This window comes from Panicum virgatum, chromosome 5K, assembly GCF_016808335.1.
Source record: "Panicum virgatum strain AP13 chromosome 5K, P.virgatum_v5, whole genome shotgun sequence".
NCBI classification, from domain to species: Eukaryota; Viridiplantae; Streptophyta; class Magnoliopsida; order Poales; family Poaceae; genus Panicum; species Panicum virgatum.
Window position 1 is genome coordinate 54,407,268 of NC_053140.1, and position 127,266 is coordinate 54,534,533.

The 127,266-nt window shown below is 49.4% G+C and overlaps 9 protein-coding genes, 2 long non-coding RNA genes, 1 other non-coding gene and 2 pseudogenes across 22 annotated transcripts; 9 read left to right on the forward strand and 5 right to left on the reverse strand.

Moving 5' to 3' along the window:
• The first annotated feature begins 6,237 nt into the window (after positions 1–6,237).
• Positions 6,238–8,567, forward strand: LOC120708636 (probable protein phosphatase 2C 9). The gene is made up of 4 exons (XM_039994007.1): positions 6,238–6,926; positions 7,018–7,347; positions 7,435–7,540; positions 7,625–8,567. Exons 1-4 carry the CDS (start codon positions 6,546–6,548, stop codon positions 7,999–8,001), a joined length of 1,194 nt encoding a protein of 397 aa, XP_039849941.1. The 5' UTR covers positions 6,238–6,545; the 3' UTR covers positions 8,002–8,567.
• Positions 8,568–10,651: 2,084 nt separating this feature from the next.
• On the forward strand, positions 10,652–12,944 carry LOC120708637. 4 transcript variants are annotated; one of them, XR_005689407.1, is made up of 4 exons: positions 10,656–11,307; positions 11,645–11,714; positions 12,261–12,485; positions 12,620–12,944. It is a non-coding gene; the product is annotated as an uncharacterized LOC120708637 (long non-coding RNA). The 4 variants fall into 4 exon arrangements; XR_005689405.1 differs by having other exon boundaries at positions 10,652–11,714; XR_005689406.1 differs by having other exon boundaries at positions 10,655–11,714; positions 12,400–12,485.
• Positions 12,945–16,916: 3,972 nt separating this feature from the next.
• Positions 16,917–25,885, forward strand: LOC120708638 (protein HESO1-like). Of its 3 annotated transcripts, none has more exons than XM_039994008.1 (9): positions 16,917–16,958; positions 21,584–21,743; positions 22,416–22,571; positions 22,815–22,993; positions 23,075–23,170; positions 23,271–23,340; positions 23,428–23,558; positions 24,450–24,557; positions 24,647–25,885. In XM_039994008.1, exons 1-9 carry the CDS (start codon positions 16,932–16,934, stop codon positions 25,538–25,540), a joined length of 1,821 nt encoding a protein of 606 aa, XP_039849942.1. In that variant the 5' UTR covers positions 16,917–16,931; the 3' UTR covers positions 25,541–25,885. The 3 variants fall into 3 exon arrangements, with proteins under 3 accessions (XP_039849942.1, XP_039849944.1, XP_039849943.1); XM_039994010.1 differs by lacking the exon at positions 16,917–16,958 and adding an exon at positions 20,906–21,102 and having other exon boundaries at positions 21,553–21,743; XM_039994009.1 differs by lacking the exon at positions 16,917–16,958 and adding an exon at positions 20,906–21,102.
• Positions 25,886–27,774: 1,889 nt separating this feature from the next.
• LOC120710857 lies at positions 27,775–27,928 on the reverse strand. The gene has a single exon (XR_005690034.1). It is a non-coding gene; the product is annotated as a U1 spliceosomal RNA (small nuclear RNA).
• A 3,155-nt stretch (positions 27,929–31,083) lies between these two features.
• On the forward strand, positions 31,084–35,934 carry LOC120708639 (protein HESO1-like). 3 transcript variants are annotated; one of them, XM_039994012.1, is made up of 8 exons: positions 31,084–32,234; positions 32,687–32,848; positions 33,421–33,599; positions 33,680–33,775; positions 33,884–33,944; positions 34,024–34,154; positions 34,722–34,821; positions 34,918–35,012. In XM_039994012.1, exons 1-7 carry the CDS (start codon positions 32,069–32,071, stop codon positions 34,770–34,772), a joined length of 846 nt encoding a protein of 281 aa, XP_039849946.1. In that variant the 5' UTR covers positions 31,084–32,068; the 3' UTR covers positions 34,773–34,821; positions 34,918–35,012. The 3 variants fall into 3 exon arrangements, with proteins under 3 accessions (XP_039849946.1, XP_039849945.1, XP_039849947.1); XM_039994011.1 differs by having other exon boundaries at positions 31,085–32,234; positions 34,783–34,821; positions 34,918–35,934; XM_039994013.1 differs by lacking the exon at positions 34,918–35,012 and having other exon boundaries at positions 31,086–32,234; positions 34,764–34,809.
• A 181-nt stretch (positions 35,935–36,115) lies between these two features.
• LOC120710966 lies at positions 36,116–36,346 on the reverse strand (annotated as a pseudogene).
• Positions 36,347–37,105: 759 nt separating this feature from the next.
• LOC120708641 (probable methyltransferase PMT11) lies at positions 37,106–42,805 on the reverse strand. Its single transcript, XM_039994014.1, has 9 exons — positions 41,976–42,805; positions 41,394–41,543; positions 41,034–41,304; positions 40,532–40,642; positions 39,516–39,675; positions 39,027–39,284; positions 38,406–38,528; positions 38,077–38,154; positions 37,106–37,656 (listed from the first exon to the last, which is right to left on the reverse strand). The coding sequence occupies exons 1-9, from the start codon at positions 42,675–42,677 to the stop codon at positions 37,452–37,454; spliced, it is 2,058 nt and encodes a 685-aa protein (XP_039849948.1). The 5' UTR covers positions 42,678–42,805; the 3' UTR covers positions 37,106–37,451.
• Positions 42,806–48,693: 5,888 nt separating this feature from the next.
• On the forward strand, positions 48,694–53,505 carry LOC120708644 (ultraviolet-B receptor UVR8-like). 4 transcript variants are annotated; one of them, XM_039994016.1, is made up of 11 exons: positions 48,694–49,140; positions 50,047–50,120; positions 50,211–50,310; positions 50,379–50,504; positions 50,606–50,842; positions 50,922–51,164; positions 51,701–51,744; positions 52,223–52,405; positions 52,531–52,621; positions 53,035–53,078; positions 53,154–53,505. In XM_039994016.1, exons 1-11 carry the CDS (start codon positions 48,876–48,878, stop codon positions 53,274–53,276), a joined length of 1,530 nt encoding a protein of 509 aa, XP_039849950.1. In that variant the 5' UTR covers positions 48,694–48,875; the 3' UTR covers positions 53,277–53,505. The 4 variants fall into 4 exon arrangements, with proteins under 4 accessions (XP_039849950.1, XP_039849951.1, XP_039849952.1 ...); XM_039994017.1 differs by having other exon boundaries at positions 50,928–51,164; XM_039994018.1 differs by having other exon boundaries at positions 48,695–49,140; positions 50,211–50,295; positions 50,928–51,164; positions 53,154–53,496.
• A 324-nt stretch (positions 53,506–53,829) lies between these two features.
• On the reverse strand, positions 53,830–62,738 carry LOC120708642 (transcription initiation factor TFIID subunit 12b-like). Its single transcript, XM_039994015.1, has 8 exons — positions 62,118–62,738; positions 61,180–61,389; positions 60,250–60,765; positions 59,999–60,073; positions 59,777–59,855; positions 59,619–59,683; positions 59,138–59,347; positions 53,830–54,150 (listed from the first exon to the last, which is right to left on the reverse strand). The coding sequence occupies exons 1-7, from the start codon at positions 62,658–62,660 to the stop codon at positions 59,174–59,176; spliced, it is 1,662 nt and encodes a 553-aa protein (XP_039849949.1). The 5' UTR covers positions 62,661–62,738; the 3' UTR covers positions 53,830–54,150; positions 59,138–59,173.
• LOC120708645 lies at positions 55,411–58,075 on the forward strand. Its single transcript, XR_005689409.1, has 2 exons — positions 55,411–57,073; positions 57,717–58,075. It is a non-coding gene; the product is annotated as an uncharacterized LOC120708645 (long non-coding RNA).
• A 5,252-nt stretch (positions 62,739–67,990) lies between the features above and the next one.
• LOC120708646 lies at positions 67,991–68,742 on the forward strand. The gene has a single exon (XM_039994021.1). The coding sequence runs from the start codon at positions 68,147–68,149 to the stop codon at positions 68,411–68,413; it is 267 nt and encodes an 88-aa protein (XP_039849955.1). The 5' UTR covers positions 67,991–68,146; the 3' UTR covers positions 68,414–68,742.
• Positions 68,743–70,002: 1,260 nt separating this feature from the next.
• LOC120708647 (probable mannose-1-phosphate guanylyltransferase 3) lies at positions 70,003–72,719 on the forward strand. The gene is made up of 5 exons (XM_039994022.1): positions 70,003–70,236; positions 70,503–70,647; positions 71,152–71,214; positions 71,297–71,536; positions 71,608–72,719. Exons 2-5 carry the CDS (start codon positions 70,537–70,539, stop codon positions 72,277–72,279), a joined length of 1,086 nt encoding a protein of 361 aa, XP_039849956.1. The 5' UTR covers positions 70,003–70,236; positions 70,503–70,536; the 3' UTR covers positions 72,280–72,719.
• An 874-nt stretch (positions 72,720–73,593) lies between these two features.
• Positions 73,594–75,941, reverse strand: LOC120708648 (CASP-like protein 5B1). The gene is made up of 3 exons (XM_039994023.1): positions 75,487–75,941; positions 74,558–74,690; positions 73,594–73,909 (listed from the first exon to the last, which is right to left on the reverse strand). Exons 1-3 carry the CDS (start codon positions 75,615–75,617, stop codon positions 73,709–73,711), a joined length of 465 nt encoding a protein of 154 aa, XP_039849957.1. The 5' UTR covers positions 75,618–75,941; the 3' UTR covers positions 73,594–73,708.
• Positions 75,942–116,379: 40,438 nt separating this feature from the next.
• Positions 116,380–118,946, forward strand: LOC120710259 (annotated as a pseudogene).
• The last annotated feature ends 8,320 nt before the right edge of the window (positions 118,947–127,266 follow it).

Below are 127,266 nucleotides of genomic sequence, written 5' to 3' on the forward strand. Positions count from 1 at the left end.
GAGAACACAGGACATGCAGTTTTTCCTGGTACATGGCAGTGGCACTCCGGGCACTGACAGTGATGGTTGGACTCTCGTAGCTACTCCCTCCGACCACAAAACAATGCAACTCTCGGGTTTTTTTAGGAGTTAAGTAATTTTAAATTCAATTAAATTTATATAAAATAAAACTCATATTTATACTACAAATAAGTATCATTAGATTAATCATAAAATATATGTTTATAGTAAATCTATTTAAAGATATAAAATTTCATAATTTATTGTATAAATTTCAAACTTTAAATTGTCTGGCTCTTCGATAAGCAAAAGTTGTATTCTTTGGTAGACGGATGGAGTACTTAGGACTTACTTCAGCTAAACTGGTGCCAGTGATATTTAATCAGAAACCATGGCCCTGACCCATCATATCCTTATTCGGTCTGTTCGTTTTCACGTGACTAAACTTTAGTTCTGTCACATCAAATTAGAATCTTACCATGCAGAAATATTAAATAAAATCTATTTATAATTTTTTCACAGATGAGTGCTAATTCGTAAAATAAAATAATGAGTCTAGTTAACCTTTAATTTGCTACAATAATGCTACAATAAACACCTGCTAATTATGAGTTAATTACCCTCAGATTTATCTCGCAGATTAGCCTAGAGATTCTGAGTTAATTTCGTAATTAGATATTATTTAATATTTCTAATGGCAACGGGCTCTTACTGCTGGTGATACTACTGTCTCGGCACCTTCGATTTGGATCGTAGTTGGAAGCTTACAGGGCCGGTTAATAAAACTTAAAAGCCGAAAGCTGAAGCGCATTCGATGCGAAAGTACGCTCGCAAGTGAAGCGCTGCCAGACGAGCAGGGGCAGGCCGGACAGTCTCCAGTTTCACGCCGGTCAGGTCAGCCTCAGGTGAGGTCGCCGCGCTCCAGGCCAGGCAATCCAGTAAAGTAAAACAGCAGGTGCGCGACGAACGGCACGAGCGTACCACGCACGTAAGTACGCCCCGTGCCACGTCAGCGTTTGCGCGTGTCCCAGGGCACCCAGGCCAGCGGCACCGCAATAATTCCGTCGCCCTCTTGGCATCATCTCATCTGAAAGCGTTAGCGGTTGAACCGTTGCTTCAGTAGTAGTAAACGCCGTCGCTGTCGGACCGGAGCCCGCGCGGGGACGCCGCGCACACGGAGTCGCTCGAAAACGAGTGTAGAGCGGCAGTGGCGAGATGGTGGCCGACGGGGTGCGCGTGCCGCCGCGGGGGCGGGCGGCGGAGCCTTCCGTGGCATTGCAGTGCAGGTCAAAGGCGAGCCGCGGGCGTTTCAGACGGGGAGAGCGACGGCGGCGCACGTCGATGCGCGTCGCCGGGGAGCCGAGCTCCGGACCGGCAACCCCGCGCCCGCAAGTGGGCGGAGGGGGACGCCGGTGTCGACGGCGACCCGCACGGGAGGCAACGAAACCAAGTTGCGCGGCGGACGGTCAGGGTCAGGGGAGAAGCGGGGATTCTGGCCGGTTCGCGGCGTTACGCTTACGACCTGACGAAAATCAGAGATCGGTGTGGCTCGTCGTCGCATGGGACTGGGACACTTGGGTTAGTAAAAAAGTAAGTTTTTTCGTCGTCGTCGTCGTCGTCGATAGTTGCTGTGGGGAAAGTGAGGTCCAGGGTCAGGCGTCTTCCGACCTTTTTTTTAAAGTGAGGGACTCATGCGCAGAACCAGTTCAGCTGGACGCGGAGCAAGCTTGTCGCTACTACAAGTTCTCGTGCGTGCAACTTCGCTTCGGTTGCCGGTTGGGAACTTGCTGAGGTAAACTGGGTGGTCTTCGACGGTTCGCACTTGACCCTACTTACTCTGACTGTCCCAGGCTTTGGCTTTGCATAGCGCATACGTCCACGACCGAGTCCCGGAGCCTTCCGTACCGGAGACGGAAAGCTGTGGGTTGGCACTTACGAGTACCTTGCTAAAATGCCATAATGAGAAGCACGTTCTGGTAACTCGGAAGTGGTTTCGCCAAATCAAGAGGGATGTTACTTTTAGCGCGTGTATGTCAGGCTGTCTTTTTAATTATTTGTGCAAACTGTGTTACGATCATGTGCGATATTGATTGTCTATATTTTGATTGGAATTCTGATTGATTTGTCTGGATTCTAATTTGGATTCTGATTGATTTATTCGGATTTCAATTATGATCCCGATTGATGCAAAAAAATATTGCTTGCTTTAGAAATAAAATAGAGATAGAGATTAGAGAAGCTAGATAATATATACTGGCCCAGGCCAACATGTCGGCTTGCAGCCCAATTTGCCACTTATGGGCTTTTGTCTGTGCATCCATATAAATGTCATCCAGAGACCAGAGTCCATGGGCCGTAGGGGCTTGCGCCAAAACTAGTAGTCTTTGGACTTTGGTCCCAAACTGCCCGACATACGACCCCATCGTCGTATTTCCGTCTTTCACTGAATTGGCTCCTCGCTCTTTCTTTAAAAAGCAGGGCAAGGAATCCGTTTCACTACAAAAAGAAAAGAAAGCAGGCTAAAAAATAAAAATCGTTCGGAGCGTTCGGACGACGCCGGTGGCCGCCGGCCATCTTCCCTCGTGTCATCGTGTGTCCTTCTTACCTTGGGTGAATGAGATCGCGGTTTCTCCTCCCCGTGGTGGCGTAACAAGATCGAGTCCTTTCAATTTCTCTCTCTCTCTCTCTCTCTCTCTCTCTCTCTCTCTCTCTCTCTCTCTCTCTCTCTCTCTCTCTCTCTGCAGACTGCGACGCTCTGTCCGGTGTGCAGCCTTCTTGTTAGCAGCGGGTAACGGGGACACGGGATAGAGTAGAAGCAGGGAATTCGGGGAAGAAGCAAGAAGGGAATTGGGAGTAGATCAGGTTCGGCACGAGGGCCGTTTAGTTTGGAGAACAAGTTTTTTTTTTTTGCGGGGAGTTTGGAGAACAAGTTGAATGTTCATACATCGATCGATGCTCCTCTCTCTCAGCTCTTCTCGCATTTAACCACACTCCACAAGACCACAAGCAAGGGGCTACTCATGCACGCCAACATACTTGAGTTGTAGTATCAAAAAAAAAAACTTGAGTTGGGCCCATTCCGGACCGGCGACGCGCGAGTTGGGTCTTCGGATATGAGTTGGCCTGTTGGTCCAACAGTGTGTTCAGAAACAGGCTTAATTAAAGTGCGGTTCTTGTAGCACCGAGGGGCTTGATGCAAATATAGTTGTCTCTCTTAATAATATTTACCTTTTTCTATGGTTTATTTGTCTTTGTCATCAGTAAGTAATGATTGTCAGTTTTTTTAGGTTGTGGCGCTCGTCTTTGATTGAAGAAGAAAATCACACGTAAGAGTTTTACATGTCTTTTAGTTTGATGTTAGGTTCTTATGTTATAAGCTTTGAGCTTTTATATTCTGGTTGTAGAAAAAAGGTAGAAAATGATGGAGAAAAGCAGATTCAGATCACCAAACGATGAATTTTATACCTACGCCAAGCCCACATATTCCGCAGACTTTGGATTGTATTTTTATAGGGATAACATAAAAATCTGAATCCCCCTAGCGCTTAATGCGCTTTAGAAAGTTGAAGCAGTGGATTGTTTAGAATACTGTAGTAGTCTAGTCTAGCACATCACTCTCAGCCAGTTGTTAAGTGTTTGGTTCCCACCGAAATGTTGCAAGACACCGCCCCCCCCCCCCCCCCCCCCCCCCCCACCCCACCCAAAAAAGCACGACCTTGTGTTTTTTTTATATCCGCGTTTGCGTCCACGCGTCGAAAATTGAAAAACAGAATTTCTGAATTTGGAGTGGAGAAAGCGAAAAGTAGGCAGGCGAACGGGCATCATCACGGCGTCGTCATTGACAGTGATTTCCTAGGCGTGAGGCATGATACTTCATCCATTCTAAATTATAGGTCGTTTGACTTTTTCTATCCCAAATTTGACCATTCATTTTATTCAAAAATTTATACAAAACACCACTTCTTTTGTTGTGGATTGCTTTATCAATACAAGTTCTTTAAGAGTGATTTAAATTTGACTATGTTTGTACAAATCTTTTGAATAAGACGATTGATCAAAATTGATGTTAAAAAAATCAAACGACCTATAATTTGAAACGGAGCTAGTATATCTTAGGGCTGAATAAAACAATCCTCCTCCTTCGGTGCCCACCCTCCTTTCTCCATACGACACGTTGCGGCCCAGAGAATGCCGTACGGTGTTTCCTTCAAGCCATGCGCGTGACAGCGATCGCGAAGCATACATACGGAGTACTCGCGTTCGCTCCTTCCGTGTACTCCTACGCATGCTTGAAAGAGTCACGAAACGTTTCCCGCGCCAATGCGCCATCAAACACTATAAACACTATGTTCGCTGGGCTGGAGCTGAAGCTGGTGACTGAAATAGTGTGAGAAAAAAATACTGTTGACCAGCTGGTGGTTGGAAGTTGGTGCTGGAGTGGTGTGAGAAAAAAACACTGTTGGACTGGAGGCTACTGAAACTGCCGAACAGAGTGAAAAAAAAGCTCAGTGCTAGTGGTGCTGCTGGGCACTCGGCGTAGTCTGCCGAGCATGATCCGAATTCCTGATCTCCATCCAGTCAAGAAGAGCGGCGCAGGTAGGGTTGCCTCGGTCCCGTGCTAGTCGTGCACGTCCAAGCGTGGCCGCCTCTCCCTGCCTTTTACGAGTTTCTTCTGACAGCCCTGGCTGTAGCTGCCACTCCCTCCATGCGCCGAGATACGGCGTGTACGTACGGGCAACGTGGCCCGTCTCATCTGGACGCGTGGCCGCGGCGGCGCGTGGGAGTGCGCGCCCCGCCCGCTTCGAGCGAGTCCTCTCCACGCCGGCCCGACGGGCGGTGACTCAGCGCCGGCCTCGGCTTTCGGCGCGTGGCCGCGTGCATGCACCTGCGCGCCCCGGCAGGCACACGCCGCGTGCGCCACACCACACCGGTCACTGGAGCCCCGCAGCGGCAGGCAAGCGTCCGTGGCAGATCTCGGCACGCCGTGGCTTCTCCCTCTCCCTCCCCGTGCGCTCGCTTTTCCCTAGGTTCACCTCCCCTCACCTCCGCGGCCTCTCACCAACGTGGCCACGCCAGCGCCCAACCACCGCCCCGAACGCCCCCGCCTTCCCCCCACGCAAGCCCTCTACACGTGTCCACCCGTGCCGCGACCGACCACCCTCCCACTGATTGCGACCGCCCCAAACCACGTGTCCCTTCTCCTTGACTGCACCGTACCCTCCCGCTCCGGACCTGACTCTCTCTCCCTGGCTGGTGGGCTACGTTTCGAGGTACCCCACGTGTCAATGGAAGATAATCCCGTGGGCTCCCCCGAAGAGTTGTAAGGCAGAGGAAAATGGAGCCCAGATATTTTTGTGAGCGGCCCGAGAGACAGAGCCCATGTGGTGGGGACCGCCCCAGGCATCAATAAATTAGCTGCCGAGCCAGATTGTCCCACCGGAGAGCGCCACGTGTGTGCCGCGCGGGGATTAGGCGATAACACCGGCGTCGTGGTCGCCGTTAACAAACCACGTGAGTGGTTTCAAACCGTTACAAATTTAAAATTCAAATTCAAATTCGAAAAAATGAAAAATTCTCAAAAAATTGCTAAAAATACTTCGATGAATCTAATGATGTCAAATTTTTTCAAATATTCATTCATTTAGTATACTTTGCGAGTATTTGAAGTTAAACAAAAAAACGTGCATACAAAAGTATATAAATACAATGTAAAACATAGTATACATTGTATTAATGTAAAAGTAGTACAAAAGAGAGTTTGAGGGTTTATTTAGGCTAAAACATGTTATACAAACATTCATTTAGTATACTTTGCGGGCATTTGAATTTAAACAAAAAAAAATTTAAATTTGGCCGGTTACCACTCAAATCGACCGGTAACCGATTAAACCGAATCAGTAAAACCGGTTAGCCGACCGGTTGAACTACCGTTTTTTTTAAAAAATTTGAATTTAATAGGTTTTTTCCATAATCGGTCAAACATCCGGTTTATCGGAATCGGAGGGCGGCGGTTTCGTCGAACCGTTCGGTCAAAAAAACACTGGGTCCTGCCCGCCTCGGAAGCCGATGGACATTACGTGTCGCCCGCGCTGACCGGGATGCCCCCACGCGTCCAGATCGGGCAGGGGCGGACGGCCCCGATGCGCCGGGCCCGGACCACGACGCAACAACTGTACCTGTCGAGGCGCTGCCCGTGACGGTGACGGGCAACTGCCCCTGCCCGCCGCCTCCTCATCTTCCTCCCCGCTCTTCTACTGCCCCACGCGGAGCCTTTCCTGCCCTTCTCGCCTCGCACTTGCGCTGCCTCCTGCTGCCGCCGCTTCTATTGCCATTCCATTCCGTTCCGGGGGAGGAGGAGGAGGAGGAGAGGGCGCTCTGCTTCGCGCGGAAAGCGTGCTTCGTTTAGGCCTCACGAATTGCCGAGGGCGACGGTGACGTGCTCGGCCACCGAGCAGAGAAAATCTAGGGAGGCTTGGGGCCTGCGCGACGCGCCTGTACTTAGCGTACGTGCAATCTTCGGGGACAGCCACTTGCTCTCGCTGCCAATGGCCGAGATCTGCTGCGAGGAAGCCAAGTCCACGCCGGCTACCGCCGTGGCCGTCGCCTCCTCGGCGCTAGAGAGGAGGCGACGCAGGTTGGAGATGAGGCGGTTCCGCGTCGCGACCGATCTCGAGGCGCCGGCCGAGGAGGACGTCCGCGCCGGCAAGCGGCTGCGGCTGGCGCGCACGGCGTCCGGCTCGTGCGCCGACGCCGTCCCGGATTGCAAGAGGCCGGCCCCGCCGGAGCGGTTGCCGAGGTACGGGGTCAGCTCCGTCTGCGGCCGGCGCCGCGAGATGGAAGACGCCGTCTGCATTAGGCCGGACTTCCTGCCGGGCGCCAGCAAGCACCACTTCTTCGGCGTCTTCGACGGCCACGGCTGCTCCCACGTACGGCAGACACGATGGCCACATATATATGGGATTTCTATTTCTGAGCGGAGTTCAGTATTCTGATCGAAGTTTCGTGCTACTACTGTAGGTGGCCGCGTTGTGCCAGGACAGGATGCATGAGGTTGTCGCTGACGAGCACCACAACGCCGGGTCCGGTGAAGTGGCGGCGTGGAAGGGGGTGATGGAGAGGAGCTTCGCGCGATTGGACGAGCAGGCCACGAGCTGGGCTAGCAGCCGCAGCGGCGACGAGCCCGCCTGCAGATGCGAGCAGCAGATGCCCTCGCGGTGCGATCACGTTGGGTCCACCGCCGTGGTCGCCGTAGTTAGCCCCACCCACGTCGTCGTCGGTAACGCCGGCGACTCCCGTGCCGTCCTCTCACGCGCTGGCGCGCCCGTCGAGCTTTCCGTCGACCACAAGGTACGGAGTCCTCGCGCATCACGGCCGCATCCTTGGTAACTTGCATCCACGAGCTTGGCGTGCTGATCAATTTCCTGATCCGTTCAGCCTGACCGGCCTGACGAGCTGGCGCGCATCGAGGCGGCGGGCGGTCGCGTCATCTACTGGGATGGCGCCCGTGTTCTCGGCGTCCTCGCCATGTCTCGAGCCATAGGTAAGCTCCAGTTTGAATCGCCTCTGTCACGAAGTCGTTTCTGCCACTCGCTGGATTTGAACTGACTGGCGTACGGGCGCGCAGGCGATGGGTACCTAAAGCCATTCGTGTCGTCGGAGCCGGAGGTGACGGTGACGGAGCGCACCGGCGAGGACGAGTGCCTGATCCTGGCCAGCGACGGCCTGTGGGACGTCGTGACCAACGAGATGGCGTGCGAGGTCGTCCGCGCGTGCTTCCGTAGCAACGGTCCGCCGGCGCCGGCCGCTCGGCCGGACGGCGCGGCGCCGCCCGCGGCCGACGCGGACGCCGAGAACGGATCCGCGGTGGTCAAGGGCGTGAGCAAGGCGGATTCCGACAAGGCGTGCTCCGACGCGGCCATGCTGCTGGCGAAGCTGGCGCTGGCCCGGCGGAGCGCCGACAATGTCAGCGTGGTCGTCGTGGATCTCCGACGGGGGATATGATTCTTGGAGCAGAGCAGAAATCATATGCTCCATGATTTGCTTGCTTTAGACCCCCCCCCCCCCCCCCCCCCCCTTTTTTCAAAATCCACAAGCTAATACTTCCCCCATTTTAACCATCCTTCCAATTTGATTTAGTCTTAATAGTAGTAGTTCCTGACCAGACGAAGATGAATATAATAGACGCTTTTCTTCCCTCAAACGAGGAATTGAAGCTTAGCTGGAACAAGGAACAGGAACGGCGAAATGCGGATCTAGAGCCTAGCAGCATTGCAACAACTATGTACTACCAATCGATAAGCACAACCTTTTGGTCGTAGATTAACATGCCAAAAAGTGTTGATTCGATCCTCCGATAAAACTAGATTGATCAACGGGGGCGATGGCTACGAAGCTGGATGCATCACCGCGCCGGGAGCTTTGAAAAAGGGTTTACTTTGGGGGTAGTAGTGGTGCTTCGAGCACGTTAAGCGGGAGCCGATCGCGATCGGTTGGGCTCGGCTGGATTTGGGGACAGAGGCCGTGTTTAGATTCAAAAAGATTTTGGCAAAAAATATCACATCACATGTTTGATATATGTATGGAGTATTAAGTAAAATCTATTTATAAATTTTTTTATACAGATGGATTGTAAATCGCGAGACGAATCTATCTAATTTATAGTTTACAATAGTTTTACAACAGTGATGCTACAGTAATCATTCACTAATTATGAATGAATTATAGATTAATTATGCTCGGTAGATTCGTCTCGCCATTTATAACTCATCTATGTAAAAAATTTTATAAATAAATTTTAGTTAGTACTTTATATTTTCTTTTAAAAATTTTACTCCTAAACATCTAAATACACCCACGTTAGCAAGCCACAGGCAAGATGTTGATCGATCCGTGGGGCCCGGCGGTGACGGGGCCTGGCCGGCTGGATGAGTGAACGGGAATGCTCCGAAATTCTCGTTTACGGAAATATAAAACGGCCATCTTTCCGGAGGCCGGGGCCCTGAATGATGCGACCCACGAGCAATGGTTGGCTCCGACGTGTCCAGCCTTTCCCTTTCGCCCTCGGCGTGCGCTGGCGCCTGGCGACGACGCAGCACTTGCCTGTGTCTGTTGGGGTTGGGGGCGAGGCGATCGACCGGTGGTCGGGGTTAGGCGCCGCGAGGCCATTATTGGAGACCGGCCGCCGCGACGCACCAGCAGCAGCTCCACACGCGGCTCTTGGCCCGCCCGCGACCGCGACGGCCGCGCGCGCCAGGAGCGTCGCGGCGGCGGCGGCGTGCCGGGCTGGGCGTCCCGCGCCGCCTGGCACATGGCGCGGCTGGCTGCGTGTACCGGGGTGCTGGAGCGACGGCTACGGTGCCATGGCACGCCACGGTGGGGTGTCGGTTCGCGTTGAATTATTGGTTCCCGTCAGCGTCCCTCCGGCGGGCCGCGCGCCCAGCTCCCAGAGAAATCGGCGCCGGCAGAGGGAGTGCTGGGGACGCGACGACCATTTTTTCTTGCTTCCGCTCGTGACATAATTGTCAAATTAAAACTCCAAATTAAACGTAATGACCGTCATTTGAACACATCGGGCGTATTAGCTTAATGGTTTAATTTGGCGATTCTTTCTAAACCCACGGCCCGATCGAAACAACACCGGTAGTCCCACGCGAAGGTGGGCGCAGATGGTACAAGCACGAAAAATACTTGAAATTATGGGACAAAACGACATAAGGTGGTAAAATATAACTTTTACAATACGAGTTTAGATACAATAGTTTTACAAAGCGGGTTCAAATACATACATAATTTGCAAGTTTTACAACATAGAAACCCGATATTTGATAAAAGGAAAACGGGTCGACACTTCACTACTTCTACACTTCTGACTATGCACAACCGGTGGCCTGCATGGACCCCCTGCATGAATACCGGTCAGACCGGTCCACAGACCGGTCCAACAAAAACTGAGGGGCCGCACTCCCCTCCCGCAAACGTGCAACTCGCCGACTCCCTAATCTAAGGGTCTCGATCCACCAATTCCCACCCCTCTGCATCTCGGCGGATAAATTTGACGCAGCAGGGGCAGAAATCGACGTCGGGGTGCCCTGAAACAAATTAATGGTGGCAACAACCCTGAGAAACTAATACTCAGCAAGACTTATCTGACCAGTGGATATAATTTAGCCCACATACCTAGACATGCATGGCTTTTGACTGGTGGTTAATTTGCAGAAAAGCGACTACAGTAATTCCTTACTTTCAGTATTTTAACTCCAGATTCTATACAAATTAACTCTAATTTAATATTTGCATGAATCAACTATAGCAAACAATGTTGGTGCAACCCAATTAACTCGATGGGTTCAAGATTATATACTCCCTCCATTTAGTTTTGATAGATATATTTCCATATGACACAATGACCAAGGGCACCACAAGTGTGCTTATCAATCTAATAAATGTCACAGACTTTTTTGTTGGTCCTCCAATGTTTTAACTAGGAACTCCTTGTAACTAGTGCTATTTATTGCCAATACCCATACTAATAGTAAATATAGCTATCATTTTTGAACATTTAAGTTTTTGAAATATAACTATCAAAAGTGAATAGAGGGAGTATATAATAGGTCTATTAGGTACCCTGGATATAGAATAAGTTATTATTGTGTACCCGAGTCAGCCCGATCACCAGATCCGCGCGCGCCCGATCGTTGCTCCCGGTTTTGCCCGTCCGACTCGCCCCGGTCTGCGTCGACATCCCCCCACCTCCTCCACCCCCATCCCCACGCCCAGCCCATGCCCGCGCCGCATTACCCTGCCAAAAACCGCCCAGCTCCCGTCCCCCTCCGCCGTGGATCTGCGCCTCCCTCCTCCGCCGACCGGCGCCCCACTCCCAACGCTCGCCGGGGTCGTCGCTCGTTCATCTCCCCCTCCACGCGCTCTCCCTCTCACGCACTCGCCACCGACATCGCCCTCTGCAACGCTCCCACACGCTGGTCTCCCCGGGGTCACCCGAACCCGGCCGCGCGGTCACGCCGTGGAGCGCCGCCACCTGGATCATCGCGGACATGCGGACTCGAGCCCCTCGACCTACCTCCGCGCGTCGAGCCCCAGGGTGCGGAGCGAGAGGAGAGGATAGGGTACAGCACGGCCTGCCGCGGCCTGTGGATGGTGACATCGCCGCCCCGCCTCCGTCCAGCTCGGCCTCCGGGGTGAGTAGGTTGTGCTTGGCCCCCTCGCGCCGCTTGCCGTCACCGAAGCCACGCCGCAGCTGCCGCCCTAATCGTTGGCTAGCAGTCTACCTGTCCAGGAAGAAGCTAGCAGGTATTAAATTTCATTGGCGTCATTTGAATAATTATATTGCTGTAATGAATGGGATCATGTCCTCCAATAGGTACTAATTTCATCGGATTTTGTCCTGCGTGCAGCCACTTGATTAGGTTTGGTAATTAGGGCTAATTTTGCCGGAAAGGATCTACCATTTGCAGTAGTCCGTGAGGGCCTTTTACACTGAATCCTATGAAGAGGAGTACTAGATGGATTTAGATAAATTCTGTATCTTTCCATGGAGTGCTCACCGAAGTTTGAATCTGTCAGAGTGAATCTGCCCGATCAACTGAATTTTCTAAACAAAATATGCTAATTGCTACTATTTGTGCAGGCTCCTGAGAATTCACTTCACTGTTTGAGTGCTAGAGGTTATGAGCCTTGGCTGCTTCTCAAGTAATCAGGTATGCATCTCCCTATTTATACTTCAAGCGATGAGGTTTTTGTTTAATTCATGCTTGATTCATCTTGACAAGTATCAGTACTGGATGAGGTCCCATGACTTGATTCCTAAGATATATGATTCTGCAATTCAGATTCTCATTCCTACTATCTGAAAACACAAAGCGATGTGTCTCGCAAACAAATAACTTCGGAGATGAATAACTTTCTAAAAATCAATGTCGTGTCCCATTAATACTGAGACATAATGAAAAATACTAATTTTAGAGATCAGTGTAGCCTAAGAAAGCTTGAAAACTGTCATTGTCAGTTCTATAAGGAGGACTTCTCACAATATGTATACATGATATATTTAGTTGTAGCCAGTACCACTGCTGTTTGTCCGGTTTCAGAAGTTAGATCATGGTATTTTTTTTCCTTTTTTCCTTTTTTTATTGACGAGCACTTCACCCACGAGGCCACGACTCTTCCGCCAAATCAGATCGTGGGTCAATCTCGATCCTGATATTTTTTGGTCAATTTTACCTGTTTTCGCCACACCTATACAGGATAGACAAGCATACCTTCGTTCTAGTGGCTATCAATGGCAAGATTTCAGATCTTTGTAAATGATCAATCAGCTGTTGTTGCGGCTCCAATGAAGTCCAGGCCAACAGCGTGCCTCAATCATGCTTGTATATTGTGCAGCAGGCCAGCTGCGAGGACTGCTTGCTGGAGTTGCTTGATAGCAAGAGATCGCACATTCTGTAGCGTGGAGGAGTTGCTTGCTTGCCGTAATGTTTTTTTTTTTTACTTTAATCTGTAGCTAGTACCATTGAATACTAGATCATATGGCTTATTTTCTACTTCTATTAAGGACACTATATTTCTGAACATTAGATGGCTTATCCCAATGTTTCTATTGCAGGCCGCAATGACTAAGATGAGGTCGCAAGGAAACTTCAAGAGTGGATACATGAGCATGGATTGCAGCGAGCTCAGTGTGATATGTCCGTGATCTACGAGGATAAACATGCACTGTATCATTTAGGTGTACACATTTAGCACCGTATCAGTAGCTAGCTGAGAGAACGGCTACAAGGGACAAGATGGGCCTTGAGACTGATAGAGACAGAGAATAAATTGGATTTATTCTTCAATTGTATTTCTGGGCTCACCTGGTTGCTCATTTGATAAATCTATTTGCAAAATACATATGATGCAATTGGAAATATTATAGCGGCACTGCTTTATGGATTGGAAATAAAATACATAATTTGTTGGTAAAGCAACGACACACAAGTAATAAGCAATTTAGGAAAATGCACTTCAATTTGTAAAAAAAATGCCTCGTGAAGGGAACGTGCACACGCTAGAAAACAAAGTTTCATGGGAACCGCATGGAAGAATCGCTCAGTGCCCAGTTACTAGGGAAAAAAAGCATCAGAGAAGGGAGCGTGCAGCTGCAGAGAAGGGAACGTGCGCCCAGTCCTAGAAAAAAAACGTAGCGTCGAAGTGTGGCATCAGAATCCATCGATTCCTATCGCGATCTGGACGTGCAAAACAAAACCGTCCTCGGAGAAAACCCAGGTGGCGCTGGGGCGTGGGGCTACGTTGATGGATGGAAAACCAGGCGCAGGAAAGGAAAAACCGGCTGGCGCTGGCGCACAAGGGGAGCGAGGGTGACGGTCGCTGGATGGGTTGGCTCGGGTATGGAATAACTATTCCATACCCAGGGTAGAGATTAGCCCTGACACACACACATAAATAACTTATATTCTAACATTTTGCTACGATGCAGTAAAGAGATCAAGGCCCTCATAACCGCGAGACACGGCGAATCGATTCGATTTAACCTTTCAAGGTGGACCTAACCAACACGGCACGCTAAAGCCCCGTCGGACCCCACGCACCGACCTTTCCCCTCCCCGCCTCGAACTACAGGACCGCCCCACCATCGTATGGTCAGCCGAGCGCAACGTGAGACCACCAAAAGTAATATATGCATCCCCGTTTCTCCGCGACTACTCGACCACCCCAGGAGGTGAGACGGAGTCCTGTACTTTCGAAGCAAGGCAGTACTCGGCTTACCGGTTTCGACTACCTCCTACGCCCGGCATGCGGTTAGTACAATTCAATCCCCGATCAGCACTGCCGACAACGACCGGTCCTTAATCGACACAGACGGAACTAAGACACCCAGGACCCTGCCCTGCTGCCATACCTACATATCCTCATCATTTCCGTCCGGTCTCAATTCTCCATTCATTACATATCAAATTCAACAACTCATATACTGAAATAGTAATATATCTTGTATCTCGCGAGTAACCGGAAATTACTCGACTTCTGATCATCCTATTTCTCGCGAGTGACCAGAGATCACTCGTCTTCTACCGAGAACCAGCGGCACTGCTTTATGGATTGGAAATAAAATACATAATTTGTTGGTAAAGCAACGACACACAAGTAATAAGCAATTTAGGAAAATGCACTTCAATTTGTAAAAAAAATGCCTCATGAAGGGAACGTGCACACGCTAGAAAACAAAGTTTCATGGGAACCGCATGGAAGAATCGCTCAGTGCCCAGTTACTAGAAAAAAAAGCATCAGAGAAGGGAGCGTGCAGCTGCAGAGAAGGGAACGTGCGCCCAGTCCTACTAGAAAAAAAACGTAGCGTCGAAGTGTGGCATCAGAATCCATCGATTCCTATCGCGATCTGGACGTGCAAAACAAAACCGTCCTCGGAGAAAACCCAGGTGGCGCTGGGGCGTGGGGCTACGTTGATGGATGGAAAACTAGGCGCAGGAGAGGAAAAACCGGCTGGCGCTGGCGCACAAGGGGAGCGAGGGTGACGGTCGCTGGATGGGTTGGCTGGGTATGGAATAACTATTTCATACCCAGGGTAGAGATTAGTCCTGACCTATATATATACATAAATAACTTATATTCTAACATTTTGCTATGATGCAGCAAAGAGATCAAGGCCCTCATAACCGCGAGACACGGCGAATCGATTCGATTTAACCTTGCAAGCCGGACCTAACCAACACGGCACGCTAAAGCCCCGTCGGACCCCACGCACCGACCTTTCCCCTCTCCGCCTCGAACTACAGGACCGCCCCACCATCGTATGGTCAGCCGAGCTCAACGTGAGACCACCAAAAGTAATATATGCATCCCCGTTTCTCCGCAACTACTCGACCACCCCAGGAGGTGAGACGGAGTCCTGTACTTTCGAAGCAAGGCAGTACTCGGCTTACCGGTTTCGACTACCTTCTACTCCCGGCATGCGGTTAGTACAATTCAATCCCCGATCAGCACTGCCGACAACGACCGGTCCTTAATCGACACAGACTGAACTAAGACACCCAGGACCCTGTCCTGCTGCCATACCTACATATCCTCATCATTCCCGTCCGGTCTCAATTCTCCATTCATTACATATCAAATTCAACAACTCATATACTGAAATAGTAATATATCTTGTATCTCGCGAGTAACCGGAAATTACTCGACTTCTGATCATCCTATTTCTCGCGAGTGACCAGAGATCACTCGTCTTCTACCGAGAACCATTAAGCATAGCACTTCTATCGTTCTATACATACTAGTATAACTCAAGGGAAACCTAGGGATCATGCAACTAGGGTTCCAATCAACTCCTGAAACGTAATGCACAAGTAATAAATACATATATAGGTGTCATAATTTCAAATAATAGGATGTGCACCGGGGCTTGCCTTGAGTCTACTGCTCAGTGCTAGGGTGAGATGGGCCTTGGGCCGACTCCCCACGGACCTTCTGCTGCAGGGCTTGCCCCTGCGGCTCCTGTGGCTCCGCAACCATCTCGTATACAATCTCCTCCGCCGTGGCTGCTACACGTGTGCATATGCATATGATATGAGAGAATGAATGCATGATTTGCAAAAATTATAAGTAATCAATAACCCAACTTAGTTTTCATTTATTTGCACTAACTATCCCTTACTAACCCCTCTTAGCCACTGCCACACTGGTCAGACCGGTATACCAAACCGGTCAGACCGGTCTGCCCTGTGTGCGACTCAAAACCAAAAATCCGGAGTATCCGGACACCTACTCGAAGTATCCGGACTCCCAAGTCCGGAGTTTCCGGGCCTAAACCCGGAATGTCTAGACCACCACAAACCCGGAGTATCCGAACCAATGACCGGACTGTCCGGACCCCTACCGGTCAGACCGGTCCCTCCGACCGATCAGACCGGTCCTACCTAGAACAAAAGCTAAAATCCATGTCGTGGTGAAATCCGGCCACTAATCCTAAAACCCTACTAGGAACCAGTTCAGGGATACATTGAAACGTATTTGACCGGAGGAAATCACCTAAAACCATCTAGAAGAGGAGAACGACCATCCCTAGCAAAATACCTTGAATGAGCCTCTTCCCCACGAAAAACTTGGATTCCACTTCACTCCGGGAAGGAGCTCATGGAAGAGATGATCCACCACGCTGGATTGAAGCTTCCCTCGGCCTTGGATCGAGTGGAAAAGAGGATTGCAAAGTTTAGAGTTTGGAGAGAAAGGGAGCTCGAGAGAGAGCTCGGGCTGGCGTGAGAGTTGGTGAGGATGAGTGATCTGGTGGAGAAAGAGAGAGAAGAGTGTGATTTCAATGTTGTGGGCCTAAAACGGTTGAACCAGGTTCGACCGGTCAGACCGGTCTGGCCCAGGCTGATAAGAGAAGTTTTGGTTTTGTGCTTTGCCGTGTGAGTTTGAAACTAATAATCTTAATTAACTTAATTATCGAGAATTAATACCTGGGTGTTACGCCCCTCCCGCGAAGTGCCGGGCACGACGGGGCCTGGTGGCGGCGAGCCGGGCGTAGAATTGACACAAAAGTGAGCGCATCGCCGTCGGAGATCTAGGAAAGGAAGATATCGCATGGATATGTCCGGCTCTCTGCCGATCCCGAAGGCTCGATGGGATGGGAAAGAAAGGAAGGCCATCGTTGCTGCCGAAAAGCGGGTTGGGGACGCTCCCGGCTGGCTCCCGCGTGGCTGCTCTTCCCGTTCAGCAGTGGCAGCGCCGCTCGCAGGGTCGGCTCCAGCTTTCAATCATCCGTGCTTTTGTTGTCCACCATTGCCCATTGGGCGGTGACATATGTGCAGTTGCCGGTTGGGCGAAAAGCCACTAGGGAGGGCATAGACTCCGATGCTGCTCTCCTGTGACTGATGCTGCTGGTGTGACCGTGCCAAACAACAATGGGAGCCAGTGACTCCACTGTCCGGGTATGCTGCTTGTACTTTTTGAGAACCCTTCTCAAACCTTATTGCCCTGTGTCCTCCCGAATAATCGTTACCTTCCGTTCATCTTTCGTTAGATAATAAAAGGTTCGGCCTCGCTAGAAGTACTCTTTGATAATTCGTATAGCTGGAGAATATAGTATTCAGAAAACTGTGAGCAGGAGATGCTGGAGTTGATTCGATTGTTCAGCCCTTTTTATTCCCTAGTCTAGTGGATCTCATCATTCCATCTGCTTCCATTATGACTCTCTCTCTCTCTCTCTCTGAGCTAAGCTGAGAAGCTTCCTTCCTCGTCATACATAATCTGGTATTCTGGTAGATCAGTGGTTGTTGGGCCTCCACTACAGAGTTCTCATGCTCTTTGTATAAGTGGGCTTTACAGGAAGGAGGCCTACTTTTATTGGGCCTATCTCTGATAAGCAAGTCAGGTCAACAATCAAAGCAGTGAAGTCTCTTCCAGCTACACACTTTTTTGGAAGGGATGACCCAACTAACCGAGCTACATAAACCTTTCCACATATGCGGATGTCAAATTTCGAGGAAAAGTTATCAAAGGAATGGTGATAGAGCCCACACACGCCTGATTTAACATGTTAATAAACCTTTCCAAAAAAACAAAAACAAATATGCACAAGCATTTGATTAGGGCTGGGATTTGGGCCGTGCCATTTTCAGACGGGCTACGGCACGATCATTTGGTACGACCCAAAGTACGGCACAGCACGAAATATTTTGGACCGTACCAGCACGATACGAACGAGCTGAGATTTGGGCCGTGCCATTTTCAGATGGGCTACGACACGATCATTTGGCACGACCCAAAGCACGGCACAACACGAAATATTTTGGACTGTGCCAGCACGATACGAACACGAGGGTCGTGCCGTGCCTAGGATCTCAGCACGACGGGCTGTATGGCACGACCCGCATTTTGTGCCGTGCTTGGGCCAGCACGGCACGAAAATAGCCTGTCGGTCGGTACATAGCTCATTATTCTACTATGACAATTAATTTTCCTTTCTAATTAATAGTAATTATGGAAGAAAATATTATTCATTTAAGAAAATCACATAATTTTTCTATCATCGATAGTTTATATACTTTCTAATTGCAATAGTAATATTTCTGCTGATGTATATAAATCCAATTGCAAGTATCCGGAGAGCCGTGCTTGAATTTAATAATAGACTTATCGTGCCATTACGGCACGGCACGAGGCATGAGAGGGCCGGGTCGGCACGGCCCGGCCCAAGTCCCAGCTGAGTTATAATACAATGGGACTTATCCGAATTCTAGCACTACTTCAATATAATAAAATATGTACCGGGTGTACCCTATTGGGGGAAGTTTTGATGCGTTATCATACGTGTTGTGATGGTTCAATTCACCATATAGATGAATGGAAGTCTCTTGCTGCGACGCTTCGTTTAGCCTTTTGTTATGCTTTGTACTCGGAGGTTTAAGAACAATGCTTTTTGTAATCGTACCTAGGAAGCCTAGGCGTCGAGTAGTTAGTTGCAGATACGCTAGGGCGTGAAAGTCACCTCTTTTCTTGCTCTGCATCTCCTTAAGCTATTCTGGTATCTCGCTTTCCCCCTCCCTCGTAGTACGATGTAATGACTGATATTTCCATTTTGTTAATGGAAATGGGGGTTTTCTCGATTCAAAAAAAAATAGATGAATGGCAAAACCATTCCATCCAACTCGAAAAAAGTCATGTTATTCATAATTCCATGTACAAATACAATTTGTTCATCGTTTACTTTTGCTGATGGAGCATAATAAGTACTCCTTTCATCTACAAAAGAATTTCTCGTTTTTTGATAAGTTAAATAGTTTGAATTTTGACTAAAGTTATATAAAAAACAATAATATTCATGATACAAAATAAGTATAATATATATTTTTATAATAAATTTATCTAAAGATACAAATACAAATACTATTTACTATAAATTTGATCAAATCTGAACTAGTTTGATGGGTACAGATGCTATATTTATTTTTTTATGGACGGGAAATATACCCCGGTCGTAGGTGGGATCTTGTCCTAGGGTCGCCTAGCACCTTGGCCTGTTTGGTTTCCCTATTATACCTATCGCACACAATTTCCGAGAAAAGAATCTCACATGCATGGAGTACTAAACGGAGTTTATTTGCAAAAGCTTTTCACGGATGGGTGTAACTTTTCACGACGAATCTAATGATAGTAATTAATCGATGATTGGCTACAGTGATGCTATAGTAACCATCCTCTAATCGTGCGGTCAAAGGCCTCTGTCGGTACCCTATAGCAGGGATACCCACTTCTACTGCAGCAAGGCAGGACTCGCGTAGTCATCCGTAGCTACGCGGTAAAGGGCGGAGCAGCCAAGGCCCACAGGTCAGGCTCTTACTTCATCGGGCCAACGGCCCCGGACCCGTTCCCCGCTCTAGGACGGGTCCGGAGACGCCACGTGTCCCTGAGGAAGGGAAGCTCCGAGCCAACCACCGAGATCTCGGACCCCTATAGGGGTCCGGGACCTCCTCGCGCCCGTCCGGACCTCCCACGCGCGTAGAAGTAACATACCGCCGGAGGGGGTCCGGAGTTACCACGTGTCTCGCAGGTGCAGGCGCGGTCGCGAGTCTTCCTCTGGAAGACTCGCCCACCCACCGCATTCAATGTGGGTGGATGAGGCGTGATCTGTCGCCACGGCTCGCTAGGCAGACTTTGTCAGGCCTCACTGTAGACCGCGTTTTACCGAGGTACACAGTGCAGCCGCTTGCGCCGCACCCACGCAGAGCCCGTCTGCTGCATTAATTGGATACGACGGCACGTCAATTTTCTATTATGCCACCTACGCCGCAAACTACACGGCCCGTTCAGCTACGTGGCAGGCGACGCCGCTAGCTACGCCTGACGCCGTTTCGACAAGACAACGCCTGGTCATGCTGGACGGGGGATTCAAGGAGCAGGCAAGGAAATCCAGGAGAGAGATCCCCTTCGCCTGCATCGCCATAATGTATGAACATTACGTTATTTTATACTACCCCGATTGGGCTCACCTGTCGGGGACCCAACGGCCATATACACGCCTCCTTTGAGATATAAAAGGGAGGCGCTCGCTGTACACAACAAGCTCTCCAGGGGCTCACACACACAGACGCACGCTGGACCCAGTTCCAAACTCTTCAGTCTTGAGCAATACAGCACACAATGGACGTAGTTTATTACGCTCCGGCGGCTCGAACCACTCTAAACCTGCTGTGTTTATCGTGTTCATGAGCAAGATCGAACTAATTCTAGCTAACCCCCGAGTACTCACCCTCTGTACTTAGGCGGGTGCATTCCGCCACCCGGCTGTGGTTTGCCACACCACGACAGCCTCATTAGGTTCGTCTCGCGAAGTAGCGCAGGGTTGTGGAGTTAGTTTTGTAAATTGTCTTTATTTAGTACTCCTAATTATTGGTCAAAATTTTTGTGTTACTTTTGGTACTTCAAACAAAAGGCCATGCAGTTGTCCTACTGGATTTGTTGGGGGTGAGTCAGCAGGGCCCACTAGACCGATGCCGAATCCAATAAAGACTCCTCGTTGTCTGGCGCGCTCCGCATCGGGTTTCCGAGACGGACCCCAACTTGCTGTGTTCAGTCACCACAAAATTTCCAAACTTTCCATCATATCTCCATCATATCTAAACATTAAATATAATAAATAACTCATGCATAGAGCACTAAATATAGATAAATTAAAAAACTAATTGCATAGTTTTGATGTACGTTGCGATATGAAACTTTTGAGCCTAGTTAGGTCATGATAGGACAATATTTACCACAAACAAACGAAAAGTATTACAATATCCTATAGTGTGCGATGTGACATTTTCTCCCAAAAACACCCCCAAAATTTCGTGGATCTAAACACACCCACAGTCTAACACCCCTCTTTTCAGAAAAAAAACTCATAAACACCCCAATCTGTCAGGACCTTCCCCTCCCCCTCGTCGTCGGCCACCATCCTCGACTTTCTCCTCGCACCCGATCTCGACGACGCGAGCTTGCCGCACGCGGAGGCCAGCGCCGCCCTCGCCACGTAGCGGGCACCGGCCTGCCCCCTCTCAATCACCCGGATCCGTCAGCTATTTTCGCTAGGTAAGGAAATCCCCCCGGTGATTCGCGTCTCCCTCTCCGCACATCGCTAGTTCGAGAGCTCCGGCATCAGGTTTTTGTGTTCGGTTATAGGCTGCTGACGGATCTTCTGATTGAACAAAGTACCAGTACCATGCTATTGGAGTTCGGTTGTACTTGTTGGAGCACGTGGTTGTCTGGTTGCCGCTTGCCAGCAGTCAATGCCCTTGTTAGGTTTCTAGTGCCCGCTATGCATTTAAGGTTTCTCGATTGGTACTTTAGCGCAATTGTACTCCTTGTTGATGTTACACATGGCACACCGGCACAATTGCACAACGTGCTTTTGTGTAGACGTATAGTGGGCCACTTAGTCATCATTTTTGTGTCAAGTGCTGGGGTGCTTCTTTAGACTTTCAATTTCCAGAAACTGCAATTTTTTGGTTTTATCTTTTGAAATAACCTTCTCTTCAACAGTATCCAAGCAACATCACTTTGATGGCTGCAGGATTTCAGCATGATTGATTCTGTTCATGACAATATTGTGCTGGACAAATGTGTCAAGGACATCCTTGCAGTAATCAAACCAGCAGAGGATGATAGAAGCAAAAGACTATCCACAATTCAGGAGCTGGAAAATTGCATCCATTCTCTTGCATCCTTGACAGGTAACTTACAATTTTTCGCGGTTACAACCAAAACCTTCTTGATTGTGTTTCAACTGGCACTCATAATTCTAATAGTAGTTTAGGTGCACTTATAATCCTGAAGATAATTCTTTTCACTGTGTGTGCATGTTGTATCTTGGAATTTGGAGGTAGAGTACTGAAAGATACTCAATAGTAGAAAATATCTCTGGAAGCTAATCACATCTTCTGTCGTGTTCTTAAAGAGCTTCCAGGTTATGTATCGACACAGTAAAGAGTAGAATGGCCATTTGTGGTCTAGTTCATCCTTTAACCATTGGACTTGCTACTTAACTTTCCATGGTCTCAACTCCACCCTAGTCTCACGTGGCATATTGTGGTGTACCAAATGTTAGCGAACTATCCTCCTTTTCATGTACAGCATGGCCTACTGTTGCCTGGCTGGCATGCCTCGGCCCTGCATAGGCCGCCTACCCTGCACATTGCCTGCCATAACAAGCGTGATTACAACCGTAGTAGGTGTTTGTGTTAATGACAATGGAGCTGCACAAACAGCAAACGATGGACTTAATAAGCTGAAAAATTCTTGTACTATTCTTAACCAACATATCAATTTTTGGAATATCTTGGTGACAAAGGAAAAGTTTTGTACATTTATGATGATAAAGTTTTAACGATTTTTTTCTGTTACAGGTGCTGCTGTCAAACCTTTTGGGTCCTTTGTATCAGATCTTTACTCAAAATCGGGTGACTTAGATTTATCCGTTCAGTTCGGAAATGGTTCAAACCTCCTTATAAACAAGAAAAAGAAGCAGAATGTCTTGAGAGAAGTTAGGAGAGCTTTACGAGGTAATCTTTGTTATATTGCTCCTAGGATAGATAAATATGTGTGCTATATTGCACATTAATCATCCATGAAACAGCTTTAAGCATAAGGATATACTTGTGTTATCCCAGATTTTTTGGTAAAAGTGTGACAGTTTTATTCCTTATTTGCTTGATTCAATATTATAAGAACCATTATTATCTGATTCCAAACTATTATACTACTGTCTAATTCAAACTTGGTTTTATTGCTTTTACTGTGTTCAGGTGTTGCTGGATATATTCAGTTCATTCCTCGTGCAAGAGTTCCGGTCCTTCAATATGTGAGCAACCGCTATGGCATCTCCTGTGATATATCAATCAACAACTTTGCTGGTCGAATTAAATCCAAAATCTTCTACTGGGTGAATACTTTAGATGAGCGGTTTGGTGATATGGTTTTGCTGGTATGAATCTAGTTAGCCAAATTATTTGCTGCCACATTTTTTTTTGGTAAGCTGAATGCTCAGCTCCAACTTTCCTTCCAGATCAAGGAATGGGCAAAAGCTCAAAACATTAATGATCCAAAGAGTGGGTCCCTCAACTCCTATTCCCTTTGCCTACTTGTCCTCTTTCATTTTCAGGTATTATTTCTTATATCAATATCTCCTGTTGTTCTTGACTTATTTATGGCTTCACTAAATGTCTTGCTTATTCTTGCACTTTTTACATTGAATTATTTAGACATTGGAGCCACCAATTCTACCACCTCTGAAGGAGATTTATGAAGGGAACATTGCAGAAGATATTACAGGTTAAATGAAATTTGCTTTGCATTTGAATATTGTCTAGCATAATAGCATGTCAGCGCTAGTTTTTTACTCAGTCCATTCACATGCAGAAGTGGGATCATATAATGAGCAACATCTTGGTGAGCTTTGTATCACGAACATAGCAAGATTTAGACTCCAGAACAAGCGCCAAAGAAATGAAAGTTCTCTTTGTCATCTACTTGGGACTTTTTTTCGGAAGGTACTGAACATTGAGACTCCACTATGCTGATTAAGTCGGCATTTTGTGATTATTGTAGGTGCTACCTTTTGCTGTTCGCATCTTGGTAAACCATGATGTTCATGTTTCTTGATGTTATTCCTTTTATCTCGGTTAGGCCCATTGACTCATCTGCTAGTCCATGCCCATCTGCTAGTCCATGCCCATCTTGGGTCCGTTTTCTGTTCTTTCATCATCATTACCTTGATACAAGAGTTGAATATCTGTCTTATCTTTTGGGGTGAGGTTGGGGGGGGGGGGGGGGGTAAAGAAACTTATGTAGGATGATTTGTTATTCTTGGAACATTTTTTATTCATTGGGTCTTGTTTGGCATTGTGGTGGTTATCATCCATTCTGCCTCACATTCCATTTCTTTATCCTTGTTGATTTGTGTTCCTGACTACTTCAAAAGTCAGGATTGACAAAATACCCTGGTTCTAAAAAAATTGAAGTAATTTATTACATATCTTTTATAGTTATACTGCAAACATTTTACTAGATTTGGTTGGATTCCCCTCGACCAGCAAGATTCTTCAGCATAGCATAGCGTAACAGACTCTGCAAGGCTACCCTAGATTTGCCCCCTGAGGTTATTTGTTTAAATTCAGGGTTTACTAAGCCAATAATTCCACAGATATTTTTTTATTGCGGAATAGTTTTATTTTTTTTGCCAAAAGAGCTAATACTATCTCATGTGATTAGTTTATTTTGATATGTTATTAAGATATTGTTGGCATAAAATATGTAAGGGATTTATGACATCTCCTTCCAACATAATTGAGTATTATGTATTTCCCTAATCAAAAGTTTAGCCCATGAGAAACAAGTTTAGCTGGTTATAATATTCTGATTAGTGCTTTTATTCCTTGCAGTTTGCTAATATCCATGCCCTTCCGGACAATGTCATATCTACTTACTCGGGCCAGATAGAGCGAATCCAGGACAACCCAAGCTGGATGACCAAATCTTACCATTTATTTGTAAGCCTGCCTATGCAGTTGGTGATTGTTGCTGATCTTAATCTTAACCCGTGTACTTATATCCCATCTGTTTGTCATGTTTTATTTAGGTTGAAGATCCAGTTGAGAGACCGGATAATGCAGCTAGAGCGGTTAGTATGAAAGGTCTTGACCGAATTACTAGTGCATTCAATGATGCTTGCGGCAAGTTTGACTCCCTTGAGCATATCGACCGGAATGAATTATTGGCGCTGTTGTGTACCCCTGGTGTTGGCTCGAAGCTTGGTGGGAGAGTCCTAGCTAACTCTGGAAAAATTCCACAAAGGACTAACCAGCATACCAGAACTGGAGGACGCACAGAGCGTGATCAACGTCTCCAGGTATCCAGGTTTACTGGAACCAGAACAGTTCACAAAAACCCACAGGTGGATAGTACAACGCACCAAGCAGCAGTACAATTTCGTAACCATGGACATGTTACTGCAGTACGGCAAACAGCGGCTGCACACCTGAATCGCAGTGCACACCTGAATCGCAGTCAGCAGAATTATACCACAGTACATCAGACGGCATCATACCAGAATCATAATCACCCACAGGTGTATTCTGCTCGGCCCCAAATGGCTGTACCTTACCAGAATCATTATCAGCAGGTTTATGGTGCAGGGTTTCAAACTGAAGGACCATACCCGAGTCATAATCAGGTTTATGGTACAGGATTCCATACACCAAGACCATACCAGAGTCATAATCAGGTCTACCAAGCAGGGTTCCAAGCAGCAGGAACATATCAGAACCAGAGCCAACAGGGGCTCACTCCAGGGCTCCAAACCTCAGGTCTGAACCAGAATCAGCAGCGGCGAAAGGGATACACATCGAATCATCAGGCTAATAGGCATGCTGTGACGACAGCGAGGTATGAGCCAGTTCGTGGACAGTTCAACAACGGATCAATACGAGACTCGCGATATCAAGCATCAAACAGTGCAGCTTCTCAAAGATAGCTGCCAATACCGATAGTTCACCAGTATAGGTAGACTCCGGAGGATAGTAACAAACTTTCTGACTTTTGCATGTCGATATTCATCAATGAATGCCATCTTCAGCTTTTGCCGGACAACGGGCGTCAGCTTTATGATATGAAACATGGCTTTTGCCAGCAATATCTGATACAATCCATGTGTTATGTGTTGAGGCATCATAAACTTGGATTCCTGCATGGCTCTCTTTGTGTGTATTCTTGCTGTAATTTGCTGTTTACTCGCAGCCAGTTTACAACTGCCCGATGCAAGTTTGTATTGAGGTGAAATCTCATGACTTTGGGTCTATGTACAGCGCCTTTCTGAGAATTCATCTACTGCATATGTTAAATAGTACTAGGTAGAACACATGCTTATTTATAACTAGTTGTCCGAGTCGCTCAGAAACTTTGCATCATGTATAATGTGGCGCAGGTCCAGAGAGCAAACTACACCACATCGGATGCTCGACATAAAGAAAAACAGAACTATTTTACAACGAAGTCACACCAGACGGAGATACCAGGCACGCGTATGTGACGAAAAGCGTAATAATTGAAGATGGCACGAGACAGCAGTACAGCACTAGACCTTCATTCCTTCTTTCCGATGCCATGGGACATGTTGTAGACGCCTCTTCCCTGCGCATCGAGCACGCCGGATGCCTCAGACACGAGAAGAAAAATGATGCGCTAGCCTAGCTAGTGGTACTAGTAGCAGCATGCCAGGTTTGCTTACGATGAGGAACAAGCTGGAGGCGGCCAGGGCGAGGGGGATGCCGACTAGACCTGGGCATGGATCACCCGACCCGAACAACCCGACTCAACCCGTCCGAAAAAAACCCGACCCGACCCGAGCTACGTGGCGGGTGGGCGCGGGCCGTATTTTTTGACCCGCAACAATCAACGGGCCGGGCACGGGCCGTGATTTTTGACCCAAAACCCGACCCAACCCGAAAAACCCGACCCAAAGGTCAAAAAAAACCCGACCCAACCCGAAAAAAAACCCGACCCGACACGCCCGCGCAGGGTGCACGGGCCAACCCGACCCGACCCGGTGATAGGTACGGGTCGGGCGCGGGCCGTCCTATGCGACCCGTGACCCGACCTTGACCCGACCCGACCCCGACCCGACCCGACGTTTGCCCAGGTCTAATGCCGACGGACGTGACGGCGTCGTACCGGCCCTTGAGGTAGGTGTGCTTGTGGACGTTCTGGAAGTGCCTCTGCAGCTCCAGCAGCTTCTCCCTCGGCCGGAACGGCGGCTCCAGCTCGGCGTCCTGCCGACGAGAAAATCAGCGTCGATTGATGACCAAAATCTGGGGGAATCAAGTTGCATACTGGCATGTCTGAGAGGGAGTGTGTACCTGGACTCCTGGAGAGCTGTGATCAGGGTTTTATTTCCCGACCGGTAACCGCCGGGCTCCGATTCCGGTTTACCGGACCGGTTTGACCGGTTACCGGTCGGAACCGGTTGAATTCAAATCTAAATTTAAATAAATTCAAAAGCTCCCGTGCAACCGGTTCCGTCCGGTTTACCGGCCGGTTTTACCAGTTTACCGGTCGGTTTGGCCGGTTTGAATTCAAATCCAAATTCAAAAGTTCCCGTGCAACCGGTTTACCGGCCGGTTTGACTGGTGGGCCTTAATGGGCCGGCTTATTTTTTTCTTTTTCTTTTTTGATTTAACTTTAAATCCCCGCAAACTATACTAAATGAACGAATTTTTGAGAAAATTTAATACCATTAGATTCATCGCAACTTGAAGTATTTTTAGGAATTTTTTGGGAATTTTTCATTTTTTGAATTTAAATTTAAATTTTGAATTTTGGTCGGTTGGATACCGGCCGAAACCGGAACCGGTCCGGACCGGTTTGACCGGTAACCGGTCAAACCGGACCGGTTCCCACCGATAAGGTTAACCCTGGCTGTGATACGATGATCTGTGTGTACCAGGGGTAGGAAAGACCCTAGCTCAAGGAGGCAGCAGCAAGGAGTGTTGCCGGAGGCGATAATCTCTTTCAGGGCTGGTTTTCTGCTGGAAGCTCCCGGAAGCAGCTGGACGAGACGACAGACAGAAAGCACGGATAGTTGTGACCGTAGAGAACTAGGGGACACTGCTTCCGAACTCCCGTTACTCAAAGTCCATGATAATATATATATATATATAGTAAAATCATAAATTTCACTATAAATTTTTGTAAAAATTAGTTTAATTATTGGTAGGGGCCGCGCGAACACGTACCCCTCGTCCACAAATTATTACGTCCACTCTCCTGCTCGAGGAGATGGTAGGCCAGTGCTCCTCCTAAGTGCAATGGAAGCTGCTAATCTAGGCCATGACTGATCAGCCATAGACCCCGTCCAGGTAAGTACGGAACCAGGCTGCACCCAGGATGAATCTTATAGCTGCTCCCCGGTGCGAGCGGGATTAGAGGCACCGATTTGGGACTAAACTGGTGTTTATCGTTCTTCCCATGTGATGCTTTCTAAGACCTGCTGTTGTTCGGCCCGTTGGGCCTACCAAAGCCCATGGCCTTCAGTTATACGTAAGCCCGGCCCAAACAAGAAAACAGTGCCCGGAAATCGTTTCCCACGAGGCCTCGGGGCGCGCCGCTTCGGCTTCGTAAATCTAGCAGTAGCAGCGATCCCACCTGCCAGGCTGGCACCACTTTTGAGCTTTTTCCATCGACACTCCATGGTGGCCACTGCTCACCATCCTCCCTTCCCAAACCACTTCGACACGAGTTCGGCTTCGGCGCAAGCGGAGGCAGCAGCCGCCGCCCTAACAAACGCCCAACTTCTTCTTTTTCGCGACCGTGACTGAGCATATTTTTCATTAAAAAAAAGAAAAACAAAGTACAACGTACTAGTTGGTTTCGGAGAATGGAAACCAATCTAGTACACAAAGTTAGACTATTACACGGCAGTCGATGTGCGACCTGGTAATCTACCCACTGATCTACACGGGTGTCCCCACTCACTACTACAGAATAGGCCTTTGTTCCAGGTCATTTATCCCGGTTACCTTTGGGCCCGGGACAAAAGGTGGCTTTTGTCCTGAGTCCAAAGGCTAGCCGGGCCAGCGGGGGGGACATGGGCCTTTTGTCCCGGGTGGAGCCACCAACCCGGACAAAAGGCCCCCCTTTTTGTCCCGGTTGGTGGCTCCACCCGGGATAAAAGGTTCAACCCCTTTTATCCCAGTTGGTAACACCAACCCGGACAAAAGGGTGACCCTTTTATCCCGGTTGGTGGTACCAACCGGGACAAAAGGACCCTTTTGTTCCGGTTGGTGTTACCAACCCGGACAAAAGGCCCCTCCACGTGATAGTTTAAAAGAGAGTTATTCTTTACTGAGTCACATGTACTACTTAGTTGAGTTGGCAAGGAAGCCATGCGCTAGGCAATAGGTCTTGGGTTCCAATCCCGCAGGGCGCAAATATTTTTTAGCGCGAGGGACATTTTGTCCCGGTTCTACCACCCGGGACAAAAGACTCCAGCGCTTTTGTCCCGGCAGCCTTGTCCCGGTTCCAAAACCGGGACAAATAGCCCTTTGGAACCGGGACAAATGGCCCGATCTGTAGTAGTGACTCCGGTTGCCAGAGTGTCCAACCCAGCCGGCAACAAAGCATCGAAGGCCTCACATGGGTGTCACCACCCCAGCTGCCAGAGTGCCCATCCCTGCCGGCAACAAAGCATCCAAGGCCTCACAGTGCGAAACAGTGAGGGAGGAAGAGAAAACTTCCTCAAATTGCTGGAAGGATGAGGCATCCGGCGGGTGAGTGTCTGAGGTTAGGCCCAGCTTCCTCATCATCACATTTTGCGCCTGAACCACTGGATTTATAGCACAATGGCGCGACTTTTTCGCCAACCTTTCGCTGCGGCGGATGGTGAAGTTTTGTGGTTGCTGTCGTGAGTGCCGTTGTGGCGGCGAGGCGACCAACACGGGTGGGGAGCCTCCGAACAAACATCATGTACAAAATTAGCGACAACTTCTTTTACCGGCGAGCTGGCATCAGGGAACAACTATAACGGAAGAACCTCGCGTGTTCCCCGCGCCACCGTGACATTGCGGCGAGAGTACACCTGTAGCGGAGGAACAACCATAGCGGCGGTCTGGTGGGCATCCGCCGACGGCGTACCAGGAGGAACATCGTCCACCGTGAGTTTGGCCGGACCGAAGCCTGGTGGCCAGTCCTCATCATGCTCCGAGGCTGCGCCGGCCTGTGTGTGCTCCTGCTGAGATGGCACCGGAGGCGAGTCCACAACCCGCAGAGTGGGGCGCGGTGGTGGTGTCTGCAGCACTAAGTCGGCGTGCTGGGGCGGCGCCTGCTGCCTTCCAGGAAGGCTGCAGGTGTAGGACACCTCCGCCGGTGGCACATCCTCGAGCCGAGCGATTGCCGGAGCAGCACCCAGGCTCAGAGATGAAGCAGCGAACTCCTCCAGCATCGGGTCATCCGTGGTGTTGCGACCGGTAGGTGTGTCACGAGGCCACAGGGTGAGTACCAGTGGGTCGGGCACGAGCAGTCGAGGCCCCAAGACGGTTCACCGTGAGCGGCCCGAGCAGCTGCAGCATCGCCGGAGGAGCCAGCCGGAGCATCCGAGATGTTGTCCCTCGCCCGCCTCCAGTGTCTCGAACGACATCGCCGTCGCTCGCCTCCGGCATGTGCAGCGACAGCCGGCGACGGGCCGTGCGGTAGTCCTGCCGCTTCGGCAGGTGAACTCGTCGTCCGCCTATGTTGCGCGAACGAAGTCTTCTGGCGTCGAGGAGCAGCCACTCGCTGAGAGAAGCGTTCGTCCACCACCAAATCCGGTGAGGCCGGCAGAGGGCGCTTGCAACTCTTGGCATGGTGCCGGAAGCCACAGCACCGTAGGCATCTTGTCGGCAACCTGCAGGTGGCCACCTTGTGCGAGTAGGAAAGGCAATTGAAGCATCGGCCTTCCGTATCAGCCAAGAATCGCTGCCGGTTGGAGTCCTGCAGCGGCGACGGGTGTGGTTGTCGGGCAGGTATGGTCGGCGGACCTACCCGGACCGCACGCCGGTTGGAGGCCAACACCTTCTGCCACCCATCAGCGTCGGGCGGCGCAGCCCCGGAGTGGATGCGCGGGCCCAGCCTCTCGTGGACGGGGAGGCGGCATCCCTTCTCATCTGGCGGCGAGATGCGCGGCCCCAGACGGAGATGCGGCGACGTTCGACGGGGGCGAGCGCCGAGGCGGGCGTGGCGCCGGTCATCCCGCCCATGATAAGGGAGGCCGATGACCAGCCGGGTCTGGGCCGACGCCGCTTGCGTTGACTTCCCTGGACCTCTGGTCGGCGACGGTCGGCGGCAGTAGATCTGGCCCCGCCCTGCCCCGCAACGGCTCTGGGAGGGTTGCGAGAGGCGCCGCGGTAGGGTGAACTAGGGTTGGCGATGGGGGCCGGGGGGGCTCCGTCGAACGATGTCGCAGAAGCTCTCCGGACGCGGCTCCAGTACTGGCTGCCTCCTGATGATCCGCTGCCTCCAGTACTGGCTGCCTCCTCTCCGCACTAGTCCCAATCTGTGGTTCCATATTTGTCGATCCTCGCGTTAGGGTTTACCCACCACGGCGTTGCTGTTGGTTTACCTCCTGATGAAGCAATGCGTCATGGTTGGAGGGTTCGGTGATACTGGGAGGCTTCGTTTGACGACCCCCCGCGCGCCATTTTAGAGCCGTGCCATTCTTATTATTTCGAAGTTTGATACTGTAATGTGGTGTATGGGCGAAACTGTACAAAAGGTGCCTTTGCGTTGTTGTGCATCTGCATGATTTTTATAGGCTAATGGTCCATTAGTCCATATGACTGAACAGAGGTGCCTTTGTGTTGTTGGGCATCTTCTTGATTTTTATATGGTGATGGTCCATTAGTCCATATGTGATGTACAGGCAAAACTGTACAAGCGGTGCCTTTGCTTTGTTGTGCATCTGCATGATTTTTATGAAATTGATGGGAAATATTTCTTAGGCTATCATCAGTGAAGCATGCAGCACAAGAAACAGCTGTTTGTTGCTTGGTTCATGTACAGACTGGTTGTGCTGTTAGTATCTCAGTGACATGTGCACAGTGCGCAATGTCCTTTCATGTTGTTGTGGAATGCCAACTGGATAATAAATTGCATGGGAGTACCAAGGTTGTTGCTTGCACATACTAGTAGGGATCCTGTTATGTTAAAATGCCTGTGCAAATTACATTTTTTTTGGGGTTCGTAGCATCTTAGCATTTCCTTGTTCTAGGAAGAGAGAAGCATTTCGTTGTATTGCCCAAACCTTTATCTATTTCAGAAAACATCTAATCAGTAAAACTTTATTTACTAGCTGCATCATGTTCGTTTCATAAAAAAAGCCCACCATTCAAAAACAGGGAGGCATTATCTTTGCAATATGTTATATCAAAATGTTTTCATGTTTGTTTCAAATGCCTTGTAGTTCCATTTTGTAAGACGACACAACTGGATCTTTTTCAACTTTTGTTGAATTATTCATATATATCATTTTTTTATGCAGGTTTTCAGCATGATTTATCATGTTCGTAGCTTTGAGTTACTGAAGGCATGTATTGAAGACATACTCTCTACAATAAAACCAGGGGAAGATGATCGAAAGAAACGATTGTGTGCAATTCAGGAGCTAGCGGATTCCATTTACTCAGTTGGGGCCTTGAGAGGTATTTGTGAATTGTTATTAAGCATTTTTCAAGCTTGGTTTGTGATTCTCCTGGGTGGGTGGTACTTTTATGAAGACATGACAAGTCACAAGCTTATAAAAATAATTATATTAGACTAGGGATAAGTTTAGTCTGTACATGTTCAAAAGCGATTGTTGTCATAGTGTGAGTGCTGTAGATGGAAGGCCCTTTTCACATACTTTGACAAGCAAAGGCTACTTCGGACTGGCGATTCAATGACACTGGAATACTCATTCGTGTGGCTAGCATAGAAGCTGCTTAGAATGGGAAACTATTATTGTACAACAGGACTTTTGAATACTCATGTTGTATTGTGCTTAACCATTGCTGTGCTATTTAAGAAATTTCTGTTATGGTAAGTATAAGTTAGAGAAGCTAGGACAGTACAATTTTAGTAATTCCTTACTTGATTTTTTCTACTTAATTAACAGGTGCTGCTGTCAAACCTTTTGGATCCTTCATATCAAACCTTTATGCAAAGTCAGGTGATTTGGATGTTTCAGTTGATCTCTGGAGCAGCTCAAGAATCCCTATAAGCAAGCAAAAGAAGCAAAATGACTTGAGAGAACTGAAGAGAGCTTTACAAATTAGAGGTAAACTTTCTGCAGTTCTTCTTGGTGGCAGTGTTCTCAGTTAGCTTGTAGTGTTTTTTTCACTTCTCTGTAATGTAGGTGTGAGAGTTGTTTTTGGTGTCCCACCCTTATTAGGGAAGTATGTCTGTACTTGGTCCATTTTTTAGTCTCTTTCAATATAAGGATACACAACTCTCCTATCTTCTGCTGCATTCGAGGAAAAAATATTCTGTATATAACAATGAAATATCTTAAGCCTTAATCACTTATTGTTACCGTTATAGCTTTTGTGGGAAAAGAATCATGGCTTGTCTAAAAATAAATATTATATACTAACATGTTCTTTTTAGCTATTTAAGAACTTAATCTTATTTTTATTGTTACTTCTTGGCCAGTTGTTGTGTTCTGCTTGGTTGCACTGTGAAATTTAGTTATGGGAATCTTTGCTTATCCTTGACTTACCAAAACTAATAATAAGTAGTTTCTAATAAGCAGCCGCTTATTGCAAACAGAACATCAGTAAGAGCTTTATTCTCTGCCCCCTTGTTTTTAACAGAAGCTCTTTCTAAAGGCAATTTCCATTGCTTATTCAGGTGTTGCTAGATATATGGAGTTCATTCCTAATGCGAGGGTTCCTATAATTCAGTACATGAGCAACCAATTTGACATTTCCTGTGATATATCAATTAACTACTACCCTGGTCGGATGAAATCCAGAATCTTCTACTGGATCAATACCATAGATGAGCGCTTTGGTGATATGGTTCTATTGGTGAGCTTTATGTAATCAAGTGATTTTCTTTTGCTGCTACTTTTTTAAGTCCTGGGTTCGCTCAAACCGTTTCCTTGCAGGTCAAGGAATGGGCAAAAGCTCAAAATATTAACGACCCAAAAAATGGAACCCTGAACTCATATTCGCTGTGCCTACTTGTCATTTTTTATTTTCAGGTGTTATTTCTTACTCAAGATGTTATCTCTAGCTTTTCTTTTCTTATAGTTCCATCAAACTTATAGATTAAAGCCGACCTCTTATCGCTTTACTTTTACATCTACCAGAGATGTGAGCCTGCAATTTTGCCACCTCTGAAGGAGATTTATGATGGGGATGTTGCAAAAGGTAAGTCTGATTTGGCTTGATCGTGATGGTTGTCTGGCGTGTCTGCGCCTGGTAATTTTCTGATAGCTTTCACATGCAGAAATGGTGTTTTATGATGAGAAATATGTTGATGAGGTTTGTGCGGCAAATATAGCAAGGTTTCTACGCCAGAACATGGGACAAAGAAATCAGACCTCTCTTTCATGTCTGTTTACATCCTTTTTCCATGAGGTATCTGAATATATGCTCTACAATTTTTACATATCAACTTTATCCATTTCTACTAAATTCCAAGTATTTCCTTCTGTCATTCAGATATGGGACAAAAATACACTGTCCGTACTTTTACTGTGTCATTTTATCTGTAACAGAAGTTGACTGTTTTGGTTATCCTACATGAGCTCTTTGCCATATATAATTGGGATAAATAACTGGCATATGTCTGATCGGTTTAGGACTCCTGTCAGGGATGCACAAGTCAAGAAACTGGGGACTGGGGAGTGCAGGCTTAGTGTTGCTTATCAAACTTCCTCAATCTACTTCAGTGGGTTATAAATAAAATGAAGCCAACTTGTATAAAAGCCTAAACTAAGTAATGCAGGACTGCATTATTATGTTTGTCGGCAAATGAGCTAATTTCTCAACTTCACAGAACCAGTTCTCTTTTCTTTTCAGTAAATGTGTGTTTAAGCTTACCAAAAATGTTCAATATAGTCAATTTAAGAACACACTGTAGTACATATTTGTCTTATTCCTTTACCTGAGAGAAGCAATCTTATATTACTTAATAGTTTTTAGGCATCAGGGGCCTTTCAATTAAGGTTATATCCACTTATACGGGCCGGTTGAGCGAATCCAGGACAACCCAAGGTGGATGGCCAAATCATACAGCTTGTTTGTAAGTATCTCCTTCATGGTGCAGTGTGTCTGTCTTGGTTGATTTTGTTGAAAATTTCATATATTCAAATACCACCTTTTCTCTATTATTGCCTAGGTCGAAGATCCATTTGAGAGACCTGATAATGCCGCTAGAACAGTTGATGCGGAGGAGATGGAACGTATTGGGCGTGCTTTCAATCATATGAGCAGTAGGTTTGTTGGTGGTGCACTCAATGACCGGGATGAATTGGTGTCACTGCTGTGTACACCTGCTGTTGGATCTAGTCTTGGGGGAGTCAGGGCCAACCGCTGCACAAATACTCCGCCAAGTCAGCTGTATTCACCTGCGCCAGCTAATCTATATGACAATCAACATCGCCAGCAAGCCAGAGGTTCTACGGGAAGCAGATCAGGCTCACAGTCACAGGGGTATGCTACAGGACGCCAGATGGCACGGCCTGACCTGTATCATAAACAATCGCAAGCCTATAATGCAGAGGGCATGACAGCAGGACAGTTTCAGAATGTCCATCGTCCAGAGGCTTATACTGCAGGGCTTCAAACAGCAGTACCGCTCCAGTACAATGATTATGCACGGTCGCATGCATCAGGGAGCCGAACAGTAGGCCGATACCAGAACCAGCAGCAGAGAAGGGAGTACTCGCCATACCAGCATGCTGGCACTACAAGGCACGAGCCTGCAGGTGGACGCTGGTTCCACGATGCACCAGCACGGGACTCTGGGTATCAAGCCTCCTCCAGCAATACATGGCCATGGTAACAGCCATTGTGTCGAGGTGGCAGCTGCATCAACTGACCAATAGCGACTCAGGATAGCAGCAGTAAATCATCAGCTTTTGCGCAATGATATGGATGTATTTATGATATTAGCATAGCTTTTGCCTGACTATGCATCAACATGTGGGAGCTTAGCTCATGTCGTAATGATGCTGATATGTTAATTTTGGACCTATCCCTTATCGCAGTAAGCCTGGAACTTTGATATATTCAGTCAGTGTAATATACGCTGTAGTACTGAATACGACTGTAAGTTAACCGCCAAGTTGCAGTTTCATTACTAGACTGTTTTTTATGGAATCATCAAGGAAATCTTGCATTGACATTTCGTCAACCACGTGCTAATGATTATGCAGAGGGTGGGCAATTCTGATTACGAAGGTTCTGCTCCTGTGCCTCTTTCGACCTGAAACAAGTTTATTTGAAACCTAGAGGTGGCTTTCTAGTTTATTTATTTGATATTCAACATTATTATTTTATTATTAGTTATAATTATAATTTTGAATACAAATTGGTAAGGGCCGCGCGAACGCGTACCCCCTCTGCTACAAATTATGACGTCCACTCTCCTACTTGAGGAGATGTAGGTCAGCGCTCCTCCCAAGTGCAACAAATTATGACGTCCACTCTCCTACTTGAGGAGATGTAGGTCGATGTAGGTCAGCGCTCCTCCCAAGTGCAATGGAGGCCGCTAACTTAGGCCATGAGCCTTCTTGATCGCCCATAGACCCCGTCCAGGTAAGTATGGCTCATGGTTGCATCCAGCTCTTGTTTTGTAGCCCCTTCGTGTTACCACCAAGGTTAGGGAACCGATACGGGACTAAACGGATGCTCGACATAGCGGAGATCCTCGACAACATGATCCAGTTAAGCTCTTTCGTTATTCAGCCTGTTTCTTTTGAGCCCCAGAGCCCATCGCAGTTGGTTAAGTCCGTGGGCTTAAGGAGATAATACAGTGCAAGCCCATTGCAGTTGGGTAAGTGCTGAACTGCTGACACGGCCGAAATCACCCACTGTAGCAGCTTGAAGCTGATTGTCAAGACCACAAGGAGCTGATTGTCAAGACCACAAGGAACTGTGGCTCCACCAGCTCCAGCTCCTCTACACTGCAGTATATATTTAATAAAGAATCTAATGATATTTATTTGATATCATAAATATTAGTACTTCATTGCATAAATTAGGTCAAAATAAAATATTTTGACTCTCTAAGAAAGTTGGAATAACTTAAAATTTTGAACGGAGGAAGTACTAGCCAAATGTAATAATAGTTGGTATATATTAGTTGGATTCTGTGAAGCTAGAAACACTAGTATTCAGCTGATTCTCATGCATATGAAGCGAATACGAAGCGAATACTTAACAAGCTGGCGTAGTACTTCTGTTAAATTTGATACATTATCTATCTTTTTCTGGACACGGATGGGATGGATACTCTACAGTTGATATTTTGTCAGTTGATACAAAGTAAACGTCTGGTGCATATACAAATCTAAAACATAGACTGACAAGGAAAAGGTGTTTGAGAATAAGGCCATTGTCACATGTAGAGGGGGGGAAATCGTCCTTCTTGCCCCTGGAAAAATAATTCTCACTCTATTCCGACGTTTTATACTATGCTAATACAACAAAAAGAAAATGCCACGTATCAGAAATTACACTGGCCGTCATTGTACAAATGAATATCATCAATCAAATTATAGTTACAATTTTAGACCTTCACCAATCCTATCTACGGAACAAATGTCAGTCTCGACAGCAGCTATTGTGGTCAGTTCCAACGGTGCTGGAAAAGTTTTGCCCTGCTGGGCAGTATGAAACTCCAAAGGTGTCAGACCTTCTCCTGATCGACTAATGCACCATAGGCTTGTCACACATCAAAACCTTCCGACTCACGTATGGGCCTTCTGCAGTGTCACGTATTGTACCACGCCACCCCATGGCGTTTGTTATTTCTTTGATCTCCTGTATAATTTCTCTCCTGTCACGAATGTAAGCCCTACCACCTGGTCTGAGTATGCGATCCATCTCCAGCAAGATGCTTGAGATGTTACACCTATATAAATCAAAGAGAACATTGTCAGATGCTGATCGGGTATCTTACATACCAGTAAACTGGTAGGAAAAGCTTCCTAAGTACTTATATACCTAGGCAGGGGTGGTAAAGGGCCCAAGATTTTGAACTAGAAAATCTAAGGGCCGGGCTCTAATCTTATACAATTTTGAACTAAATAATTTAAGGGCCTTGTTGGGCTGTGAAGAGGCCACTAGGGCCATGGCCCATTACCACCCTATATACCAGAGGCATATTTACAAATTTAGTTTAACTAGATGTAGATCATGTGTTTTAACATTCACCAATGTGCTGTTAAAGCACAAAGTTCCTTTTTTCTGTTTCATCGCAGTCGGATGAAGCAAACAGAACAGATGCAAAGAAATTCATCATGAAATAAAATAATTAATAAAGGACTCCTACCTTTTCTGCTCCTTTGAGAAAAGACCAGATGCATGCAGTAGATCATACGTCCTCGGGTATGTGTCAAATGGTTCACACCTGTTCATGCAGATGGTAAAAAAATGGCAGCATGACATGATTCAACTCATGACAGAACTTTCAACGCTTTTAACTAGTAGCCACATAAAGTAATGCAGATATTGCCACTTAGAGATAGTTATATCAAAAAGAAACAAATAACTTGATAATTATCCTAATATCACTGAAATTTGGATCTATCGCAGTAGATAATTTTAAATTTACAGAAAATAGGAATCCCATTTAATCATTCCAGGATATGAAGTGCATACCAGTCATGTGCCACTCCAAGAAGCCCCCGATCATAGATTACAGGCAGTGTATTTGGCTCAGTAACAGGAACAACATTCATCACCCAACAATCAAATTTCTGGTTGATCAGTGCAGCTGCAAACCTATATAATGAAGAGGCAAGAAAAGTAAGAATGGGAGGAATAAACAAGATCACAGTACATAAGCACATAAGTGAGTACATTTTCATTATAGTTACGTCTGGATAGTGCAGCTAGCCAACACCAAAGTGAAATACAAAATACAAAACGAAATCCAAGAAAGCATTGTACTAACGAGTTCTGAAATTGTAAGCATTCAACCTCAAAAGATCCAGTTGCATTATGCAGGTTATCAGTAAATCAAGTGTATGGACATTTGAACATAAATATAGCACAATGCCTTGAAACATTTTCCTTGAGAAAAACTTAATCTTGAACATTCAATTTCCCATTCAGAAACATCCTTGTTCAGATAATCTTCTTTATCAGCTCCAGATTTTGTTTAAAATGTCAGTGACCATTAAAGATGTGCTTAGTTCCGTATTCTAACTGTTATTCTTTAATTAATCCTCACAACTGTGCCAGAGCAATTATAAGGAAGAACTTTGAGCAGAAAATTACCCTCCAAATCCAGCCCTCATGTCCATTACATTCCGAAGTTTAAACTTTCTCCACTTAAAAATGCGAATATAACCTTCAAGTATGTCATCCCAAAATTTTGTTTCTGCTTTAAAAAGCTCATTCTTTGATGAGTAGGCATCCATTTTGACGCCTTGAAGCCTCTTTGGAGGATCCATTAGACGTGCAGGCCACTGGGCAGGAGTTAGTCCTTCACCAATTTCAGGAAGTCGACTGATACATGCTTTCAGATTAACATACCTGAGGCAAAATAGAATATAAAGCATGGTAAAGCAAGTGTTCTGAAGAAAATACATGAATAAGGCCCTTGTGGCAAATGAAAAAAAAAGACAGAATATGTCCATATAAACTTCTAGATAGCATCAGTGTTGCTACCATGCTACTAGAGCTGATATAAAGAATAGACCAGCAGTAAAGAGGACATTAAATTGAGATTTCACTAGCAAACAAACAGGTTAAGATGAGGTATACCAGACGTCATCTGGGTTATCATCAGTATCACAAAGTGGAGGTTTGACTGCCGGATCACGGTTCATGTAGCATGAGTTGTTTAAAGGTTTCCTCCACATAGCAATATAACCCTCTTTCTTGACAAGCTCCCAACAAAGTCGGGCAGTGAGATCCTCCATGTCTACACATAATTTTGTCTATCAGCATCAGTTTCAGGACATACCAACAAAAAATCGCATACCACTAAAAGTAAGCCTATCAAAATGGTGAAGCATGAAATCCAGAAAAAAGCTCATAATTGTGTGTATTCCATAAATGCTTGCAGATATTAGATAACATCTAAGAGGATTAGCAGTTTCAGCTTTTTATGCATCCAAACTCTTTACATGAAGGCATTCCTCAGTCACAAAGTCAACTTAATCAGATAGCTTCTTCATGTCATATAGTTCTGCATACATATATTATTATAAGGCCATTTTTGAAGTTAGGAGGCTGCCAATGGGCTAGTGGATAGTCAGGACAATGCATCATGCTAATAGCTCAATACCTATCATGTTATTTGACTTAATTAATGCGAGACCACCTAATAGTTACAGGATGTTTGGTTTGAGGAATGAAATGTGCCGATCCATCACCATCTCATCCCTCACAAGCATATTCTTAATTGAATTATGAAGAATGGAGTCATCCCACAAAAATTCATAGGATGACCCCATGATGGACAATTCCATTCTAGATGAGGTGATCTCTCGAACCAAACACTCTATTAGTGGATAGGACGAATTCAGGTGAAAACATATACAGTGCAAAAAATAACCACTTCACATCAACAAGCACAAATTATGCGATTTCACCAAGGCTATGCAGAATATGAAATAATAAAATGGGTTTGTTTATGGAAAATCTCGAACTTCATAGTTCATACTAAAAGAAGAACTACTGAACTCAAAACATGAGTACTATTTTATCATCCCAATTATGAAGAACTACCACAATAAAGTATAAAATACATTGCTCGAAAAAAAGGTATAAAATACCTTTCCATGCCTCTTGCTGGGCCTCTTCATGCTTATAAACAGGTTGGGCTGCCCAAGCAAAGTAACCGCCAGCTCTAAGCAGTCTATTAACCTCCAGGAGCAGGATTCCATCTTTAACAAACAAATATGATAAGAAGGCGTAGGCAAAATCAGAAACTGTATAAACAAGAGGCATATTTATGTATGGAGTCAAGTTTAACTGTAAAGTATTTGCATGTGCTTAACAATAACACTTTTCCAGTTTTCCTGTATTATTTCAATAGTATAATGTCCTTTAACAATAACGAATAAATCCAAAGTTTAACAATGGCAAACTTTCTTAATACAATAAATATCATCCTCATAGACTAAGGCGAATAACTTGGGGGAAATGGGTCAGATGAGAGATAAGTAAGCATTCAGCTTGACTTCAAAAATACAGCATGAAAGGTGACGCAAAAAGAAATAAAGAAAGATGGCAGTATTCATAAAAAAATAATATTGTGTCACAATCAGAGCTCACCATCACGAGTCCAATTGATTCGACAGCGCGAACAATGAATAATATCAAAAGCTTGGCTGGGATATAATAATCTGTGTGTTGCAAATGCTGCTACCATTGCAGGCACACCACGTTCAAGAGCAAACTGTATCCGATTTTCATGAACATCTTTTGGAGCTATGGACAATGTCAAGACATCACGTGAAAGTAAATATGCACCAAAACTTGCTACTCCACAGCCAACATCCAGGACAACTCTAGTATGAGATCCAAATGCAACATCTGGTATCATCTGGATGGACAGAGGAGAAAAAGTTACTCTACTTAGAGTCAGAGTCGTGAGTAAACTTCAACCACCTTTAATAGTTTTCAAAACCAAACCTGGGAAATCTGGTCTAGGTATTGATTTGCTCCATGGATAAACTGAGTTCCTCCTCCAGGAAATCTGAATTTATCTGTAGCCTTGGTAATCCAATTCTGCCCTCCTTTGTCATCAACCAATCGTGTGTGAGGAACATTGCTAAACCACACCTGCAGTTAATCGATTATATTTTATTAAGTCCTTCAGCTTCGAAAATAAAGTTTGTTCAGCAAAATAAGCTAAGACAGTTCAATTTGATCAGTTGTACACATTTTACAAATCAAATGCACCATCAAACATGTACCAGTTTTTTTAGGTTGCTGACAGAATCAGACGTGAAGGCCAGCCATAATAATAAAACAAAACCAGACCAGTGTAAAATCATGTTACTGCCACAAAACCATGAAATTCGATACAAACATTGTTCCATGACCATAAAAAACAAAGGTCCATCCTCAATTCTCGCCTAGATTGCAGATGAAGGTCAATCTTACTGTATCATTATCTACTAGTAACATTATAACTTAAGCACGAGCTCAAAAGTGTTACTCCGAATCTATCTACTATTGAAAATTCAAGAGTGAACACCAACACATGCTCACCTCGTCTCTGCTCCGAGGCCAGGGAATGGGCGCCTTGTACCCCTTGGGTGCCGGCACGAGGCAGCTGAGAGCCTTGTCCTTGGCAGGGCAGTGCCGCTCGAATCGCTCGCCGCGCTCGGTCGAGGGCAGCCGCTTGATCTCCTCCTCGTTGTCGAGGCAGGGTATGTACTCCCTCATGCTCTCTGGGCAGAGAGGGAATCTCCCAATCCGCACCCTGGGCCCGCCGCTGCCGCCGCCAGCGTCGCCAGGCTCCTGCAGCGCGGCCTCCTCGTAGGTGACCAGATCGGTGTCGTTAGCGCTGACGCTGCCCACGTCGAAGTCGTCCCGCATCGCGCCGTCATCTCCGACGATGCCAAGGCGCGCGGACGGGGGTGGGGGAAGGAGGGGAGGCGGCAGCGCTGGCGTCGGCGGCGGTAGCGAGGGTGGGGACCAGGCATTGGGAGTAAGAGAATCAAGCTGGGCGGTGGCGGTGGCGGGGATCAGGGACGGGTCGAAGGAGATGTTGGAGTTGGGGGAGAGCACAACGGCAGGGGAGCGGGAGGAGGAGCCGGTTGCCAGCGAGGAGGAAGCGGAGGAGAAGAATACGAGGCGCGGGGAGGCGTCGTGCCAGTGGTAGCCGACGAGGAAGGCGAGCGCGACGGCGAAGGCGAGGACAGCGGCGCGGACGAGGTGCGGGCCGCGGAGCGCGGCCAGGGCCTTCATGGCTGGGCCCTCGGGCCTCGGGGAGTGGTCGGCGCAGCGCGGTGCCTTGCGTCCCCACGTCTGCGTTCGTCCCGGGACGATGCCGGACGGAAGGGATGGGATCGCCGTGAACTGGGCCACCGCAATCTTAAATTATTTTCTTTTTTCTTCTTCTATCTATCTATCTACTAGGAATACTCATTATTCTTTCTCGAAGACCTAGCTGGTCAGCAAGGGATACGGACGTGTATGGAAATGCTTGCTGATATCGGCGGCGCACGATCGGCGTTGATGCTGCTAGCGCGCGCCGGCGATGGCCTCCTCGGCGGCGTAGCGTCGGTGGCTCTCCGTGGGGAACTGGGTCGGTCGCCCGACGCCGTCATGTGGATTTGGAAGACGAAGACAAACGACAATGGGCCGATTTGCCGACACTTAAATCTGGGCTTGTGAATGTCGTGATGATGAACCGGCCCACAAGCCAAGCAATGTGTATCACTAGGCCCATCAGATGTGTTATTAGGCCTCGATCTATGGGCCAGCGTCTATTTGGACTTTGCTATATTTAGGTTTTTTTTTTACTGAGCGTAGTGGGATCATATCTGCAGCAGCTTTGTGTTTCTAGCTTTGGTCCGGTCTTAAGCTGCGCTTCTGATTTGGAGTATTCTGCATGACAGCATGGACATCTCGCTGAGTCCTACTATACAGAATCACAAACCAATCCTGTCTGAATTAGAGAGAAAAAAAAGTAAATTCGAACTTGCATGTTGGATGGGATATTTAGACATCGAGCTGCGAGAAGCAGGGTTTTATTTCCCAACCGGAAACCGGTTACCGCCGCCCTCCGGTACCGGTTTACCGGACCGGTTAGGCCGGTAACCGGTGGAAACCGGTTGAATTCAAATCCAAATTCAAATAAATTCAAATTTTCCCGTGCAACCGGTTCCGACCGGTTTACCGGCCGGTTTACCGGCCGGTTTTACCGGTTTACCGGTCGGTTTGATCGGTTTGAAATTCAAAAGCTCCCGTGCAACCGGTTTACCGGCCGGTTTTACCGGTTTACCGACCGGTTTGACCGGTTTACCGGCCGGTTTGACCGGTTTGATCGGTGGGCCTTCATGGGCCGGCCCATTTTTTTTCTTTTTCTTTTTTGATTTAACTTTAAATTCCCACAAACTATACTAAATGAATGAATTTTTGAGAAAATTTGACACCATTAGATTCATCACACCTTGAAGTATTTTTAGAAATTTTTTGGAAATTTTTCATTTTTTGAATTCAAATTTAAAATTTGAATTTTGGCCGGTTGGGTACCGGCCGGAACCGGACCGGTTTGACCGGTAACCGGTCAAACCAGACCGGTTCCCACCGGTTAGGTTAACCTTGGCGAGAAGTCAGTTCTACCCAACTTCATTTGGGGCAGGCTCTGCGGTCCTCGGAGCAACTTCAAGATCGTATAGAGATTTTGATAGAAAAAATACTCTCTCCAAGAGCTTCTCTAAATGGTTATTCAAATATAGCCATCATCTATTTCGGATTTCTCGTTAGCCAGAGATAGATAGTAAAAATGGCTCTCTAGAGTGTAAACATGATATAGAAAAACTGTTGGAGAGTGAATATATATAGAAAACAATTTTTATGTAGATGACTCTTCAAATAATTATTTAGAGAATGAATTTTAGAAAGACTCTTGAAGATGCTCTCACATTCCAGTGAAGTTTACATTCCATCCACACTCTCTAGTCTCTTCGTCCCAAATTACAATTCAGTTTGGCCTTTTGATACATAGTTTAAACTATGTATCTAAATATAGTATATATCTAGGTGTATTATAGTAGAATTTATGTTGCGATACTACTCATGCTGTTTCAACTTCCAAATCATTTTACTCTAAACAATATTTCGATGTAGAGAAATTACATATCTAGAAAATAAAAACAATCCATATAATTTAAAACGTGGCGAGTAATAAACTGCTAACGACAAGATTGCCGCCCCCGTTTCCCCCCAACCGCCTCGTGATCAACTTGCGCGCCATCCCACAACCGTACACACGTCCCGCTCCGCTCCCCCCTGCCTCTCGCGTTTCGCCATCACACGCGATGGCGACAGACCAGACCGGGCCACCGCAGCCTCGCACAAGTGGCTGCCCAGTGCCCACTGTTTTTTTCCCCCGATGATCCAGGGCCCACTGTTGGCCAGCAAGAGCAGCGGGCGAGTCGGGCACGAGCCGTACGCGCCCCGCCCATCCCACGAAGAGAGAGCAGCAGGGAGAGGAGTTGCCAGCCAATGAGAGCGGGGTCGCATCGGGGTAGCGGGTAGCTAAGGCGAGGGCGACGGCGAGCTCCGCGCTGCAGAAAGCCCACCACGTGTTTTGCCCCCCGGCTCGGCTTTGCCGTTACGTGAAACGACGCGAGCGACGACGAGTCGACGACGGCGACGAAGCGCGTGCGCGTGGGCGGGCACTTGGGGTCTGGGAGTGGGAGCACTGAGCAGCAGCAACATCGTACTACGCGCGTCGCCCTCGCCCTGGGCCGCCGGGGCATCGCCGTCGGCCGAAATCAGGCTCGGTTACGGGCGACGTTTTCCGCGCGCGGCTCCGTGCCGGGACATCGGTGGCGGGCCTAGCCGCCTAGGCCGCGCGGTTTGGAGACACCGGGGCAGAAGGGAAGGCCCCGTGTTTTTTTCTTTCTGAAATGAGTGAGGTCCTGTTTGGTTCAATCTAGAGATCTTAGATCACGTAATCCGAGAAAAGAATTTTGCATGCACGGAGTGCTAAATAAAGTTTATTTGCAAAAAAATTTTAGATATGAATATAATTTTTCGAGATGAATCTAATGACGATAATTAATCGATGATTGACTATAATAATGCTACAGTAACTATCCTTTAATCACGCGGTCAAAGACCTCATTAGATTCTTCAGGGTTCCTAGTGCGGAATTTTGGAGTTAATTTTATAAACTGACTTTATTTAACACCGTAATTAGTGGTCAAAGTTTCCTAGTAACTCTAGTAAAAAAACCAAACAGGGCCTGAGCCTTTTTGTTTTCCTGTTGGCTTGGTGTGCACGCGCGAAGAAGCTTCTAGAGTTCGGCCAATCGCTGGGCTCGCAACTACCGCCGCGGCCGGGCCCGCCACGATTGAACATGGGAACGGGGGCGGGGGGTTGGTGAGTCTTCCCGCGGCGCGGCGGATATAAGAATCAGAGGGCGCGTTTAGTTATCAAAAATTTTCACCTCCCCTTTAAACACATGTATGAAGCACTAAATGTAATTAAATAACAAAACTAATTACACAGTTTGGATGTACACGACGAGACGAGTCTTTTGAGCCTAATTAGGACATCATTAGACATAAGTGCTACAGTAACCCACATGTGCTAATGATGCGGTCAAAGGCCTCAAAAGATTCGTCTTGCGGTTTCCAAGTGAGTTCTGAAATTAGTTTTTTAATTAGTGTTCGAAAAGCCCTCCCGTCATCTGGTCAAATGCTGATGTGACACCCAAAATTTTTTGTTTTTGGGAACTAAACGCCCCCAGAAAGTGCCTCAAACTTCTTCCTGCATCGTGGGTCCTGTTTGGTTCCACCTAGGGCGCGTTTAGTTCCCCATCCAAAAATTTTTGGATGTCAAATCAGCACTTTGACCGGATGTCGGGAAGACTTTTCGGACACTAATTAAAAAACTAATTTCAGAACTCACTTGGAAACCACGAGACGAATCTTTTGAGGCATTTGACCGCGTCATTAGCACATGCGGGTTACTGTAGCACTTATGGCTAATCATGCACTAATTAGACTTAAAAGATTCGTCTCGTCATGTACATCCAAACTGTGTAATTAGTTTTGTTATTTAATTACATTTAGTGCTTCATATATGTGTTTAAAGGAGAGGTGAAAATTTTTGGGAACTAAACCCGCCCCTATTGCACCTATGCAAAAAAAAAAATCTTAGAGGCATAAAATACTAAATAAAATTTATTTGCAAAATAATAATTAATCTATAATCATGCGGTCAAAAGACTCATTAGATTTGTCTCGCGAAATAGAGCAAAATTGTGAAGTTAGTTTTGTAAATTAACTTTATTTAATATCCCTAATTATTGATCAAAGTTTGCGATACTTTCTATCCCAAACATACCAAACAGGGCCGTGATGCTCCGAGGAGGTCTTGGGAGCTACCCGATGATAAGCCATCAGCAGCGCCGCGCATGCGCACCACGCGGGCTAAACCAGAAAGGCTCTGTTTAGTTCCCACCCCATAAACCCCGTAAACGCAAAAAAATCATCACATCGAATGTTTCGACACATATATGAGTACTAAATAAAGTCTATTTATAATTTTTTTTTTGCATAGATGGGCTGTAAATCGCGAGACGAATCTATTGAGCCTACTTAATCCATGATTTGCAACAGTGATGCTACAGTAACCATCCGCTAATTATTAATTAATCATGGATTAATTAGCATCATTAGATTCGTCTCGCGATTTACAACCCATCTGTGTAAAAAGTTTTGTAAATAGACTTCATTTAGTACTTCAAATTAGTAAGATTCCAACACAAATTTTTTTTGAGCTGGAACTAAACAGAGCCAAAGGTGCAAGGGAGAGGAAGGTACGGCCAATTGTTCGAGGCAAACAAGAGAATTGGAGTAGCATGGGGAGTGGACTAGTGGAGCTTGCCCGCGAAGTTTGTAATGATCCTTTGGGCCTTGTTTAGTTGCGTAAAGATTTGAGTGTAAAACACTGTAGCACTTTCGTTTGTATTTGATAATTATTGTCCCGCCATGGGTTAACTAGGCTCAAAAGATTCGTCTCGCAAATTACAATCTAACTGTGTAATTAGTTATTTTATTTAGCTACATTTAATACTTCATGCATGCGTTGAAACATTCGATGTGATGGGGAATCTTGTAAAGTTTTGGAATTTTGAAGGGAACTAAACAGGGCCCAAGTGAGAAAATTTGGTTTATGTTTCGGACTTCTTTGAACCAGGACTTGAGGAACGGAAAAAATACACAGCTGAAGATGCGTATAGACATATGAAAAACAACGTGCGAAATATATGAAAATTTTCCCTTTTTTACAGAAAAGAAAAAAACAGCGTGAAGAGACCCTTTTTTTCTTGCCATCTGTAGTATGCTTTAGTATGTTTATCAATTGTCCGCTCCAAATTATTTCATAGTTCCTCACAACAAAATATATTTCATATAGTTGAAAAAAACAATTGGCAAAATACAATATTATGATGTAGGCATATTCCTTCCAGTCTTCATGCTGTGCATATGTGTCGCCTACTGCAAATACAAAATTAACACACATACGTGCACCATGACCTATATAAAATGATTAAAAGCAAGCGCATGCCTTATACATTACTATTAAGTAGAGTAGTAGACAACTATACACACCCGATTCACAGTAGTATTTACTTTTTCTTTTGAAACGAAACAACAGGAGTATTAACGTGTGTGAATAAAAAAAGTTACTGAGCACAGCAGTTTAAACTTTAAACCGTACCCAGATGGCCAGATGTTTTTACTATTATTTATTTATTATCCATATTTGCAGCTTCTAAGCCAGAATACAGAACTCGTGATGCTGAAAGTACTCCACAAAGTAACCTTATCATCTCAGCGTGTAGTATTTTAGGTAGCCTGGGGTTCCAATTCTAGCGCGAAAGCTGGCCATCGGTGCCTCACCAGTCACCACAAATTCTCTAGCATTCTTTAATTCGTGGATGCGGCGCGGGCCGCTGGTCAAATCGCCGCCGGCCACGTCTCCCCGCCACCGGCCCTATCACCCTGCGTCTCCTGGCTCCGATCCCCGCGACGTGGCCGCCCCTCGGGACCGACACGTCCGCCGGGCGAGGGCCCTCGGCCTCTGACTTCCAGAACATTCCTGCCGCTTCCTGGCCACGAATGACCGTCTCGATCCAGCGGCCCGCCGCGCGCCACGTGTCGGGGCCCGGCCACGTCGGCGTCCGATGTGGCGCCCCCGCCCCCGGAGAAACTGATACGGCGCAAACCTCGCGGCTCTCAGCCTCACGCTTGGGAAAGCAAGTGGCCGCCGCTTCCCATTCCGCCGCAACCAACAACACCAGCGCCCTTGCTCGCTCGCTCGCACGCTCCGCTCCCATCCGCGGCCCGGGCAGCCAGCCAGCCATCGGAGATAGCGGAGGAATCGGCGGTGGATTCGGAGAGGCCGGGGTTTCTCGAGGAGATGAACGGCAGCGGCGGAGGAGGGGGAGGGGAGGAGGAGATGGAGGAGGACGGCGGCGGCGGCGGCGGCTGCGGGCATGGGATGGGGGCGGGGAACAAGGAGCGTGTGGTGCTGATGTGGGGCTACCTACCCGGCGTGTCGCCGCAGCGCTCGCCGCTGCTCGGGCCGGTCCCCGTGAGGCTTCCCCCGGCGGCGGCAGCGGCCGGCGGCGATGGGTGGAGGGACGTGTGCGGCGGCGGGTGCGGCTTCGCCATGGCCATCTCCGGTGACGTCACCTGCTCTCTTCCTCATTGTTCGTGTGCTTGTGCCCTGAGACTTTCAGTTGGTTGGTTCTGCGCGTGGGCTGTTTTAGATCTACTGCGGGTGTCGGCCTACGCGGTTTTCGTGGCGGATTGCGTAGGAACCGTTGGGGGGTCGGGTTTTGGATGTGCGGGTTTGGCGAATTTTTTTCGAACTGATGAGTAATTGATGGTGCTGAGTTGCTGGCCTAAAGTAGCTTTTTGAGGATTTGTGAGTAAATTGGTAGATGGGCTTCAGACACGGTTTGAAACAGCTGATTGCGAATATGGTTTGTGAAACTTGCATTGATTCGGGTTTCTTAAGACCTTGGTGATTCGTGTTCAGGAGAGGGAGGGTTCTGCTGAATTGAATTGGTGCATAGATCAGTGTGGTTTCTCTAGTCTGATTATTTCGGAAAAAGAATCTCTTAGGGGGTGAGTTTCGATCTAAGTAGGGATTTGTTTCTGAGTAGAAAGTAGTTTCAATGCTGAAGATGAGTCGACAGGAGCCAAAGCAACATTGTTGAGTAAAGTTTTCTTCCTTCGATTTTTTAGAATCTGATTCCTGTTATTCCATAAGGATCAAAGAGTATTGGCATTCCGTTATCATGAATGAAAATGGGGTGGAATCTCGTGTCGAAAAAATAGTAGCGGCATTGACTAGAGAGTAGAATAAACAGGATCTTGGAATGCCATTGCCTCGAAACATAATGACCATCTTCCATAAAATTCATTAAATGTCCAAGTTTCAGGTCGAAATTGTTAGTTCTAGACTTCTATCTACACTCAGAAGGCTCTATATGTTTGTCTCATATGCTAATTCCTGAGTTATAGTTGCTGTCATCAAGTTTGACCCATCTCTGAACCCTTCCTTTTGGTTTTCCATTTCTCAGAGTCTGGAAAACTCCTCACTTGGGGATCTGCTGATGACATGGGCCAAAGTTATGTGACTGCTGGGAAGCACGAGGTAAGAAACAGTATTGATGCTTTGTGCTTTCCTGCACCAAGAGAGAAAGCTCAGGACCTATCACTAAAGATAAAGTATCATACCTCTCAGGAGACTCCAGAGGCTTTTCCTCTTCCTAGTGGTGTTGCAATAGTGAGGGCAGATGCTGGATGGGCTCATTGTGTTGCAATAACAGGTATTTGCGATCCAGGTTTGTAGTTTTGGTCTACACATCGCTCATTATTGTGGGATCATCCTTAAATTGTTTTGTTGGAGCAGATGATGGGGATGTCTACACGTGGGGTTGGAAAGAATGTGTTCCAACTGGAAGGGTCGTTGGAGACCAATCTTCAGTTGGAACTATGGAGAAGGATGAAAGACAGATCGCAATGGCCACTGACCAAGGTGGTGATGCTTACTTCCTACCTCATGTCATTCCTGCTTAAAAAATATAAGCTTCTCTACATCAATTGTTTACAGATATAACAAAGGAAACTTCATTACAGTGAGCCCCAGGTCACAGGTGTCTAGGACAAGCAGTGGAGCAGCATCTGGTCCCTCTGAAAGCAGAGGTACTGATGATAGCTCAAAGAGACGAAGGTTGTCTTCAGCAAAACATGGACCTGAGAGCTCAACATCTAGTGATGAAAGTCTTTCAGCACCCCCTTGTGTGGTGACATTTAATACAGGAGTGAAAATAGTGGCTGTAGCTGCTGGTGGTCGTCATACATTAGCACTATCAGGTAACCTGCATTTGTCATTATGGCACTGATATTTGCCTTTCAAGAAAATTTGCTGACTAAAATAATATTTTCTCCGAAGCATCAGATTTGGGTCAGGTGTGGGGTTGGGGATATGGAGGAGAAGGGCAATTAGGTCTGGGTTCTAGAATCCGAACGGTTTCATCTCCTCATCCTATACCGTGCATTGAATCGGCACTATACAGCAAGGATCGCTTATCAGCTATCAAAGGTAACAAGACCGCTGAAGGGCACATCAGTAAAGTTATGGGAAATTGCGTGCGGGCCATTGCTTGCGGAGGCCGTCATAGTGCTGTAGTAACAGGTCAGTTGTGTTTTTTAGTTCATTCCTGTAACTTCTTTACCATATTCTTGTAAAGACATATCAGCCATTCTGGATCTTAAAGTAGTTGGAAAGTTGGGTATAGGGCTGTGGAAAATAAACACTCAAATCAGCATTTTGTGTTTGCTGTGAAACAGTATAGCATAGTATTTAGTCATGCAATTTGACTTTTCACTATAGTAAACATATTTTTACCAACTTGCTTTGCAAGATTGTTGAAAATGCAGGAGCTCAGACCAAAAGGTGTTCATACAGACATATTATTGTAATCCCACGCAGTATTGCTCCTTCTAAGAGAACTATATGGTCGTGGTATATTTGCTTGCTTTCTAAACAAAAGAAAATATAAGTAGTAAGTTTAGTCCGAGCTTCTGTTCTGCTAATAAGAGGGCTTTCTCAGCCCAAATCACAATGTAGCCAAGGTTTAGTTTCATTTGAAGTTGAAGTTCTTCCAGTAGATATCAGCAAGTGTAGTCATGATTCCTGCTGTATTTTTAATGCCCAGCTCCTGCTTGCAGATTCAGGAGCTCTTCTTACATTTGGATGGGGGCTGTATGGACAGGTTAGTTTTTTTATCTGGCCACTTTTATTTGATCAACCAAATTTGTGAATTATTAAACCAAACAAACACATTAGAGTAGCTTAGAAAAGATATATGCTCAGTGAGTGGCATTCTATGTCTTAGTATTGGGTCAGTGATTCAACTAGTTCAACAAGATGGAGAATTGATTATTAAAAAGCTACCGCCTTCATTTGAATATGGAAAATATAGTAGTTTTGTATCTTCAGTCAAATTGACACATACTGAATCCAAACCCATGGCTAATTACTTGACTTCATTTTGTTTGTAATTTGCGCATGTTGGAACTTGTATTATTAAAAACAATGGCTACCGTATTTTCACCATTTTCCATACTGTAACATACTCCATGTTTAATGGCATGTTATGCTGTGTGCATTAATTTCATTAGATTTATATGTTCTGTAGAATGATTCTGTATCAATGTACTTCATTTGTCACAACTGTGCCTTTTCTTCAGTGTGGACAAGGGAACACAGAAGATGTTTTAAGTCCAACATGTGTATCGTCTATCCTAGGAATCAAGATGCAAGACGTCGCCGCAGGTTTGTGGCACACTGTATGTACATCTGTAGATGGCGATGTCTATTCCTTTGGAGGAAACCAATTTGGGCAGCTTGGCACTGGTTCTGATCAAGCTGAGGTATGAAGGTTCCATGTTAATGGATGCCACTGCATTCCATGCAGTTTTGGTTCATAGAGATGCCCATAGTTGTCCATGAAGTTGCGTACGTCGTGGCCTTTAACAATCGTTTTATTTCAATGCAGACTGTTCCGAAATTGGTAGATGCTACAAGCCTGGAAAATAAGAATGCCAGATCTGTTTCTTGTGGTGCTCGCCACAGTGCTATTATAACAGGTTCTTTTTAGTTCTTCTATCTTCGGTTATAGTGATCTGCATATGTTTAATGAGTATACTGGTCTCATATATTATATTATGCGAACATTCTTTTTATTTTTATCATGCAATTAAATTTTTATATGACTACCTTGTCACAAATGAACCTAATGTTATCCCACCATAGGCTCTCGTTTTAATCAAGAACAATAAATTACTGTGCTTAATCATGGGCTGTGCTGATTATCTTGCAGCCCAGGGGTAGAGTATTTCTTTTCATTCTTCCAATAAATTACTATTAGCTGGGAGAAAGGAGCCCTCACTCATTCGTTCTTTCATTCAGTGCTTATTATGGCATCTGACAATTTGTCCATTTAGACCAGGGAAAGAACTAGCTTGTGGCATCTGACAAGGGTTGCAATTTTTTTTTGCAGATGAAGGCGAGGTATTCTGCTGGGGATGGAATAAATACGGCCAGGTGGTTATCCATTGACTGTCCTTTTACACCTTTGAGTTTGGTGCAAAATTTTCTGAATTGAGTTTGCTTTTGCAGCTCGGCCTTGGCGACTCGATGGACAGGAACGTGCCTTGCAATGTTCCCGTGGACACGTACCACCCGCTGAACGTGTCATGCGGCTGGTGGCACACCTTGGTGCTTGCGGAGTCCCCTACCTGAAACCTGACAGAAGAATTACCGTAGATTGACAATTTTGTTAGGAACATGTAGGCTCGTGCAGGTGCGGTGATGCTGCATTTCATCGTGTACATACATGGCAGTGCATACAGATATGTATATTCATTCTTTCCGGTGCGCTCATCAATGTGTGCTACGTAGACAAAGCTTGTGTCGCCCTGCGTATACAGTGGAGTAGGATTGTAACGCTTGAAAGTTGAAACTGGGTTCGCTGACGCTTCTCAAGCGGTTATGCTGCTCCCTCATTCCTAGTGGAAAATTTCCGCCGGTAATGACGGGACAGGGTAATCGGATTATCAGACTGCTTACAGTAGTGAAGACGTACATGCTTTACCGGAGGATTGACATGCAAAATAAGCCATATGATGTACCTCTGTGATTGTTAATAGTCCCGTTTGTGATCCTAGTGGTTGAGGTTCAGTACTAGTAAAGGCATTCAGCTTTGATGCCTGAAACGCCATGCCTCCGCCAAAACTGCTTAATTGAGACCGGCAGAAACGCCCAGTGACTTAAAAATGGCATCGAGTACACGTCATTAATTATAAGTTGCGCTCACTTAAGTACATATTCACCTACATAGCAACATCAAAACTGGAGACGATGATGCCCCGTTGCAAAAAACATTTATATACAACGGACGGGGACATCCACAGGCACAAAAAAAAAGGAACAAAGTTACAGACGACCCAGGGGGAGGGTCTGTCAGGAGACGATCGGTCAGTCAGCAACTGCTTTCCTGTAAGTACACAAGCATCTGCGGTTTGCCACAGATGCTCATGGATTTATTGTGCTTCCACTTGCAAGCAATCCTTGTGTTAGAGCCTACTGGCTGTTTCCATTTTGATTGTCCTGAAAACTTCAAAAGGCTAGTTGTGAGAACAATCAGAAGTTGAGAACATAATGTGCCAAACTCAAAAGATACCCAATAGATATGTCAAAATAGAATGTTATCAGTTCAGTTTGTTTGAGTCCTGGGATTACTAGTGGCCTAGGAGTGGTAACGGATCATGACCCTAGTGCCCTCTTCACAATCCAACTTAGCTTAAAATTGTATAAGACAAGAGCCCGACCCTTAGATTATCTAGGCTAAAATTTGAGGCCCTTTACCACATTGTACACTAGATAGTTTGACTGCACAAACTGCTTCACTCCGAGACCACAATAAAGCTTGTTTCCATTGGCTATAAATTTACCAAATTTTGGTGTTAACAGCAATAGATAGCAAGAAATAATATTTCAGGTCATGCATATAGCAGAAAAACGTGATTAGAAACTTATAGCAACCACTAGTAAACGTCATCTTTTGTGGGAGCATTGAACTTATAGACCATTCCAGCTTGAGCAGTCAAAAAATCATTGCACGACCAAGGATTAGCATCTATACTATAAAGGATGAAAGAATTGGGTTGCTTTCTCACCTACATCAACCTAGCCACCCCTCTCACAAATCCCCTCTTGAAGGGCCACATGGAAGGGTTAGGTGCTTGATAGGATTTGGTGGGAGGCAAAAACACCATCAAGGAAATTATTTCTGCCTAAATTCCCTGTTTTTTCTCACCAAAGCGACACATACCCGCCTGCTGTACCCGCCCGCTCCCCTGCGCTACCCACGCCGCTTTCGCCGCCCGCGCGCATGTAGCACCGCCTCCCCTGCCACGCTCCCCTGACGCCGCGACGACGCCTCCTGTGACGACGCCCTGCGAGGGGAGGCACTGTCCCCGACGCCGCCGACGTCGCGCCCCCCGCACCCTGCCACGCCGCCACCCCCGACGTTGCGCCCACGATGCCGACACCGCCGCCGACGTCGCGCGCCCCCGCACCCTGCCACGCCGACGCCCCCGCCGCGCGCCCACGACGTCGACGCGACGCCCCCCCCCCCCCTCCCGCACCCTGACACGCCGCCGCAGCCGACGCTGCGCCCCTGACGTCGCGCCCACGACGTCCTGCTCAGTGTACGTGAGCGCCTACAAGTGAGACTCCTCCACCCCCGCGCCAATCCTCCGCCACCGCTGCCGAGGGTGGGCTACGGGGAGTTCAAGGAGAAGGCGTGGGCGATAGAGAAAGGCACCGCGCCGGCGCGAGTGGATCCTGACAGCTTGCTCCCGTGACGCGAATCAATCTTCGGCAACGGGAATCGACCTCCGGTGGCGTGGATCGATCTCAGGCAACAGGAATCAGGCACAAAACGACCCTCGGTCCCTTCGATTTCGTTGCCAGGATGGAGCGCCCCCTTCTTTCAATCGGTAGCCTCTTGCAGCGTGGGCGAGGACGCAAAGGTGAAGCCCACACGCGGCAACTGAACTTCCTCACCGTCACCTGAAGCTGATGGATTTCTTCATAGGTTTGCCCTTCATCCCCTCCGATTCCCACTCTTTTGATAGTAGATCTTCGCATGGAGGTGTGGACTGTCCGTACAGGCAGTAGATCTTTTTAATTCTCGTGAGTAGAAGGGATATTAATATCTTCCTGATTCATCATCATGGACATTTGGTGTATTACTTTGTACAAGCTACAAAGGAATGCCGTTTTAAATATATGTTTGTTTCTGAATTCTTCATTGCCTTTTTGAATTGAATTGACATATCTTCTTTCTAAAATTTTAGACAGTTACAGACCACAACTGCTGTAGCATGCAATTCAAGTTAAAAAAAAAAGCTAGGTGTACTAAAATAATCTATATCTACACATAGAGAGTATGCCACACTTTTATTGTGGTTAAATATGGAAAACCAATGTAGAGTTTTCTCAGTGATATTGGAGAAGTCTCTGAGTTGCAGAAAATTATGGTCGTTGTGATGAATGTACCATGAGGGTCATTTAGCAAGTCTCCTGATAAACTTGGCGCTGATTGGTAGACATTTGATCTTGGTGACAAATGAATTCATCTTAATGAGTTAGTTATCATTCTTGATAGATTTTGATAGCTTAACATTTATATCCTTGAACTCTGAGTAAAAATTGGTATCCATTTGGTGTTAGCTGTATCCATTTGGTGTTAACTAACTATCCATTTGATGCGTCGCTAGAGCTCGGGGACCGGCACACTGATGGCCACATCTTCGTATTTGAGCACATCTTCTCTCCTACCGGCCAAGGTGACCATTTTTCCCTTCTTTCTTGAATCGAAGCTACATGTTTTTGTGCTTGTGCTTGACAATTGGATATAAGTAGATCTTAGAGTGCTTGGGTGACACAATTGGATGAGAGTAGATCACATAATTTTCCTTCTAAACGCATCAGTTCTCCTTCAATCTCCAATGCTTGTCATGGTTGTACTGAACTGTATTGATGAGAGTAGATCACACAATCTGCAGCTTGCATACATGGGTAGTGGTGATAGCAGTCTTGTTTATTTACATTCAGTTTTGGTAACCATATTTAATTTGTGCCAAAGCACTGGTTGTGAGACGGCCCAGGTCGGCCTGAGGACCCTTACATGGCCCAAGCACAGTTCCCAGGGGTTACATCTCCCAGTGTCAGGGCGGGGCCAGGGTTCGGGAATTTTCTCGGTCGGAGAAGCCGAGGCTTCTTCTTAAGTTAATACCGGTGGGGCGGTCTTTCCCCACCCGGCCGAGTTTTTTTATTTACATTTAGTTTTGGTAACCATATTTAATTTGTAGGACAAATGGTTGTTCGCGAATTGTTATCTTTGTAATCTGAACTTTCTGAAGGTGGTCACTTATAATCTTTATTGTTTTTTGGATTGCATGTTTTGATGACTACCTTTTATATCTGCCAAAAATCTGTCCTGGCGCTTGTGATTTATATGGACAAACCAGGTGAGGCCTTGGTACCCAACATGGTGGATGCATAGCTCATGTATGATTATTCTTTTGATTTCCAATGCATGAATGTTGTGTTGTTGGAGGGAAAAGTAGAATTCTTCTTCTTTTTTTGTACACAATACTTGTAAACGACCCCAAGTAGCTGACCTGATCTGAGTTTTTTTTAGCCTTTATGTTGATCTCATGTTCACTATAACATGCCAATGTTGTCAATCACAATGTTTTTGTTTTAATCTTTTCTGATTCTCACCTTGAGTTTAATTATTTGTGTACCTTAGTTTTTTAGAGAACCAAGGGTGAGTACTCATGAGTTAGGAAAGGAATTCTAGATATTTAGGGGGGAAAGGCTGATAACTCAAGAATTAAGATTAAGAAGGGGGAAATCACTGCAGTCAGTCAGGTCAACCAAACTGCTTAGCTAGCATTTTTAGAAAATGTTAATGCAGGGATGATATGGTGTAGGTTATACAAGCAGTGATGGACAAACCAATATTAATTTAGTTCCTTCGGCAAATTTGTGGCATATCTTCTTTGGGCCTTCTTGATCTGGCGTTGATTTGGGAATCTCTAGATTTGTGGCATATCAGCTTCACACATGGTGCATCAAGCAATTCTCTTCCAACTTCATGTGATCCAGGGACAATGATGGGAAGGAAATGTGCTACCGGCGTTGGCATACTCTTCTTGTTGAGGTAGGAGTAAGGAGGAAGGCTGAACCTTCTGAAACGGCCAGCGAAATTGAGGTATTTGATTATTTGTAAATTTTAAGGAAGGTGGCTCTCACAGAGGGCACCCCGACCGTATTGTATACATGATCCCCAGGTTTCAGGTAGGATGATGATAGCATTTAGATTGTTGTAGCTGGATCTGGAGCTGACAACAATTGCTATAAAAACCCAATCCATTTTATACCAATAAAATATTCTGAACTTGCAAATTTGGGATACAGTTTCTATAGTTGTCCATGTATAGAATGGAGTGATCTTGACAATGGCATCTATGTGTTAGTCTTTGTGTGACCATGACCTAAGCCAGGAAAGGATGACCAGCCATCCCAGGTTTAGTACACCAAGGTACACTAATCAGCTAGGTTTTAGGCTATCTCCAAGAAATCCAACCTTTTTCTTTTTGCTCCGTTTGTGCTTATTGTGTGCATTCCAAACGAAATTGAGAGCACATGCTGCAAGGATTAGTTTTTACTTTTGCTGTGCACGGTCACTCAACTATTTGTTGTAAGATAGGTAAATAGAAAGGGATATTTATATTTATGATGTTAGTGTTTTTGTTTCAACGTTAAGTATTTGGTACATGGCATAAAAAGTTAGTTAAATTTATAGAAGGGTAGGAGGTCGCTCCTACGTGGGTGATAAGGAAATTTTTTTTTCGCTTGTTGCAACGCACATCCTCGCCGTGAAATCCATCGCCCACAGTGAGCCTCTTCTCGATTCACCCTGACTATGAGCCTCTTCTCGATTCACCCTGGCTATGACACGTGCCTTCTGAAGCTGAACATCTAGAGGTTACACTCTGGAAAATATTTCTGAAGCTGAACATGTAACTGCATTCTGTGATGTTATCTCTAAAAAAAATTGCATTCTATTATGTTACTATCTGTTAGCACTTAGCACTATTATAGACCAAAGTTGATAATTCCATTGAAATGAGAAAGGGTGAACTAAATGCTAGGACCTTTCCAAATTAGACTCAAATTTCAAACCGGCTCCCTGCAATCCTTCTAATTCTTGATGGTTACACAACAAAACAGAGCAGATAGTAAATGCTAGCAAGCAATGGATGGCTCGTACAGAGAGGGCAATCACAGCTCCACACCCGTAGGCCAAAATCGTGAATCACTGTTGACCTATCCATTTGGTGCTCACTAACACATGATATGTACTCTTAATTTGTTCACTTAGCTATATTTTTTAGGTAAGTCTCATAATATGGAGTACATTAGATTCATGTAGAGATTATATATAATTAGTTTCAAACACGTGCCTGGGCACATACATCCCCACTAGTTGATTGAAAAGTATAAAGCGCAGTCAATGGACTTACAGGAAATTTTCCTTCAAAGGGAGAGCAGCATAACACTTAGAAGCGGGGGGCTTTCGACAGGGGCCCCGCTGTTGGCACTGCTGAAGGCTCTGCAATGGGAGGTCTTATTTGATGGTTGGCAACCGAGTTATTAGCCATAAGTTTATTGCCTGTGCCTCTAATACCGGTAGCATCACTTTCTGGTTGTTGCGGATCTACCGAAGGCTTTACCTGTTGCAACATTGTAATTCAATCAACCTTTTGGTCGAGCACAAGTGTTCCAGGATACAAATTTCAATGTAAATGTAAAAAGAACTTGAAAATCCTACAAAGTACAGTCAGCAAATTCACTATGGTAGTCAGGATATTACTGTAAATTGGGTCCAGGATTTCATTGTATAGCAACAAAGTAGATATACTTAAGGTAAAGGAACAATAGAAAAAAGGATCGCGGCTCCAACCAAAGACAGGTTAATATATTAACAAAGTAATGTGATCTTACAGAGTTTCTTTGAAGATTCTTATCCTCCCTTGAGAATCCAGGAACAGACAAATGCCAGTTTTGTTCTGCAAGATATATTGAAAATTAACAAGCAAAATGAGATGTTGTAGCACATTTCCATGAACATGTGTGCATGAGAGCGAGGTGAAGCAACTGACCTAAGTGCAGCAACACATCCTTCGCTTCCACAACGGATGATTTCCTATGCTTTGCCAAGCTGCACGCAAATGCAGTCACCTAAAGGCAAACCCATGTCAGTTGAATAACAAGATATCTCCAGCAGATAACATATGATCGAATTTAGAAGATGAAGGTACTCTGATTCTGAACTTGATAGGAAATCATACTCTCAAAATAGATAGCGAGGCAGAAACAATTACCGAGTCAATGAAGTCATCGGCAATTTCTAAAAGTAAATCTTCCACCTCAGGGTCAACCTTGCCTAGGGGATCTACCTGTAATAAGACATTATGGTTTAAGAACAGACCAAAGTATTATAGTCAACTAAAATAAGAACCTTTTCCCGAACAATAGTGTGTCTATTAACATTGCTGAAATCATGACCAGTAACATGAATTACAACATCAAGAAGTTTTTAGGAGCACAGGTAAGAAAAGATCCAGGTCATCACCTGTGCAACCAGATCTTGTATCTTCCTTTTCCCAAGAAGTTGGCTAGTTCCTTCAGCTCCCTGACTTGCACTTCCACCAGTCATAGTTCCACCAGACAAAGGTGTACCCGGCTGTGAACCCGTAAGGTTCGCAGACTTCTGCGAACCAGATGCTGAAACCCTTGGAGATTGTAGTGGCTGCTGCTGCTGAAACTGCTGGAGAAAATGTTGCTGCTGAATCAGTTGTTGGGCACTGAGATGCGGATGCTGTTGTTGGACTTGTGCAAGTTGCTGTTGACTCAATCCCGTCTTCTGCTGAAGTTGCTGCATTAACATGAGTCTCTGTTGGTGCTGAAATTGTGGAGAAACTGGTGAGCCCATGGATGATTGCATTTGCTTCAACCACTGCTGCTGTTGCTGTTGCTGTTGCTGAGGCATAGACATTGCCACCATCTGTCCATTTTGCGATGATCCAGGCAGTTGTGAATTTAATGCTGTAATTGACGCTGTTCTCGACAAGCCTTGACCGGCTACTTTCTGTAAACCAACCGCATATTAAAATTATGTTTATCCCTTAAAAAATAACAGCTACTACATAAACATCATACATGGTAAATGTTTTTTTTTAAATGCAAGAGCAGGTAATATGCAACAACTTCAGCATGTACCATGTGCAATTCAGGTTTGTTACCAATTAATGGGAAATAGGGATAAAGGGTACACAAGTCGCAACTCTCAACCAGTTTTACATACAGTGGATTAAAGAAAGATCAAACACTGTTGTCAACAGACTGTTTATAACTTGTTTCAGCATTTGCATATAAATATATGTTCTTCAAAAAAAGAATCTTGACACGCTGCAGCGTTAATAACATTAGAGCGGCCAGAAACTGTATAAAAATTACTGGAGACTATTTTTTCTTGTATAGTCCTTATAAAGTGTTAGGGTACCTGCGGAGATAGTGCAGCTTGTTGGGATGCCTGAGGTCTCATTTGTGCATGGGCAAACCGTTGTTGAGCACCATAGGGGATAGTTCCATTTGGTCTCATCTGGTTCATCCCCATAGTACCCATGACTCCCATGGGCTGCATCCCTTGCAGCGCTTGAGCTGTATTAGCATTATTCAATTGAGTACCTTGTACCATGCCCTTTTGCCTTGCCTATAGGGGAAAAAAGCCAATTACTCTATTAGTAGCCTCTAATAAATAAAGAAAATAACTCCTACTAAAATTAAAATCCGCTGGTTGTAGCTACCTTAAAATGCAACACTTTCTCTCCCAATCAAAATTCCAAAAGGCAAACTCAGTACAGCGTCATTCCTTTCAACAGGCCATCGATCCATTGTGTAATTTTTTATCAATAAAATGAAGTATTTACAGCCACAAATAGAACTATCTACTAATAAATATTAGTGCTAAGAGATTTCAGATAATTTATTTGTTTCCAGTCTACCTTCAGAATGAAGAGTTTAGAACCTTTGGCCCTTGATTTTGCCCGCATCATGATCTCACAGACAGTAGATAACTTCAAAAGAATTAAATATTCTGAATTCACTACTTATTTTCTTTTAAAAGAGCAGAGATGGCTAAAGGAAACCTGTTCAACCACGCTTAATAAGATTTGACTACACATGTCTAATCTTAAGTGATTTTATCTGTACAGGCATTTTATGAAGCTGCTTCAACCCATCAAAACCAATCTGATTGAACAAGGAGTCCTAACACCAAACTACAGTACATAATAATTGTGACCACTTCTAGCATGAGTCATTCGCATTTAAAATTCTTCCCTAACATTTTATCATTCCTGTTATATTGACTCTATGCACGTGGAGATGCAAAATTCAGTTTACTCGTGAAGCCCCGAGCCTCCAAATTGAGGAATTCACCTGCGCCATCATCTGTGACTGAATCCCATAATGTGCCGCGTTCCCCTGGCCTTGCAGCATCCCAAGCTGGCCCTGCCCAAGCATGGGCGAACGCCCCGCCAACTGCTGCTGTTGCTGCTGGCCCACCAGCCCGCCGCCGCCCGAGAAGCTCATCTGAGCGCCGTACATCCTAGCCGCCATGGCGGCGTACTGCGGAAGCTGGCTGGCGGTGGAGATGCGGGAGGTCGACCCCGAGCGGTGGATCTGGCCGAACCCCCCGGCTCCGGCCCCCGCCTGCGTGGGCGAGGGGGCCTGCAGCTGCGGCGGCCGCGGCGGGTAGTCCATGGATCCCCCTCCGCCCGAGGCGGCCGCGGCCGCCGGGTCGAGCTGCTGCGGGGAGGAGATGTGCGCGGAGAGGTCGGAGACGGTCGGGGACGGGGGGATTTGCGGGGAGAGGAGGGGGTTAGGGTTGGAGTTCTGCGGCGTGGAGACGGAGGCTCCGGCGGCGAGCTGGTCGGGCTGCGCCGGCGACGCGGAGGCCGCCACGGGCGGCGGATCCGCCATGGCGGGGGGGGGGGGGGCTGTAGGGTTTCGGCGGCGGTGGTCGGACGGGGACGAGACGACGCGGTTGCGTCGGGGGCCGGGGCGGGGCAGGTCCGGGTTCGTGTGGGACAGTTGACGTGTGCGCGTAGTCTTTTCGGCGGTTGAGTCAGAAGGAGGGTTAGATGGTGTTCGGGTCGCTGGCGGACGGGCCCCACGGGATCATTTATCGGATAAGATCATAAAGAGGCCCTGTTGAGCAGCTGTTCCGGTTTGCCGTTGGCCAAACTTTTTCCGTTCATGCTGATGCAGCACAGGCATGTCAGCAAGCGCGCCTCGTCGAAAAAGATGGTTCTGCTTCTGGTGCCTCGGCCACCGTTTTTTTTTACCGACCGGTCAGATGAAACTGCCCCCGTTTGATTCAGGTAAACCGGACAGGTTTGATCAGTTACTGGAAAAAATCAGCCAAATTCAAATTTCAAATAAAAACGGCAGTTCAATCGATTTCCACCGGTTAGCCGACCGGTTTGGTCTGTAAACCGGTCCGTTGAAAAAAAACGACGGTTTTAAAGTGGTTTCCCGGTGTGAAATAAATAAAAATTTTGGCATGAGCTATGCACATATTAATGTAAAAGACCACACCAAAACAACAATTTACAATCATGCATATAAATACAATAGTAATAAGCGTGCATACAAATACCATAGTCATAATCGTGCATACAAAATACAATAGTCACTGATACACATCAATAAAAGTTCAACGTACGAATGGGAAGACCCCCATTTGGGACGCCATTTGGTATTCGACGATGGACATCACATTCAAACATCGCACTCTAAGCAGCTCAGCCTTGTAGTCTTGCCAAAATTTGTAGTCTTGCCAAAATTGGCCCATCCACGACTTCGCACATGTTAGGCGGGCCGCTTGTCCTGATTACCGAAGCGAAGAAACTTGTATATTGATTGAACTATCATCCAAAAACTTAAGATATAGGGATGTAAGTTCATAGGTGTCATTCCAATGAAACTTACCTCACTTCTGTATACTCTGCACATTTGGTGGCACATTCCTGCAATGGACCACTTTCGCCCTGTGCCCAGCCAAATATTGTTTCAATCTAGTCGCACCACCTCCTCCTTTCTGCGTATGACAATAGTTGCATCGACATCCGGGATAAAGATTTTCACCATGTTCCCATACAACATCTTTATCTCCGACTAACATTGTCTATTTGCATAAATGGACAACAAAAACATATCAAGCACATAAATAAAATCTACGTAAATCAAATATACACCTAAATCAAACCTAACTAAGTGTCTAAATCATATACACACCTAAATAAAATCTACCTAAATCATATATGCACCTTAATATTCAAATCTACCTAAATCCTAAGTCATAGTGTAAAAAATCATCTAATACACCTAAGTCATATACCTAAATCTTACCTAAATCCTAAATACACCTAAGTCATACAGCTAAATCATACCTAAATTTTAAAACAAATCATCTAATATTCTAAATCAACTCATAGGATAAAAAAATGTGTTCATACCTTGTGGCGGCTAACCGTCGCTCCCGGCCGGCTAACCGGCTACGCGCCCGGTTTACCGGTGGGGGCAGGTAGATCCACCCACCGGCCGGCTAACCGGAGCTCCGGTCGGGCGTGGTGGCATCGGAGCAGGCGGGCGTGAGGGTTCGGGGGGGGGGGGGGGGGCGTGGCTGATGATGCCGGCGCGATGGGTCAAAGTGGGCCTTAATAGGCCGGCCCATTTTTTTTCTTTTTTGGTTTAACTTCAAATACCCGCAAAGTATACTAAATGAACAAATATTTTAAAAAATTTGACACCATTAGATTCGTCGCAACTTGAAGTATTTTCAAAAAAAATTTGGGAAATTTTTATTTTTTAAAATTTAAATTTAAATTTTGAATTTGGTCGGTTTCCAACCGGCTGGTACCGGAACCGGTCCGGACCGGTTACACCGGTAACCGTGGTTTCCGGACCGGTACCGATCGGTAAGAAAAACCTTGGCCTCGGCACGATGTTGCGGTCACCCTGGCATCGAAAAGATGCATTCGTGCCAAGGATGTGGCAAAGTATGAGTTTCAAAGTGCACGTTAATTTTCCACTTAGTATTGCTAATTAACACAGATAGCATGGGATCACAAGATCACATAATCTAAGAGTATGACCATATTGATGCGGAATTAGGTGGGTAAATCATGGTACCAACTTAGAAGTAGTCATTATAGATACCTCCTGTGTTGATGTAGACATCGGTGTAGACGTAGCAGGCATGATGTGGATGTACGCTTAATCTTCACCGGTTTATGAGCTTATTTTGTCTTGATTGGTGAAGAGCTTGACGTAGCTGCAATCCACCGTGTCAAGAATACGGGGTTCTTGACCAGTGAAGTTAATATCTTGAGCTCTTGCTCCCTCTAGCCATGAGTGTTTAGAGCATCTTCAAGAGATTCTCCAAAATGAGTTGAGTAGCTAAAATTAGCAACATTGAGATAAAATTTGCATCCAACAGTCTCTGTAAATCCTCCAGTCGGTATCCTCGTTCTCTATTTTGGGCTTCCCATTCCGCATCTTTACCGATCGGTGCCCATTCTGCATATGCTCTCCGTACTTCCCGCTGGCGTCGGTCCCACCTCCATCAGCCAGCCCCGCTGCCCACCTTGCCCAGCCCGGCGGCGGAGCTCGCGGCCGCGGCGGCGCTGCTCGCGCGCGGCGGCGGGTGGATCTCGTGTGGCGTGCGGGGGCGGAGCTCTCGCGGTGAGCTCGAGCGGCGCGCAACGGCAGAGCTCAGGCGCTACGTGGGGGAGGAGCGCGCGCGGCGGGCGGACCTCTCACGGGCGAGCTCGAGCGACAGCGGAGCTCGGGCACGGCGCGGGGGTGGAGCGCGCGCGGCGGGCGGAGCACGTGCGCGCGGGGGAGCTCGCTCGCCGGGGGCGGAGCTCGGGCAACTCGTGGTGGCGGAGCTTCCGCGGGGTCGAGCTCGGGTGGCGCGCCGCGGCGGGCGGAGCTCGTGCAGCGGGCCGCGATGGAGCTCCCGCGGGGGCGGAGCGTGCGCGCCGCGGCGGAGCTCTCGTGGGCGAGCTCGAGCGGCGTACGGGGGCGGAGCACCGGCGGTGGGGGAGCTCGCTCGCCGGGGGCAGAGCTCGGACAGTTCGCGGCGGCGGAGCGCCCGCGGGGGCCGAGCTCGGGCGGCGCGCTGCGGCGGAGCTCTTGCGGGGCAGAGCTCGCGCGGCGACGGGCGGAACCTCACGGGCAAGAGACGAACGGGAGGAAAGTGATTTGGAGAAGCTGTTGGATCTCCTACCCTTTTAAGAAGTTTTAATTTTTTTAACTTGTCTTTTACCTCTTCATTTAGCTAGAATTTTTAGCTAATCTGTTGGAGATTTAGATGTACTAATCTTTTCACGTGAAGTTTTACATCGTCGTACTCTTAGCAATATATAAGCGATGTTTATTTTTCAAAAACATATATAAGCGATGCGAGGTAGGGCGCAGCGGAGACTATGGTGTTGTTTGTTTTTCAGACTTTTTTTAGCCCCTATCATATAAAAAGAATTTTACCATTTAGAAGTATTAAATAAAATATATTTATAAATTTGTTTTGACAGATGGGTGCTAATTCGCGGGATGAATCTAATGAGTTTAATTAATCTATAATTTGCTACAATAATACTACAACAACCATTCTCTAATTATGGATTAATATACCTCATTAGATTTGTCTCGCAATTTAACCCTAGAGTTCTGCAATTAGTTTTATAATTAGATTTCATTTAATACTTTTAAATGCTAAGATTTTTTTTGATGTGACATGATTTAAAGTTTAGCCCCTGAATCAAATAACCCCTGTAGAAATTACGCCAGGTGTGCCTACAGATCAAAGCATGGAAATCCTAATTAGACACGCTGAGTGGATTTCTTACGCCAAAAGAAGCTCTTGATTGTAACGCCGAGATCACAAAATTCCCAAATAACATCTCCCCTGTCCCACCTCCGCACTGATGGCCGAACGTGCCAGTGATCGTGTGATCATAGGACGCCGGAAAGCCACAACATTCATCTGCTCGATTGCTGGCTTGCTGCCTCTTTTCCAACCCCGTTCCGCGTCGGCAGTGGAATTCGTCTGCCTGCCTGCGCCAACAGATACCCGCGGCCGCTCCCGGGATCTCTGCTTCCGGCGGGCCGTCGCCTCCGCGCCCAGCCCCACCTGGAAACGGTCCAGCACGGCAGCACCTGCCCACGCTCGCCAATCCTCCGCTGGCAGGCGGCAGCTAGCTTCGACCGCGACACCGTGGTGATAACTGATAAGCTCGGCACACTCTCCTCTGTTCGAGGCAGGAAAAACCAAAAAAAGATTTGGACCCCGGACGTTTCGGGTTAATGTTCAGTTTCCAGTGGTCACTGGATTCAGTTTCCAGTGGATCACGCCACCCGGGCAGTTGAAGCTTTCCACCGACTGCGTCCGGATGTACGTAACTGTCGATCGATGTCGAAACAGTAATGATTTTGAAAGGGTCTTCTTCTTTTTCTGTTTTTCTAGCGGAGCAGGTACGCTGTAACCTTCCGAGCTCTGAAAAAAGCACACCGCCGATGTGATCACCGTCCAATCGGAAGACTCGTCGTGCGAGACCACGCGACCAATCTCTTCGAAACGTACCTGGATTCAGCTACCCGGTAACCCAGTGGGCCAGTGGCGCTGTGCATTCCGCGGCGACGAAAGCGTCAAACCGTCGAGCTGTCGATCCATCAGACCTGCACATCAAGAGCTCAAGGTTCGTTTCGTCAGTCCGAGAACAGCAGCAGCGCGTTAGGCCGTGTTTAGATATTTTGCAAAAAAAAAATTACGATAGAATCTTACTAATTTGAAGTAATAAATGAAGTCTACTTATAAAACTTTTTGTACGGATGGGTTGTAAATCGCGAGACGAATCTAATGATGCTAATTAATCCATGATTAATTAATAATTAGCGGATGGTTGATGTAGTATCACTGTTGCAAATCATGGATTAAGTAGGCTCATTAGATTCGTCTCGCGATTCATAACCCATCTATGTAAAAAGTTTTTTAAATAGATTTTATTTAGTACTTCATGTATGTGTCGAAATATTCGATGTGACTTTTTTTTATGTTTACGGAGTTTAAGAAGTGGGAACTAACAGGGCCTTAGCATTCAGAGCGGTATTGGATCCATTGTTTGGGTTCCGGTCGGTCTCAGTCCTCACAGTACTTTCCAAAGTCTTTCTTGCTGGGCTAATTGGATTGGTTGTTCATGTCCCTTTCCATGGCAACTTTGCCAGCCCTTTTTATACCCCCTCGTCTCTCGAGCGTCCTTGGCCGCACTAGCACTACTACTCATCATCCTATCCAGCATCTCCCCCGATTTTACAAGTCACTGGTAACTATAGTCTATAGCTAAGTAGCTTCTGCGATTTCTGAAACCACTCCAGCACTCTTGTTGCTTCTGAAACTTCAACCCATGGAGGGCGTCATCCCGTTCGTCTTCAAAGTCATCGCGCAGTACAAGGAAGAAGGGCAGGCCTCCTTCGGCGGCTTGCTATCGGATTCTGACGAGCCCTCGCCGGTGTCGCCGTACGTGCTCCTGCCGGGTGATTCTGACGGCCGCCACCGCGACGAGATCAGGGATCAGCAGCTGTGTCCGACGTCCGTGCACGCCGAGGCCGTCACCACCTGCACCGCGCGGGCGTCTCCAATCCGATGCCCGACGCTGCGGCGGCGTGCCTAGGGTCGTGAAATTTGGCGATCAAAGTGGCAGGTTTGGTGACACCGGACCTAAGGTCCTTGCAAGATGAACAAGCATGAACTGGAAAAGAACATACTGGTTTTCGGGTTCTGTATGCTTTTTACTAGCTTTTATGCCTTTTTTCCCCCTCTGTCGCTGGAGCTTGTTAATGAGGCAAAATAAGTCTCAAAGGAGGCTTTGCAAGTTAAGCATCAAGTGTTCTGTAGTGTGAAAAATAAACAGGTAACAAGTAGCCTGTATGTGCGCAACAGGATGGCTAATTATGCCATTTTGTGTTTTTTGGGAACATTCTGTCATTGGGTCTGTCGTGAGTCGTGACTTCTCTCTCTCGCGCGCTCGCACAGGGCCTAAGGAAATTAAGCCCAATGGGCCATGAGTCCTGAGACAGTTACTTCCTTGTTTCGGAACATCTGAAAAGGAAATTAAGCCCAATGGGCCTAAGAAAAAGAAGCTGCACATTTTCCTTGTTCAGAAAATAATTAACCCTTTCCAAAAAAAGGAAAATAATTCACCCTGACCTTTCTATGATTTCCAAGTCCATCTTGTGACCCCGAAAAAATTCGTCACGAGACATAGCCAGGGAACAAGACATGCCATATTTCATCATATTCACTCGTGGTCCAGCTCCCAGCACAATCAGGCTGGGTCTAGCAAAAGCTAAAAGAAGGATAGCTGAAAATACACTATCCAGCTACTAGTTCAGAGTTCAGAAAATGGCACCACGCAAGATTAAGCGTTTATTTTGCAAAGGAAACAAAAAAACAGTACTATTTCAGAATCAACAGAAAAACACACGGGAAATCAGCGCCCAAGCACCACCAATTTCCCCACCACGCGCATCACGTTGCGGATCCACTCGCAGCCCGTCGTCGGTCGCAGATCGCGCTTGCTCTCAGCAAGCAACCCGACCGGTTCCTTGGATTCACCGACACCGCAGCAGGTTTGACCTCAGAAAACCCCGAGATCTGCCGGGTTTCGCGACGCACCAGGAGGTGCGTGCACGGCGTTATTGCCAGTCGCATCGGATAAGATAATTGCAGACCCATCACAGGTGGCCCATGGCGTCGAGGAATCAGCTTCAGCTAGCCGAATATGCCAAAAACCATCAGTGGACTCGCGTGCTCAGCACTTGAGCTCGGCTTCACTCTAGCCTACACATGCGCAAGAGCAGACAGGATGCCCGGTGGCCGGTGCCTTGGTGCCGGGAAAGTGGCCATGGCGACCCGGACCGGAAGAAGCAAGCAAAGCGCCTGCCTGCGGAAGGAATTAGGAATGTGCGGTGGCAGCCTCCGGCCGGAGAAGAAACGGGCTGCAGGCTGCTTGTGATGGGCCAAAACCCGAGGCCGTTGCTTCGGCACAACGCCGGCGATGTCTCGTCGACGGCGCAAAGCCACTCGCGAATGCCAGCCACGGAAGATTTGGGGAAGTGACAGCGTTGCAGGCGGCGGTAGCATCGGTCCGACGTGTGACGAGCGGAGAGGGTAGCGCCAGCGCCGCACGTGCTGACGTGGTCAAAAAGGAAGCGGGGCCGGAGGCCGTGGGCCCTATAAATCGGACCCAGACGCTGGCGCTGGGCCTGAGCCCAACCGTTGAGGACACTGCCGCCCAGCCAATCCAATCGCCCAGAAGAGGCAGGCCGGCAGCCTCTCGCTCGCAGAGGTCTGGTCTGGTCTGGTGCTTCCCTCTTCGGTGGGAAGGCCGGAAGGAAGGGGAGGACGCAAGGCGAGGCGACTGGCCGACGCAGGGAGAGAGAGAGAGAGCGCCGCGCGAGCGCCCCCCAAATCTCGTCCTGCCGTCCCCCCGCGGTAATTCTCTTCCTCTGCTCGCAAGCAGCTCGAGCTTGCTCAGATGGATTTATCTCTCCGTTCAGTTAGACTGCGAGATAGATTAGGCTCCGCTTCCTCGGCGCGCGAGATCGATTGATGTCGGTTGGCGCGGCTTGGTACCTAGGGGCCGCGCAAGCTTTATGTGCCGAAATAATTTGGAGGGTTCAGTTAAGCTCAGTGCAGATCGGGTGTGCGCATTTTCTGTTTCTTCTTCTTCTTGATTTGATTTGTGATGCGGCCAACAGGGATTTAGGGAGGAGAGGAAGCAAGTGGTTCACCATGAAGGCGCTCATTCTTGTTGGGGGTTTCGGAACCCGCCTGCGCCCTTTGACTCTCAGCTTCCCAAAGCCCCTTGTTGATTTTGCAAACAAGCCCATGATTCTGCATCAGGTAATTACTCCTTAAGCTGATAGGATATGAGCATTCTAGTATATTCTTCTGCTTTTTTCTCGGGGGCATATGAACGTTGTGTGTGCCATTGTTTTTTGGTAGTCTGTTATCAGTCGCCTTGAAATTAATACTGGGCTTAATATGATGATATTGGTTCAGATTTATAGTTAGTTGCTTTGATATTTTTGAACCCAAGTCCCACATCATTTTAATCATCTATCATCAGTAGCTTTTGATTGTGCCTGTCCCTGAATTTAGCTTAGCAACAATTTAGCCATGCAACTGTTACTTTCCATAGTAGTCTTCTGTCATTTTTTCCATAAGATTTATGCATAAACTTGGGAAAAATAATTGTGTATCATATCATTCCTCTCAAAACAGATGCATAAACTAGGAATTTTGCTTTCTGTCCATGTACACATGTAAGGATCAACAAAGTGCTCTTTTTATGCGCGGGAAGAAGAAACATGGTTGGAGGAATTATAACTTGCTTATCCTGTGCAGATTGAAGCTTTGAAAGAAGTTGGGGTCACGGAGGTGGTTTTAGCCATCAACTACCGCCCGGAGGTAGAAACAGATCAACCATCTTTTCCAATGTCATACTTAATCTAACTTCTATGATCTAATTGGTACGGTCTGTATCTTCCAGGTGATGATTAACTTCTTGAAGGACTTTGAGGATAAGCTTGGCATCACAATTACATGCTCTCAAGAGACCGAGCCCTTAGGAACTGCTGGCCCACTTGCTCTAGCAAGGGACAAGCTTGTGGATGGATCTGGCGAGCCATTCTTTGTCCTCAACAGTGATGTCATAAGTGAATACCCATTTGCTGAACTCATCAAATTTCACAAGGGCCATGGTGGTGAGGCAACAATTATGGTCACTAAGGTAAATTCGTGTTGGACACTTTCCTGTGGATTTTTTCTGTATGCGTGAGCTGACTTTTGTTTTTAATATAGGTGGATGAACCATCAAAATATGGTGTTGTGGTCATGGAGGAGGCAACTGGAAGGGTGGATAGATTTGTAGAGAAGCCAAAAATATTTGTGGGCAACAAGATCAATGCTGGGATTTACTTGCTGAACCCATCTGTCCTTGATCGCATTGAACTGAGGCCAACATCAATTGAGAAAGAGGTCTTCCCTCAAATTGCAGCTGACCAAAAGCTCTATGCGATGGTTCTTCCAGGATTTTGGATGGATGTTGGTCAGCCGAGGGACTACATTACTGGATTGCGTCTTTATCTAGATTCACTTAGGAAGAAATCAGCTGCCAGGCTTGCTACTGGAGCACATGTCGTTGGCAATGTGTTGGTGCATGAGAGTGCCAAGATCGGAGAGGGTTGTCTGATTGGTCCTGATGTCGCTATTGGACCTGGATGCACCGTGGAGGATGGTGTGAGGCTTTCCCGTTGCACTGTCATGCGTGGTGTTCGTATCAAGAAGCACGCTTGCATCTCAAACAGCATTATCGGTTGGCACTCAACTGTTGGACAATGGGCACGGATAGAGAATATGACTATCCTGGGGGAGGATGTTCATGTATGCGATGAAGTATACAGCAATGGCGGTGTTGTTCTCCCACACAAAGAGATCAAGTCAAGCATCTTGAAACCTGAGATCGTCATGTGAGCTATCCAGTTTAGCTACAGTACATTCTTACCAATGAGGATCCCAAACCTCCCTTTTACAAACGATCTCTCTTGGTGTCTTTGTCCTAGTGGAAACAGCATGATACATGTTCGCTTGTTAAATTATTGACAATGTATCCTTGATTCCTTGTTCTATGTTGAAAAAATTTAGTGTGTAATCATGAGTGACAAATCACAAGTGATTGTGCTCTCTTGAGCTACGAGGTTTTGGACTCTTTGGTGTCTGCAGAAGTTCAATACCATAGCAATAATAAGTTGAAGAAAAAGATTGTGGTCCAAGGTGACTTTGAGTGAGATTAAGTCTGTTTGTGTGCTAATTGATAAATGCTATTCAGTAGAAATGTACACAGAAGCCATGTGTAATGTAATCGAATATTGTGCATATCATTTTGTACCAATGAATATACTGTCGTTCTGCTACCTTGTCTATGGCTCACAGCTCTTGGTTACTTTCCCTTTTTTTTCTTAAAAAAACAATTCTGGCAGGAGCAGATTAGTGGTAGTGGTGAGCATAGAGCCATACATAGAGGTAGGTCTTGTTTTAATCTGGCAGCTGAGTTCTACACGTTACCTACTGAACGCGCTGTACCCATAGCAACCCAGGAATAAATCCTAGAAAATCCACCAGAATTCATCCCCATCGGGGATCGAACCTGCAACCTCCAGAAAATCAACTGAATGCTGGGGCAATGGCATTATGCATGAGATGTTGCTTAATTTCTTAGAAAGCCTTGTACAACTAAATGACCACAACTTCGTTTGTGAGGAACAAACATATCATTCTACTTGTCTTGCCATGAACCTCCGAGAAATTGTGTGGATTGGAATTGAATTATTTTCTAGATAGACACCAGAATTGGCTACAGACATACATAATGTGGCCTGGAGAAATGCATCCAGTTGACTGACTATGAAATGCAGCTGTATAAATTTGTATCACATTCCCCCTCAACAAATGCCTATTATGAGGAAATCATATAATGGCGTCTATGGAAGAAAATTGAAACAACATGCCTCTCCATTGCAATCCTTATCTTTGGAATCTTTAGAAAAGACCTGTTAGATTTCTGTCCATGCCATATTGAATATTAAATCATCCAGGGACTTTTGCTATGCCTGCTAGAAGAAAATGGAAGAAAGAATATACGAGGTCACTCAATTTGTCATTCTCCAGACAACTGGGAGCCAAGCTACTTTTTGTCCAATATGCAACAGGGAGGGAGGGAGGGAGGGAGGGAGAGAGAGAGAGAGAGAGAGAGAGAGAGAGAGAGAGAGAGAGAGAGAGAGAGAGAGATGTATTATGGAAGAACTTACTTTTGTAAAGCATTTGGAAAATGTTTGAAGTTGTGCCAATGGGACATATTCTTGCACAGAAGGGCGCAGTACAGACAGAGCTCATACAAAGTTATTCACAGCGAAGCAAGGAGCCAAAACATTACAAGAGCAGATGCAGCACTACATGCACAGGAAAGAAATGCAAATGCAGTTGCGACTTCAAATTTTCCACAAGGGAGATGGGGATCCTTCCTGCAGAAGTATACATCCCTTTCGAAAAGTACGACTACACCTCCTGCTGAGCACGCTGCAGCAAATGAAAGAATCGCTGCTACCTGCATTGAATAGAGCATTCTTTTCAGAACTCCAAAATCAACATTTTGAATGTTCAATATCAGGGCTATAACAGGTTTCATAAAACGAGTCCATTATCAACATGGATACCATCCTATTCTTCACAAAAGAACTTGTGTATAAAACAACATAAGTTACTTGCAGATCACAATTTCACACATGTTTCAGTTCAGGTTCAAATTGGTACTGATGATGATTTGGAGAAATCAAAATGAAACTAGGAAAAAGAAGCTTCAACTTTGTGAACATAAAAGCAAGCCAGAGCTATGTATTGTACAAGGTGCCTGATATTTTCAAAAATCTGCAAAAAAAACAAAAAAAAACAAAAACAAACAAACAGTGGGATAATTTTGTCTCTTAATATGCAATGTGAAGCATGGACAGAAACCTTCCTAAAAATGTGGACATAAACAAAATGGAGTTTGAATTGTGGAATGCTTAACAAGTCTTCACATACTACAGCAAAATGACATCCAGGTGATACAATTTATGCATTGAAATCGCTGCCACAAAAAATTGGATGCTCAATGTAATTATAAAATGCGGTAATTGATCAATTTGGATGGTAGCAGGAACAAAAGAGGTTCAATAAAATAAAACATGGATAAAAAAATTTCATAAATGATTACCCAGTCGCCAACAACAAATAAGCTCATGAGAAAAGCCTGCTGGAGATCCCTTTTCAGTATCAAGGCATAGCAATCAAGACATGCAAGCCCCAAACTCCACAGTGCTTGTAACCCCATAGATGCAATCAAGTAGCTGAAATTTGATAGCGGTGGCAGCGATCAGTACACAATTGGAAACCATGTTAAAGCAAAATAAAAAGAAAAAGTCCGAAAGATAATGCCCTGATGTGAACAAATCTGCCACTGCATGGGCATAAATGGTTGCATAACCAGATACTTTCATCCACACCTGTCAGATGGGAACATATGGGGTTTATACCCAATATCTAACTTTAGTAGAGATGAAAGCACATACTAGAAGCTTAATAAATAAACTAGGGCATATAAAATAACATAGCAGTTGCAATGAACTCAAATACCTTGTTATACCTCTTTTCGATAGGAATGCCTTGTTAAACTTGACACTTAACAGGGACACAATTTTTTTTTCCTAGAAGAATAGTTGGTAGAAAGTATGGTTAAGCAACCTGACACCCCCTCCAATTGCTGGTCAATCAACTAACCAGTTCACTGACCAGATCCTGAACTTTAAGGTTCATACACATTTTCATTCAGTTTTCCCAAATGCACAAATTGCATCATAAATGAGCCATCTTGCAAATAAATACTTCAGTAACAATACAGAACAAGATGACCACAGGGAATCCGATTGCCACACGTCTCCACGCCTAATCACGCGGTATACGGCTCCACACAAACTAAAAGCAAGTAATCAGGCAGAACAATCATGCTGCTACGAGCAGATCTCGACACCACCACAGTACCTTCAATCGCAATACCTCCTAAATCCTAATGTTAACCGTCATCTAGGCGCTACGCTAAGCAAATCAGGGATTCACACGAGGGTGCAAGGCAGGCTGGGGAAGTACCAGAAGGCGGTGTAGTTGGTGAATCCGGACGCGGAGGCCATGGCGCAGATGCACGCGGCGGCGAAGACAAACTGGCCCGTCCGCAGCACCAGGCCGCCCGACGTCCCGGGGCGACCGGGCATCTTCGTCATCTCCCCGGCGGCCGCCTGATTAAAAGAAGACGCTTTGGCAGCGGCCGGCGGCCATATGGGCAGACGAGGATGCGTGCGGGTCTCGGTGGGCGGCGATGCGGCGTGGGCGAAAGAGCGGCGAAAAGCTGGTGCTGGGGCCTTGGGGATTCAGCAGGATTTGGTTTCAGAGAGCTAGAGACGTCGCGGTGGACTGGAGAAAAGGTGGCGCGTTTCTGGGATCGGTGGCGACCAGACGTTGGTGCACGGCCTTTTGGGTCAAGCAATCTGGGGGAAGGAGGCGCCGGTTAACCGCCGGCCGAGCCCGCAGGTCGCAGGCAGACGCGAGTTACTTGATTTTAATGATCTGGTCCTCTGGGAGCGTCACTCAGTCAACTGAAGGTGGCATTCACTCCGTTCGCTGGAGCTGCAGCTGGAGTTAGTGGTTGGAGTGGTGGGAGAGAAAAATACTGTTGGCTGACTGATGGCGGAAAGCTAGTGTTGGAGTGGTGTGAGAGAAAAACACTGTTGAGTTAGAAGCTGATGGAGCTGCAAAACAAAGTGATTAGCTTCAGGCCCCGTTTGGATTCTCAGAATCTATAATCCTAGAATCTGCTCCAGCTTCCAAATGGGATGAATTCTGGTGCGGATTCTAGAAGCTGGATTTTAGCATTTGCAAAATCCGGGAAGCTAAAAAGCGGGGAGCTTACGCCCTGTTCATTTTGCTGGCCAGCGCTGGCTGCCTGCCACTGTAGCTACAGTATCGGTACAGTACACGCCACCGCGTGTAATCGAGTCTATACCACGTGTAGTTGCTACAGTAATCAGCCGCTACATTAACCATCCGCTATAGTATATGTCCTCTCACAAAAACAAGCCACTACAGTGTTCAGCCAAGCCAAACCATCCAGACGAACAGGCTGTTACAGCAGCTACTGGGTGTGAAATAACGGCAATTTGCCACTGAATCCCTCCGTCTAGCGCCCAACTCAGCTCAGCCAAATTTTAAATATTTGTCATCCTTGCGTATGACACTCCTTCATTTGCCACTTTTAAAATGGAGCTAACATATTTGCCACTCGAACAGTGTTTGGTGCTTCATTTTTGTCATTTTTTACAACGTGGCACGCCAACTCATCCTGCTAGCATAGAGAAGGTGTGAGAAATGACCATCTTGCCCCTGTCTCCTCCTTCTATGGCCCTCTCTGTCAGGTGGTCCCCACCTGCTTCACTCTCTCTCTCACCCGCTGACTGATGAACCCTACCTGTCAGATCCATCCTCAACCTCCAGCCAGCCACCTCTCTCCCTTTCCACCGTATCCAGCACGTCGGCTGCAGCTCGCTCTGACTTACCCTTCTGCAGGCTGCTCAGCGCCGTCCTGGAGGTCGTCCTGCTGATGCTTGCGGGCGGCGGCTCGGGGGAGGGCCCGCAGCCCAACGAGGTGATGGAGCGGCTGCCTGCCGTGGAGGACGGTCAGCTCGTGGCCGAGCGGTGGTGGTCGGCATCGTCGTCCCCAACGGCAGCGGGAGCCACACGCCAAGCCACGGTGGCGAGGGCGAGGAAGAGGCCGCAGCGCCGGCGACGTGCATCGTGTGCCTGGAGCCGCTGGATGCGGCGACTGTGCGGCTGTGCGCACGCCTTCCACCGCGGTTGCATCGATCGATGGATCGACCACGACCGAGCAACGTGCTCGCTATGTCGCGCCAACCTGCTTAAAGAGAGAGACGGGGCTGGCTGGAGGTTGGGGATGGATCTGACAGGTGGGGTCCAACTGACAGAGAGGGCAAGAGAGGGAGGACATAGGGGCAAGATGGTCATTTCCCACACCTTCTCCATGCTGGCAGGGTGAGTTGGCGTGCCATGTCGCCAAAAATGGCAAAAATATGTTAGCTCCATTCTAAAAGATGGCAAATATTTTAATTTCCCCACCCCGCTCCATCTGAAGCTCGGCGCCGACCTCCTCCCCTGCCGCGCCGTGCCACATTCCCACCGTGTCAAACTCCATCCCCCACCGTAGCGTCCAGGCGTCGCCCATCCCCAGCCGTGGCCGCATCCGCCCTTCCCGGCCGCCCCTCTCTGGCCGCGGCGACGCTCCCATTATCGCATGTTTTCCTACCCTAGTGCTCGCTGCCACCCCTCCCGGCGCACGGAGCCACCCAGGCACTCGCACAGCGGCCCAAGCCCCGACCACCCCCGCTCCTCTGCGCCGGCGGCTGCTCAGCCGCTTGACTGGGCCGTGGGTAGCCCGTCCATAACCGTGGCTGCTGGTTGCTCGTCGTGACCCAACGGCTACCCTCAATCAACCGGCAGGCGGAGGCGGCCAGCATGGGCCAGTGTGGATGGAGCTCGGCTCGGACCAAGCTAGAGAGATTGGAGAGGGAGGGAGAAAAGGAGCAAATGTGAGAAGACAAAAATATGCAGTGGTATTTTTGTAAATTTTTGCCATCGTGGCACCACATGGCATGCCATGTCGGCTTCAGATGTTTGTATGGCGCGTTTGGGACCTCAGATGATACACTTAAACATAATTTAGGGACCCAAATGTATAATTTGAGAGTTCAGGGACCCAATCGAAATCTCAGAACAAGTTTAGGGACCTGAGGTGGAATTTACTGTTTTATTTTTTTAGTGGTCTGTGACAAATTGTACTTCTTAACGGTGTCATAGGGCAAATTTTGCCTTCAACCATTGTTCAAAAAAAATAACAACATTGAAATCTAAAGCCACGAATGGCTCCCAGCAGGCTTCAACACACATCAGTCCCTCCACTAAAGGAAGGATTAAATTGCTGTGTCCACCCTACAATTTGCACCGCACTCAACCATTGTTTACCTATTAAATTGTATTAAGAAAAGTAACAATATTGAAATCTAAGAGCATCTCCAAGAGCTTAGTCAAATGAAACTAGCTAAATTCTCATTTAGCTAGTCATTTGGCTAAAATTGTCTCTCTATTTTGTTGTCCCCTCTAACAGCCTAGCTATCCATCCATTTAACTCTCCCACACTGCCATGTGGGTCCCACGCGACATCCCTCCCCCTCTCATCACCCGATCTCCGCCCACAGTCCATGGCTGGCCCCTCCCTCTTTTCCTCTTGTAGCTCGCCGGCGGCAAGGACAACCGGCGGCAGGGCAGGGCGGGCGGCAGCTTGGCGGCGACACGACACGGGGGAGCCGCAGGGGCGAGCGGCGAGCGGCGGCGGCGGCGCTCGAAACGAGCGCGAAAACTCGCGGAACGCGCAAGAACGAGGAGAGCACGGGCATCAGTGCCTCACTTAGGTTCAGACGGTGGACGAAGAAAATGGTGGTCGGAGGGGTGAAATCGACGAGCCAGCGGATCTCGAGGGCCATGGATGGCCGGCGGCCGGGGAATCCTCGATTCCCGGTTGTGTGGCGGCTGGAACTCATGTCTGAGGGGCTGGGAAGGGAGCTAGGAAGGTGAGAGAGCTTCGGGTGGGAGGAATTTGAAGACGGTGGAGCGGAGGCTGGGGATTTGGCCGGCAGAGCTTGGGGCCGGTGGAGCTCGCAGCCGGTGAATCTCGGAACGGGCGAGCAGGGAGGCGCGACGGCAACCAGAGCTCGCGGCCGGCAAAGCTCGCGTCCGGCGAGTAGGGAGGCGCGGCGGTCGGCGGAGCTCGCGGCCCTTGAGCAGGGGAGCGCGGCGGCAAGCGAGCTTGGGGAGCGTGGCGGCGGCGGCTCGGTGACCTGCATGCAGGCAAGCGGCACGCGAGAGGGCACGAGAGAGAGAGAGGGCGAGACGACGCGGCGGGCGGGATGTAGACTGGCGGGGCATCGACAAAGTTGCCTACCGGCTTTTTCGGGATGCAGAAGTAGAAAGTGAATTCAAGAGTTTAGCTGCTCTGTTGGAAACAAGTTTTTAGCACTTTTTCTCTATTTTTATCTATTCATGATGATTTACATAATCTGTTGGAGATGCTCGAAGACCACAAATGGCTCCCAGCAGGCTTCAACACACATCAACGGTCCAAACTCGCTGGATCTCCACGGCCTCAACACGTCCCCGGATCCCCCGCCTCCCTCCCGCGCGTCTACCTCTACCAGTCGCAGTTTAATTCCAACTACACTCTCTTTTACCTTTCTTTTTCATCCTATCCTCTCTCTTTTTTTTACGCCCAGATCATCAGCATCCCGCTCGCCCCAGCCGTCGCCACCACCGCTTGCCCGCGCGCCCGGGTCAGATGGCGTCAGGCCTCCACTCCGCACAGTGGCTGTGACCGGGGTCTTATCCGCCAACTCCGGTCACTGCTCAGGTCATCCCCAGCGCTGTGGCGACACTGTGGGAACCTGCGACGCTGTGCGAAACGTGCTCGGCACTGCTCCAACCACTGTGCTGCCAACTCCCTGTACTTCCCTTGTACTCTCCCCTCCGCGGAACCCTCGAACGGCATGGACACGACCCTCGGAAGCGGCCCCGACCTTTGACCAGGACAGAACCCCCGCCTGCAGGACCCTCGGAGCGCCGCCACGCCACGCTACGCCTGGAGGACGGTACCCCCTACAGCAACCACCACGCCACCCGCTGGAGTTACAAGGACGCCGACGCGATCTCCGCAAGGCCAACGACGACACCCAGGATGACCGCCACGCCAGGTGCCATACCCCACAGCGTACTTTCTACAGTGCTCGACCATTGCACCCCTGCGATTAGGGGAAAAGACGACGACTTCTCCTCCCCCTGTACATGTACACCGCCCTCCTTGTGTCTATAAAAGGGAGAGGCGGTCACTGTCCTCTCGATCGGATCTAGCAGAACACAACACTCAGCACCACTCACAGGGCACATACGCTCTTCTGAGCCCCAATATTGGCACTCGCCTCAACCAACTCCTCCACTAGCAGAGACCTGGGAGCTTCCCTCCCTCTCTCGCCTCGCTTGTACCCCCTACTACAGGCACCCCCGGTGCAAGACAGTACAGTGCTCTCGCACACTCCTTTGCTGGACATACGGCTCCGTGGCCGGAACCAGGATAAACCCGTGCGTGTTTGTGTTGCCTCCTGCATCAACCATCTGGGACGAGGAACACGTAGCATCATCACTAGTTGGGTCCAGACCACAGGGTCAGGACACCGACAGTTGACGCGCCAGGTAGGGGGAGCTGCGTGACATTTCTCTTTTGTTCCCATTTGATCTCCAGGGATGGCGAGCAGATTCAACCCATTTTCCATGGGCGCCTCGGATCCGCTCCCAGCGGGATACGAGATTCGGTTCGGGAGTCTTGAGTTCAGGGCAACCGGCAACGGTTACCTCATGGAGCTCCTCTCGCCCAGACGCAACCCCGACACTCCGACTTCACCAGCCCGGCGCAACTGGCGCTCGGGCCAGCGCTCGCGACAAGCGCGCATAGAGCAGTGCAGGGCGGCACGCCTCGGCTCCCCCACGTGGGTTGAGGTTGGCATGTCGCAGCTCAGCGTCGCGGCCGACGGAGCCACCACTTTGTCATCACGTGCTCCGGCGCCATCTGCGCCGGCACCACCATCGACTGCAGCCCCAGTGCCTCCCAGGGAGGGCGCGACTGCGCCGTTGCCCTTTCCCTTCGGGATGCGCAACGCTGCCACCTATGCTTCTTCATCCAGCACCAACTTCACCGAGTATGAGGATCTACCGGGTCATCACCTCCTCTCGATCCGCAACCTCATCGCGTCATCTCCTGACGACTCCTACCCCGAGACGGCGGGCTCGATCGCCGATGACACCAGCTTCTTCATGGACAACTTCACGGCTGAGGAGGCCGAGGACTACTCCGGGGTCTGTGACCTCGACGCTTTCTGCTCATTCCAGCTCGCGGCGGCGTACTGCCTCACCTGCTCCGAGGACTCCAGCGAGGGGGATTACGATCCCACTCGGGAGTGGTTCATGGTCGAGCTCGCGGACGGGCAAATGGATGACGCTCTGGGCAATGACGGGAACGGCGGGGCAGACGTGCCGGCAAACCAAGCGGTGGTGCCTGCCACGACCCCTTCTTCTTCATCAAGATTGGCGGCGCGACAGGCACAGCTGGCGCAACTCAAGGAGCTTCAAGCCAAGCTCGACGAGCAGCATCGGCAGACACAGGAGTTGTGCACTGCGCTCGAGCAGCAGCGCACCATGCATGGCGCGCAGGCCCGGGTGCCGGCGAAAAACTCGTCGCTGCGGCCTACTTACTCCAAGCAATGCCCGAGCCATCGACTACTACGGGTCGCAACCTGCACCGTGAGGCACAGGTGCTCATTGAGCAGGCTGTGGTGCAGCAGGCTGAGAGCTCCGCGCCTCGAATGCGTTCAACGGCACCGGCAAAGGCCGGTGGGACTGCAAAGTAGGACCGCGAGGCTTCGGTGCACACTCCACCTGGAGGGAAGGGAAAGGCTGCCGCAGCGGACGGTGCGAAAGCACCCTCAGTGCATGACTGTATCGGAAGGACTCCCGCAAGGGAGCGACTCCACGACACGTGCGGACACGCCGGTGACGGCGACGCCCGCAACATCATCAACGGCAGGAAGTAGACCCCTCGACGGGGTGGTCGCTTCAACCCCGAGCACGACAGGGGCGAGTCACCGGAGTCTCCGGGCACCCGTGTGTTCAGCCGAGAGATTCGTACCGCTCCCTTTCCCCCGCGCTTTCGACAGCCGACCACCCTCGTCAAGTACTCGGGCGAGACCGATCCCGCGGTCTGGCTCAATGACTACCGCCTAGCATGCTAGCTGGGCGATGCAACGGACGACGTGGTCATCATCCGTAACCTCTCCCTTTACCTAGCCGACGCCACACGAACGTGGCTCGAGCACTTGCCCGCGGACCAGATCCACGACTGGGCCGACCTAGTCAAGATCTTCGTGGGCAACTTCCAGGGCACTTATGTGCGCCCTGGGAACTCCTGGGAGCTCAAAGGGTGTCGATAGAAAGCTAATGAGTTCTTGCACGACTACGTGCGACGCTTCTCCAAGCAATACACAGAGCTCCCCAGCGTCACCCATGTCGAGGTCATCAACGCCTTCCTCGAAGGCACGACGTGCAGGAACCTGGTGCACGAGCTTGCGCGAAGCCGTCCCGCCAGTACCAACGAGTTGTTCGATGCTGCCACCAACTACGTCGCCGGCGAGGAGGCAGTTGGTGCCATCTTTGATAGCAAGCAAGGCGGACAAGTGCAAGAAAGATGCGCCCGCAGAGGGCAGCAGCGCCAAGACCAACTCCCCCACCAAGAGGCAAAAGTGGGGGAAGAAAGGAAATAAGCCAGCCCCACCGAACCAGCACAGACCGGGACAGGCGGAGGACAAGGCGTTGCAGGTCAGCGCCACCCTCGACAGCAAATAGGAAGTGGTGCTCGTCGACTTTCTCCGCGTCAACACAGACATCTTTGCGTGGAGCCCCTCATACATGCCTGGCATACCGAGGGAGGTCACCGAGCACTCCCTTGACATCCGACCCAACTCCAAGCCGGTGAAGCAGCGCTGGCGACGCTTCGACGAGCTCAAGTGCCGGATTCATCAAGGAGGTATTCCATCCCGAGTGGCTAGCTAATCTTGTATTAGGGAAGAAAAAGAATGGAAGTTGGAGGATGTGCGTAGACTACACTAGTTTAAATAAAGCATGTCCGAAGGTTCCCTTTCCTTTGCCGCATATTGATCAAATCGTTGATTCAACTGCGGGATGCGAACTTTTATCCTTTCTTGATGCCTATTCTGGTTACCACCAAATCAAGATGAAAGAGTCCGACCAGCTCGCGACCTCTTTTATCACACCATTCGGCATGTACTGCTATGTCACGATGCCTTTTGGTCTCAGAAACACCGGAGCTACATACCAGCGGTGTATGCTTCACGTATTCGGGGACCATATCGGGCAGAACGTAGAGGCATATGTTGATGACATCGTTGTAAAATCTAGGAAGGCAGACGACCTGGTCGCTGATCTCAGGATCGCGTTCGATTGCCTAAGGGCCAAAGGGGTAAAACTCAACCCGAAAAAATGCGTTTTCGGGGTCCCTCGAGGCATGCTCTTGGGCTTCATTGTCTCCCAGCGGGTCATTGAACCCAATCCTGAGAAAGTCTCGGCCATCACTCGGATGGGACCGATCCGAGACCTAAAGGGGTACATAGGGTCATGGGATGCCTAGCGTCCCTCAGCCGATTCATCTCGCGTCTTGGCGAGAAAGACTTGCCCCTGTATCGACTCCTGAGAAAAACTGAGCGCTTCACGTGGACCCCCGAGGCTTAAGAAGCCCTCGACAGGCTGAAGGCATCGCTCACTCATGCCCCCATTCTCACACCACCCATAGACGGCGAGCCCCTCTACCTGTACGTAGCTGTGACGACCCAAGTGGTCAGCGCGGTGATCGTTGTCAAAAGACAAGAGGAGGGCCATGCTCTGCCTGTCCAACGGCCGGTGTACTACATCAGCGAAGTGTTGTCCGAAACCAAGACACGCTATTCGCAGATCCAGAAGCTGCTATACGCGGTGGTCTTGGCTCGGCGCAACCTGTGCCACTACTTCGAGGCCCATCCCGTCACCGTGGTCTCGTCTTTCCCTCTGGGAGAGATAGTCCGCAATAGGGAAGCCGAGGGTAGAATTGCCAAGTGGTCCGTGGAGCTGATGGGAGAAGCTCTCACCTATGTGCCTTGCAAGGCGATCAAGTCCCAAATCTTGGCCGACTTCGTCGCTGAGCGGACAGACACTCAGCTGCCCCCACCGCAAATCCAAGCTGAATGCTGGACCATGTACTTCGACGGGTCGGTGATGAAAACCGGCGCCGGCGCCGGCCTCCTCTTCATCTCACCCCTCGGAGAGCACATGCGCTACGTAATTGTTGTCGGTCGAAACCCACCGGCGAGCAGCGACGGGCAACACGAAGAGCCGGGAGGTTGCTGGGGCGCTGGCAGGCACTGCTCCCTCGTCGACGGCCCGCAATTCCGTCATGCGCCCGGAGGATGTGTGAAAACCGGGCGTGCCACCTGACCTATACCCGATCAGGAGGGTGCAGACGTGTTCCGAACAGTTTCCTGCATACAAAGACACATGTAAATGTAAGTCCGAGCCGTGGTCGGCTCCCCGGGACGACTCTTGCATCGGCTTTGAAAAGCCGATCGAGTCCCGGTGTCAGATGGGATCTGATTGTATCCAGATATGATAAATAAAGCAAATAAATATAAAACTGCTTCAATTAAATCTAATTGATCCAATCCACGATGGTAACAGCTTCACTGCTAGATCGGAACATCCTACACGTGACTGGGCCTAGCGAACGTAACAGACAATTAAACCACAACCTAAAACAGAGGCCTAAGAACTAGCAAGAGCCGATTCCCGGAACAATCCCTATCAAGGCTGAGATAAAGCATCTAGTACGCCACCGGATCATCCAATCCGTTTGCAAGGCCTAACCCAGCAGATATTATGCCAACTCTTAAGATAAGAGCAAACCATAACAGATCGGATCTACTAAACATGAAAGAAGCAGGGTGTTATCCCTGTGCGACTAGTTCTATGCGATAAGAACTAGCAAGAGATTGGAACGTGACTGCACAGAGACAACATGATATTCGCAGATGATAAGCAACAAAGCACAAAAGATCTACTAAAAACCATGCTACGAACATCATGATAACTAGTACTACTCGCCATAAAAAACGCTTCAGTACGAGTAATACCAAGGTAAAAGCAAGAACAATACTGCCCTGATCGCAAGAAGCGATCAGGGCAGCATGGCACTTACTTGGTTGAAACCCTAGGATTAGGGGTGGCGATGCGCCGAGAGTTGTTGTTTGCGAGTCGTGATGACGCTCTCCTTACAAATAACAAAGGATACATATTTATAGTCCGGAGACTTGGGAAACAATCTAAACTGATCTTGTCCCGATTGGACTCTATCTCTAATCTTGAACTAAGTCTAAGGATACACGGCCAATGTGGCCCATACGCTCACGCAGGAGCCGATTTACAAGCCTTCCTCAATCTTCTGCTTTAAGCCCATCTTGCTTTCGGCCCATAAATTAACCCTGTTAATTTATGGCGATAACACATGCCCCCTGGTTTTGGCAACGATAGTTCCAAAACCAATCCGTCGCTTCATCTTCCCGTTAATGCCCATTAATCATACTGCAACCACCAAGGAAGACGCAACATCTCTGCAACTGGCTCCTCGTAGAATGTGAAACTGCCAATCCATCTTCTATCTTCTTACTATTTAACCTCCCTCTGCATCGGCTCCTCTTCACAGCAAAACTCCATCTTCTTCCCAAAGCCAGTAGCACAGAAACCACCCCAATCCTCCAACAGCCATGGCCATCTCTTCCTCCTCCGGCTCCAACTCGTTCGGAGACTCTTCTTCTTCTTCCTCTTCCCCTTCTTCTTCTTCCTCCCTCTCGGCCTCCTCCATCGACTCCATCCCAGAGAGCCGAGAGCCGACCCCTGAGTGGGACCCAACAGCGGCCTACGAGGCGCTGGCTCCTCTGCACTGGGACGCAGAGGAGTTCAACTTCGGGGTCGCCTCCGAGGAGGACGAACCCACAACTGAGGGGGAGGAAGATCTCCAGTTCCTGCTCCATGAGGTACTGGAAAGCAGCGAGGACGATACCTTCTCCTGGGAAGGAGCCGACTCCTCCGAAGAGATCGGCTCTTCCACCAATGACGACACGGTGGCAGGGGGAAACCCCCACCAATTCCTCAAGCCCCCCTTGGAGGGGAACGAAGAAGGAAGCAGCAGCAGCAGCAGCGGACGAAGCAGCAGCAGCGCCGAGGACGATGGCAGCAGCAGCGGCGACAACGATGATGATGATGACGACGATGGTGGAGACGCACCGTCGCGAAGCCCGAAGCGCCGCAGGTGCTCAGACACCTACGACTGGTAGATATTGGTAGCATCATAAGAATAGGACCTCAAAGCCGAAGGATTGATTCCTTTGTAGAATCGGCTTTCCTTGTAATGATCTTTCCTTTAATGAAATCGGGTTCCGTCAATCTTGTGTGTCTTCATTTACTTTCCAAAAAAGCCGATGGCAACGCATCAGGCTTCCATAAATATCCAAGAGCCGACGAAGTTCAAACCAAAAGTAACCCGCACAAGAATAACAATTCCAGTCTGAACCAAACTCAACGAACCCTCAAATTCGAGTGCAATTCGAAAACCAAACTCTACAAATCCGAACAAGAACTCTCCAGGCAGCCGGAATTCAAACCAGAATCTCCAACAACCAAACCCTAAGTCCACGGATTTGTGACCATGGCGGATTCTGCAGTTCAGACAACAAGCTCTAACGATGCGGCAATCCATGGCCTGAAGGTAATATTCGGCCTAATCTTTTAGTTTTCTTCAACTCACTAAGCTTCTAAAACTGAAACTCTGAAACATGACACCAAACGCATATTTCTGAATTTCTGAACTTCAGGTGTCAGACATCCTTCTGCCGCATCCCTCCAATCCAAAATCTTTCTGTCTTGGCCCACAAACCCATGAAACCCCCACAGATTTGATCTCTTGTGAAGCAAATAGGATCCCTTTTGTGAGTCAAAACATTGATTTGAACCTCTGGGCCGACTGCTTAAGAGCCTGGCCTAATCCACCTGAAAGCTGGATAACATGGTATAACAGAGTAGCAAAAGCCCACATGCCCTTGTGGCAAGATTTGAACATAGCCGATGCACTTAGCTTATCACTGTCACCCCTTGACAAAGACGAAAATCTTCTGAAAACCATCGGCTATTTCTGGTCTGATGCTCTGAATTGTTTCCTTTTTGGTCACGGACCCATGACCCCTACTATGCTAGATGTTGTCATGATCACCGGACTAGACATTAGCTCTCCTAATCCTGCTGCTCACAAAATGGCAGAAGTCCCCTTTAAACTTTCTTCCAAAGTCAACTGCACAAACTGGGGTACCTACATGAATCAGCACATGAAAACAAAAGGTCCAGTGACTGAGAAGGAACACACAACATTCTTAAATCTTTGGCTAGAGCACTTCATTTTCTGTGGCCCTTGTTTAGCTCCAACTAAGAACTATCTCCCCTTGGCCTATCACCTGGCCCATGGTAATCATACTGGCCTAGGCAAACGTTTCCTTGGAGAAACATATAGATATCTCCACTTAATGACATCCAATCTGCTCAACCACAAGAAACTGAGAACTGGAGGCCCTTGGTGGTTCATTCAGTTATGGGCACAACTGTACTTCCAGCATCATATTCCCAACTTCCAAGGCCTGACCAAGAACTCTTTCCCTGATGACAGTGGCAAACCAATTAGATGCACAAGCTATGGCCAAGCTTTATTCAGTCTCCCCGGCAGTAAACTGAACTCAACAGATGCAGCAAACTGGTTCAGAGTCTTCTACAAAGGACTAGATAATCCCCTTCACTTCCCATTTACTGAATCTGAATCCTTCGAAAACCCAACTGCCTTTAGATTAGATAACTTTGCCGATGACGACAGTACTCGGCATCTGTATTATTTGATGATTCGACCTAGCTTCCTTCCTGTTGGCATCAGCACCTCTAATAGAATTATCAAGCCAGGCTATGAATCTTACCAGCCAGTTGTAGCAGCTCGGCAACTTGGTCTAGGACAAGTCCCTCCCCACTTCCATATTCACCACTTGGTGGAGAGCAGAGCCGATCTGCCTGATGGTCTCACCAGTTCAAGATGCTACAGCATGTTTGATGACCTCCACATCCCAATACCAGCCGATCTGTTCTTTATCTTTTCATCAATCGGCTTTGATACTTGGTGGAACATGTGGAGAACTCATGTCTTCAGAAAAGCTCTAGGTCCTCGACTGCAGCAAATCGATCTTGAATATGTAATCCTCGAGGAAGAGGTACTGAATTTGTGCATTTAATTCCTCCTAAGTCCTGTTAGCAGCAACAAGATGGCCCAGAACCCATAACCAGTACTGGGGAACCGTTTCACCTTCTTCCAACTGCTCTTGATGTACTTTTCTGCAAAGGATTACCACCAATGAAGAAAGTGATAATGACTGTCCAGCCAGACTTACTTCAGTCAGCTTTCAAATGAAGACAAACTTCTGCAGTAGTTGCCCCCCGAGTCTTGACTAAGAAAAGGAAGATGATCACCAGGCGAGTGATCAAGAAACCAGTACCAACTTCTCCGAGCCCATCAGAGTCCAACACCAACCAAGTAACTCATCATTCAAGAACTTCTTCTTTATTTCAGACATATATACTCTGGTTGACTGTAATTCTATTTTCAGGATGCAGCTGAAGAAACCTCCAATGCAGAAGGCCTGAATCAATATGAGACGGCTGCAACTCCTGATGCGCTGATGGATACAAACGAAGAACAAGCTGATATAGTCGATGCTCTTGACGCTAATACCAGCTCTGATGGGACGATTGCTCCTGAACCGACCAACACTTCTTCTCCAGAACAGGTGACATTACAAAACCAATTCTGAACCAGCCGATAACTTCATAAATACACATTGTTCTAACTCCAAAGATGTCCATAGAGCTTTGACATTTCAGGTTTGCTTTCCTTCGACCCGGCATCAATGGGTCTGATTGTCCCTGGAGCAGAAACATTATCTCTGCAGCAATCGGCTAACTTGACACATCAGCTTCAACTCATGAAGGATCTTCTATCTGCTCCAATCACCGCTCTGGTTGACGATTCCAGCAAAATAAAGAACATCTTCGAGCAAATAGAATCCCAACTTCCAGAGCCATTGCAAATCAAGCTCTGGTCGGCCAGCAACCTCCCATTCTTTCGGATAGAAGTCAGTAAAGCACAACAAAGGATGGAAGCACGTCGCTCCCAAACTTCTCTGAAAGCTGACATTACCCAAAAGTGCAAGGCCCTCAACCAGAAGAAGGCAACTCTAGATATCAAAGCTGACGTGTCTGCCAACGTGAACCGACTCAACCTCCTGAAGAAAGAACTGGCGGAACTCGAAGAAAAGGTCCGCACCACCAAAGAACTCATCCAGGCCGAAGAAACCTCCATCGCAAACTCCAAGCAAGAAACCCAGGAAATAGCCAAGCAGATACAAGCAGAGTTTGCAGACATCAGCACCTTGAGTCGGCAGATAGTCACAGGCGATGACAAGGATGACGAAGCGATTGTAGCACGAGCAAACGCCGTCCGTACTGAAGCCATCCATGCCATAGTGGAGTTCCTGAACCAGTAGATAGGCTCAAGAGAGAATTAGTACCACCTGTTAATTTGAGACTTGTAACTGTTCTATTAAAACATCTTAAGTCGATGGTCACACATCGGCTGTTCGCTTTTCATATTTTTTTTACTAGCCAACTCAAAGTGTTGGCCTGTCATGATTTTTCTTTTTTCTCTTTTTTTTACTGGCCAACTCAACGTGTTGGCCTTTCATGACTCTTTTTTTTTACTGGCCAACTCAACGTGTTGGCCTTTCATGACCTTTTTTTTACTGGCCAACTCAACGTGTTGGCCTGTCATGATATAGCCAGATGGACGTCATCGGCTTTCACTACTCGCCTTCCCACATGCTCGGGAAATACCTCTTGAGATGCTGACCATTGACAGCAACAGGAAACTTGACACCGTCCAATTCCTCGAGCATGTATGCGTTCCCAGGCAAAACCTGATCAACCTTGTACGGCCCATGCCAAGTTGGAGACCATTTACCAAACTTTTTGTCTTTAGTTCCCAATGGCAATACCGCCTCCCAAACCAAATCTCCAACTTGGAAATCCTTAGGCTTGACCTTCTTGTTGTATGCACGGGCAACTTTAGCTTTGTTCTCTTTGATTTTTTCCAGCGACCAAAGCCTTAGCTGTATCAGGTCCTCCACATTATCGTTCATCAAGGCTGCATACTGTTCAACAGATAGATCATTCTGAAACTCAACACACCTTGATCCAGCCGTGATTTCCCATGGTAGCACAGCATCCTGGCCGTAAACTAGATGGTACGGCGACGTCTTGGTGGACCCATGACATGAAATACGATATGCCCACAAAGCTTCTGATAACACCTCATGCCAGCGCCTAGGATATTCATCGATCTTTCTCTTTATGAGCTTGATAAGGCTCTGGTTGGATGCTTCAGCTTGTCCATTAGCTTGGGCATAATACGGAGATGATCTGATCAGCTTAATCCCCATGTCATTGGCAAACTTTCTGAACTCCTCTGATATAAAGACCGATCCTCCATCGGTCGTAATGGTCTGAGGGATCCCAAACCTATGAATGATGTGTTCTTTGACAAAGCTGATCACATCTCTCGACGCTACTGACCTCATGGGCACTGCCTCTACCCACTTTGTGAAATAATCTGCGGCAGCTAAGACCCATTGGTGACCCTTGCTAGATGACGGGTTGATCTGTCCAATCATGTCCATGCCCCATCCTCTGAATGGCCAGGGTTTGATGATAGGATTCATCACTGATGCTGGCACTATCTGAATTTTGCCAAACTTCTGACATGCTTGACATCCCTTGTAATATTTGAAACAATCCTCAAGCATAGTGGGCCAGTAATAACCCGATCGCCTAATCAGCCATTTCATTTTATGAGCCGATTGGTGAGTACCGCAGGCTCCTTCATGCACCTCATGCAAGAGCCGATTCGACTCTGAAGGCCCCAGACATTTGAGCAGTAGTCCTTCCAAGGTCCTGTAGAACATGTCATCCCCTATCAGAACATACTTCATGGCCTTGAGTCTTATCCTTCTGGGTGCCCCCCGAGCCGAATCCTTCAAGTAATTGAAGATATCGGCTCTCCAGTCTCCGGGTTTTAGAAACTGAACCTCCACATCAACTCCATCGGCTGCTTCCCTGTACCCGGAAGCCATCTGTGCCAAATCATTGGCTTCATTGTTCAGAGTCCTACGTATCCAGTGGAAATTGATGTATCTAAATTGTGACATCAACTCACGGCACTGCATCCATATCGGGAAAAGAGCCTCGCTCTCACATCTATATTCCTCCGTGAGCTGAGAAATCACTAATTTTGAGTCCCCAAAAATTTCCACCGCCTCTGCTCCAGCTTCAAGGAGTAGTTCCATCCCTTTGCGAATAGCATCATATTCCACCAAATTATTGGTGCATGAGTCAGTCATTCTGATGGAAAAAGAATATGTCGCCCCACGAGGCGAGACCACCAGAATTCCCACACCGCACCCATCATCACAAGCCGATCCATCAAAGAACATAGCCCAAGCACGAACAAATACTGCAGCAATATCAGTGCTGATCCTGTCCGCAATAAGATCCGCCAGTGCTTGTCCCTTGACTGCTTTTGCAGGCTAGTATCGGATATCAAACTCTGATAATGCAAACATCAATTTTCCAAGTCGGCCTTTCAGGACAGGAGCCGACAGCATGTGCTTTATGACATCTGATTTGCATATAACAATTGTTTCCGCCGAGAGCAAAATATGATGAAGCTTTGTACATGTAAAGTATAAGCAAAGGCAAAGCTTCTCGATTTCAGGGTACCTGGTCTCGGCATCTAACATGCGTCTGCTGCGGTAGAAAACCACCCTCTCCTGGCCGTCACGCTTCTGAACCAACACTGAAGCAATAGAAGTGTCACCCACGGATAGGTACACATAAAACGGCCTATCATGCTGAGGAGGAACCAACACTGGAGGCTTTGACAAATATTCTTTGATTTCATCGAAAGCTTGCTGCTGTTCTGCCCCCCAGCGAAACTCATCATCAGATTTGATCTTCACTAGACCCATGAACGGCTCAATGCGCCCAGACAGATTAGAGATAAACCGTCTGACAAAGTTGATTTTACCGATGAGCTTCTGCAATTCTTTCTTCGTAGTAGGTGGCTTCATTGTCTCCACAGCTTCTTGACTCTTTAGGCCGATCTCGATTCCCCGTTCATGCACCAGGAATCCCAGAAATTGACCGGCCGATACACCGAAGGCACACTTCTTTGGGTTCATTTTGAGCCCGAACCTTCGAGTCCGCTCCATAACTTGACGCAGATCTTCTAAATGCTCCGCAGTTGACTTGGACTTGACCACAACGTCATCAATATAAATCTCTACCAGCTTGCCGATGAGATCATGAAAAATGTAATTCATAGCACGTTGGTACGTTGCACCGGCGTTTTTCAGTCCGAAGGTCATAACCAAGTACTCAAACAAGCCAACTGCACCTGGTACTCTGAACGCAGTCTTGTTCACATCCTCTGGGGCCATGAAGATCTGGTTGTAACCGGCGTTGCCATCCATAAAACTCATCATTTTGTGGCCAGCAGCGGCATTGATCAACGTCTCTGCAACAGGCATTGGGTATTCATCCTTCAGAGTTGCTCTGTTGAGATCTCTAAAATCGACGCAGACACGCCATCGGCCATCTTTCTTTTGTACCGGCACCACACTGGAGATCCATTCTGCATACCGGCACGGCCTGATGAACCCAGCATTCAGCATCTTCTCCACCTCTTTCTTAACTTCTTCTAGGACTTCGGCCTTCATCTGACGTACTGGTTGCTGAAACGACCGAAACCCCTTCTTGAGCGGAAGCCGATGCTCGACGATGCTTCTATCCAGACCGGGCATTTCAGTGTAGTCCCATGCAAAACAGTCCCAATACTCTTTCAGTAATGCAATCATCTCCTCACGCAAAACCGGATCCAACTTTTTGCTGATAAATGTCGGCCGTGGCTTATCCCCAGAACCGATGTCAACTTCTTCCAAATCGTCAGCTGACGTGAACCTGTATCCTAGTTTGCCGTCGTCTGAGAAACCAGCTGCGAACGCAAGCGAGTCTTCATTGTCTGCAAGATCAGCGGCAAACACAGGGAGATGACAAGGAAAATTATTTGGCCAACCGCATGGGCTGGCCGCCTCTATACTTCCATTATAATTCGAAATCAAATAGTGGATGAGTGGCCAACTGCCAGAGCAGGCCATCGTGTGTACATGATGTAACAATTCCGAACCCAAACAGGATTTTCCTATTTTTTGGGGCCGATCGCCGGGATCGGCCTCTCTATTTCTATTACATCCCGTGGCATGCCAGGATGCATTTACTCTGTGAGGCCAGTGGATAAGACCAGCCTCAATCCATTTTTTGTCGCCTCGATGCGATCACAGTCTTCAAGGGCGATCCCTGAGATCGGCTCTTGTCCCTCTGCATCCCAAGCATGCATATCCGCGACGGAGACTTCGCTGGAATCGTCTGCAGGGACCACTTCTACTTCATCGCCGTCCCATTGGACGAGGTACTGATGCTGTCGGTACCCCAGGACTGGGGTACCCCCTCTTGCTGTGACTAGGCAAGAGCCTTAGTAGTCATCCTAGACTACAACCAAACAGCCGGACCCCTGCAGTCCGAAGTCCTGTCCTCCCGACAAAGGTCCGGACCTGTTCCGCGGCCGGGGAAGGTCTGGGAACGCCACGTGTCCCAGGAAAAACAGGCGCTCAAGCGCAAGCAGACAGGGCTCCGGACCTCCCAAGGAATCCAGACCCCCGCGGGGTCCCGGACCCCTCATAGGGTCCTGGATAGCAACCGGACCCCTCTCGAAGGGAAAGTTTGGACGCCCCGCCTCAGGGCGGTCCGGGGCCGACACGTGTATGAGGTCCTTGGTCTCCATATTGAGGTCCACCTACCTTCGCATTCATTGCAGTAGGTGGACGTCCACTTTGATATAGTGAAAGCCGAGGCGTTTGACTGACCAGGGGGCACTATTGATCGCGTATTACCAAGGCAGTGGAGCCGATGGCGCCGCCCATGCCGCGTCTGCCAGTCTGCCGTAACAGTCGGATACGACGGCTCGGCTTCACCCATTATGACGCTACATAATAGCCTCAGCAGGCCACGCCGCAAGCTACGCTACTCCAACGGGCACCTAGCTGACGGAACAAGAGAAGACCCCCTGTGACAGGAGAGCAGCAGTACGCATATCGAAGGAAAGATTCGCTACCACTGTAGCCGCATTCACGTTGGGCCCACCTGTCGGGGCATTGACGTCCTATGTATCCGCTCCCCCTTGATCTATAAAAGGAGGGAGCGCCGCTAGAAAACCTCAGGCTGGGCAAGAGCCAAGGCCAGCAGAGGATAGGTTCATTCACACAACCAAGACAATACATCTCCCAGTGGACGTAGGGTATTACGCTCCGGCGGCCCGAACCACTCTAAATCGAGTGTTCCTGAGTCCTTGTCTCAGCGAAGATCCAGCCCCATCGCCTAGTACTTCCCCGAGTACTCCCTCACTGGGAATAGGCGGGTGCGCTCCGCCACCCGGCTGTGGGTACCCCTAAAAATCCCCACAACATTTTGGCGCCGTCCGTGGGGACGACAGGCGTTGGCTGGATCTTCAGGCCTCTAGGCTGTGTTCTCCCTCTGCAACGGCGAACTTGAAGATGAAGGAAAGCACACTCGCTCCGCATGATATGGCACCGGCACTCCGACGCCCTCGGTGCGGCGGCGCACGGCAGCGGCGCCTGCTGTGTGTCGCCACCGCGACACCTCAGAGCCGGCGTAGCAGCGCACAGCGGAGGCGCCGCTGCGCGCCGCTGCTCCTACGTCGACTCAAGGTTTTCTCTCAAGCAACGGCCACGCCTCCTCAGCGGTGGCATGGTGTCGGCTCAAGGCTTTCTCTCAACATGGAGCCTGGAGCCGACGGCCATCCCGGAGGAAGTTGACCGTGTCGTCCCGCCGTCTCCAGCGCCGGAGATCCACCTCAGCGTTGCTCGGTGCTGCTGCAGACAGGACCCCGCCTCCTCGTGCGGGGGCCCCTGGCGCTAGCACCAAGGACAAGCCGGCGAACGACCGCACTTCTCCACGCGTCGCACCGGTCCATCTGCTGCGCAAGGGCTCTGGTTTCCATCGGCAACGGCGACGGCAGGGGGAGGGGGCCTCTTCCATTCAAAGCCAAAGAATTTGTCTCATGCCATGTAAGCATGTGACAGCTCTTAGGCAAGGAGGGGTCCCCCGAGCTCCCGAGGTGATGCTGGATGACGCGGTTCAGGCACGTTCAGGGCGCCTTCACCTCCGAAGAAGAACACGCTGTATAGCATGCAGCCGTAGGTTACTCCTAAGAAAGGAATGAGAGATCTTCTCCTTTGTAATAGCGTGGTGTCTACGTGTGTGTCCAGAGCGGTCAAGGTCCGACCTTGTAAACCCGACCTCTGGCCCTATCACACAAACAGGCAAAAGCGGTCCGGAGCGGTGGAGGTCCGACCTCGTAATCCCGACCTCCGATGTATACCGTGACAACCACAATAATAAAGGAGATTTTCTTCCTCAGTTTTGCCTAGGCTCCACCCTGATTACATTTATTCGCCTTGGTTTAACTATTCTTTTCTCTTGACCGGAGTTTCCCTTATTGCTAACAATCCAAGTTAAGTTGCTGGCTTGTGGTCAGGTAAAGACACCCCTTCTAGCTGGAAGGCAGTCCGGACCCCTAAGGACCTGCTCTGGAGAAGTGGTATTTGTATCCTGGGGGAGAGAAGCTCCGCGTGGCTTAGCCTGGTAATGTACCCTAAGTTTACGTACTTCACTACCCTGTTACAAGTACTCTAGTATCCAGGACTGCTGACTTTAGAGGTCCCGGGCTCTCTTCTAGTATAAGGCTTGGTTTCTTTGCACCTTACTATGAGGTCCGGTAACATGCTTCATCGGATTGTCAGCCACGGTCGCTCCAAGCCCACTCCGGTGGCCCGCTCCGGCGGAGACCGCTCGCCACGGTCGCTCCAAGTCCACTCCGGTGGCCCGCTCCGGCGGAGACCGCTCGCCACGGTCGCTCCAAGTCCACTCCGGTGGCCCGCTCCGGCGGAGACCGCTCGCCACGGTCGCTCCAAGTCCACTCCGGTGGCCCGCTCCGGCGGAGACCGCTCGCCACGGTCGCTCCAAGTCCACTCCGGTGGCCCGCTCCGGCGGAGACCGCTCGCCACGGTCGCTCCAAGTCCACTCCGGTGGCCCGCTCCGGCGGAGACCGCTCGCCACGGTCGCTCCAAGTCCACTCCGGTGGCCCGCTCCGGCGGAGACCGCTCGCCACGGTCGCTCCAAGTCCACTCCGGTGGCCCGCTCCGGCGGAGACCGCTCGCCCCGGTCGCTCCAAGTCCACTCCGGTGGCCCGCTCCGACGGAGACCGCTCGCCACGGTCGACAAAAGCCGGGTCCGGGAAGTAGTGCTACCCCCTGAGCGATCCGAAGTCCGTGTAGCCGCTTAGCTTGGTTCTGTACCCTAAGCCTACACCTTCGTCGCCCCGTGGAGAGCACTCTAGTACCTAAACCAGGCAACAACCATACCGGCCTCAGGGGTCCGGGATGCCCACTCTCTCCAAGAGCACACCAACGCAATCAAGTTGCGTCGGAACACATCACGGTGGTGGCCCCACCCGCGGGTTCATACCTCTCCCGAGGTGGGCCCGGGGGCCACTGTCGGTACCCCAGGACTGGGGTACCCCCTCTTGCTGTGACTAGGCAAGAGCCTTAGTAGTCATCCTAGACTACAACCAAACAGCCGGACCCCTGCAGTCCGAAGTCCTGTCCTCCCGACAAAGGTCCGGACCTGTTCCGCGGCCGGGGAAGGTCTGGGAACGCCACGTGTCCCAGGAAAAACAGGCGCTCAAGCGCAAGCAGACAGGGCTCCGGACCTCCCAAGGAATCCAGACCCCCGCGGGGTCCCGGACCCCTCATAGGGTCCTGGATAGCAACCGGACCCCTCTCGAAGGGAAAGTTTGGACGCCCCGCCTCAGGGCGGTCCGGGGCCGACACGTGTATGAGGTCCTTGGTCTCCATATTGAGGTCCACCTACCTTCGCATTCATTGCAGTAGGTGGACGTCCACTTTGATATAGTGAAAGCCGAGGCGTTTGACTGACCAGGGGGCACTATTGATCGCGTATTACCAAGGCAGTGGAGCCGATGGCGCCGCCCATGCCGCGTCTGCCAGTCTGCCGTAACAGTCGGATACGACGGCTCGGCTTCACCCATTATGACGCTACATAATAGCCTCAGCAGGCCACGCCGCAAGCTACGCTACTCCAACGGGCACCTAGCTGACGGAACAAGAGAAGACCCCCTGTGACAGGAGAGCAGCAGTACGCATATCGAAGGAAAGATTCGCTACCACTGTAGCCGCATTCACGTTGGGCCCACCTGTCGGGGCATTGACGTCCTATGTATCCGCTCCCCCTTGATCTATAAAAGGAGGGAGCGCCGCTAGAAAACCTCAGGCTGGGCAAGAGCCAAGGCCAGCAGAGGATAGGTTCATTCACACAACCAAGACAATACATCTCCCAGTGGACGTAGGGTATTACGCTCCGGCGGCCCGAACCACTCTAAATCGAGTGTTCCTGAGTCCTTGTCTCAGCGAAGATCCAGCCCCATCGCCTAGTACTTCCCCGAGTACTCCCTCACTGGGAATAGGCGGGTGCGCTCCGCCACCCGGCTGTGGGTACCCCTAAAAATCCCCACAACAGATGCATTGTGGAGGGGATACAACAGTTGGCATGAATCCAGTCCCTTCCAAGCAGCACCGTGTATGTACCCTTGCTGTTAACGATGAAGAACGATGTCGGTACAGTCTTGCGGCCCACTGTCAGTTCCACATTGAGAACCCCCATTGCTTCTGATGGTTGTCCGTTGAAGTCATTGAACATCACGTTGGTCTTGATTAGATCAGCAGAAGAACGACCCAGTCGGCGCAGCACAGAATACGGCATCAAGTTGACTGCAGCGCCAGTGTCGACCAACATCCTGTTCACAGGGTTGCCGTTGATGAAGCCCTTGAGATATAACCCCTTCAAGTGTTTGTAGCTCTTCTCCTTGGGCTTCTCGAAAATGATTGGCCGTGGGCCGAGATCCAGCTGTGCGACGGCCAATTCCTCCTGTTGGGGTGCTCGAAACTCTGACGGGAGCACGAACACCATGTTCACGTCAGCCGATGGCTTTTCATCGGCTTTTGTTTGCTTGGGGCGCCACTCCATCCTCTGGGGGCGCCTCTCTTCCCTCTGCGTTCTCCTAACTTGCTCCGCGAGATCCGGATGCGCTTTTCTCAGCACGTCAAGATACTTTGCTTCTGCGTCATCGAGGTTGCGCAAGCGCTGTATTCTGCGCTTCTGCGACCGATTGAGCCCGTCAGGACACCACCGTGGGCGATGGTACCTGTCTTCTTCCTCTAGCTCTGAACCACCTCCGGATGGGCGCCCCACATGGTCGTCCTGACGTGTTCTGGGCCCCAAACGCCGGAACACCGATGTCTTGTCTTGTTGATGCTCTCAAGGCCTGCACTCCAAGCAATCATCTATAGTAGGTAATCGGCTCATGCCGGAATTCCAACAGTACCTGAAGAACGGGCAATGCCAGTGGTCGCGTGTAGCCTGGCGCCTGCCCAGTGTCCTTCCTGAGCGGTGCTCGTACTCGTCTTCCTCTGATTTGTATCGGCGGCGTAGCTGATACTGGTACTGGTATTTCTCCAAAAGCCGATTAGAAGCTGGAAGCTGATTGCGGATGTGACGTACTTGCTCTTCAGTCACATGCTGCTGTTCCAAATCACGTTCATCTTGCGGCCGTTTGCCAGAAGCGGCCTCTCTCCTCTGCTTGTTATGGCGGCGCATAGGTCCCACCATGTTGATCTGGAATGCTAGATCCTGGCCTTCGGATCCGACGTCTGACAGCTCCACAACGTTAACCGGTGGGAAGGGTTTCGTGTCAACCTTCATGGTGTGTTGAGCCAGGATCAATCGGCCTTGTTCGATAGCCGATTGGATCTGTCGACGCAGCTCCTTGCATTCACCCGTGGCATGAGTGAACGAGTGGTGCCATTTGCAGTACAACCTCCCCTGCAGCTCTTGTGGCGTCGGTAGCTTGTGGTTTTCTGGGAGCTTCAGCTGTTTTTCTTTGAGGAGCAGGTCGAATATCTGCTCTGTTTTGGTTACGTCGAAGTCGAAGCCCTTCACAAGCCCCTGCTGCTTGATCCACTTGCATGGGACAGGATTTGCCCCCCGGGTCCACTCTGCCACGGCTACTTCCTGCTCTTCGCCAGAGTCGTCAGATTCCTCAGCTTGTGCCATGTTTACATGGCGCTTGAACTTGTCCTGGTACAGCTCAGGATGGTAATGCTCGTACGCTGTAAGCTTCTGCACCAGGTGAACCAAAGATGTGAACTCCAACTGGAAAGCCGCATCCTTGATCGGCTTAGCGAGTCCCAGGGCAGCCAGATCGACTGCCTCCTTCTCTGTGATGCGTGACGAGTAGCATCGGTTCTTGACCTCCCTGAAGCGCTGTATGTACTCTGACACGGTCTCTCCTCGCTTCCGCCTGACTTGGGCGAGGTCGGCAATTCCGGCTTCTGCAGCTTCCGAGTGGTACTGGGTATGGAATTGATCTTCAAGCTGCCTCCAAGTCCGGATCGAATCCGGAGCCAGTGATGCATACCATCCAAAAGCTAGGCCTGTCAGGGATTGGCCAAAGAACCGGACCCTCAATGGATCCGATACTGAGATCATCCCAAGCTGCGTTAAGTATCGGCTCACATGCTCGATGGAGCTGGCTCCTTCTGACCCGTTGAACTTGGTGAACTCAGGAAGCCGATACTTGGGTGGCAGTGGGATTAAATCATAATCACTTGGATACGGCTTGGAATAGCCGATCGCTTTCCTCTTGGGCAGGATGCCGAACTGATCTCTGAGTATTGCACTGACCTGCTCCACACTGAGAACTCATGGGGCCGATGGCTCAGCATTCGGCCCAGTAGCGTACTTTGCCAGCCATGCTTGTTTTTCTGCGTCTGCTCCAGGAGTTCCTGGGTTCACCATCTGCACCGAGCGTGCTGGACTGACGCTGTTAGGGATGTAGGCGCACGTGTAGCCGTGCGGGATCTCCTTAGGTGGCTCGGTGAGGAACTGGCCTTCTCCAGGATCACCGCCGATCTTGTGGACGACGTAGATCAGCGAGCTGTGTGGTCTGGGAGCTGCAAACGAGAATGACAGTTGCGGCGTAGAATGCAGTGCAGCTTCCTCTGTGTGACTCCTTAGGATTGGCCCCGATGGAGAGTACTGGTTCTTGATTATCTCCTGGATGACGCGATGCACCATGCGCTCGAGTTCGTTCATCAAGCTCTGAGAGTGCCGATGAAGCGCATGGGCCACCATGTAGTTCATCTCCTGACGCAGGGCTCTGGTGCGTTCTTCAGATGGTACAGACAGATCTACATTGTCCAGAGTGCCTTCTGGTGAGAACCCCTTCCACTTGATGCCATGGTTGCGAGTCCTCTCAAAAGAGCCGATGAGATCGGCTTCCAACAGAGCTTTGATCTCATCATACTTCTTCTTGTGTTCAGGAGGAAGCTCATCATATGTGACGGGCTTGGGGGCGGGTTCTTGATCTTGAGCTCCAGTCATCATTGCGGTGGATGTTGTTGCAGAGTGTCCCACCAGGCGTGCCAGAATGTGTTGTCGGTCGAAACCCACCGGCGAGCAGCGACGGGCAACACGAAGAGCCGGGAGGTTGCTGGGGCGCTGGCAGGCACTGCTCCCTCGTCGACGGCCCGCAATTCCGTCACGCGCCCGGAGGATGTGTGAAAACCGGGCGTGCCACCTGACCTATACCCGATCAGGAGGGTGCAGACGTGTTCCGAACAGTTTCCTGCATACAAAGACACGTGTAAATGTAAGTCCGAGCCGTGGTCGGCTCCCCGGAACGACTCTTGCATCGGCTTTGAAAAGCCGATCGAGTCCCGGTGTCAGATGGGATCTGATTGTATCCAGATATGATAAATAAAGCAAATAAATATAAAACTGCTTTAATTAAATCTAATTGATCCAATCCACGATGGTAACAGCTTCACTGCTAGATCGGAACATCCTACACGTGACTGGGCCTAGCGAACGTAACAGACAATTAAACCACAACCTAAAACAGAGGCCTAAGAACTAGCAAGAGCCGATTCCCGGAACAATCCCTATCAAGGCTGAGATAAAGCATCTAGTACGCCACCGGATCATCCAATCCGTTTGCAAGGCCTAACCCAGCAGATATTATGCCAACTCTTAAGATAAGAGCAAACCATAACAGATCGGATCTACTAAACATGAAAGAAACAGGGTGTTATCCCTGTGCGACTAGTTCTATGCGATAAGAACTAGCAAGAGATTGGAACGTGACTGCACAGAGACAACATGATATTCGCAGATGATAAGCAACAAAGCACAAAAGATCTACTAAAAACCATGCTACGAACATCATGATAACTAGTACTACTCGCCATCAAAAACGCTTCAGTACGAATAATACCAAGGTAAAAGCAAGAACAATACTGCCCTGATCGCAAGAAGCGATCAGGGCAGCATGGCACTTACTTGGTTGAAACCCTAGGATTAGGGGTGGCGATGCGCCGAGAGTTGTTGTTTGCGAGTCGTGATGACGCTCTCCTTACAAATAACAAAGGATACATATTTATAGTACGGAGACTTGGGAAACAATCTAAACTGATCTTGTCCCGATTGGACTCTATCTCTAATCTTGAACTAAGTCTAAGGATACACGGCCAATGTGGCCTATACGCTCACGCAGGAGCCGATTTACAAGCCTTCCTCAATCTTCTGCTTTAAGCCCATCTTGCTTTCGGCCCATAAATTAACCCTGTTAATTTATGGCGATAACAGTAATTCGCCTACACTTCCCTGCGTCCAACAATATAGCGGAGTATGAGGCCCTCCTCAGTGGCCTCCGCATCGCCATCGAGCTCGGCGTCAAGCGCCTTGATGTACGCGGTGACTCTCAGCTCGTCATCGACCAAGTGATGAAGGAGTCTAGCTGTCACGACCCGAAGATGGAGGCATATTGCAATGCAGTACGCCGCCTCGAAGTCAAGTTCGACGGCCTAGAACTCAACCATGTCCCATGCAAGTACAATGAGGATGCCGATGAATTAGCCAAGATCGCGTCAGGGCGGTGCCCCGAACATCTTTGCTCGCGACATCGCTAAGCCTTCCGTCGATTTCAAGGATCCGGCGAAACCGGGCCCCTCGAACGCCGAGTCCCCTGGCGGGAACCCCTCGACGGAGGAGTCCGAGGCCATGGACACTGACTTCGAGACCTTCTCTATGGACGAGGCCGAAGCAATGGAGATCGACGAGGCCCCGTATCCGTGAGATTGGCGCACCCAGTACCTTGACTGGATAATTCGTGGGGTCCTACCCTCGGACCGCGGTCAGGCGCGGCGCGTCGCGAGGCGGGCCAAGTCCTTCGTCTTGATCGACGACGAGCTATACAAGCGTAGTCCCTCGGGCGTTCTGCAACGATGCATCCCTATCCCCGAGGGCAAGGAGCTGATCTGTGACATCCACGCTGCATCTGCTGTCACCACGCCGTGCCGCGCACCCTCGTGGGTAACGCATTTCGGCAAGGCTTTTACTGGCCCACCGCGGTCGCCGACGCCACCGACATCGTGCGGACCTGCGAGGGTTGCCAGTTCTATGCTCAAAAGACGCACCTCCCGGCCAACGCTCTGCAGACCATCCCCATCACGTGGCCATTTGTAGTGCGGGGATTGGACCTCGTTGGCCCGCTGCAGAAGGCGCCCGGGGGCTACACCCACTTGTTGGTGGCAATCAACAAGTTCTCCAAGTGGATCGAGGCTCGACCCATTGGCAAGATCAATTCTGAGCAAGCTGTTGTGTTCTTCACTGACATTGTCTTAAGGTTTAGGGTCCCGAGTTCGATCATCACCGACAACGGCACCCAGTTCACGGGCAAGAAATTCTTGGCATTCTGCGACAGCTACCACATACGCGTGGACTGGTCGGCTGTGGCACACCCACAGACGAATGGGCAAGTGGAACGTGCCATTGGCATGATCCTCCAAGGCCTCAAGCCAAGGATCTTCAACAAGCTGAACAAGTTTGGCCGGAGGTGGCTCACAGAGCTGCCCTCGGTTATCTGGAGCCTGAGGACGACCCCAAGCAGAGCCATGGGCTTTACCCCATTCTTCCACGTCTATGGCGCCGAGGCCATGCTCCCCACAAATCTGGAGTATGGGTCGCCGAGGCTCAAGGCCTACCAAGAGCAGCAGAACCAACAAGCCCGCGAAGACTCGCTAGACCAAGTGGACGAGGCTCGTGGCGCTCCTTTACTCAGCACGTTATCAGCAGTCCCTGCGAAGGTATCAAGCACAGAGGGTTCGACGCCGAGACCTCAACAAGGGCGACTTGGTGCTAAGGCTTCGGCAAGACAACAGGGGGCGCCACAAGCTTTCACCGCCATGGGAAGGCCCGTACATCATCGCGGAGGTGCTCAAACCCGGCACGTACAAGCTGGTGAATGAAAATGGCAAAGTCTTCACCAATGCCTGGAACATACAGCAGCTGCGTCGCTTCTATCCTTAGAATTCCAAGCTATTTGTACATCGCTTGTACTCGTATTTAAAATTTCCCGAAGCAATAAAGGAGTATGCTTTACTTATTTATCTTTGGGAACTCTCCGAACCCTCGGAGGCTCGGATGCACACGAACACTGAGGTACGCTCGGCTTTACCCTCGGCAATGCCAAGCCTCCATCGGGGGCTACTAGGGGGGAACCCCAGAACGTCCCAAAAAATCGCCAATGTTTTTTCGAAAAATTTCCGTATCTAAGTTTCTCGTGTACTTAGAAAGGTAGACGCAAGGCGTAAGCGACTAAGGAACGGGATCGGCCGAGCCGCGGGACCGCCTACGGCTCCGGGATACGGCATCCCCACTCACCTCCCTACGCCTAAGTCACTTATGAACGACAACTTTCTCGTTGAAGCCAATCTAACACGCATACGAGAACACGGGGGTTAAGTAGCAAAAAGAGAAGGCTCGAACGCACAAGGCCTCGATGGGCCACACTGTCGATTTACAATAACGAATTTCTTAAATCCAGAAGTACGATTATGATAAGTACTAACTTATTACATGGGCGCCGAGGCCCAGACTTCCTACAGGTTATCCTCCCCCTTTGCAGGTCTTCAACGGCATCAAATTCAGCTATGGGGGGATGTCAGCTTCAAGCTTCCCGGCCAGGACAGTGGCGAACTACTCGGCGGCTGCGTCGGCGTCATCCATGATGGCCAACGCAGCATCCGCATCGGCGTCGGTTGGGACGACGTACCCCGACGACACCCTCTAGAGGTCCATAATATAGTGCGTCGATGCCATGGCGAGGGCCCGCAGGACACCGAGGCGGAAAGTGCCCTTGGCGTGCTCGGTGATCCGGCCACCTAGCGCTCGTAGGCGGCTGACCACCAAGCTACCAGACACGGCACCGTCCCCCTCGAGCTCCCGGCACATGCTCACAGTGGTCTGCTCCAGTTCAGCGTATTCAACTTGTGCCGCCATGAGCGTGGTGTTGACAGCCTCCTTCGCCGCAGTCTCGTCCGCCACTTTCTGCCTCAGCTCTGATCAGAAGAACCCGGATAAGTTGCGATAAACTCAGATCAAATGACAATGAAATTTCGAACACTCACCCGTGATATTTTTCTGCGCCCCTTCCTGCTAGACCCGGGCGGCCTCCTCGAGCGAGGACAAGGAGTCCTCCTCCTTGAGGGCGGCCTCCGCGTTCTAGATGGCCACCTCCTTTTCCTCGAGAGCTCTGCCCTTCTTCTCGAGGGTCCCAGTCAGCGTTGCGACGGTCGCCTTCTCACACTGGAGCTCGGCCTCCTTGCCTTGGAGCTCGGCCTCCTTGCCTTGGAGCTCGGCCTCCTTGCGCTGGAGCTCGGTCTCCTTCTGCTCGAGCACCGTCCTAACACACTGCAGCTCGGCAGTCTACGCCTCGGCCTCCTGAGCCTTCTGCTCCGCCGCAGCTCTCTGGACGTCGCGCTCGCCGGCGGTCCGCACCAGCTCCTCCTCTAGCGCCCACTGGCGCCCCCTGGTCTGTCATCTTGGTATTGGCGTCGATGTTCTGGAGCACCAAGTCGGCGTTGTGCTGCCCGAGCCAGCGCATCTGAGAGTACAGCCGGGTCAGTTCGGCGCTCTTTTTGCGCGAAATATCCCTCAGCCGCTGCAAATAGAAGAGCGCGAGTGAAACGCACAAAATCAAGACCAAATGCGAACGATTCCAGGGAGAGAGCCACCTACCTGACTGATCTGGAGGTCCGTCGTCCGGTGAAGCCCTAGGGTGCGGTCGAGGTGGTCCTGAATCTGAGAGCCGACCTCGAACTGTGTTTTCCAGACCGTGTCCTCTTCCTGCTCACTGAGGAGAAATTCCAAGGGGACCCCAGACTGGATTATTGGCCCATGACGGGGCCCCTCGGACGTCCCCGCGCCGAGTACCTCCTCGGAGGCCGACGCGAACTCGGCGATCTTGTTAGCGGCGCTGGCCGCCGCAACGGGGTTGACCTCTCCCGAGCCCCCATATTCCTCGCTGCTTTGCGGCAGATCCACAAATGGCACCACGTTCTCCGGTGTCGTTTGCGCCGTCGCCGCTGCAACAACACCTTCGTCCCCGGCCCTCAGGTTTCCTCCACTGCCGGCGCCCTTAGCGCCGACTGCTCCTCCATGCCACCATCGACCCCAGTCCTCAGGGGCTCGAGGGCGGGGGTCTCCTCCTCTCTTCGGCCAGCGGGGCGCTCCGGTGCCTCCCCACTAGCTCCTCCTCCTGCGACCGACTGGGCGACGCTATCCGCGTCGCCCCAACCGGCCTCGATTTCGACGTTCAGCCGGGCGGCGTCATCCGCGCCATCCCGGCCGGCCCCCTCCTCGGTGTCAGCCCGAGCGACCGTTACAACGCCGCTCTGGCCGGCGTCGCCCCCATTCTCCGGCGCTCGAGCTAGTTGGGCCTTCTGGGCCCCTCGAGCCATCGCCTCTTGGAGCTTTGCGGCCTCCGCCACTATGTCCACTACGGGCAGGGGCTGCGGTGCCATGTGTGGCATTGCGCGTGCCCCGGTCTTAAGGGCCTTGGTCGGCGCAAGCTGGGCCACATCCCTGGCGATGGCCCCGGAGCTGGGTAATTGGGGAAGAAGCATTGAAGTCAACAAGACTAGTGGGTCGATTAAACGAAGGCGTTGGAGAAAATCAATATCACTTACCCTGACCGGGCGCTCATGCTGCGCTTGCCCGAGCCGCTCCTTCGGGCATGCGGCACGCTAACGCCTCCCGATGACTGGCCCGAGGGCACCACCCTCGGGTCGGCCTGGTGCCTCGAGGACGTCTGCGCGGGTGTCTCCGCACTCGCAGCGGACCCGTCATCGCCCGTCGACACCGCGGGTGCGGGTGTCCTCCTACCCGTCGCCGGCTAGGGCAACCTCTGCCCTGTCACAGGCGTGGACGATCTCCTGCTCGCTATCAGCGCGGGCGACCTCTGCTCTATCCTCGCGGTGGGTGGCCCCGCTAGCGACCCTGACGTGAGCCTCACCTCGCCTCGCCCAGCACCGCCGATGAGCCCTCGCCGTCAGCCCTCGGGTAGACCGGCGGGGATTCCGCGCCCGTCACCACCTCGTCGTCATCCGAGAAGTTGAGCTCGACATCCGAGGAGTCCTCCTCCTCGATGGACTCGGGCGTGGCGGGCCGTGGCCTTCCCTCCGCGAGTGCAATCTTGTACTCCTTCTCGTGCTTCTCCTTCCTCTCCCTCTTCCTGGCGGTGGCCTCCTTCTCCGCATCCTTCTTCTTCTTTACCGCCTCTCCGTGCAGGCGGTTGGCTTCGCGTTCCTCTGGGACCGGGGGCTACACCCGCGGACCACCGCCTGCGAGATGGAGTTGGGGCCGAAGTTGTGCAACTCCACCCCATATTAGTTGCACAGCGCCCGCATGAATCTGCCAATGGGGACGCCGAATCCCCGCTCGTGGAGCCGCACGACCCTCACAACGTAGCTGTCGGGGCAATTCGGCTCGGTCTCCTCCAGCCGTAGGGGAATCCACGCCGGCCGCTCCGAGTTGTTGTTCACCGGAAGCAGCCTCTCTGCGACCAGCTGCTCGAAAAACGCCGCGGTGGCGGTGGACTTCACCCACGGGAACGGCTCCTGGACATCCGACATCGTTTCGAACTGCCGGGTAATGCGAGGAAGCTAGCTCTACGATGGCTAAGGTGCACTCTCGCTCCCTCCTTCTTCTTCCTCCTCTCGCTCTTGGCTCTGGGCTCTAGATGCAGGGGAGGCGGAGAAGGCAGGGGAGATGAAGGCAAGATGGCCAGGTGAGCCCAGACGATCCCCCTTCCCTGCTTTTATCCATCAAGACGGGCGGATTCGCCGCCGCAGCCCGAATCCACTGCATTAAATGTGGTAGATTTTGCTGTCGCTGACAGCTGGGCCCCACGACCGCGGAGTCCCCCACGCGCGCACTTGGCAATAATTACAGCGCGGTAACCAACGGGCGTGGCGCGACTGTAGCACTGTTCCATCCATCAACCGCCGCCCATGCCTCTTCACCTACCCAACGCAGCCGCCTGAAAAGGCGCGCCCGCACAACCTGCGCATATTGGGCCACGTCGCCAACGACTAGCGGGAGACTCGCGCACACAACTGGCGACTCCGCGCCATTTTAGCGAACCATTACGGAATATTCCCCTCGGGGATTCCTTACCGTCGAAGGAAATCAATTTCGAGGCCTTACTGATCGGGGGTTCCAAGCCTGGCCTGTCGAGGGTTCGACAGGCGCCCCAGATCACCAGAGTCAGGGACTGCATTGATGTGCCGTACAAGCTACCCTCGAACACGGAGTTCGAGACATCCTATGCAGTGTTCAAGGCCAGTCGAGGGTGCCTAGCAGGGGGATCCCATCGAGGGAGAGCATCGAGCCCTCGGACCCTATCGAATGGGTCCAAGCCCCGCCTAGCAAACTTTTGCGAGTGCTTTATGTTACATGTCCACGGACCACGAGCCGACCCTTATCGAATGGGGCATGGACGTCCACTTGAACCACCCGATAACAGCTCACTGAAGCAGCCATAGCTCGCGGCCCGGGCATGGGTAGCATGGTGCGCTTCACCCCTCCTCCCTGCGGAAGGGCGACGAGGGTCGTAATAAAAGTCGAGGGTCCCCTGAACGCCTTCATGCAGGCCAAGACTCGGGGGCTCCGCACACACCGCGGCTCAAGCCGCACCCTCGAATGGATCGACAACCATCGATTGTGAAGTTCCACGTGTTTAGCCAAAACCCCCACTCTTAACGCGCGCCTGCCAGATGGTTCAACAGGACTCCAAGTCGCTGCGCCAGCACGAAAAACGCCGAGGCTGATGAGGACATGACAATACACATATGACCAAGGCCCAAGTGAAGATAGAGTTCAAAGCCCAATCCACATTGAAGTCCGATTTATTCGCGAGTCCGGTTCGGACTGCAAGAGCAGGCCTCACGAAAACGGACGCCCAGGCCACATACGGGCTCCGTTTTGGGCGTTCTATATATCGTTGGAAAGCTAAGGAGATAAGCTTTCCAACCCAACTAATCCCATATCAAAATACACTCGGATTCGATGGGAATCGTCGAAACAACACGACGACCAGAATCTGCCTGGATGCAGCGACACCAGTTTTTGGGCCCGAATTGTGACACGGTTGATAACCAGAGAAGTTGTGGTGCTAAGATTGCTGGATTCAGGTCTTAGGATCTGAAGCCGGATCGGTGTGTCTCGCTCCGCCTACAACGAGAGTTATCCAGAACCTGACGGAAGATCGGGAACCCACTTGCAATCTTGGTACCACTTCCTCACAGGTATCACGAACCAAGTTCCCGATCTTCCGTCAGGTTCTGGATAACTCTCGTTGTAGGCGGAGCGAGACACACCGATCCGGCTTCAGATCCTAAGACCTGAATCCAGCAATCTTAGCACCACAACTTCTCTGGTTATCAACCGTGTCACAACTCGGTTGACCTCGCCAAGAAGGCTAATCCCTGGAAGCGCAACGAAGAACACAAGCAAGAACTCGAAAGAACGCAGCTCAATTGAAGTGACTCTGCAGATGAAAGATTAATCTCAAAGTTGGGGTCTCACAAACCGACACGGCGGCGAAACTGTTCTCGATAGAATAATCTAAGCAAAACCCAACTAACCTAATGACGGCTGCTGTGTATATAGAAGAGAGAGGCTAGGGGGCGGCCAAGGGGGTGGCCGGGCAACCCTAGGGAGTACAAGGCCTTCGGGCCCAAAAACTGGTGTCGCTGCATCCAGGCATATTCTGGTCGTCGTGTTGTTTCGACGATTCCCATCGAATCCGAGCGTATTTTGATATGGGATTAGTTGGGTTGGAAAGCTTATCTCCTTAGCTTTCCAACGATATATAGAACGCCCAAAACGGAGCCCGTATGTGGCCTGGGCGTTTGAGGCCTGCTCCTGCAGTCCGAACCGGACTCGCGAATAAATCGGACTTCAATGTGGATTGGGCTTTGAACTCTATCTTCACTTGGGCCTTGGTCATATGTGTATTGGTCATGTCCCCATCAGAGGCCGGCTGAAAAAGACGCTGGACGGCCACCCCAGTTAAGCAACCATGCAGGGCGATGTTTATAGCCCTTGGACGAGTGCAAGCACTCCTCCAAGGCCTCGGGGGCTACACCCACGGGTGCGCTGACGCGCCCCCACGGAGGAATCTCACACATTCGAGGAGCAGAGCTCTCTGCAGACTAGCTCGATCACCCCCATTAGCACAAATGGCGACATCCCCAGCGGCTAAGCCATGGTGCTCGAGGCGACTATGATCTGCATAGACAACTCGGAGTGGCCTCCTCGTTGCTTTTCCAACGAGAAACCCCTACTTCGGATCAATCTCCTCCGACAACGCTCTCTGGAGCACCGTCGCGCCCCCGCCGGGCAGACTAAGATACCCACGGTCAGCGCCCGAGTCACGCCCTCGAAGGGTTAAGCCTCCGCAGGGCTGATGCTCACCCCTACAAAGGCTCGGGGGGCTACTGTCGGGTACCATGATTAGGGGCATCCTAATCAGGGAACTAAATCGCCCTAAAAATGCAAAACACGAAGGCCTACACCCTCTTTCCAAATCTGGAGGAAAGGAAAGGAGTCAAAGAAGCCCAATCCACGGCCCATGTACACAGTGCGGCCCCTCCGAGCCCCCTCGAAACCGCGGGGCAATCTCCGCTTCGCTCGAGGGCCTCCCGCCGGGAACCTCGACAAGTGCCTCACGTTTTCGCTTCGCTCGAGGGTAGTGAGCCTACCCTCGAGAGAGTGTACTGACTCCGCCTCGCTCGAGGGTAGGGAGCCTACCCTCGGGGGAGCGGATCATCTCCGCCTCGCTCGAGGCCACTCCTCGACGGAAGGGACAAACGGCCCTTCTACTCGCCCACCCACCGTACGGAGGCATTAAATGCCAACCACTCCTCTGCAGTGCCTGGGTCAGACGGCGTCAGGCCTCCACTCCGCACAGTGGCTGTGACCGGGGTCTTATCCGCCAACTCCGGTCACTGCTCAGGTCATCCCCGGCGCTATGGCGACACTGTGGGAACCTGCGATGCTATGCGAAACGTGCTCGGCACTGCTCCAACCACTGTGCTGCCAACTCCCTGTACTTCCCTTGTACTCTCCCCTCAGCGAAACCCTCAAACGGCATAGGCACGGCCCTCGGAAGCGGCCCCGACCTTGACCAGGACAGAACCCCCGCCTGCAGGACCCTCGAAGCGCCGCCACGCCACGCCACGCCACACCTGGAGGATGGTACCCCCTACAGCAACCACCACGCCGCCCGCTGGAGTTACAAGGACACCGGCTCGATCTCTGCAAGGCCAACGATGACACCCAGGACGACCACTACGCCAGGCGCCATACCCCACAGCGTACTTTCTACAGTGCTCAACAACTTCACCCCCGCGATTAGGGGAAAAGATGACGACTTCTCCTCCCCCTGTACATGTACACCGCCCCTCCTTGTGTCTATAAAAGGGGGAGGTGGTCACTGTCCTCTCGATCGGATCTGGCAGAACACAACACTCATCACCACTCACAGAGCACATACGCTCTTATGAGCCCCGATATTGGCACTTGCCTCAATCAACTCCTCCACTAGCAGAGACCTGGAAGCTTCCCTCCCTATCTCACCTCGCTTGTACCCCCTACTACAGGCACCCCCGGTGCAAGACAGTACAGTGCTCTCGCACACTCCTTTACTGGACGTACGGCCCCGCGACCAGAACTAGGATAAACCCTTGCGTGACTGTGTTGCCTCCTGCATCAACCATCTGGGACGAGGAACACGCAGCATCATCACTAGTTGGGTTCGGACCACCGAGTCAGGACACCGACAGCATGGGAAAAGCTTCTCTCTTTGTGATGTTTTCAAGCATTCTAGTTTTTTCTTACAACATATTTGAATGTTGTGGTTATGCTTTACATCAGGTATTCCATAAACCTATCTATTTTTATTTATAATCTAGTACTAAGTCTGGATCAGCACATTATAGTCCCTCCCCTCCCAAATGAAGATATGTAACACCCTCTAGGTTAGGCACACGAAAATTGTTTCACTAGTTTTTTGTTAGTATTAGTCCTTGTGTGTATGTATAATTATGCCACGATATAAAGATATAGGACCTACTTTAGTGGCTAAACATCATAACTCTTAGTTGAACTTATATTTATGATAGAATCAATAAGATTGTAAGAGACAAAAAAAATTACCCTGGTTTTCTCCTTTGGCTTGTTTGTAGGGTATTATTGGCGGTTCTTATACCGGAGATAAGGCTGATGGATTGACCCCTGTCGGAGGATTTCTCCAGCCAGGTTGCGGATTGCACCCGCCTAATCCTAAGTGCAGGATGAGCTTGGGGACAGCCAAGGAATGCTCGATCTAGAGGCGTATGAACACGAAAAGCACACAAGGATTTAGAGTGGTTCGGGCCGCCGGAGCGTAATACCCTACATGCACTGGTGAGCTGAGAGTGTGAGGGAGAGAGTCTGAGTCCTGGAAGAAGTCCCGAGAACTTGTGTCTGTGTGAACTTGAACTTGTCTTTGTACTGTGTGTGCTCTCCCTTTTATAAGCCCAAGGGGAGCAGTACACTGAGCGGGACCCCGACAGGTGGGCCCGGCGATGTATTATAAACTACACTTCGGCCTTCAATGCCTCAGATTTGGAGATCTCATCGTCGGCCTCCGTGCATAGCTTCTGACCAGGGATGGTCTTGAGCTGTCCTGTCGGAGTAGAGTCTAGCCTCTGCAGCCGCACGTCGAGGTCATGATGAAGCGCCGAACTACTGACTCAGTCCGCTGTAGCAGCGTGCATTGTTGCTCCAGTTAGTAGCTGGTCATCATGACTCGTCGCCCACACGCGCGGCACTGAGACACTACTGCGTGCCTCGGTAACAGACGAGCCGCCATGGAAACAGGCGGGCTTACCGTGTTGTCATGTCACGCCTGTCCAACCCGCGAGAGGGCATTTGATGCCCTGCTCTGGCAGCGCCCGCCTCAACCACCAGCATTTAATGCGGCAGGAGGGCTGGCTTCAGGCAGAAGACTCGCGCATGTGGGACACGTGGCGGCAACGGACCCAGGGGTCGGCGGCCGCTCCCACAGGGGGACGTGGCGGCTCCGGACCCCTACCCGAGCGGGGAGCGGAGGTTTGGAGGTCCGCGTCTGTGGGACACGTGGCGGCACCGGACCCGGGGGTCAGCGGCCGCGCCCACAGGGGCACGTGGTGGCTCCGGACCCCTGCCCGAGCGGGGAGCGGAGGTCCGGCTTCCACTTGTAGATGCCCAGGTCCGACCCGCGGAGGTTCGGGACCTATCCGCGGGGGTCCGGACCCGTGGTTCGTGGTTGCCACTCCTGAGCGCCTCCGTCCTTGTCTTGTAGGAGAGGGCACCCTGTCTAAGTGTACCGACAACCCCCCTTCATATCTATCCATTATTCTTTATGATCGTGAATCGGTCAAACACAATACCACAACCCAAATATAAAGATACATCGCAGCTCGATGCTGGTGCAACTTCAATTTATTATGGAAGTGCTAGATTTATTTTGTGGATTATATATTTCTTTTCTTTGTAGTTAGAGTTGTCTAGGAGATGTATCTAAAGCTCAAAGATATAGATAATAAGAACTAGCATTAATGATGAAAGTGTCCAGCTATCCAGTGGGTTGAGTAATGTAACACCCGGTTTACAAAAAGACATAAACTGAGCAATCATATACGTGCCAAGATCAAGTCACACATATATACAACCGAATGAACAGTATATCACAGCACATATCACGTAAAAAGATATAATAAAGCGAGTACGAATGCTATTTATTACATAAATGACAAAATGTCTGATACAAAGTATGCAAAAGCGTAAAACAGGTACGGGACTCTCAGAAGCTGGGCGCCACAGGGACGTCGACTGGGAGACGACCGCCTAGAAGTCCTTGTACTCCTGGTAGCTCCGGGTGAACTCCTCCGCGTCTCCGGGAACTGAGCAGCAGTAGAGTATCCCAAAAAAGAACAAGAGGAAAAGAGTAGAGTAGGCAAGAGTGAGTACAAAACTTGTACTCAACAAGTATAACACAAACTATGAGGCTCTAAGGTTGGCTGACTCAACTGCATTAGCTTTTAAGTCTTGGCAAAGTTTTATTAAAGCTAATTACTATGAATTGGTGAATTACCATAAACCCAGTTACATAGTAATTAATCAAATTTAATTGTGAACTACTGAGAACCAAACCACCCAGGGAACCCCCCTAATCAAAGGAAGATAACCCCACTAATCAAAAGGAGGATCTGGGCCGCTCATAACCGTGAGCACGGCTAGTATACCAGTTTTACACTCTACTAAGGTTGCACATCTTTACCCACAAGTCGTGAGCTACGCTAGTTGTTCATCACACTTCTGTAGGTGAGATGACTAGCAAACTCACTACGAGACCGTTACAAAGGACCACGTTGGTAAGGTGTAACCGCTAAGGATTTAGGCTCTGCAACGATGGGGCCCACCTCGAGGGGGTACAAGATAACACAGACCAAGCCTCGCAGCGCAGGGACCATTGAAGCTCACCCCCCCTCTTGCCCCGTCGGTAAGTTACTCCCAAACCAAAATGACCTAATTAGGAAGCCAAGACCGTCCCATTCCAGTCTTGTGGTAGCGCTGTTGTCCCAGGTTGTCGCTCTATGAACCGGTCCTTATGGAGAGTGGCCAACCAAGCACTAAGCACCGTGCTGGCCCCCTAAACCATGTTTCTAGAAAAACCAATTTTAACGAGATGTGAGCCACTCAAGCACAGAACACAGAGGGCCACTCTCAGAATTAAGTTGCATATACCATTAATCAAATTAATTAAAAAGGAACAACTGTGTTATAACGCGTCACCTAGCACAACTAACCAAAATACAACCCAAGGGATATATATAAAGGGTATAAAGTGGCTAGGAAAGTCCTTATAGGCATACAATATTAAAATGCAGTATGAAAATGTATTTAAAAGTGATAGGTGGTGTTCATATTATACTTGCCTTCCTCAAAGTGCTCCTGCTACTCAAAGTGTCCCGCGGAAGGTGGCTCCTGGTACTCCTCCGAAGGATCAACGCCTACTCACGATCGCAACGCCAAAACAAGTCCAACACATACACATACATGCAAACAAGAGCAAACACTAATAAACAGTACAACAATACATAAAAATAGCAAACAAAACTAAGCTAAGACTGTTCTACGCGTTACAACGATCGCGTGGACATAAAGAATGCCTAAAACGGAGCTAGAACGTGAAAACTAGAGCTAAAACTAGGTCCAAGGGCTAAACTGCGAGAAAAACTAAGGTTCCAGGGGCTTCTGCGCAAAAACTAGGGACTAAAACATAATTAAAGGATAGATCCAGGGCTAATGCGCAAAAACAGCGAGGCTGGACTGTGGGTTCTATTTCCAGAAATCTCGGGGGCTAAAACACTAAAAACAGGGTTGATCTGGAATTATTTTTGAACTGGATAGGACTGCGGGTTGATTTCAAAGAAGTCCAGTGACTCTTTAGCAAAACAGCCACGGCAAACCGGTACGCACAGATCTGATCCGTTGGATCACGATCCGGTGGCTCAGGTTTGATGGATCTTAGATCTAATCCTGGGCGTCGGTTCAAGATCGGGTGGCCAGGGTGATTTGCGGGTGGCGGCGGCGGCGGAACGCGCCGGAGCTCTCTGTTCCACGGCGGCGCCACGCGGGGCTCGCCGGAGTTCACCGTTTCCGGCCCTCCAGGGGTCAAAATGGATAGGATTTGGGTCAGGGAGGATCTATGCGGCACGCGTGATCCACTGGTGGCCCTAGCGAGGTTTGAGGAGGCTCTGGGACGTGAACGCGGTTGCGGCGGCGGCTCTGGATCGTACAGTTCGCCGGCGTGCACATGTGCAGTGCGTTCTGGGGCCAGGGTGAGTGTGCAATGGGATTGTGGAGCTTGCGTCAGGCACAAGCAACCTAAAACAAGGATCGAGCGGGGCTGGGGTGCACTGCAGGGTATCCGCCATGGCGGAGCAGGGACGTGTGCGGCGGCGGGAACGCCGGCGTGCGGTGTACCGGCACTTAGGGTGCACCACTGGCTATGCTAACTAGCGCAAACGGAACAGGGGTTCGGGGAGGTGCTCACCGAGGCTTGGATTCGGCCAGAGTTGAGGTGCAGCGGGGTCGGCGTCGGGGTCCAGCAGCGGTGCAGGATCGGGGATCGCGGACAGGGCGTTGCGGTGGTCCTCCGGGATCCGGATCTCCACTGGGTCCGACGTTGAACGGCGGCGAGTAATCGGGGCGGCGGACCATGTTACCTGCAGTGGCGTCCGGGGAAAAATTCTAGCGCAGGCGAGGGTCTGGATCGAGGCCGAATGCTCGGGGAGATCCCTGGGCACGAGGTGAAGCTGCGGTGCTACTCTGGGGAGGCTGCGGTACGGCGGGGCGGAGCTGGCACGGCGGCGCAGAGTTCTGCACGACGAAGCAGGGTGCGGCGGTGGCGCTGGGGCTAGGGTTAGAGGCGGCTGCAGGATGGAGAAGGGCGCAGGGGTCGCGGGCGGTTTAAAGGGGAGGGCCGAGGATCACGGCGCGGGGCAGCGGAAGGAAATCCCGGCGATCTCGGTGAGTTTCGGGCGCGGGCGTTGCGCGGCATCGCGGGAGGAGAAAGAAGGAGGCCGACAGGTGGGGCGCTGCTGTCAGCGAGGAGGAGGCGCGCGGCGCTGAGGAGGCAACGGGGAAAGGGAAGGTGGGCCGCGAGCAGGAAAAGGATGGGAGCGGGTTGGGCTAGTTTTCGGGGTTGGGCTGGATTTCAGGTTTCTGGTTTTTCTCCTTTTCTTCTTTCTTTTTCAAACTTCACTCAAACTAATTTGAATTCAAATCAAATTTAAATTCAAACCCTAGGCACTCAACCAAATAAAACTTATGCACCAGCATGTATGCACAAACATGTTGAACCTAAAATGAATTTTAATTACTTGTGAAATATAATTAGATTAAATGTAAGCTAAGCAAATAAATCCTTAGAAACTTTATTAAAGTCAATTAATTTATTATAAAATGCTGAAATTTAAATTAGGGTGTTACAGGTTTTCGTTTAACACAAACTTTTGATGTTATTTTTTATTTAGATTGCAACACATTCTCTGATCTCAGAGAAGAGCTACTATGGGATTGAAGTAACAAGTGATGTGTATGGTTTTCCTTTACACCAAGATGAACGAAGTGGAATGTTTATTCAAATTAACAATATTGGTGATCGAAGAGTATCAATCCGCAACTCAATTACTTTTGGATGGCATGTAATTATCTTCTCCTTCTTACTTATGAGATGCTGCTGAATAACGTATAATTCTAGCGAAAATTGTGATAGCCCCCTAATATGATTATCATGCTCATATTATGCGTTCTCTGTTCTATAGGTTGATCCAGATCTATATGGTGACTCTAAATCTCATTTTTTTTGTTCATTGGACGGTATGATATCTTTCTTGTTTCGATAAATGTGTTTCTTTTCTTATCAAGGCTAACTTGTTTGTGGTTGCACTATAGCGTGATGGTCAAGAGAGAACAGGTTGCTACAATTTACAATGTCCCGGCTATGTGCCTGAACCTAATGTACCTACAGATCCAGGAAGTGCCATTGATGCGGTCTCTGATCCCAATGGTGTCAAACGTACCATCATCTTCAAAGTTTTCAAGATAGTAAAAAGATTGTATTTGCCTAATATTAATGATGCAAATCTGAAATGCTTGCGATACTATTCAATAGTTATGCTACATATTTCTATGCTTAGAACAATAAGGTAAGGTTTTCTTTATTATCAAACTAACACCCTCTATTTCTTGTAAAAAATTTTAGGATACTGCCGGAGAATGGTTAATGCATATTGGATTTGATTCAAGGCCATACTTAATTGGGCGCTTTCCTAAATCCTTGTACACTAGCCTAGGCGATAAAGCAGATACTATCTGTGACACCCCATCCCAGGGCTTAATAAGATTAATAGGATACTCATACCAACAAGTTGCAACTTCTTTTCCGGAAACCAGTCTCGAAAGAACTCCAAGGTTAAGCGTGCTTAGCCTGGAGAAATTTCGGGATGGGTGACCGACCGGGAAGTTCTTCCCGTGTGTGCATGAGTGAGGACAAAGTGTGCAGAAAAAACTTGTGTTGATCTGTGAGGGCAGTCGATGTCTTAGAAAGCTGCCAGATGTAAGCGGGCCCGGCCTCGGGGAGGCGGGACATTATAGAATGGTGTCAGAGCCGACTCTCGCGGTTTCACGGGCACGTACGGGCGTAAGTACACGGGCATGAGCACGGTCGCGTGGGGGCGCAGATGCCACCGGTATGTGGACCGGCGCGTGGCGGGTCAGTGCGCGAGCATCTGGGATGCGCCGTTAGCATTGGACGCACGGACGTGGCACAGGGACCGTTGGCACTGGACGCACGGGCGTGGCACATGGGCCGTTGGCACTGGACGTATGGGACGTGGCCAAGAGAGGACGTTTCTGGCTTGGCATTGACCGACGAGGATGTCGGTCTTTTAAGGGGGTGAGTATGTGACACCCCAGCCCAGGGCTTAATAGGGTTAATACGATACTCATACCCACAAGTTGCAACTTTTTTTTCGGAAGCCGGTCTTGAAAGAACTCCAAGGTTAAGCGTGCTTGGCCTGGAGCAATTTCGGGATGGGTGACCGACCGGAAAGTTCTTCCCGGGTGTGCACGAGTGAAGACAAAGTGTGCAGAAAAGACTTGTGTTGGTCTGTGAGGGCAGTCTATGTCCTAAAAAACTGCCAGATGTAAGCGGGCCCGGCCTCGGGGAGGCGGGATGTTACAATATCAAGCTTGGTGGATTTGTCGTGACTCGCACAGCCCAATTGGCTCCAATGGGAAGTGAATTCCTTCCAAACAATGCAAAATCTGCCTTGTTAAGCAATATTCATCTCATTGATCAGAACGGTAAAGCATCAAGGCTTGGACGAGATCAACCCGCTGACATGAATGATAGGAACATCTATTCTGTATCCCCGATTAGTGTTGAGGGGAAGTTCACATATGGCGGGCCTTTAAAGGGAAAGAAAACAACAATCCACTAGTTTATCATTTTAAATAAATAACATGAATAAATCGATTATTAACGTGTGATTTTAGACTATGGTTTTTATGGATGTCATTGTTGGTGTGTGTATAATAAAAATCTGTTGTTGGGATCTTTGCTTCTTAGATGCCCAAACAGGGAGCATGAACAGTATGAAATGGCAAAGAAAGTAGGCACTTAATCCTCCAGTAAATAATCAGAAAATTCAACCTTTTGCACAGTGGAAAGGAGGGGCTATTTATATCCCTAGCCCTCGGCTATTTATCCCTGAATTGCCCCTCCCCAGCTCATGTACAGCTCACCTACAGTCAATTTCGAGGTAAAATTACAAGGTGAGAGGTATACAAATCCGACCTTCTCATGCATTCACGTTTTACACACACGCCTGTCCCCCACGGAGGTCCCGTAGTCCTTCGTCCAACTCGTATTTGGTGCTTGATAACCTTCGGGCTTCATGGTCTTGCGCAGGTCGACCTCCAGAAGGCTTTGCCTCCGAGCGATCAGTCATCACCCTCGTCCGAAGGGGAGCCCCCTGGCTCTTCGCAGGTCCGATCCTTCGGGCCCGTGCTTCTGGACGACAGGCCACCTCCTTCGGCGTACCGGAGGTGAGCTCTCCGGCTACCTCTGGGGGCCAAACTCCAGGCTTGAGCTCCAGGGCGCTTCGACCGTCCCCTTCGGCGATCCGAAGGTAGATCTTCTGGCCCTGAGCGCCCTCACAGGCGAGGGTCGCACAGCAAGCGTGCTCGTTTCCTGATCGCTGTGGTCCTACAGACGGGTTAGAAGACGTTCCCGAGGGACATATCAACCTCCGGGTGTATTCCCGAAGGTCCAATCCCCAACAGTAGCCCCTCGAGGGCGAGGTCCAAAGCCGACGGTCTGAACCCACGTTGTTGAAGAAGATTGTGCGTATCCTTCGGGAAGCTCCCGAGAAAAAACGTCTCTCGAACCGTCGGCTACAACGGTCGGTTTTGGGTGTGTACGTGTCAGGTGCCGATTGCGCCGCTTGGGCGGCCGACTCCTCGATTTTACCGTAGTTACTATGGCTTTCTCCTACCTATATAAGCGGAGGGGAGGGGGGAGGGAAAACCTGCGCCCTCTTGAGCTTTGCTTACCTTCGAAGCCTTTTGCTGTAAAGCGCTTCTTCCGCAGGTTCTGTCTCGTGCGGGATCGACCTGTTCATTTTCTCGGTGTAAGTAGCTTGGTGATTCATGGCTCGCACTAGGCAAACAGCGAGGTTAATCGAAGGTTAGATATAACTCTTTTGTCTAATTTGCCTTTCTTCATTTTTCTGTAGATATGGCATTCATTAAGAGGGCGGTTCTGCGCAGATTCTGATCCGGCTCCCGAAGGAAAGACGGGTCCTTCGCGACCGCCTCCGGAGCAGCAGTCCAGCGAGAGCCTTTCAGCAGTGTCCGCGGACGTGTCGGAACTGATGGTTCCGGAGAAACGTAAGACTCTGCTTTTTGAGCCATCTGTCGTTTCTCAAAGCACGATAAACTTCTATGTTTCGAAGGGCTATTTTGTTGAAGGAGAAGTTGTTGTTTTTAAGGATTTTTTTACCGCCAGGCTTAGGCTTCCGATGGATCCAATTGTGCCGAAGCTTTTAGAACCATTCAACGTGAAGCTGCATCATTTTACTCCGAACGGGATCGTCACTCTGGCCAAGTTTCTGTGGGTAGTACGAACCTTCGGTGGGGTGGTGTCTGTGGATGCCTTCTGTAGACTTTTTCAGCTGCACTGCCAGCCTCGCAAGGTTTATGTAGATGATGACACCGAGCTTAGCGAGATCCAGAATGGTTGCTGCACCTTCGTTCCTCGCAAGCCCAACAATAAGACTGGGCTGGAGAAGGTGATGCTTTCGATGGCTCAAAAGAACAAGTGGGAGGGGAACTGGTTGGGATACTGGTTCTACGCCAAGATTGGTTTCCCTGATCCCGAAGGTTCTGGCGAGGAGAAATATCTGCTAGCTTTGGACATCGAGATGTCCGAAGACATCTATCAGCCTGCCTACAGCAAGCGTGGGCCAGGTTTCAAACCAAGCCTGGAGCCTGGAGGCCTTCATGACAGCTTGCCAGATTTGTGGTGGTAGGGATGTGGTGGAGTTTTTGGCTGCGAAGGTTTGGCCATTGTCTGCTGGCTGGTCTCCATTGAGGTTCGAGCGTAAGCGGTTTGCTGGATTGGAGTATGATGTGACATCCCCAGTTTTTGGGCTTCGGAGACTCGAAGGTGCCAGCGACGAAGTTATTGTAGCTGAGCTGGAGCGGCAGGCTGCGGAGATATTAGGTCCTTGGAACAGGAAGGAGTACGGTTCTTTGGTGGAGGTGTGTGGGGGAGAACCTTCGGTTGAACCGATGTTTGGCTGAGATGGGCGTGGCTTACGAGCCTCGGTCGGTGCCGCCGACCGCCATTCCAAGAATGACGCCGCCTGGGAACGTTAGTTCGGAGGTTCCCGGGTCGAAGTCTAAAGGTAAAACTAAGGTGGAGGAGGTGGGGAGCTCCGGGGCTACTGGCACGCGGGGGCGCGGGCGTGGCCGAAAACCTTCGAGCACGAAGGTTTCTGTTACAAGGGCTGAAAGCGCCAAGAGGAAGGCATGAGACAAGGAGGTTTCTTCGTGCGACAGCGGTACGCCCTCATTCATAGAAGAGCTCATGGGGACGGTGGGCGGGGGATCGTAGTTCCCAAAGGGAGACTTTTTAGATCGCGTTATGCCCTTAGCGATGAGTACGGGACCATGCTGTTCGGTTCCGGCCGACGGGTTGAAGTGGCGAAAGCGTTGATTAATCTTCATTGTTCCTCCGAAGGTTCGACGAAACGGAAGAGAATTCAAAGTCTTGTCCAGAGGGGAGCGAAGCCTTCGGACATTCCGAGGCCGCCGGGGCCAAGGCCGACTGGGTCAGCAGCCGGTGCCCCGAAGGCTCCGGCACCGATTGCGCCGGTCGCTGCACCCACTCTTGCGGTGGGCGTTGAGGAGGGGGAGGTTCTCGTCGGTGAGACACTGTTGTCTCTCAGGGTCAGGGAGTTCACTGGGGGGTCTTTGGCTCCACCTTCGGACAAGGAGGTGGAGATGTTGGAGGCGATGAATTTTGACGAGACCGGTAAGCTTCACCTCTTTGTTTTTCATGAGCCCTTCGTTTGTTTGCGGCCTTAGAGTAAACCCTCCATTTTTTATTTTCTTTTGCAGCCGTGTCTTCGTCGATGCAACAACTTTTGGTCGTGATGCACGGGCCTGGTACAACCGGGATCCTCCCCCCGGAGAAAGGTAAGGTGGCACAAGCTTCGGTTTAGCTTTTGTTTTGTTTTAGGGATTCCCGAAGGTGACTTCGTGTTTGGTGTAGAATTTGCTGCAGCCGTGGCCGAGGCATCTACTAACACCGCTGCCTTCGTGGTAGCTGACTTGAGCAAGAAGCTTGCCCATGCCAGCCGCATTTTGATGCAAAAGACCAAAGCTGATGCGGACCTTCGGGTCAAGAGCGCCACTGAGAAGCTGAGTCTGGCGGAGAGACTACGACGGGCTGAGGCGGAGGTCCTCTCTCTAAGAGACGAGAACACACAATTGAAGGGGAAGTACGCCAGGCTGGAAGCGACGGCGAGGGACAATGAGAAAGTTCTTGAAAACCTTCGAAAGACGGTGGAGGGTGACACGAACGAGAAGGATGCTCTCAAGGGGAAGGTTAAGGAATTGGAGGCAGTTCATACTAGGATGGCGAAACTCGAGGGGGTGTTCTCGGAGGTTGCCGCTCGGGCCGACGAGGTGTACCAAGAGTACTGGAAGGCTCTTGCTGCGCTTGGAGCGGAACCTCTGCCTTTACCTGAGCCGGCTGAAGGTCCCCAAGTTTTCTTTCAGCTTTTGGACTGGTTGCTGTCGGAGTTTGAAGGTCTCGGAGAGGTGATGGGTGTCGCGAATGATAACGCGGCGTCCATCTCCTTCGAGGGACTTGTAGGGAACCTTCTCCGTGTCGGCACCGTCGACCTCTCTAAGCTCGAAGGGGACTTTCAGGACATCCCCTACGAGGGTTTGTCCGAGGAGGTTGCCAAGATATAGGAGGTCAAGATTGCATATTTCGAGCATTTCTGGGGACCTTCGGGTAAGGTCGCCATTCGGACCCTCGCGGCTGCCGCAACAGGGGTAAGCTTACTTTCAGCTGACTCTGTGTTTTTGGTTTTTTACTTTCTTGTGGTAAAACCTTACTATTTGTGCAGGAATTAATTCCTGATCAACCTTCGGTGGGCGATGGGACACCCGAGGCGAACGGATCACCGAGGGCTCAGGTCTAAAGATTAGCTTGTAGGGATTTGTTTTGGGGACTTTAGATTTTGTTTGTAAATATTCTCATGCTGCAGTTTGTGAACAGCGCTGTGGTATTGATGAGCTGGGAGGCTTTCAGCCTTGCTCGTCCCGGATGCAGCGTGGCAGAATACTTATGCTGGTATGAGTACCAGTTGGCCACAGAACCTTCTCAAACCATGACGAAGCACTTGGCCATGGTTGAGTCATCACCTCCGGCCGAAGCAATGGTTGCTTCGTAGGCCATGAGGAACTGGGTTGGATCAGTTGTAGCATTGTACTTGGGGAGCTGTGTGGGCTTGTAGCCAAGCGGCCATGAAGTTTGCTGCAGAGCGACTTAGAGTGGCGAGGTCGGGTCAAATGGGAGCTTGACCGGTGGTGGCCTGCGGTCTTCATTGTGAGCGACGGTTGTCTGGTGGATGACGCGGTTTTCTTGTTGGGCAGAACCTTCGAGCATTTCTTGGTATGCCATCTGCAGATTCTCAACTTTTGCCTCCATTTCTGCTAGTTTGCGTCTGGCCTCGGCTAGCTTGTTTGCCTGGTCCAGTGCCCTCTTTTTGGTGGCGAGCTGAGCTTTGATGTTTTTTTTCTTTATTTCGAGGGCCTTGAGCTGGAGTGCTGCTTCTGTGAGCTCCGCGGATTGGGTTTGATGAGCTTCGGTGTCTTCGCCATCCTCAACCGGATCGCCATGAAGGCCAACTTCGGTGGTGATGTCTTCGATTTGTGGGTTGGCTTCTTCGGCCTGCCCATTGGGTGGGGAGCCGTCGGGGACATGGCCAGGCTGAGTGGAGTTGCTGGCGGTGCCGACGGGGGCTTTCTTCTTCGCTGGGGTCATCAAAGGTTGTTTTTCGAGCTGGAACGGTGGGCGCCGCTGTTGGGATCTTTGCTTCTTAGATGCCCAAACAGGGAATATGAACAGCATAAAAATGGCAAAAAAAAGTAGGCACTTGATCCTCCAGTAAATAACCAGAAAATTCAACCTTTTACACAGTGGAGAGGAGGGGCTATTTATACCCCTATCCCTCGGCTAGTTATCCCTGAATTGCACCTCCCCAGCTCATGTACAGCTCACCTACAGCCGGTTTCGGGGTAAAATTACAAGGTGAGAGGTACACAAATCTGACCTTCTCACGCATACACGTTTTACACACACGCCTGTCCCCCCCCCCCCGAAGGTCCCGTAGTCCTTCGTCCGAATTGTATTTGGTGCTTGATAACCTTCGGGCTTCATGGTCTCGCGCAGGTCGACCTCCCGAAGGCTTTGCCTCCGAGCGATCAGTCGTCACCCTCATCCGAAGGTGAGCCCCCTGGCTCTTCGCAGGTCCGGTCCTTCGGGCCCGTGCTTCTGGACGACAGGCCACCTCCTTCGGCGTACCGGAGGTGAGCTCTCCGGCTTCCTCCGGGGGCCGAACTCTAGGCTTGAGCTCCAGGGCGATTCGACCGTCCCCTTCGGCGACCTGAAGGTAGATCTTCTGGCCCTGAGCGCCCTCGCGGGCGAGGGTCGCACAGCGGGCGTGCTCGTTTCCTGATCACCGGGGTCCGGTAGACGGGTTAGAAGACGTTCCCGAGGGACATATCAACCTCCGGGTGTATTCCCGAAGGTCCAATCCCCAACATCTGCTGTGAATCTTATTTGGTAGGGGCGAACCCCCCCCCCCCCCCCCCCCACACACACACACACACCCAGCGTTGCTCCATCCTTCCCTCCAGCTCGCCGCTGCTACAGCCCTTCAACCCTACTTTGGTTCTCATGCAGTAACAAAATCTCACATCAACTATCTTGATGTAAGGATGTTTTGTTAGAAGCTGTTGATGTAAGGATTGTCAATGGTCCTATGTCGTTCAGTCACCTAGTGAGCTAGAGACTACACTGAGTCGATCTTTACTATGTGAATAGGATAGGCACTGCCATTGCTCCAAGCAGATCAAGGTGTTGCCATCAATAACTCCAAGACGACGCCTGAAGTGGAGAGCAACATCAAGATGCCACCGCCACCCGAACCAGTGCATTGGTTCGTTGATTTTCACCTAAATCTGTCCGCGTAGGTTGAGATCCTCACGGTAATGCCTTCATGAAGAAAAATGATGCCATATCACCATCATCACCGGCAGTCGAACACCAAGCTAAGTTTTCGCTCCGAGAACCTACACACCAAGAGCAGCCACGGTTGTAAGGCTGAGTCACCGGCGACACGTAGGGGGAGAGTCCAGCCTACCGCCGCCGGACCTCCACGTCCCCAAGGCGTCGCGTCGTCGGTCGCTGGACCTCCACAGCCCTAAGGCGCCACGCCACCGTTTCACCGGCCGTTGGGCCCTTGCCATGGGAGGCCGTGCTAGGCATCCGATCGTTGGACCCGCCATGGGGAGCCGCCACCCGCCGCAGCCAGCGTCGAGTTGTCGTCACTGCCACCCACGAAACCGGGTCTAGATCTAGAGGATTGGGAGTGAGAAGCTACCTTGTCTCCACCATTCTCGCCGTCACATGGGCTTTCGGTGACCGACTCTGGTGACTCCGTGGTAGGAAGGAGGCTGGAGAGGATCAGAGGAGGCGACTTGAACGGCGCCACTGGTTCCGCCTGTGCCGCCTGAAAAGGGTGGTGCGGGGGAGACATGCCTGATCCTACATTGATTTCTGTGAGGAATGAAGAACTGGCAGAAAATTGAGGCGATAAAACAGTAGAGGGGAAGAAGTAAGGCCTCCTCCAAAGCCAGGTGATGTCGCCGATGAAAGTAATTCTTTAATCCATGAACAGTGTAGAATCAGTATCACTAGGGGCCCGCTTCTCGCCTGGCGTGAAGCCTCTCTCCCTCACATGCACGCGCCCCGAGCCCTTGCTTTTGCTGTGCCGGCTGTCGCCAGTGCCACTGGAGGAGGCCTAAGAGCAGTCCTAACTCACCAACTCAACCGGTTTCCATAATATTAAATATATTACCATATAAACAAAAAGCTGATGTGGCAAGAGAGTTAATGAGGAGAGAAGAAAAAATATGAAGAAACTAGGTCTCATGAAAGAAACCATGTCTACGCGAAAACCAAGACAAAAAGGAGAGGGGATTGGAGGGGAAGAGAGAGAAGACATATGATTAGATATCAATTTATTTTGAAGAAACCATCCATTTGGGAATACAGTTTCTATGGGTAATGTCCATATGAAATGGCAAATATAGAAACTACTAGTGGTGTCTTGGGTTAGGATTGGCCTAAGTGGGAAATAACAACAGCAAACTTTACTGAATACGAGATTCAGATTCAGATAAGCGGTCCAAGCCATGGCGGCTTCCTACTGCTAGTGCTACTCTAGAGGGATACTTAAGGTTTCTTCTTCCAAGATACCCTCTCTCGATGCAGAACCCAGCCTTAAAACAAGTGGCGGGTGATTACTGATTACATTAGAGCTAATTTAATTGTTATAGCGTGTCATCGCTCGTACACCGTCAGATCGCAGATCGATGTTTGAGCTGAAGCCGATGAACCGGTACAATATGTCGCTGACTTTCTGATACCCCTTCACTTGCCGAAGCCTGACGAACTTTTTTTAAACCAAAAGCACGAGCGCTGCCGCATTATACAAGTAGGAGAAGAAAACAAATTCTTACAATAGTTGTGATTACATAAAAAAAACTAGTACGCTCAAACTCTTAGTTAGAAAATATATAAAAGAAACTAGGTGCCCTCTCGAACCTCACATGCTTGCCGTCTAACTTCTATTTCTTCCTTCAGTAGCCTATAGTGTCCCGCCTTCCCGAGGTCATGCCCGCTTACATCTAACTGCTTTCTAGGACATAGACTGCTCTCATAGACCAACACCAGTCTTTTCTGCACACTTTGTCCTCACTCGTGCGCACCCTGGAAGAACTTCCCGATCAGTCACCCATCCCCAAATTTCTCCGGACCAAGCACGCTTAACCTCACCCTGGAAGAACTTCCCGATCGGTCACCCATCCCCAAATTTCTCCGGACCAAGCATGCTTAACCTCAGAGTTCTTTGGAGATCGGCTTCCGAAAAAGAAGTTGCAACTTGTTGGTATGAG

What these genes read in the sequence shown, in the direction of transcription:
- LOC120708639 (XM_039994011.1), top strand. Translation starts at nt 32,069, where the DNA reads ATGCAGGTTTTCAGCATGATTTATCATGTTCGTAGCTTTGAGTTACTG. An exon ending in TTGGTGATATGGTTCTATTG is followed by an intron (nt 33,600 to 33,679) that starts GTGAGCTTTATG and finishes GTTTCCTTGCAG; the next exon opens with GTCAAGGAATGGGCAAAAGC. An exon ending in TGATGGGGATGTTGCAAAAG is followed by an intron (nt 33,945 to 34,023) that starts GTAAGTCTGATT and finishes TTTCACATGCAG; the next exon opens with AAATGGTGTTTTATGATGAG.
- LOC120708642 (XM_039994015.1), bottom strand. Translation starts at nt 62,660, where the DNA reads ATGGCGGATCCGCCGCCCGTGGCGGCCTCCGCGTCGCCGGCGCAGCCC. An exon ending in AGTCACAGATGATGGCGCAG is followed by an intron (nt 61,390 to 62,117) that starts GTGAATTCCTCA and finishes TTTCCCCTATAG; the next exon opens with GCAAGGCAAAAGGGCATGGT. An exon ending in GGATGTGTTGCTGCACTTAG is followed by an intron (nt 59,684 to 59,776) that starts GTCAGTTGCTTC and finishes TATATCTTGCAG; the next exon opens with AACAAAACTGGCATTTGTCT.
- LOC120708644 (XM_039994016.1), top strand. Translation starts at nt 48,876, where the DNA reads ATGAACGGCAGCGGCGGAGGAGGGGGAGGGGAGGAGGAGATGGAGGAG. An exon ending in TGACTGCTGGGAAGCACGAG is followed by an intron (nt 50,121 to 50,210) that starts GTAAGAAACAGT and finishes CATACCTCTCAG; the next exon opens with GAGACTCCAGAGGCTTTTCC. An exon ending in TCATACATTAGCACTATCAG is followed by an intron (nt 50,843 to 50,921) that starts GTAACCTGCATT and finishes TTTTCTCCGAAG; the next exon opens with CATCAGATTTGGGTCAGGTG.
- LOC120708638 (XM_039994008.1), top strand. Translation starts at nt 16,932, where the DNA reads ATGGGAGCCAGTGACTCCACTGTCCGG. An exon ending in TTCTCTTGCATCCTTGACAG is followed by an intron (nt 21,744 to 22,415) that starts GTAACTTACAAT and finishes TTTCTGTTACAG; the next exon opens with GTGCTGCTGTCAAACCTTTT. An exon ending in TTGGGACTTTTTTTCGGAAG is followed by an intron (nt 23,559 to 24,449) that starts GTACTGAACATT and finishes TATTCCTTGCAG; the next exon opens with TTTGCTAATATCCATGCCCT.
- LOC120708648 (XM_039994023.1), bottom strand. Translation starts at nt 75,617, where the DNA reads ATGACGAAGATGCCCGGTCGCCCCGGGACGTCGGGCGGCCTGGTGCTG. An exon ending in ACCAACTACACCGCCTTCTG is followed by an intron (nt 74,691 to 75,486) that starts GTACTTCCCCAG and finishes ATCAAATTTCAG; the next exon opens with CTACTTGATTGCATCTATGG. An exon ending in TATTTGTTGTTGGCGACTGG is followed by an intron (nt 73,910 to 74,557) that starts GTAATCATTTAT and finishes TATTCAATGCAG; the next exon opens with GTAGCAGCGATTCTTTCATT.
- LOC120708641 (XM_039994014.1), bottom strand. Translation starts at nt 42,677, where the DNA reads ATGAAGGCCCTGGCCGCGCTCCGCGGCCCGCACCTCGTCCGCGCCGCT. An exon ending in CCAGCAAGAGGCATGGAAAG is followed by an intron (nt 39,676 to 40,531) that starts GTATTTTATACC and finishes AATTATGTGTAG; the next exon opens with ACATGGAGGATCTCACTGCC. An exon ending in ATGAGGGCTGGATTTGGAGG is followed by an intron (nt 38,529 to 39,026) that starts GTAATTTTCTGC and finishes TTCATTATATAG; the next exon opens with GTTTGCAGCTGCACTGATCA.
- LOC120708646 (XM_039994021.1), top strand. Translation starts at nt 68,147, where the DNA reads ATGGAGGGCGTCATCCCGTTCGTCTTCAAAGTCATCGCGCAGTACAAG.
- LOC120708636 (XM_039994007.1), top strand. Translation starts at nt 6,546, where the DNA reads ATGGCCGAGATCTGCTGCGAGGAAGCCAAGTCCACGCCGGCTACCGCC. An exon ending in ACGGCCACGGCTGCTCCCAC is followed by an intron (nt 6,927 to 7,017) that starts GTACGGCAGACA and finishes CTACTACTGTAG; the next exon opens with GTGGCCGCGTTGTGCCAGGA. An exon ending in AGCTTTCCGTCGACCACAAG is followed by an intron (nt 7,348 to 7,434) that starts GTACGGAGTCCT and finishes TGATCCGTTCAG; the next exon opens with CCTGACCGGCCTGACGAGCT.
- LOC120708647 (XM_039994022.1), top strand. Translation starts at nt 70,537, where the DNA reads ATGAAGGCGCTCATTCTTGTTGGGGGTTTCGGAACCCGCCTGCGCCCT. An exon ending in AGCCCATGATTCTGCATCAG is followed by an intron (nt 70,648 to 71,151) that starts GTAATTACTCCT and finishes TATCCTGTGCAG; the next exon opens with ATTGAAGCTTTGAAAGAAGT. An exon ending in CAACAATTATGGTCACTAAG is followed by an intron (nt 71,537 to 71,607) that starts GTAAATTCGTGT and finishes TTTTTAATATAG; the next exon opens with GTGGATGAACCATCAAAATA.